We start from the raw sequence: 129,981 nt of genomic DNA, 5'->3' as shown, positions 1-129,981 counted from the left end.
CTTTTCCAAATGTAGCATGAACCCCTCAGGCTTCTTGTTAATTTTCTGGACAAAAATCCCAGCCACAAATCTTTAGATTTCCAAGTCCTCACAAACATGGAAGTGGATACTCTTCTCTCACACCCACAGGAGCCACACACAGCCTGACCATGTGGATTGTCCATATCCCATGAAGGATGTGAAATTATATTCTCTACCCCGCTGCTTCCATTTTTCCTCTCACCCACATGAACTCACACTTAGTCACACTTCAAAGATCTTATTATTTCTTTATAAGCATATGTTCCCCATGATTTTCTGGAATTGCTTATCCCACTAGTTAACCATAAGTTTAAACACACATTATTATTTGTTGTTACTATGGAAATGTAGCATGATTGAAAAAGTGCTAGTTTTCCTATACTCCTCTCTGCCAAGAACAGGTTTATTATTCAAAACTCATAGTTCAAAATCAACTTTTTCTGTTATTACTTAGAAAATTGCTTCTTATGAGGAAATAATCAATTTGCTTTTCTCTCTTAATTCCATCCACACCTTATGGCTAAGAAATGCTTCAACATTAACCACTTTTCAATTTCTCATCTCTTCATCCTGTTTTTTACATGTGGGCACCAGAAGCCCCATAAATAAGGAAAGAGGTCACTTCCTTTTTCAAGGTTGTTGCCTTGAGAAGCCAAAGGCTTCAATGCATAACAATGCCAAAACTACTTCTTGCTGCAGATGAGCAAAAGGGGCATGGCACTGTTGTCTGTGTGCACACAAGTGCCAGCTACTGCTCAAAGTGAGATGTCTCCAAAAGCAGTTCATACCTCCAATGAAGGTTTAGTTGCACCATCTACAATATCACAGTTAAAGAATTTCACATAAATATGAAGAAAACCGTAGGAGTGCATTAACTTGCAGCAGAAAATATTTGCTTATTGCAAGCAACTCCAGAAAATTAGCTGCTCCTACTTGTAGCTGAAAGGGACCAGTTTGCTGATAATCAAAGCATTACGAGCATCAAGTGCCTGAACAAGAACCAAAAAAAAAGAAACAAAAACAAACCAAAAAGCTCACTGCTGACTAAATTGCATTTCAGACCAAAACCTATTCTCATATCAAATGCATACACAAAAATTGGATCATAGGACTGCAAATTAAAGTATTTACTCACAGAAACTTGAATTATTCCTAATTTTTATTACTGTTCTCATGTGCTGATACCTCATGTGGAGCTTGGATTGCAAAATAATTTCTTAAATAAATAAACAAATATGCTTCAACTGGCAGAGCTTGATGGATTGAAGCATTAAACAGCAGGAAACATGCCCAAAGGTACAAAGCAGATTAACTGCACAGTCCAAAGGACAATCTGACCTCTGACAGCCAAAGGTAATTCAAGGCCTTTCCCACTGGAGAGTGCTTTTCTGCCTCTTTTTATTAAACATTATTTTAGCCCCATCCCAAAATTTATGTTGCTCTCCAACATAGTTGCATAATCCTTGAAACTTCCATTTAACAAAGAGATCCTGCTGAGCACAAAATGCCCCTTTTTCCTCACTCTGCTTATAGATAAATTGACTTTTCTTTTAGAAGAGAAAACTACTTCTAAATAGTCTTTGCCATCATTTGATGACTGTTTAAGCAACACAAAAGTATTTCACAACATTATACCACCTACAAACATTAGGATGGAAATAACAACAGCTGAAAGGATAGGAACGAGGGGCGTCACTGTAATAAAAAAATTTTTAAAAATTCTTAGAACAAAAACGGTGTAATCAGAATTATATTATCTCTTTTGTATTATTTTGCTAAGTAACAACCACAAGAAATCTGCGCAATTCTATTTCTGGTTCAGGAAGTTTGGCCACTCAACAGTACAGTTCACAACGTCACCCTGTTTTATGATAGCTAAAGAATGACCCTATTTTCTTGAGCCTAATTGCTTTAAATTCAACATTCTCAATCTACACTGCAGAGCAACAACTAGATCAGTGTTACCTCCTAGGACCTGCACCTCTCTGGTTTTCAAGTGCATTTAATAATTTCTAGTGCAAGAGAAGTCCTTACAGATGTGGGCATACGGTAAGAGCCCTCAGTGTTGGCTTAGATAAGCATACTAATAAGCTTCTAGTGACATTTAAATGCAGGTTTCTGGAACCCTTTTTGGTCCCAGACATATGTGTGAAGGCAACGAGTTGAAAAGCCAAAACTAGAATCTGTACTGGAAGCACTAATATGCTTATCCAGTTGCTTATTTAGTCAGGGTAGAAAATGTTATTTGGCTGATATGAGCTGTCATGAAGCTGAACTGAGAGCTCAAATTTAAAATATTCATCATCATCCTAGCAATCTTCCTCTCCCCTCCTCTCTAAGAGAGCAATGAAGAAACAGTCTCACATTTTCAGATGTAACTTCTACTGAGGGAACATCTTTTGTTGCCAAGCCTGAGTCATCCCTACAGACTCATTTCTCGAAGAAGCGTGCACATAGAACTGACAGCTGATCACAAGCCATCTCCAACTTCCATAAAATCTTATAGGTTTTAAAGCAACCTAGTAAAATTAAGACACAGTAACCTTTCCTTTATAGTGGCAAACATTAATAGACTTCTCTGTTGCTATAGTTATGAAGAGGGAAGACTTTTTTATTCATAAAACTAGGTCACTGAGGAAATAACGTGCTCACACAGCAGGGGAACGCTATCCAAGTGTGCAGATAGCATATTTCCCAGTTTGTTACTGCAGCTTGGAATGCCACATTTGCCTCTCAGCTGCTCCCACCACAGTCCTGGCGCTGCACCTTGCAGGGCCCCCAGCAGCAGTGGCACAGGTCAGGAGCAATGGACCTGAGAGCTTAACCCAGTATGGTTGTGAGCAGAAATGAGACCGAGTGACAAGTGAAAAGAGTCAGCACAGAAGCTTTAGCAGCTGGTATATTTAGAGTATTAAGATCGCAAATAGCAGGTAGTAACAACTTTAACTTCTAAAAAGCACAGATATTGGGTAAATAACAATCTTCCTTTGGGATTTCTTTTTGGCTAATGCCACCATACCAGCCAGAACAGGTCAATATTGCCCATGTAACCTGTGGGCAGGGAAATTGTCCCAGATGGCTTACTGCCACAAAGCAACTCCAGATGCTGGGTTGCCATGTGGCATCCACCTTCTGGGGACAGGTTTGGGTGGGGATGGGGGGGCTTGTTTGGTGAGACTCAGCTTGACAGAGTAAGTTCCTGGGTAAAAGACTCCGAGGATACACAGGGAAAAGTGCTTAAGCATCACACCCAAGACCTGCAGGGTTTGGATGTGAAGGCCTTTGCTGGAAATACAAAGACAAGGAGGCTCTCAGGTGACTGGCTCCCTCCCAACAGCCCAGAAGGCTCCCCACCACATGCTCACAGGTAGGTATGTGGGTCAGGCACTCAGCTCCTTCTCTGGCCCACTGCCATCTCTCCTTTGGAGGAAATCTCACTGCCAGTGAAGATGCTAGTCAGCTTCTCTCTGCCTTTTCCCAGTCCTTGCTGCCAGCCAGATCAGGAAGGAGCAGCCCCACATCAGACTCACTGTTGCAGCCAGGTCACCTTTCACGCTCACTGCTGTGCTGAGTGGTGGGGCAGGGGCAGAGAAGGGCTCAGTAGCTGTAGCAATTCGGTAAGGGCAGCCAGGCCTCAGCAGGCGCTAGGGTGAGCACTGTATTCTTTTGTCTTTCCCACTCCTTGGCTTCCTGTCATGTCGCTGTTGGAATTGAGGCAGCTGCAAACAAGACTTCGGGTCAGCACTAGGGGTGTCTTCCCTATTTGAACAGCTCTGGAAGGACCTGGGAGGACAGGAGCTCTCTGGGTTGCTTTCACAGTGGAATGTCTCAGGTTTCATTGAGTGATTTTCCAGTGTCAGGCAAGTGGTGTTTTTCCTGGTCTCTTTCTGGCTCCTCTGCTTCAATGTTTCACTGTCAATTCAATGGAACTAAAATAATGAGACAAGAAGTGCCAAATGCTCATCTGGTAACCCTCCTACCACGTTCACAGGTCTCAGATGGCTGTGTCAGGAGAAGATAGAGATATCCTTTGCTGCCTCCCCTGAAAACTGACTGTTTTGATGGAAGCAGTTGTAATCTCTTCCCACTTATCCTGCCAAACCCAAGCTCCACTCAGCATGAATCCTTGGTATGATCTGCATTAGGCCGACAGCAAGGCCTGTTGCTTTTCCAATTGACATTTGAAGATAGTAGAGATTTCTTACCTTTTTTTTTTTTTATAGTAAAGATGTCCTCAAGGAATTTACATGGAGATCTTTCCATTACCTTCTCCAGCAGACATTTCTGCCCCAATAGGAAAAGCAGCTGAATATCTAGAAGGCTCTTTGCTCCAGGCACAATTAGCATTCCTTGTGCCAAGAGGGAAAGGATTAGACTCTCCCCAACCATCTGCCGAATATGCCTTGCCAATGTCACAAGAGCATTTTGCTATATAAACAGCACAAAGCACATATCCATACACAATTTTGAAATTTAGTAATTTTCCATTGAAAATAAAATACTTTTTTGCATCATGCAAAAAGAAAAAGCAGAAATGGAACACAGTATAGTAAGACACAGAGAGTGATGTTACTGAATCTTAAATTTTAACTTTGAGCACACTGACACTAGTAGTTAAAAATGGCCAAGTAGTGCAAGTTCTCAGAGATTTCACAAATCACCTTCATGACATCCATACTCATTCAGCAAATAGTTTCATGATTAACCTGCTGAATAGGAAAATTGGAACAGGCTTGTGAAGTATAAAACAGAGACTTCTAAATTTAGTTGGAAAAAGTAATGCTGTAGGGCTTGGAGAAAGAGAGGCCCACATTCTCTCAACTCTCATTTGTTACACCGTCCTTCACCAAAATATTTTAAGTTACAACAACAGATAAACTGTACTCTGCAGAAAGGTAATTTCATTTTGGCAGATTTTGATATATTCTTGCATTTTGTTTCATTCCAGTCTGGAGCAAAACAGACTTGGGTTTTTTTCAGTTGCCTACCAAAGAGGATGGAGCTACAGTTCTGGAAGAGCCTATGTCTCCTGTTCAGAAGCTGAGCTGCTCAGGATCTGGCAGATATCATTACAGAGACTTCTCCATACCTGACCCTACTCCACTAGCTCAGGATTTGGAATTGCTGGATAGCAGGTACATTGGTATCTTCCATGTAAATCATGGAGAGCTTGGGAGTAAGGACTTCCAAATATTTAGTCGACAGTAATTCACTAGCTATACCCCTACATGTGGATCTTCCTCCTGTTGAGCAAAACAGGATCTCAGTGCTTCTCTACCTGCAGCCCCTAATGCAAGTAATAGAAGAAGCAGAAGAGAGAGATGACATACAGCCTCTGCCAACCTTTGTCCTATGTCAAGGCACTAAATACTTACCGTTAAATTAAGACTTAAATACCAGCTTTCCCCTTGCTTCATAGAATCAATCATAGAATCATAGAATCAGCCGGGTTGGAAGGGACCTCTGAGATCATCAAGTCGAACCCATGATCCACTACCATCGTGGTTACTAGACCATGGCACTAAGTCCCACATCCAGTCTCATCTTAAAAAACCTCCAGGGATGGAGAATCCACCACTTCCCTGGGCAGCCCACTCCAGTGCCTGATTACCCTCTCTGTAAAGAATTTCTTTCTAATAGCTAACCTAAACCTCTCCTGGCACAGCTTAAGACCATGCCCTCTTGTCTTACTGATAGTTGCCTGGGAGAAGAGACCAACCCCCACCTGGCTACAACCTCCTTTCAAGGAGTTGTAGAGAGTGTTGAGGTCTCCCCTGAGCCTCCTCTTCTCCAGGCTGAACAACCCCAGGTCCCTCAGCCTCTCCTCATAGGACTTGTGCTCAAGTCCCTTCACCAGCCTTGTTGCTCTTCTCTGCACCTGCTCCAGCACATCAATGTCCTTCCTAAACTGAGGGGCCCAGAACTGGACACAGCACTCCAGGTGTGGCCTCACCAGTGCTGAGTACAGGAGAAGAATCACTTCTCCGGACCTGTTGGCCACACTGTTCCTGATCCAGGCCAGGATGCCATTGGCCTTCTTGGCCACCTGGGCACACTGCTGGCTCATGTCCAGCTTCCTGTCAATCCAAACTCCCAGGTCCCTTTCTGCCTGGCTGCTCTCCAGCCACTCTGTGCCCAGCCTGTAGCACTGCAGGGGGTTGTTGTGGCCAAAGTGCAGGACCCGGCACTTGGCCTTGTTGAACCTCATCCCGTTGGAATCAGCCAAACTCTCCAGCCTGTCCAGGTCCCTCTGCAGAGCCCTCCTGCCTTCCAGCTGATCGACACTCCCCCCTAACTTAGTGTCATCTGCCAATTTGCTGATGGTGGACTCAATCTCCTCATCTAAATCACCACTAAAGATATTAAACAGAATTGGGCCCCACACTGATCCCTGGGGGACACCAATATTCACAGCCTACTACCTGTATCCTGAAACATGATAAAAACTTACAAAGACCTGCTGAGCAGCTTCAACATCCACTGATTTCAGAAGCAGAATATCAAATATGCTGTAAGGACCAAACCTGGATGGAATTTTATGCCTGAAAAGAATTTTTTCTATCTCTAATTTTCATAAGTCCTTTAAAATCTGTACAACAGCTCTGTTAAGCTTCATGAGCCTTGTCACAAGTACAAGGCTTCACATTGGCACATTTTAAAAATAACCAGTGAGTAAGATCCTGTTCTCATTTCTATAAAAACTCCCCTACTGATGATAAAAACTGGTTAATAATTTAACAAAGTAATCTGAGTGTTCTAAAAGTGGCACAGAGCCGTTTATATTTAAAAGAAAATGTTTAGTTATAGGAGATTAATCTGTGAGAGAGGTCTATTATTTAATAAAGAAAACACTTCCAATACCATTTTCATAGACTACTAACATCACCTATCCATGGGTAACTATTGGCTCCACTGAGAAAAGGCTGGCTACTTACAAACTGAAGTATTACCTACAAGAGGTTAGTGAAGTTCAACCTAGGTAAACCAGATCTAAACTCCACAACTTTATCCTGGCCCCTATAAAGTAGTAATAAAAGTCAAGCCCTTTTATTGATCCAAAAATCAGAACAAATTGGAGGGTTTGTTTTCTTTTGTAGATTCTGGAAGGTTGCTTACCTCCACATGATCAAGGATCTCCATTTATGCTGAATGCCATTTTTATTAATATTCATTTTAGGTTACCTAGGGCCTGATCCTCATAAATATCTAGCAAATATTTGGACCAGCATCCAGACCAGTTAAACCTCTAACATTAGTCAGTGTGCATCTTGATTTGAAACTGAAGAAGGTCCAAACTAGTGAACATGTTTAAAATGTTCCTTTTAAGTATTTTATCTCATTTTTCCAGTTTGGAAAAAATAAATATGCCTCTTCTTTATTTGGTTAGTGCATCTCCACATCCTTCATGATTCATCTTACGGGTAAAGGTATAAAAATATTTTAAAATGTTTTACGACTGATACCTATATTCCTAAATTTCAATAGTTTAATGGAGGGGAGGGGGTTGTTTTGTTTAATATATTATTTTTTATTATTTAGACAAGTTTAAATTTTATAGCCAAATATATGAATATGGAATACTAAGCTTCTGTATAGCTGAAAGTGAAGCCTGAAAGAAAAACTACAGTTCCAAGGCATTTTCTAATTTGGTTTATAAATAGATGGCTTTGACACACCACTCACAAAAACAAAGCTATAGTTAGCTTGCCTGAGGCAGCTGCACAGCTGGGAGAACGTACACTGGCAGCCTCGCTGTGCAGTCGCCTGTGTTGTGACACATGCTATCAAAACACCAGTTAAGGACACTGGAAGAATTAGCATTTTGGCTCAAGGCAGAATGATAGGAAGCGGCCTTTGATTTTACACTATCCAGCACATAAGCCACTGAAGAAAAGCAAGCTAAATAGATTCTTAATTGGACGCAGCAGGTAAGAAACTGTAGCATGACTGACCTTCCTGGGTTAGGCAGGTGGACTCATGTCGAAATTACTGTTTGCTGTCATCATCATGGCTGGGCTTCGCGAACGAAGATTTGGGAAAGGTCTCTACCCGCGTTTGTCACAAGCGCGCTGGTGGCTAAAAAGGCCAATACGAGACAGGCATGTTTGCTGTAGTTGTAAAGCTTTCTCACTACTGATAACTGTGTATCAAAATAATTTATATATTTAAGTAAAATGAACAAATATTCTTGGGGTATGAATAGTGCAGTGGTACATGCTGCCTGGGACCTGATCCAGGCTCATTTCTGACATGGAAGGTTTTTGTGTTGACACCAACTGATTTCAGCCCAAACACGCGGATGAATATTCTGCTATACCTGCAGCACTCTGGCTCTGAATCAGCACAAAATGTTACAGATTTCAGTTGCAGCTCAGAAGTAGGTCCCCTTGAACTGACAGAAGTTTGCTGATGACAGAAGCTAGCTCTTAGATGATTTGGGCTCTAACTTCCTGGATTCATCTCCTATTGCCCTCCCTTGACTGGAACAGACATAGCAACACTGAAGTTTATTTTGTATGTATTGAATTCACTTATTCAAACTGCAAAACCAGGATCTACATCCAAACCTTCCAAAATCTCAGTTATTTCAACGTAATTTGTTTCAAACATCTTTTGACTAGATACTTCCTAGCTGACAAATAAGCTCATTGTACAATATTTGTACAATGCACAAATATGAATGGATAAAACCTTGATATCACACAGTGAATGCCATAAAGACCTTTCATATATACATATATTTCACCATATGCAACAATTATTTTTTTTAACCAAGTGTGTTTCCAGACCCTTCTAACATTAATTTTCAGTGTAGTATACATAAGCATTTTGCAATTGCAAGAGAAAAATCCTATGTGCCTTAAGTGACATAATAACAAAGATCTTCACTTACATCAAGTGCATTACGTTTAAATATTTACTTTAAATAAAAATACAAACCACCACAACCTTTCCTCACTGAAGCATCCACGCTTAGCATACAAATACCTTTGGAATTCATCATTTAGAAATAAATTTTTTTTCCTTGAAAGTATAAACCTGAGACTGTGATATAAGTGATATTCCTCTTCACTTCCAAGTTTTAGAAACATGAAAATGAAAATTAAAAACAAGTCAACTTGTGCTTGAATTTCACTACTCAGTCCTTTAAGTCCACTGATATTCTGAGCATTTTGACTATCAAGACATTGCTAAAAGCACAAAATAGCTCTTTAAAACAGTGGTGAAGAAAGAGAAAGGAGAAAAAGAACTCAAACCCATCACAGCTTAAATACTTCACGTAAAATTTCAGAGTGAGTTCCAAACTCATGTCTTCCCCACTGCTTCAGTTGTAATTAAAGAATTTGGAAAGTTAATACAAACTGATGACATTGGAGCTCAGATTTGCAAGTCACCATTTGGCAAATGTTAATTCTTTCCCTATAAATACTTAGGAGAAATGAGTATATTTACAAAGAAAAAATATAGCACTCTCATCCTATCTAAGAGGGACTAGGAGAAAGAACTTAGACCAATGGCAGAGACACAGCACAGTATTCAAACAAATAGAAAGCGAAAACAAAATGCCCTCTTAAAGATAAATCTAAGCATAAAAAGAGGGACAAACAGTGCAAGCTCACACACCAGGCACGTTTGTAACTTCATCTCTCTGATACAAATCTATCAAGTTTTTTTCCATATAAAATTTGGGAGAGAGTGCAATAGCAAAGTGTGCTAATCTAATGTTACTGTTTTAGTTGTTCTACAATATTTTTTAATCTAAATATCTGTATCTTACAGAGTAGAGAGAGAGATAGTGATAAAGTATAAAAATACTACTTAATGCAGCCTGGGTCTTTGCACAACGCCACTAGCCTGCTTGGGAGAAAGCAATGGCAGCACAAGTCAGCAAAAGAGGGCTCTTTTAACTCCTGTTCCTTCAGCCCTTCTCATCAAAAGCTATTTAATGTAATTATCAGCAGTGGGAAACCAAACACAAACTCCTTATGAACACAGGCAAGAAATACAATACAAAAGAAAAAAGCAAAACAATAAAAATTCATAGTGTAAACAAGCCCAAAAGAAATAAGTCACAGCAGGTTACCCTGACTACCATGTTTGTAATATATTTATCAAACCAAATTAACACTAAGCCAAGTAAAAGAAAATATTTGTCTCGGGGTAAACCAATACAGAAGTCTCAATAAACAGCAAAGGGAGCTAAAAGCAAACAGGAAAAAAAAACATCGAAAGAATATACACAAGGACTGTATAGACTTGTAACAAATTTATAATTGTAGCACACAAACATGAAGGTTTAGATTTGCAGTCAGCAAACCCATAGAACTTGAAATATTCAAAAGAGAACAAAAAATCTAGCAGGGAAAAAGAAAAAACCAACAAAAAACCGAACAACCCAACTCCTGTAGGATAAAAAGAAGGATCGAGCCTTAGAAAGTTGGTTTAGGGGATTCATTTTGCTACAGAAGCCAGGTAAACCTCAAGAAAACCAAAGGTCCTCATTGGCACAGTTGTTTGTCACAGTCACCTTCACCTTTATGAGCTGGGCTCCTCACTTGAAGAAAATCTCCCCTGGCACAGCTGGGCAAGGATTTCAGTGCCAGCTATTCTCCCCAGCCACTGTGGACCGTGCCAGCACACCGGGAGACACAGAGTCTCCTGGCAGTCCAGCTGCCAGCCAGTGAACAGACACGCAGGGCATGGCAGAAGGACAAGAGGTACTGAGCACAGACTGAAATACAGGAAACTCTGTTTAAACACCGAGATAAAAACCTTTTTAACTGTGAGGGAGTGGGTGGTTGGATGCTGGAACAGATTGACCAGCAATGTCCATTCTTGGAGATGCTCAAAATCCCCTGGGATATGGCCCTGAGCAGCCTGCTCCAGCTGAGTCTGCTGTGAGCAGAGGACTGGAGCAGATGGTCACCAGAGGTGCCTGCCAACCTCAGCCCTTACTGTGGTTCTGCAAGCTTAGAGATGGTGAGAACACAAGACTTGCCAAAATGTAAGCCAGATTTTTGTTTCCCCACACACAAGAGAATGTGAGTGTCTTACAGGAAAAACTGGTTGAAAATGGTTTCAACTATTTCAAATATTTGTTTTCCAACATACTGTAGAGCTAAATGAAACAAAGGAAACGAGGAGCTGACCCACTGGCTGCACTAGTGAGCTGGAGAAGAATGGAGTAAGCAATAAAACAAGACTGAAGGACTAGGGACAGACAGGGATGCTTGGCTCCACTTCACAGCTTCCATGAAAAGGCAGAGATAGTTATGAAGGCATATGCAATAACTACAGAATTACATAAAACTATATCCATGGTATAGCCAAATGACACTCATCACGTCCTACTCTGAGAAAATAAAGATGGAGAACTCTGCATTGCAGATAAATTCTTATTTTAAAATGGAGGAGTGTGAGGGAGGAAAATAGAAATATGCTAAGCACAGGAAAAGTGAACAGTCTCTGTATAATTGAAAATAAAAATATGTAAAATACTATTTCATTAGTGTTCTCTTTTAAGCTCTAAAAAGAAAAAATATTGTGCTTATCCATGACACAAATACACATGTATATTCACAAAAATACACATGTATCAATGTATTTCAAAAATACGTTGAACAGTAATGTCTAAAATAAGAATACAGAAGATAATTCTTGGTAATATTCAACACTTAAGAGTTCTTTACATCCACAGAAAGTGCTGTATGACCAGCCACTAATTATGGTAGGTGAAAATATGCTGACTTTGACTCCAACATTATCCTGACTTCAGATTCAATCAGAACTACCATGTCTTGCCAATAACAATTAGCTTTGCTGCTAATTCTTACAGCACAATCTCCAGGCCAGCACAGTGTCTAAGCTCTCTGCGTGAGCAAGCAAGGGTGTATTTCAATTCTGCAACTTGTTTGTACAATATTAATCATAACTAAGCAAGCTATAACCAACACTGTCAGATGCACCAGTGCGAACAGTATGACACAGCAAATGAGAGGCTGACCAGCTTTAATACATTAAAGTATCTTTATATTTGAGGATGTGTGATATTTTAAAACCTTTTTATGAACACTAGCATTTGGGAAGAATGGTTTTTCAGTTTTCCTTAAGGGCGGAACACTGACAAAGAATGAGCCTAGGTTTAGAATTGCTGATGCAAACTGCAATAATATATTTCATCCAAAATGCTTCTGCACTCCTAGAAAATAATTATGACTTCCAGAACCACAGAACCATAATAATAACAACACTAATTATTCCAATGAATCCAAAGCGAACTAAAACTATGCTATTAATTTCATCATAAGTCTAAAATATGCCAATTTGGACTGGATCTCCATTGTACACTATATAAGCATATTGTTAATCGCTTATATTTCCCATGAAAGATGCAATCACCTGACTTAAAATTTGGTTACAGTATCATGTTTGAAACTCCAGGTTTAGATGGTTGAACAATTATGTCTTTAATTAATCATTATTTGATGGCACAGTAATAACTTCATTCAGCCAACTACGTAATACATAGCAATCTTCAAGTATGGACTGAAAACTGCAAAGCATGCCCTGAAATTTTATGGTTTATTAAATCCTCAGGAAACCACATGGCTATGCCCTTCAGCCATTTATTGATCCAGACTGACACATCTGTGTGCCTTGCTCCTGCAACATACCACGCTGGTTTAAACAGGCACTATTACAAACAGCAAATGACTACTAAATTTACAGAACAAGGTATTCTACTGTTCAAGGTATTCTAATATTCTATCTATCAGATATTCTTAGAAGTATTGTTCCACACAGCTTTGAAGACAGTTCTGCATGCATCAAATTGGTCTGTGATTACGGAGATACCAAACCATTTTGCATAAAGTAGAAAGCTGCTTAACATTATGATCCTTCCAGTCACTGCCCTCACTTATTAAGCGCACATTCTGAAAAAAACTGTTACGGAGTAAGCTCTATAAGGATCTGGCTTGCCACGCAGTTGGGGCTTCTTGGTTTCGTGCTGCCAAAATGAAGTTAGACACTTCAAATGTACCTGGTGCTTTTTCAATGCCATCCTAGGGTGTCATTGATTCAGCTGGCACAGAATAGGATGAATCTTGGCTTCACTGAAGTCAACAAAAAACTTCACTGAGTCAAGATATCATACAGTTGTGAACAACTGTTTAAATTATGACTGTCTACCTTCACAGTACTAGCTTATTCCATAGCATTCTCTGGAGTTCTTTCCACAACACATTATGGCAGATAGCTCCAAGTTAAATTTCACTTCAAGAATAAAGAAACTACAAAAATGAATATTCAGTCTTTATTTTATTAAAACAAGATTTGTTCTGCTGAAGGAATGAATGAATTCATAACTGCAAAACAAACAAACAAGGAACAAAACCTTTGTTTCTGGGCATGCTCAGAGCTATGCTATTACAAATTTTTCCGAAAAACATTATCAGCAATGCTGTAATTCATAGCAGATAAATCATTAAAGGCAAACATTCTGGGATTTTAGTAACATTAGTGAGACACATTTTACTTTTCCTATCTGTCCCCAAAACACCAACAGCTGAAACACTTCTCTTTCCAGTATGAATTCAGATACTCTGTTCTCAGGCAGAGCTGACCCTAAGAGACAAAGAAAGGAAGACCACTAAAGAAATAAAGAATCATCATGCTGCTCCTGTTTCCCACTATTCAGTGAAGTAAATAAGACTCCTGAGCACAGGAGCACAGGTACCAGCCTGCCCTCTACGCTTCAGATCAGGATACCATCCTCTTCTGTTTACCTGTCACTGATTCACTTCCAAAGAGAATACACTGTCCTGTAATTTAGCTCTTTACAATACTAAAAAATCCAAATACATGACTGAGAAAAAAAATGGAAACAATAAACCGGAAATTAAATGAGCAGAAGATACAAAGAAAGAACATCCAGCAATAGCACTGGACAAGTTTGTAATATCGCTGTATCCTTACAAACTCACAATGTGTCAAATGACCACAGACAGCAGGGACAGAGAAGCAGATAACAGATTACAGCATCAAGCAAAAGTATTGCAAAATACATTACCAATAACAAGAACATGAAAACCACAAAAACACATATTGTCATTTGGGCACAAATTTGGCATGAAACTTAAACACAACTTCAGATTAAGTTATAGTCTCAAACAGAAACACCTCATTTTATCCGAGTCCCAGGGAGGAATGCTTTCATAATACAATTACAACAACACTGGATGCAAACTTGTCAGAAAGAACAAGAAAGCAAAAAATCCTATCAGAAAATTAACTGAAGAACTGCTTGGTGCAAGTGTAAGACGTTTAAAGTATTGGGGGCTTGCTATTCCATGTTTGGTTAGCACCCTAGCACAGTACGACTCTGGCTCACACTCATGGTTCACAATACTAGTGAATAATAACAACCTAGCAAACTTAGACTAAGATTGTTTTAAAAGGCTGAATGAGTACTTTGTGTGGAGAGAGAATTTTTAAAAAATACGAAATGTATTAAAACCAAAAAAACCTATGAACTTGCAGAAGGTCAAAATTGCATATGCACTGAAGAAGAAATTAACATTTTTCTCAGCTATTGTAAAATATCCTGGTTCTAACTGCTGTCAATTAGAATAAAAAAGCATGACTTTATTCCTCTTTAATCCAGTTATCTTTTCTTGCTTCTCTATATTAACACATGCAAACATACTGACAAAACATCTTTGTCCACTAACATTAAAAAAAGAAAAACGAACCAAACAAAAATTAAAACAAAAAAATCTCACCCCAAACTCCCATTAGTTTCAGAAAGTATTTCAGCTCTCAAGTTTGCCCTTTGTGTAGACTTCACAATCATGTTTTGAAGTTTCACGCTGCTAATGAAACAACAAGGTATTCAAATAGGGTAGCAGAATATGTATTATTTATCTAATAGGAAAGTGCTTGTCTATCTCTCAAGACCCCAGAAAACTTCCCTTTTCTCCTTCTTGCACATGATATTGAGCGTCTCTGAAATAATTTATGTTTTGCACATATGTTCATCAATTCTCTTTCCAAAGCAGTTTCTGTATTTACTTCTCCTATCACTGTCTCTCCTTTTTTTCCTAGTAGTCATTGAGCATGCAGAGAAGAGGTTTCTGAACACTCAGAAGTGAGGCACAGAATAACATCCAAACCTACAGTAAACCTTATTTTGACACTGTCAACCACAGAAATTTTTCCAGACTTGTATCCCAAATCTTGTCCTTCTAATAAATTGCTACATTTCATACTTTTTTTCATTTTTCTTTTTTTTTTTTAAGGAAAATATGTAACTACTTACACTTTTATTTAAATATAATACACTTTTATTCTAAAAAACCACCCTGACAAGGGGGTCTATTATTAAAAACAAAACAAAAAAAGGCATTACAGTCTAAAAATATTAGTCATTTTATAGTCCTCAAGATATTTTTATTACTTAAGATTTCAAGGAAAAGTTGTGTACTGGAATAAGACAAACTTAAAATGAATGAGTATGGAGAACAGTATTTTGACTCTACACAAATATGCACTAGTGATCTTAAAAGTACAATGTGCACTAAAACTTATTCACACATAAAACAATTCATGCTCTTCATGTGTAAAATACTGTGAAAAATAAGATGGAAGAAATTGGATAGGAAAACATTAGTGTATCATAAAAATATGTCAGAATGGGACTTTAATCTATAGAGTTAAAGCTTTGCTTTAAAACAAACTTTATTTAAAAATCTTCTTTTGCTTTATCTAAAAATTAGCCTTTCTATAAAAACCATTCCTTTAAAACTTTGCTTTAAAAACATCAGTTTTATATTAGACAAAATATTAAATTATACAGGCACAATTAGTTAAGAGGGCTATAAGAACTTACATTATAACCCTTCATTTTCCAGTGACTTGCAATACAGTCATAAGATTCTGTGTCTACTGACAACCATAGGAAAATTCATCCATAGAAATAAACTTTTATTTAAAAAATAAAATAAATTAAACCAAAACAAATAAATCTGTCAGACCATATTTGACTTGTAAAGGAACTTTACAGCTGACACATGCACATCTTCTATTTAACTTGGGAAATATGCATATACATTAAAAATATCCCAAAAATATTCTTTGAACATGTGGTTTATGATGACAGCTTTTACATTTCCTTCACATACTGTATATTAAAATAAACCATTTCCAAGTCCACCTTTATCTCAGTCCAAATCAGTGATCCTTGACACTTCAGAAAATGAATTAAGAATAGTTTTGTTTTCTGAGGGGAAAATGCACATACACTATGTTCACTGGCAGAAACAGCAGAGTCTGAGCTTTTCCATGTTTTTGCATGTTCTGAAGAACATATTGTACCACTACAGAATATACAAAGACCTCTACAGTAAAACAGATTATATAATATACCAAATGGAAGATTTAAAAACCAAAGTCCGGATTGTGATGATGTTTAATTACGTGCTTAACTTACTACAAATCAGCAATTAATCTTGGGTTTTAGAGCAAAGAGACACCCGCAAGACTGGGGGTTATGTCTCCTAAACACATAAAATAAGCTATCATAACAACTATTAAAAAAAGAAAAAAACTAAACCAAAATACCATGGGGATTTTTTTGCTATAAAACCATACTGGTTGGAGCATCAGTGGCCAAACACGAATCTCTATGGAACATAATTTTAATTCACCTAAATATTTAAAAAAAATATTTGAACTCTAATACATTTCCGTGGATGATACTTTAGGTTTATTTAAATATTTATTTGTTTGCGTTATTACTTTTCCATTCCCCCCACTAAGGAATGTGAAATTCACCTATAAACTTTATCAATAAGCTACTAAAAAACAAACAAAAAAACCCCAAATCTAAGCCTATATTTCTTTTGGAATTTGAAATTTCACTTTAGCCACCACCATTTGAACAGTTCCCTAAAGAGACATATTTCCTTACCAACATGGTCCATTATTGCTTGATGAGAGCCCACAGTGACTTTTTGTTCAAAACAACTGCTTTGGACATGGTTTCAGGAAAAAAGTCAATACAAAAACGTGTAAAATTACATTTCATTTCAAGAAAGCACTGAATTGATCTGAATTGTATCATACTGTATTAATTTTAATGCCATTCCACAGGCAAGTATATATTACGTGTTGAAGAAGGTGCGCATATACACAAACACAAAATACATACACAAAATTCAGCCCAAATTGATGTATCTTCATTTAATTTCTAGCATAACAACCAAGTCATTTTTTGCACTTTAGAATTATGTGAAGAAATTAAATTAGGCACAATTAATTAACACAGTTTCTAAATTACTTATTATAGTGCACTGTCACGCACTGATAATACCATAAAACCAATATGATACTATTCAAGGTCATTTTGCTGATGTACAGGTGAAGTCTAGTAAACAGGATTCTAAGTGCTTTTAACTCAAATCTACAACTTCTGCAGCTTTACACAGTAGAACAGTGCAATACATTATGTCCCCACACTCCAGGAACAAGAGCCGAGTTTACAGTTGTGTTTGTTTCACATTAGACTGGCTTTGCACTTTCTGGAGCTCTAGCACTTCAACTGCGTTGTCCACGACCTCCTTTTTTCCCCTTTCCTTTTTCCAGGTGCTGGCTATGAAAAAAGAAAAAAAAAAGTTCTTTTGGTAGCTAGCTCTCACCTGGCAGAACAAGACAGTTTCGAAGTAACGGCACAGCAGTTGTTCTTCGAGAGGGTCGGTTCACAGTGCTAGGATGACCCCTATCTCCACTTACTCCCCAGTTCCTGACTTTGGAGGAAGCTCGCTCTGGTTTCTTGGGAAAAGATTCTGATGTGACTTTCTGCCTCTTTTCAGGAATCCCTGTTACAACTGTTGAGCTCAGAAAGGCCCTTTTTGGTTTACTCCTCACCTTTAATTTTTTAGCATCAGGCTTTTCTTTCTTAGGGTGCTTTCCCACTGTAGTCTTCCTTGTCTGGCACCTATGGATGGAGAAAGCAGATTTCTGGGCACGAGGATGAAGTTGTCTTCTCAACCCCTCTTTTTGCTGTTTTTTAGTTCGGGAAGTCTGTTTGCCTGCGGTTACTCTGTTTCCTCTCCTCCCAACAGTACGGGTGACAGACTTAGATCCTGAAGCCTTTCTGGAAAAAAATGGTTCTTTATTACTGCCTTCTTTTCTCTTCCATATTGCCTTTGGATTCTCCCTCTCTAACCACTCACTCCTGATGGAGGTCAGAGGAGTTTTGGTAATTCTATTAAACGGAATTAATCTACAATCTCCTTCTACCACAGAGTTCAAAGGTGAAATGATCAAGTGTTTAAAAGAGTTCTCAGAGTGACTAGACACAAGACAATCTGTTCTTTCTGTGGAAACAGAAGATCCATCTGCCTTTTGACTTGAGGCTGCATCATTCCCTTTATCTGGATCTGTCAGGAAAGATGCTGAAGATGAACTATAGTAGTCTGACCAATTGAGTGACTTTGATGGCGTGCTTTCTCTCTGTGCATCCGCTAGTTTTTTCATGTTTGCATCAAAGCTGAGGCTTCTGAAAAGCTGTCGAACGTGGGAGGGCTTTTTGGCCTTTTCTCCAACTGTACTCTTGGGAGGTGTTTTCAGAATTCGATTTGTCAGTGGGTCATAATACTTGAAAGAACATTGTTTGTATTTATACCTTACAGAGTCCTTGCTATCTGCGGAGTTTCGATTTTTCCTCATTTTGGAAGTATCTACAGGTTTACCTTTACACTGTTTTACCTCTGGGCATGAGAGTACATACACCACTGTCTTGGGCTGTACAGGACTCATAATCTTGCTGTAGGACTCTGGAAGTTTAAGGGCACATAGTCTAGTTTTCATGTTTGGAGTTTTTTCATTCTCCAACCACGTGACGCTTGCTTTCTGATCAGCTGGATCAGATTCTCTTCTAGACATTTTCCTTTTTGCTACGGGGTAGTTCAATAGACTTGTTTGGGTGCCGTGGCTGACTTTAACCACCTGGCATCTTGAAGCCAGGCGCCATGTCCTTTTCCTAGGCATTTTAAGTATTTGTGGTTTGCATAGTGTATCTGAGGCTAAAGATGGGTTATCAAAATCAGAGCCACCACTTAAAGCATCATTAAATTCTGGCAATGCTTTAACTGATGCACCTTCTGTTCTGTTACCCTCAATAACATTGATCCTTTTTTCATCCTTCTGCTTTTTTTTCTTCATTCTCTTCCCTGTACAGTTGGCTGACGATTCACTGTCAAAGTAGCAGCGAAAACGACCCTCCTTGAAATCGCGCACAAGTTCTTCAATTTTTATATCATCTTCATACATTATTTGAGACCAAGTCTTTCCCACAAAAGAAGGAGGCACATGAGGCAGAGCTGGAAGAACTGGTTCTTCAGTATGAACTACGACATCCTGTTTCACTGCTTCTGTTTTCTCTATTGACTCAGTTTTTAAGACAGAGCAGAGCTGTGTTCCATAGTCTTTATCTTGCAAACTTACTTGGACCTCTTTTAGGAATTCTATATCTTTTATAGCTGCCTTAGGTAAGTCTGTTCCTGCCTGTATTGGTGCATCACAGTCAAAACTCATTTCAGAGCCCTCTAAATTAGTATGGTCCAGAAGTGATGAAAAAGTTAAACAGGGATTATTCTCTTCTGTGATATAAATTTCTTCAGATGTAGTTTCATGGCAGTATTTCAAAATTACATCTTCAATAGTTTCATCCACTGAACTTCCATCATCTCTGTTTGTCTTCACGTTTTTGCATCTTGCTAATTGTGGGGATGTCCCAAGATCTAAGGAGCTGCTGATACCCACAGTATCCCTGAGATGGAGATCAGACACCAAAGTTTCATCCTGAGTTCGTAAACTATCTCGCTTTGAGAGAGATTGACCTGAGGTAATAAATAAAGAATTGCTGTGGCTGCATGTAGGATTCTGATGAGAAACTGAAGGGCGTTTTGGGTGAGCCAGTGCTGGAGCAGGATTCAAGCATGGGTTCAATAACACATCACTACTGCAGGCCTTCGTTGCCCTTTCATCACACCCACTACGGAGAAACAGATTTGATGCTGCCAAACCCCTAACATTTTTTCCTGTTTTAGAATTAACAGAAGAACTGTGGATTATAGGACTGATGGAAAATTGCTGAGGTACAGGGCTCACAGCTGTAAACTGACCTTCATGGCTATGATTTGCATTTTTCAGAGTAACCCATTTCTTATCGCTACAGATGCCAAGAGACTGCTGGGATATTCCTGGAACATGCTCCTGGCCTCTTTCTCGGTTTTGAAAAACTGCTTGCGTTACAAAAGTTTTCTTTGTGCCCTCATGAGACAGGCATGGAGCAGAAGAGTGTATTTCACCAATTGACTCCTTGTCTTTGCTGGAAATCTCCTGTGTGTCACTGTTTCTCTTTTTCTGCATCTCTGTTGGGGATAGGCAAGAAATCCTAGGAGCCTCCAGAGTGATGGGGAGTGGCATGTCATCGTATGTTGGTCTAAAAGGGAGGGAGGAAAAAAAAAAATCAGCCTATATAAATACTGTAAATATACTTAAGATTTTTCAAACAATAGCAGTGTATGGAGGGTTTAAGAGTAATTACCTAGAGTGCATCACTTCTAACAAACAGACTCAAATTACCAGCTCTGCTACATTAGCAGAGATTGTGAATTTTAAAAAATTATGGAGAGGGAAAGGGGAATGTTCCACAAAGCTAATTTGGCATTAGTCTGTTACCCTCTTCATGACGCCATCAATTAAGAATAGCCAAAAATAGATTACAATAATTTTATAAATACAGCAAAGGAAGAAAATGTAAAGGTATTTCCTTTGGTTGAAGTTGTAGACTATAAAGAGGTTACTTCACTGGTCATCCTATCATTAACTAAAATTGAGAAATTGAAAAAATTCTTTTGTAGAGAAATGGAACATAATAATACAATGCAGTATAAAACCGCTATTGAGTATAAATGCCCTTTTCCCTACAAAACATGGCTGCCTGATAGGAACCCTGCACATGTTGCCAAGGAATTCCATGTTTACTGTTTCTCTCAGACATACCACAGCTTCTGACTCACTTCTATAAGAAGCCAAGTTCTGATTGTTCAGCCCCACTCTGACAACAGATGTTAACATATTCTGTAACTGGTAGTTCTGTCTTTAGGACTCCCTCAAATACAAGGGTTTGCATCTTGTAGAATTAACACAACTGACAGATAACGACTATTTCTCTTATGCAATACAGGAACCCACAGGGCTTTGTTATGTAGCAGCTGGGCAAATCCAATTAAAATAATTTTAAAAATACGTAAATATAACCAAAGAAAAGAATATTATGTTTCATTTGAAAGTTATAACGAGACTTTGTGAGACACAAATGGATGCTTATTTTAATAAATGGCAGACATCAGCTAACAGAAATATCAGGAATAAATTTCCTTGCACAGGAATTTCCTTAGTTATATAACTCAGAGTACATACAGCTCAGGGTTATAGGACTGATTGAGCAAGAGAAACTTCATATAATGAAACAGTAAAAAGAGGATTATTTCTATTACTATATAAATGCAAAGTAATCAAATACATTAGATGATCAAACAATGCCTGCCAATTGAACTGCTGTGCCCTACTGCTGCATGAATTCTTGGCCACCTAAGCTCTGAAACAGGACCTAAGGGGAAGGTCAAAGGCAGTCAAAATAATTCTTTAACTTTCTCACTTAAAAGTTCTTTCATCTTTGTGTGAAACACCTGGCATCTGGACACTCCTGAAAGACTCAATATAGGACTAAATGGATTTTGATATAAATAAAATATAACAAATGTATAGGTTTATAGCTCAGTTAACAACCTACATCCACTTTTCAAAAATAACTTATAAGTAAATGTCTCTGGGGCAGAGGAAACAGAACTACAGTTTTATACAGCTAGGTACTTCTGATAGTTTTGCTACAAATTACCCCCAAAGGCAGAGGGAAGATTTACTCTCTTAAATGCTCAGTATTATTTCTTTATGTAAAAAATTTATACACCAAGAGTTTGGAGGAAGGAATGATTTGGAAGTTTGTGTGTATCTGGTTTTGGTTTGTTTTTTTTACTGGGGGAGGGACAGAACAATAACATCCTTTGAAATTCAGTATAAGGCAAAGTTCTGATGAATTTTTCCACATAACTACTAGGTATACTGGTTCCGCAAAACAAATCTAGACTCAGAAATATTTCCATAATCTTTAAAATGACACTCTAAAGATCCCTTGTGTGAATTCTGCTAAATAGTAAAAACAGTTATTTAAAGAACTGAGTGTAAACTGTATAATAATCCAAGAGTTTTAATGTGAAAGAAGAGAATCCAATTCTTACCTCAGATATCAGATAAGACCATGACTTTTTTTTCAGAGCAGGACCACAACATAAATCTATTCCTCGCTTTTCCATCTTTGCTTTTCTTCCTCCAAACTCTGTCTAGATTTGGGATTACTCTTCCCTCTTCTTCCTCCAACTTCATCTAGATTTTGTACATTATTTTTCTCATTCCATTCCTTCTTCCAACAACTTAGAGGAACATGGGTAGCTTGTTTTTCCTAGTTAGTAGGTTTCATTCACCAAAGGAATAACCTCGTATTAGTGACACCTCAAGAGAGGGCTTTTTTCATTTGGATGTTGCCGTAAAGCGAATCTTATATTTTCTCCATGGCAAAAAATTGTGGATGTTCTTAAGAGGTTGGGTTTGAATTTATTTATTGAAGATGGAAGGATTCATTTATTTATCTGTAGTGATGTGTATATGCCCTGAGCTAATTTGGCATAGACATGATATTAGCTTATTTTGTCACATCCCTGATAATATCAATATGATTGCATTCAGACAAAATAACCTTCTATTCTACCTCATTTTTCTAGAATGAGATTTAACTTATTTTCCTTCATCTACAGAGAAAAACCTAACACTTATCACTCTTAAAACATGCACACGATAAATAAAGAGAACACTTCTCAAAATCTGAGCATTAATTAATTGGCCAATTAATGTAATTCAAGTATTAACTGAACATGTGAACTGCAAGGATGATAAAATAAACATGTAAATATTTACCTGAAGTTATCCACAAACAACAAACAAAAATAATGAACTCTTTCAAAACATACCATAAAATACACTGCTAAACATATATATCAAGCCCAGAATAATAATATTTATAATAAAATATATAAAGTTCAAATTATAAGAATTTGTAAATGCATATGAGATTGTACAGTCTGCCATTACACCTGTTGACCCATATACTCCATCTTTTTTTAGGTCTTCACACTTAAATGCTATCAGTGGTGTTGTCTCAAATCCTAAAGTAGTGAAAAAGTATAAAAGTGAAGAGACAACACAAAAACAATACACTTGCATGATGTTTATCTAAATACACTTTTTTCTAAACTGTCTTCATTGAAAAAGTTTCACCTCAAATGGGCAAAATTTACTGGTCAGCAGTATAAAAGAAACAGGAATTTGTAATACATGCATTCGAACAACATACACTAAAAAAAAAAAAAAGCCATCTGTATTATACCTGTTGTCATGGTATCTGTGAGGATGATGCTGTAAAACATCTTGCAGGAAACGCTCCATCAAGCTACTGGTACCTGTACGATTCCTACAGTATGTGGTAAAATGTCTGTGCTGGGAGCTGAAAACATGCTGGTGAAAGATAAAACAGATGATTAGTCTAATACTACTGTAAACACACTGGCCTATTCCTAAAAATTACTTCCCGGGTTAAATCTTTGCTATGAAAATATTTAAATAAAAAGAAGTCTTCAGCCTTTTCTACTTTACAGCCTCGATTAATAGAGATTTTTAAGCACGCTTAGGGAATCTCAAATAATACTAAAATGTACTGAAATATCTTTCTGAGTTGGAACTTAAGTTAATGGTTCTGATAGGTGCTGACAAATCTCTTGTAAGTAGTACAAATGCTCTCAAATCTCACAGCTGCTCACAGGTCCTTTAGCTAGAACAAATACACTAAATGTTTCTATAAATGACTTAAAATATTCTTGAACATCATATGAGTAAACATTCTATAATTCACTCTAATTAACAAGGATTTTCATAAGTGTAGAAGATTAAATAGGCTTCTACTTTCTAATAAAAAAATCTAAAAGACAGGAGACTGATAGAGCTAAAGAACAGAAAACAGTTGATCAAATGTCTTCAGCCTTGATATCAAACATATTACTATAACCTTAATAATTTACAATACATACAGAACTCAAGACTAAAGACACAGAAATAAATGTAATGGATGCAATGCACAGCAGTGCACCACTTCAGAAAAGAAGACTGCAGCAGCTGTGCCACTTCACCGGCATCTTTTCAACAGGTAATAGACAAGAAGGGTAACTTTTTCTCAGTGCACACATTTTGCAATTCAAACTGCTTATTTTTCACTCAGTATTGGTTATTCAGTGTAGCAGCTGATATTTTAAAAGCTGATAAAGCCTTTTGGTACTCCTTGCTATCTGTTGCTGAATTGTGCAGAAGCCATCTCACCTGTTCCAGATTACTGTAGTGTACGTGGCAACAGTTGCAGTACCCTTGTCTATTTTGCACAGTGGATACTCCAGGCCAAGCATGTTCTTGCCCTCTTGCCTGTGAACTGAAAGAAGCGCATAATATTACCAAGACATGTTGGGTTATTTAATGCATGTCCTTAACATGGAAATTCTAAATATCTATCTTACCACAGCGATGGAACAAACTTGCAAGATAAATGTTTCCATTTCAGAATTGCAATGATAAGTAGGACCATGTATTTTAAGGTATTCCCAAGCAAATTTCACTGAAGAAACTTTTTCTTAAATGCAGAACAAAGGATAACAGCTTGAAGGCACAGTGGCTGAAATCTGAGAAGAACTGCCTCTACAGGAAAAGGCAGAGTCATCTTCTCATTCTTCTATTTTTTAGTATTTTGGAAAAAAAAAAAAACCAAAGACGCCTGACACTCACACATTAGTTTTGGGCACTACAGTGTACCTTCCCCATAATTTTTAATAGTGTTTGGTATAAGATACAGAGGACCTCCACCACACACTTATTGTGCCTCACTGTCATCTTTTATACAAGACAACAGATAAGGCTGAAAAGCAGATTCTTCCCAGTTTACCTTGGTAAGCATTAAGCTAGACACCAGTTAGATCATCACCTAACTTACCTGCTACTGCTGTCCTGTCGTAGAGAGCCTTCAGCACCATGTCTTTGGATTCCTACAGAAAAACAAAACCAAAACAACCAAAAAATAAAACAACCAAACACACATACAAAACAAAACACAAAAAGCAACAGAATATCAAAGAAATGGAGACAGTTTACCTGCAACTAGCTACTTCTCTTGCATTGCATTTGTCAAAATTACTATTCTAAAGGAAGGCAAAAAGTTTAGTAAGTTCAAGAATCCTTTTGTTCTCAAAGTCCATCCAAGAGCTTCACCCTTTCGTGGCTGAGTGTGAATTTTTCTACTGATTTGTCTGGGTTCAAGACTAGGCAATCTACATTGGTATTCCTACATCTGTGATCACTGAGATAAAATGTAACATGCCTTAAACAGCTTATAACAGGACAAGACAATTACAGCTACATGGAAAGTCTTTGGATGATTCAGGAGTCAGTCCTTCCATCCAAGTTCCATAATGGAATTTAGGAAATCAAATTATGCAATATAAGGTGATCTAATGCTTATACTGATAATTATTTTTTTTAAGAGTAATTAAGTCAAAAACATCTACTTTGAACTTCTTACCCTGTGCTGAAGAAGCAGAAGCTTCATCAGATCGTCTGATTCTGTCAAACATCTGTAAGCAAAAAACAAAAAAACCTAAGTTATAATAATAATTAATATTACATCTAACAATGTTAGCATTGCTAGCTTTTGCAATGTTAGCTTTGCTAGAAGGGCCTAACTTCTGATCTAATTAATGAAGTCAAATACTATACTTATGAACACAGCCCAGACTATGATAAGTTATTAAGCAATAACCTTGTCAAATTAATTTAATTACTTAATTTCCTAAGTTGCCTTTACAATTAAGAGATATATGCTAATAAAACCCATACGAGACCTACGCCACACAACATACTCATCCAGGCTGGAAAAGCAATCCTTATTGATCAAAAGCTCTGCAACTCAAGTTGGAAACTCACACTTTCTAATTCAAATATGACTGCAGCACCACGTGTTTACATGCTTTAGGGTATCCAAACCCAAAGGGCTTCCGAGTGTCGCACAGTCCCTTCACATTACAGAATGGAAGCACAGAATCTGCATACCTTAGACTCACCAGCCTTCTTCATCCACCAAAGCTGACTCCAGACTAGCAAACGATCAATGTTGAACAGCAGGCCATTTGCAGTGCAGGACAGGGCTTTTTTTCATCCCATCTGGCAACAAGGAAGTTAAAGAGCCTTTTAAAACAGAGTTAATAATGCATGTTTTCCATGCCCTTAGGCATGTAAATTTTTCTGTACCATTTTGGAAACATGTCAGTCGATAAAGTGGATAAATCTTTCTGAAGTTCTGCAGTACATTCTCCTGTTTAATATGGAAGTTGTTTTGACAGTCTTTCCTACCTAAATGTTAACCACTCCTTCTGGAATAACTTTGTTCCTTCTTTCTTCCTTGCAGCCCCCATGTCTTAAACATTATTGTCATTTTGGATGCTAGCACTCATGAAATAAAGTATACTGCTACAATAACAGAAAACAAATTCCTTAATACTAACCAAACTGCAATGAATCTATTTTGTAGATCATTCATGAACCTGCTCAGAAAAACAATGTCTTATTTTGCTTATGTTACATGAGCTAGTTAGATAGTGCATAATATCACAGCAGAATGGGTGTTCAAAGCATTTTATAATTTAATTATTATATATTCAATGAAGTATTATCATTAGCCATAACAGACAGGAAAACAGAAAGGCTACAATAACTTGCACAATCACTGTCACTAGCATCATCATATCCTGCTTCAAAACTCAGGGCTTAGCAAGTCCAAGATCTGCTCTTCGCTTACCATTTCTGTAATTATGTGATAACAAAGTTTCAAATCAACCACTTTTATTTTTTATCTTTTATAAACTGTCTTAACAAGACTCATTCCTTCCCTTCTCATTTTTTGTTCTCATATATGCAGAAAAGTTGCTCCTATATGAGGCTACATACCATCAAGCTTGACAGATGTGTGGTTTGTTACTTGTTTTCTTTAAACTTGTTTTGTTCTTTCCCAGACTACAAACCGCTCATTATAAAATACCTAGGTTGTTATAGCAGTTATGGTCAGAAGGAATATCACAGTAGCTCAACTGTAAACACACACGCCCCCAAAACCACAAAACAATCCACACAATCGAAACATCAGACTCATTCTCCTCCCCACAGTGTATCAATTTATGTAATAATATTTAAAAAACAACTAAGCAAGAAACCTCAGCTGTTCTTACAAGCCTTCTCATCAGGCAACTGAGAAAAGCCTTCTTGATAGAACAACTTATCTCAGCCGTCCTGTTTACGTGTCCTATACACAGCCAGGATCCAAAAGAAAGTAAAGGAAAAACACAGAAGACTATCTTTCATGAATGATGCTTTATGTAAAATAACTTGTTCTATGTGCTTGAGGTCATATTATCAATTTTTTAAGTCTTACTGTGCACACATAATCTTATGACAAAGCTAAAAGTGTGGCAGGAGCACAGGAACCACAGAGGAGGCACAGACAAGGCAGTCAGACAACAGTTCCACATTCAGAAGCAGCTCCACAAACACTCATCTTCATCCACTGCCCCAAAAGGTGATTAAAGCACCTGATATACAAATGTCTGATTTCATCTCAGAGATGCCAGGCAGTGGGAACTGCAGTGTGCTGGAGGATAACTAATACAGTTCGTTACTTCCTTATTTCAAGGACTGAGAGTTCATTCAAGTGCAAGTACAATGCACATTTAAACTGAGTTAGGAGAAAAGTAACTTTAAACAGGACAGGACTATGAAAATAACTATACTGAACTACTCCAGTCTGGATCTCCTTGTCATCTTTTTACAGTTCAAGGAGATTCAATGGACCAGATTTTCTCACCTGGAGGGAGGTTGTGCTAGGTAAAAGCTGTAAATGCCCAGCTGTTGCTTAGTAAGTGACAGAAAAACATCAGAGGAAGATCTTTCAGGGATATTCTCCTCTCGTACAAAGCTGCCAATAGAAGAAAACTTTTTCTCCTTATATCAGTTTTTTTTAAGAACACTAGCGTACAGGAAAAAGAAATAAGTCTGAACTCTATACACAGCTTGCTTACCATCAAGTTCAAACCACGAGATAGTAATGTGAAGGAAATCTGTTATGTAGATGCCTTATTTAATTTGCCAAAATCTGGACAGCCTAACTGTAATCCTTACTTTTTCAAAACAGAAACTGCAGCTATAAATTCACAAATGATTTTTCAGGTGTTCAGGCAAAGACTGCAAAATTCTACATTAGTTGAGATACTTTCCCCTATAAATATCATAAACTGCTGGATTAAAAAAGTAAATTATATTTGTTTGAAACTTAGCTTAACCATTTCTTCACCAAAAAAAAAAAAAATCCTGTAAATTTTAACAAATGTAGAAACAACTGGATAGACACAGAAGTGTTTGATTTGGTAAATTTCTATCCAGGTTACTTTATCAGCTGTTTCCAACATCAGTGTTTCATTCTGGTTTTATTGAATTACACTGCGTACAGCAGCCAAAGAATGAAATACCTCAGACAATCACATTTAAAAAGAAAAATCCACAAAAAGGCAACCGACAAGCATGAAATGTACACATTAAAAAAAAAACTCAAAACAAAACAAACAAACAAACAAACAAAAAAACCAAAAAAAAAGACAAAAGCAGTGGTTATGACAGTATCTGAGTATCAAAGGCATCAGATAAACCCTCCATACAGCGTCACTCTTGCAGTGCAACAGGTAGAATAAAAAGGGTAAAAAGCCAATCAAAACTGCTCCTCGAAAAACGCCTCACGAAAGCCTGAAACGCCCCTTCACCTACGAGCGACTGTGCTTGGCAGAGGGAGAACCAGGGGAAAACTCTCCCCTAAACAAAGTGACTTGCCGTCCCACAGCACCACCACAAACAGGGAGGCTGTAACTCATTCCAGGAACGGCCTTTGCCCCACGGCCGCACCGCACCGGCCCGGGGTCCCGGCCCCGCCGCGCCGTGCCCGCCTCGCCTCGCCCCGTGTCCCGCCCGGCCGCCGCCAGCGGGGCGGACCGCAGGGAGCCCGCGGGGCCGGGCGGTGCGGAGGGGCCGGGGCCGTGCCCGGGGCTGCCCCGCCCGCCGGGACCCGCCGAGCGCTGAGGGGACGCTGAGGCGGACGCGCGCGCGCAGCCCAACCGCTCCATGGGCTGCTCCCGGTCCCTCCCTTCCCGGCGCCGTCTCACCTCCATCATTCCCCGTTAGCTCTTCGGTGCCGCACTGGGGTCAAGGGACGCCATCCTGTGCTTCCTGCTCCGGGTCGGCGAGCCGCGCCCCGCGAAGGGAATGGCGGGAGCTGCGGGTTCCCGCGCAGCCGCTCCCTGCGTGGCGCGGGCTCCTCCCGCCCTGAGCGCCCGGCTCCGCCCGCCGGCGCTCCTGGTGCCGTGCCATGTGTTAGCGCGGCTCACTCCGAGCCCAGAAAGCCCCAGTTACTTCAGAACACTGCGGGGAGGCGTCTTTTTGTCAGCCCCAGCCGGGGTGATTCTGGTTGGGAAGTAACCTCTTAGCTAAGTTTCACTTCAACAATTGTAATAGTTGTTTTCTCCTTCAAAATGTATTATTCCATGTGCTTGAGAGCGGGCTGTAGGGTTTACCCTTTTATTTAATTTTCAGCCGTTAAAAGTAGCTTGTTTTTCACAGCGTGCCTTGTTTAGGTAGGCTTTACCAGAAAGTTACAGTCTGACTTCATCAGAGTTAATTATGCTAGATCAGCTTTTCTTATAAGTGGGCTTGAGAATGCGATGTTAGCTCGAGTTCTCTTATTTTCAGCTGTAGGTTTTTGAACGTTTATCTAATCTCCCGTGGGAAACCAGCTATTGCATATTTCTCTCGTTATGCTGAAGCAGCAGGAATTTTTAAGCAATCTGGGCAGACACAAAGTCAACACAACACCCTTATGTGTGAAGACAGGTGCAGATACAGGCTTGGATTGTGCAATGGGGGGAAAACAATCTTGAATGCGCCTTAATATCGAAAATTTAGGGAGGCTGTTCTGTGGTTATGAAACCATAGCTTAGAAATGTCCACCCACGCTCAAAAAGTAATTGAACACAAATCTCAAATGACAGATGAGCAGGAGAAGGCTTCTCTTTAGGAGGGCTGAATTTAGTTGCTGTTGAATTCTTTTAATATGTGCAGAGGTATGAATATATCTTTATTGCTCAAAAATTATTATTATAGGACTAAAGTTACCTGATGATATTTTGTTGCCTATTATAATACACAACTTGGAAAAACAGCAGCTTTCTGTGGAGAACAATGTGCATGCATGAAGGCTCAGGCACGTGCCCAAATTATTGCATGTCAGCACAGCTGCATTGTTTAAACATGTGGCAAACACATATAAAGACATGTTATCTGAGGTTAAAATAGTTTAATTTTATGGTGGTTTACAGTAGGCTTAGTGAGTTACTGTGGCTCGGCTAACCCTTCATAACTTGTTGAAACAAAGTAAGCTTGGTTACATAGCTGAGACACTGACGTTTCTTTTCCAGAATGGCTGATGTAGAACATAAGTCCTTCTTAGCAAAGACAAAGCACTATACAGTCTGTCTTATAATGCCATATAACTTCTCCTCAGAATGTTCCTGAATATTTTGCATTCTATTACATAGAATGTAATATTCTATGTCTTGGACTGCCACTCAAAGTTAGCAGAGCTTAGGCTTGTGTTGTCAAGTATTTCTTGGCTTTCAGCTCTTTCTGTATTTATGAACTTGAGGTTGCACCGTGATTCAAACTCAGTTAAGTATCTCTCAGTTGAGAGATACTCCTTTACCTCAGTCTCCTCTTCCCCCCTAGGAAACTACTCCTCACATACGTGCATGAACACTGAGTAGGGCTGACAAACTTCCTTTCCCCTTTAAAAATTATTCTCTCTCCTGGTCTGACTTTTCTCACACTATTTTCTCTTTGGTGGTATCTTGAGTTATCTATTGAGTTTCTATAAACTGCCCCATATACCTTTCACTGGTTTGCTTTCTACTTCCACTTTGATTTGTTATGTTTTTCACTTCCATTAGCCAAATATAAGTCAAAGGTGTACCTGTTAAAACATTAAGACAAATTGACAAATGCAGACAACAGCTATTTTCCTCAAGAGTCTCAAATTTCTTCCAGCATCTGGGTTCGGATTGGAAAGGGAGAATGTGATGAAAGAAAATCAAGGTTGGTAAAACTGGCTGGCAGGAAACTCTTGGCTAGATTTTTAGTTTGTTGCATATGTACTTTTTACATTGTGATGTTATAAGCCTAATTTATCCTTATATTGTTGTTTTGGTAAAGTTCTTCAGAGGGTTTGAGCTAAGTGTTGACTGACAGCAGTTGAGGTCTGGGGTTTGACCCATGCAGAGATTACTTTTGCCAAATGTTCACAAAAATGGGTTTTTAATTCTAGCCTGGATTCTAACAAGCACTGCAACTTTCAAGGCAGTCTGAGTACCTGTGTAGATTTTAGAGAACTTCACATTCTGAGTAACCTTGTGGAAGAAGGATCTTTTCAAATTTATAGTAGAATGAATGTTCCATAAAGCTTGGCACTATATTAAAACCTTTAATTACTGTGAAGTAATTGTTGTCCTTCTCTGAAAAATTTGATGCTGGCCGCTGCCTGATATCAGATACCGGACTAATGGAGCAATTATCTGATCCTCTATGGTATTTCAATTTTCCTCTTTAGTATAAATTCTGTGATTATTAAATAAAGGTTTTCAAAGTAAAGGAAAATAATTCCTCACCTGTGTAAAAGGCAAGGATAACCTCTTCTCAAAAGAAAGCTTCTTGTTTTCTTTTCTCTGCTTTACTCAAACTGTTTGCTGGGTTTGGCAGACTGCTATTACACGTTGATTTTTCTCTATTAAAAGCACTTTTCTCATTTTTAAATGAAAATCATGTTTTTTAAAAATAAGACTGGTCTTTTATTTACTTTGGTATGGCACTGGAATTAAATGCAAACCAAAAAGACAAACAATTCTTGAAATTCTTTTTTTTTAAAAGAGAGTCCTATCTTACAAGAAGACAATCTTATTATGGGCATTCTGCTGACATTCTCATTATTTAAACTGAACTTTTGTTTTGTACTCACAGTTTTTTTTAATTTTATTATAAGAGCTTTACCTGAGTTAATAATAAAAACATCCTCAATATGCGGGATATTAGCTTAACCCCCAAACTTAAAGGATAATCTAAAAGTTGTTCTTTCTATTTTTCATTCTCTTGCCAGAACTACCTTTTAAGATTAAAAATTGACAACTTAAATTTTCATTTTAGTTGCTTAATCATTTAATCAACCAAAAAGTTGTGTTATAATTGAAAGAAAGAAGTTTCAAATATCTTTTAGGACTGAGAGGGTTTTAAAAAGCACTTTTGAAATATGTGGACCAAGAATTTTCTCCAAAGAATATTATTTTACTTTCTTATAATTGGATCTTAAATTTTTAAAAGGTTACTGGAAGCACTTCACAGTGTGACTCTTTTTGCAATATCTTATTAGAAGCAAATCTTCACCTTGTCTATTTTTTACTCTTCTTTGGAGGTCATGCTGCTGTTTTCACAGGCTTGTGTTGTCAGAATTTGTGGGATTTACACATTTCTTTTTCACTAAAATTCCTCTCTGTATTATATTTCTGTATACATGTACTTTGGAGAATACAGAGATTTTTATTATTATAGTGCTGAGCAAAATTCTGGGATACGCTGATCCCAGAGTGGTTTATTATTCAGGGTGTTTTATTAATTGCTGTTAGAGCTGCTGTTGCTGTTCTTTTGCTGGCAGGTCATCCAGAAGGAACAGCTGATGAGACAACTCTAAGTGTGTCACTTTGAACAGTATGTCTACAAAATTTATCCAAATCCAGTCTTTTCAGAAAGCTTCTGCTTTATGGGCTACTAATGATCTTACATTAGATTTCAAATTCATACCTTGGCATTGCTGCAATTGTTTTGAATCTCTCCATTACCTTAAATCAACATGTTTTTAGGACTTTCTGTTCCAAAAGAAAATGTAAAGAAATTAAATCAGCAGCTGAGAAGTTTGAATGCTGAAAGAACACTCTGCTCTCAGAGAACGTCTTTCATCATAAAAGGCTGAATAGTTTACTGTTACATTCACAGTAATTTCTGTTTTTAGTTAATGATTGTTCAGTCCATTCATCTCTCTGAAATAACTCTCCCTATTTTTTTAGGGAAGTGACACAAAGAAAGGTCAGAAAGTGGGTTTGCAGTAGCCTGTAGGTCACTGCTCATGAATTGCAGGATATTCTTTGACCTTCGTGTTGTGCATGGAGTTTTTTATAGCTTCAAAAATAACAATTCCTTAGAATTTCTCTATTCTATTTTGCTATTGTTTCATACTTATTTTCAAAAATAACACTGATTTTAAATTTGTCTGGTTGATATAGTCAGTTTGGCCTCTGAGAATGGCAAAGTTTTCATGTAGAATTGTTCATTACCAAATTACTTGGAAATATACAATAATTTCTGATATGTACATACTGGAAGATACAGTGGAAAGTTGTAAAATTACTCCATTTTCCCCTGCTGAAGGGAACTCTGCAACCTGAGAGCCTTCAACTCTGAAGGGAACAGAAAGACCAAGAGGTTCTTGTGTTAACCACAGTCAGATGCCATGACTGAAATACACTCAGAACAGAATTAGTTTCATCTGCATGGCACAGTGTTTTCATTAGCGTGTTTTAAACCATCCTTCGTTTCATTATTATAGATAAGGTACAAAAGGAATGTGGATTTTTTAATCAGATGCTAATGTGAGAGTCTTGAAGTATTTTAAATAGGTATGATAGATGACTAATACTCCCTTCTAGCCTACCTCACATTCTTTTATAGTAGGAACTCCAAAGCATTTTTGCATAGGTAAGTATGAATTTCCATTAGTAAAGCAGAGAATAAGGTCTTTCTGATACAAAGAGATAATTTTCTCAAAGCTTCTTGGAGGGTTATTAATTCTGTTTTTCAAGAATTTTCACACTCCCAGAAGTTCTGAACCTGCTTTGACCCCTCGGAATATTCTGAATTAAATGTTCATATCCATCCATTTAAATGAAACTTTTTTGATTTTAAATAGACAGAGATCAATTTAAGATGATCCTGAATGTATAATACTTTTGCAGCTTCCTTGTTTGTAGTGTAATTTATAGGAGTTAGGGAGTTCCATCTATATATACTATTATGTTGAGTCACTGCGTGTTCTGCAGGCAGTTTAAGGTGGGGTCAAAATGTATTCCCAAGGCAGTTAAGTAAGTGTTATTTTCCTCTGCACTGGCTGTTCTCAATCATGTTAAATTTTTTTAATGTTCCCACACTAAACCGTGTAAGGTATTTTCTTACATCTGAGAGCAAGCAGACTCTCTACTTTGCTTTACTCTGGGAATAATTTAAAGAAAGATTTCTTTATCCTATTCAGGAAAAAAGAAGAAAGTTAAACAAGAGTTCTGTGGTTTTCTTCCCAGGGACAAAACTTAATTTTAGGCTAGGAATGCTGATAAGCAAAAACATCAGCCTTTGAAAGAAGCCTCTTTCTCTCATAGTTTGAAAATGTAGAGTTTTTCATGGAAAAATTTGAAAAGAGAGAAAAAGAACTTTTTGTGTTTCTTCAGCATTTCACACACTATTACTTTCAATCAGAGTTTAGCCTCTCTCTTTTTCTCGTCCATCAGCAAAACAGAAGCCTAGTCCATGTTGTGAGATTGTCTGTGTTTCTAATACTGAAGTAATCCAAGTTCAACTTCTCATTTGCACCCAAGCTACATACAATTAGTGTAATTCCCCTTTGCCTAGTTTTTCTTCCTGCAATGAAGAAGTAGCTGTTCCCTTCTACACAAGCTCCCCTCTCTTGTCTTGAAAGAAGGGACCCTTAAGTATCCTTTACATAAAATGCTAGTTCTAGTCTCTACATTCATGTAAATTCCATATTGAAGTTCCTGCCAACTGCTGAATTTGGGTCACATAGTCTTCTCCAAAAAAATAAATTGCAAAGTAAGAAGGATTTAAAATTAACCTCTGTGTGTCTTGATGGAGCTTAAGGATTAGAACTAGAATGGACAAATAAATATTGAAGGGATTCGCTGTTTCTTTGCTTAGGCTGATTTCCTATGCCTTGTCCTCTGAGCCCACTGCCTATTTATTAGAGATGGTGCTAGTTTTGCTTTCATTGAAGGCAATGGAGGAGATAAGATTGACTTGTACGCTGAGCCCTTAACTAGCAAAGTGTTTTTCAGAGCTTCTAATAATTTGCTTTGCATCTATCACAAGCAGCAGGTTTTATTGGGATTTATCATCTTCTGTCTCATTAGAGGCTGAGGGCTGGGTAGGATTTAGAAGCAAAACTGTGTTCTCTCTTTTCCATGTCCATAAATCCTAAGGAATGTCAATGGCTGGTCAGTATGGTAAAGAGTAATCAGCAGGCTCCACGAATCCACATGTGCACAGGTGTTTCTCTTATTTAAGATTTTGAGTAGTAATGCTGCAAAGCAACAACCTTGCTTGATCACATGTGAGTCCTGTATAGGCACCCTACCTATTAATGTATTTATTTCAGGGACCGGTCCCAGATTTTGTACCAACCCTCAGTTTTGCTCTGCATTTTTTGCAGAACTCCTCTTTAGTTTCCTGGTTCGCATTTTGTTAGTGTTTAAGACCAGTTGTGTCTCAGTGAGCACAGTAGCCAAGAGCAATAGTCTAATTGCAGAATAGTGATTGTCTCTTTCATGCAGATCTGCTTGTTTTATGCATTGTTATTAATCTTAACAGTCTTCAAGAACTTAGCTGTAAGTTGTTATTAGATGAATGCAGAATGAGAGACTTAAACACCTCTTGGGTCACAGAGCTGTGTCCATTGTATATAGCACCAAAATGTAATCCTATTTGTACTGTGGATTTGGGTCTTTAATCCAAACACCTATTACATAAAAGATGGATAACTGAATCTCCAGACTGTACACTTTAAATGGAAAATAACTCTGTTGGCTGTAAGAATAGGTGTAAGCAATTATACTGGTGACTTGGATCCTGAGTGGGTGGAGGCAGCTAAAATCCTGAAGAGGTGTGGCTCAGGTTTATCTCTGTGCTTTGGGTTTCTTTGAACATAGACTGTCGAGGCTTTGGGCAGATTTTGAGACACCTAAATCAATGCAAAATGCATGATATTAAATTCTGGCTTCACTCCTCAGACCTATCTAGGTAGCTCTGTAGTTCCTGGCAATTTTTGTGAGCTGAAAAAGTGCAAGTTGGTTAATCCCTATATCAGTACTAAAAAGATGAAAATACTTTGTGAAATATGTAGTGAAACAGCTATAATTTGCATAGCCTTATTTTTGTTTCTCTAATCTCTGTAGATCTCTCTGAAATTATTTTTCCAAACGCTGGCATTCCTTCATATGGGAGGAGACAGTACTTCAGCTAAAATGGAAAAATACTACTGTCAAGTTGGCTGTTTAGCTATTCAATGACTATAATCTTAATGACATATCAGAAGTTTCATTGTCAAGGTACCCTCTGAAAATTCCAGTGATTTCAAGTGTTATCTAAATGGCAGGTATAATCTCTTATTTTATTGTCATATGAATATAGCATTTCAATGGCTGTGGTCTGAAAGTTATGTAGAAAATAATTTCTACTTATTAGTGGAAAATCAGAAAAAATGCAAGTATAAAAGGAAAATCGTGGGGGGGAAGCCTATTTCTAATAGCATTTTTTTGGAGTATCATTCTTTATAAATATATATATTATATATATGTATATAATGCACTAAATTATTGTCTAATATTAATTATTCCACATAATACAATGCCCTGCTGACTGTATTTTTACAGGAGCTACATGAAGTGCTGCTGCTTGAACTGGTATGTATATACATACATATATAGACATGTATCAGTTCATTTATATGCTTGTGTTTTGACCTGACTAAAGTTATAGATGAAGGATTTTGCCTTCTGAAAAATTGCTGAATTTCTTTGGGGAATTATACATGAAATGTTTCAGATCTTTAATATCAGCATAGAAAGAGGATGTGGACCTGCCTAGATGAGCCAAACTTCCCTTCCTCGCGTGGTTTGTTTGAATGTGTCGCTGGAGAACTTTGTCATAGTTACTGACTGTGGTATATAGTGGGCAGTTAAGCCATAGGTAAACATTACAGCTTTACCAAAAGGATAGGCATGAATAGCCATTAGTTTCACAGGAAGGGAGGAAATGACCCTTTTCCTGATTGTCAGGTAGTTAAACTCGGTCTTTCCAGAGTGGATTTTAATCGATGAGGTATTCAAACAGCGAGGACAAAGGAACAGTGAAGAACTGCTTTTCTAAAAAAAGGACCGAATTGTAAACAGCAGTAAGTAGTTGCTTTCTTGTGTTGTCCAGCTAATATTAACCTTAAGAAAACAAAATATGTTTGACCTAATTTGCAAATTTATGGTTGGTACGACTTAATTGAATTAGTGAACATTGAATTTAGTTTGGGGAGTTCAGTTTAGTCTTGGGTGTTCCTTAGTGCTGAGATTATCTGCACGTACAGATAGGCAACTTGATAAGGTCCCAGCAGTGGGAAAAATTATCAGAATTATCAGGCAATTGTTGGCAATTCAGGTAAATTACAGCTACTTTTGGTTTTTTATTACTTTTTACTTTGTGTTTTGGTTAATACTGGTTAAGTGTTTCTGAAGGTTTTTCCCCTGTATATTTTTTTCCATACATCCTCTGCCTTTGTTTTGTTTTATAGGTTAAAAAGCCCCCAAAGAATCAGAAGTGCTTTTAAAACTAGACTCAGGTTATTCACTGCTGGACTACCCGATATCCACTATGTGTATGTAAATGCTCTCCTTTTTTCTTTTTCCATCAGGTATAAAGTAGTATTTCTCTGCTTTGCAAGTTCCACGTGCAGTGTGTGTTCATGAACGCATGTCCTTCTTCAGTGCTGCTCTGGCATATCGCCATACTTAATGTAGACTCAAAATTCCAAGACTTTGATAACTTACCCTGTTGAAAAAGCACAAATGACATGGCAGAATAAAATACAACTTCCAAACAGAAAAAGGAGAAGACATGAAAGCAAACAAGGTTCATTTTTTTTCAGTTATTTTCTTCCAAGCATCTAACTTTCACAAAAATATCTGAAAAAATAACACTAAAAAATAAGTTATGTCAATGGTTAATGGGTTGCATTAAAGTTTGTATTAAAAAGCCATGTCATTTTTGCCTCACATTTTCACTTTCTCTGAGCAGAGAAGGAACTAAAACAAGGAAAGATTTGGGGTCTAATCTTATATTCTTCAGGGATTTAAGATTCCCACTGTGGTTAGTCAAAACTGTAAGTGACTAAAATGGTGTATTTACTCTAAACAGAAAACAAGCAGAACAAAGTCCTTTCAGATTAAATGTAGTTTTGTCTGTAAAAGTCTGTTCTCTTTTCTTTTTTTCCTCCCAGGTGTATTACACATGCTGGTTATACTGTGCAAATGGGGTAATTGCTCACCAGAGCAAAAGTCCCTTTCAATGGAAAAGGAGCAAATGTAGGTAGGATAGAAAAATTATTTTAAATGCAGTAATCTGCTATTCTTGGAAAAAAAATTTCTCATTTCCTATGAAAACTTTCCTCTGTAAAATGTTTTCTGGGCCCTTAGCATTTAGGATTTCATATTTGGTACAGTGGTAAGGAAAGGTGAGGAAAATAGCCATGAGAGGTTTAATCCTCCCTAATGAGGATAAGCTATCATCACCAGTATATGTTAGAGTAGTCACAAAACTGTTTTAGTTTATGGTGAAGTAAACAGCACCTTAAGGACAGTTCCTCACTACCCCAAACTGCTAGAATCCATTGCATTCTCCAGAAGAAGAGAAGAAGAACATTTGGCATATGTGTGACTACTTTTCTTGCTGGTTTTTTTTTTTTCTTTTGTGTATCATGTGAGGGTTATCTACCCGGTAATTTCCTCTTTTGTCCTACTAAAATAGTACTGAGCAAACCCTTGAATTAACTGCCTTACAATAACTGGATTTGGCAAAGTACCTAGAGACATACAGACTCATGTGCCATTACAAGGAAAAAAACATCAGCAGATCTGCAGTTAAGTGGTGCCTATAGTTACCCTATCCCAATATTTACAAAAGAGAACTACTGTTAAAAGAGATTTTATCAGTGAAGGTTAACCAATCAGATACCTAGAGAAAATGAGAAATCTTTAAAATGCAAGAAATAAACAAGTGAGGTCCTTGACTCTTTCCATGTGCTTTCCTCAGTCAACCCCCTCTGTTCATCTCCTGTCACAAGAATCATGTCCCCCTGTCCTTTTCTCATAGTCCAGGGCCTCTCTGCCTCACCATAACATAATTTCCATCCTCCTTTCATAGAATTAGAGGTTTTCACACACCTGTTCAAGCTATCAGTGTTTAAAGTTATATTGGCAGAGCAGGAAGAGTTGTCATGGAGGAAAAACAAAACAGGTTAGTTTTGCTAAAAAGAGGTTTTGGTTAGTGTTAAGAGAATCTGTGATCTCTGAAGTCTGGAAAATTTGGCATTGACTAGATTCAATCAGTGCTGAACATGTTACATGTTTTGCATTAGTGATAGAGAAGTAACACTGTTGGATTATTGCTCCCACTAGAAGATTTGATTTTGGTAAGGGCAGACTGACAGATGCTCAGCTGATCTAAAAGGGTCTAAGTGTGATACCATCAGAGTCGAGTGAATCAATGGTAGGTTGAATCCAGTGGAATAATATTCCCATTTTACTGACTGAGAAACTGAACTACATGGAGATCATGAGGCTTGGCCACAAAAATTCAGCAGGCTCTTTACAGAGTTGGGAACCAACCCAGTCTCCTAAAATCCAGTTCAAATTTCTGACTAGTGTTACACTGTCTGACAAAGAGTCACTAATCAGTGTTTTGAGGAGCTCACTTCTACCTTACACACAGAAGGAGATTAATCTACTAATCCTAAATACAAAAGGAACGTATCATGCCATACAGTTACAAAATGATGCTTTCAGTGTGACTTTTTAGGCATCTTTCAGCTCATTCAACATTATTTTCTATAAACCAGAGTGCTTACAAAGAAACACTGTTCAGCCTCTTCTCTGCATAACAAAAAGCAGCCCACAACTGTAAGGTCTCTTTCCATTCATCAGTCACCACATCTGTTGCTTGCTTGGACACTGACCAAAATGATTCATTCATATGTCTAACATTTATTTTTGGTGAAATACTGGGATTATACAGAATGGCAGTATTTCAAAAATTGGTCTAGAAAACCAAGGGAAGTTGGAAACAACTTCCTCAGCTGAAAACAAACACGACGTTATATCATTCTGCAGCTTTATTAGAGGGAAGGCAGTAGCCAAGTGAAGCAGCTGGAATCACACTGAAGTCACTCTGAACTCTGCAGATCATTTCATTCTTCCTTCTGCTACAGAGCTCACGTCCCTGATTTACGGTGCCTTTTGTTTCAAAGAACTAAGAAAGGTGGGTCAATCTCTCTTATATTTAAAATCTTTTTCTCCCTCCCTTCTAAATAATGTGTCTCTACAGCTACAACAAGACTTGCAGGCAAACTCTGTAAGATGGTGTAGCACATACTGGCCAAAACAGCTTCTTGGAAGAAAGACTGTGATATTCGCATATTTCAAAGATTGTTTTGAATCACCCCAGCAGCCAGAAAAGATATGAAAGTATGCGTGAATTTAATTTTTAATGACTTCTGAATATGTTTATACACACTTCAAGGAGTTTTATCCTGTCAGAGAATGGTAAGTGACCTTGATTTAAATCTCTCTCCCCCCCCCATCTCCCGTAGTATGCAGGTTTTTAGGTTTTTTATTTGGGTAGGGATAGTATGTCTCCCATAGCTATAGAGATTCCCAGTATTATTAGAAAAAAGTACACCAGTTCTGCTCTGAACTGATTCTAGAAACTGGAAATCATTTCAACTTAACAAAATAATTCTGAAGAATTACAGTCATGCAGAATTAAATAAGGTTTCTATGATCTCAGCTGGAAAGTGTGTATGTTTTCCCTAATCATTGTGGAATAAGGTAGGACATGGATCTAGTTCATTAAGTGTATTGGCTTGTTTCCTAGAAGTGACAAGAAGATCTGAAGCCTTGTATACTACCACACAATGAGACAGGGCTATATTCCACCACTTATTCAGACTTAGTGATAACAGTGTCGTTGTCACCTGTCGCCTTTCTAAATGTGATCTTGCAAAGCCAAACAATATCACAGACCTGTTTTTGTAGACTTACACAACATGTATACATTGAATTATGCCTATGTTCATATGTCTATGAATTAAAACACATCAAAACATTTTTTTTCTAGCTGAATGAAATGGTATTTCTGAATAATTTTAAATATTCATTAACTCACAGCTAAGGAGAAGAAAGTAAGGGTATATCAGGGTACAGGAATTTGTTGGAGCAGCTTTGTAGAAACTGCTTTCAGGATTAACTTGCTTATGATACCTTACCTTCACTAGCATCATATTATCGTCCTGCTTCAGCTGAATTAGGAAATGAAAATATTTTGATAACCCAATTTACTTTTGTTTAATGTCATTGCAGCTTCTGCCCAAATTTAAAATATTATCAATCACTTATGCCAGGCAGACAGGATAGAGGTCCTACCAAGTTTACTTCAATCCTAGGAATCCCTATATGTGCCATGAGTGACACTACAGTCCACTTCTACTGCACTTAAAATCTCTGAGTGTGGTGCAATGGAAGTTATTTAAACCTGGAGAATGAATTTATGGTTTGAATTCTCGAATTGCCTTTGTGGAAAGGGATCATATGTCAGGAAAGCTCTGTATAAGGATTCTTAGGCAGAATCTGATCACAGAGTTTTACTGCTCTGGTGGGGGCAAAAGAAAAGTATTGATCAAAATAATAAATTTCTATGTACTATACATTCTTTTGGTCTAGTGGTTAGAGTGCCTGACTCTCACCTCTGCGACCCGGGTTCGATTCCCGGCCCCCTGGGCAGGTGGAGCTCGTCAGCCTTGGTAGGCAATCCACCTAAGAGAAGGTCACTCTAAACAAACCTACATCCTGGGGACCTCACTGCCACTGTCCAAGCTTTGCTCGGCCCCGGCAGATGAACCTCCGGACTAAAGGGTGGGCTCAGTTCAGCGCACGCTGTGTCTCACCTAAAAATCCACTGCGCAGGCTGGAAGGGTTAATGACCTTTCCCAAAAATCTTCACTCATGAAGACTGGCCATTATCATACATTCTTTTAATTTTACGAATTTCTTTCTCTGCTGACAATCTAATGAGCAGCATCTGAAATCCTTAGATTTGTGTTTAGTTCTGATAGATTGATTAAAGAGGAAATTTATATCTGTTTCCTGATAAAGCCAGTTGCCTTAAAGAATTTTCTTCTCCTTCTGTTTCTTAACAGACACTTGAAGTTTGTGATCTGTTATTAGATGTTAATTTTGTATTAATAACTCTGCTATTCCAAGCACTAGGCGACAGCTAGGTTTGCAGAGGATTGTAATCTATTGAATGGTCTTATTATTTGCTTATTTATTTATTTTGTCTTGTGGAATGTGCCAGCAGTTCAGCTGTCTCTCTTACTGTGGTGGCTGATTGTCTGGCTAATTTGCACTCATTATTTCTGATAATGGTTTGACTTGTGTTCATTCAGTCTAACACTAGCAGTTTCACAACACTGCAGGGCTCTGTTGTTGCTGGCTTTGCAAAAGAGAGTTCACTGGAAGGAACAGCTTCTGGTGGCTTGTTACCAGAAGAATGGGATTGCTGTGACTGTGGTGGGCAGTGACCAACACACATTGGTTTTAGAAGGGAAGATGCCATAATGCAGAGATGAACTCTCCCACACTTGCTAGGCTCCTGAGACTAAAAGAAAAGTTTTGTGTCCTCAAAAGAAACATATAGTTCTTCCAGGGGAGCTCAACTAATTCTGTACTCTTTGTGTCTTCATTATGTTCCAGAGCTTGAGAACCTGAAGACAGGAGCCAAAAACCCTGTAACAGCCCCTGGCTGCTTTTTTCCAGAGAAAATTGCTGCTGGCTTATTGCAGCTCTCTTATACCTGGCCCACCATTTTACTGCATTACAGTTCTTTGGATAAAACTGAACAGACCTGCTGCAGATACAATAATTTTTTATTACTGGGCTCAAAGGGAAGCTAATAAACCCAGGTTTGTTTGCTTCAGGTTTGTTTGCAAGAGTTAACTGCAAAAGCCAGCACACTGAGTCTCTACTTCTTGGCAGGGACGTTAGCTAGCAACAGGTTTGCAGCATTTTCCTATTTCTCTTCCCCTACCCAGGCTCTCTTGTCCCTTTTTGATACTTCTTGAAGAATGTATTTCAAGAATCACAAGGCACAAGTATGAAGAACCAGCATCTTTTTCCTGTGTCCACAATAGATACTTCCCTCTTCACTCTTTCAGCAAGGTCTGAATTCTGCCTCCAGCTCTACCTTTGAATCTACTATTTGGCTTTGGGCAAGATATTTCTTCTGTTCCTTCTCATGCTCTTCTTGTGTCTGTTTATTTTGTTTATTTATAAACAAAGCAGGAATTGTCTCTCATTATGTTCTTACAGTGCCTAGATCCAATGAGGCTTTGATCTCAAAGGCTGAGGCCTTTGGGTACATTCTCAACATAAAAAACATGCTTTTTCAGCAAGTGTGAGCTTGGTGTAGAAGTTTTATTCCCTTCTGAAGCCTTTTAGATGATAGAGGGAAAGGAGTGCGTAGTAAGTCCTGTACCATCAATGTAATATCACTTTCTACACTCCACTCCTTATTTCTAATGATCTTCTTTAATGAGCTCAGCCCCCCATCATTTTAATTAGATCTTTTGAAAATATTAAGAATCATTGCCCATTTAGGAAGCCCGAATAATGTTAACTGAGGGGTTGTGCTATATCTAGCAGAGCCAAGTGAGAAGTGATTTGCAAAGCTAATATGGGAAGCCTGTAAAACCAGTATTTCCAGGCTCCTAATTTGACACCTTAATCATAGGTGCCATCTATTCCTATCAGTGCTAGGGAGTGTTGCCAGTGTCATATTAGGGAGATGAATAAATATCCAGTCCTCCTGATATTAACATTATGAATTTTTCAGTTTTGCAGCAATACAGGCAGTGCTTATTTTAGACTTGATCTTAAAGTAAACGAAATAGTTAGCTTTGTATGAGTAGGAATATTAGAATAACACTCACACAGAAGTAGACGCCCTTAATCTACTGTACACAGTGATTCTAGTATATTAATGGTGAGGACATAATAAAGTATGTTATCCAAAACATTTCAGTTGATAAGAAATGTACTAGTGATATTTTGGAATTGGATGTTCTGATTTATCCATGCAAGAGTAGGTGTCAACAGTAATATAATCACAGCAATATTGCATTCATGAAAGAAGAAACTGCTGATGTGTATTAATGAGGAGTAGAATAAACCTAGGAGAACAGACCTCAATTTGGAGGACAGTACATAACCAAGCATACTGTTATAAATGACTGGGAAATTTAATATTTCTGGAATAGAATAGGATATAAGAAGGCATATTAGAGGACTGAGTTGTGGTGCTAATTTTCTCTGGGGTTAGTTCTAAAGTCTTCTTATTAAAAGGACAGTAAGTGTAGCAAATTGTAAGCTATTTTTTATCTCTTATTTGATAGATATTTTGTATCTTGCTGGAGAGAGTTATTTTATTTTTTTCTGTAATGACTTGTTGTTACTCTGCAGTACCTTTAGGATGGCTGTTGTCTAATATATGTTTAATTGTCCTTATTCAGTCTGCTGAGACAACAGTTGATAATCTGAAAGAAATATCTGCATACTCTTTATTCTCTACTGTCACTTTGATGCTTTCTGTCAGGAGGGAGTTGTGGTAAAGTGTGTGTTTGCTGAAGGAGTACGGCCGTGCAAAAAACATGCTCAGAGCTGCATGATCATGATCATGTAATGGCACATAAATGGTAGTCAAAATCATCTTTCATCACAAATATACGAGACAGTTGCAAAATAAAATTTCCAAGTAATTTTTGCTTGAAAACCTTTAAAAGCCATAATTAATTAGAAATGCAAGCATTTCTAATTAATTAGTCAATCTAGTCACTGTGAAGCTGAGGCACTTACAGTTTTTTTATTGGATATCTCTATTACTCTAGGTATGTAGTTATTATGGTGGTTTATAGGCAAAGAAAATACTGCTGGCATTTGTGGAGGAATAGAAAACACATGATGTCTGCCTGGAACAATACTTCATTAGTGTGCATATCTTACATGCTGAGAACACAGCCAGTGTGATATGTGGTGTACCTGCTGGGCTCTGAGAGGTGCACTTAACAGCTCTGAGGTATGTCCTGGGTCTGCAGAGACAGATTAGTGTATGTAAGCAGCAAACGGTGCAAATGCAGATTCATTTTCTCTTCAGTGCAGAGGAAAAAGGTCAGAACCTGTAAGGGCTGCCCCAGGTAAGTGCTGTCTCCCTCCAACACAATGGGCATGATGGCTCTCGGGGAGAGCCTCCCTTTAGGAAAGGGAAGGTCTCCCAGAGGTGAAGCCGTGGTTTCTTCACTTCATCATGAGTGAAGGGACAGTGTTAAGTTTAAGAAAGGAGGATAGGACTGTGGTTAAACCACTAGGCAGGGACTCCAGGTTTAGCACTCGGTTTGATCAGAGATTTCCTGTAGGTCACTCTCAGCATTCCTGTTTGTAAACCAGCCTGATGATGCTTCTCACTTGAACCTAGTTTCAGTAAGGGTTATGAATACTGAGGGGTTCAGACTGGTTATGTAAATACTTTGGCAGTGCTGACACATACAATATAAGATGATATTTTAAATCTCAAGTGGCACTGTTTACCTAAACGTCTATTTTTACCTACTTGTAAGAACATGAGAATATTTTTTTTCTGCAAAAAAGGGACTACTTTAAGTGTTCACAGGTATCACCAGTCATTTTCTTGACTCTAATCTACTATCTTTGAGGTCAAATGATAGACTTGCAGTGGCTACAGCAACTCCTTACATTCAAAAGGAATATTAAAAAAGATATTTTTACTTTTAGCTGTGTTAACAGAAAGGAATAAGAGCAAGAACAGGCACTAACTATGTAGTTATCAGGTGCCCTCCCCTTCCCTAGTGTGTATCCTGAGGACACCCGGGTTTCTTTGTCATCTTTGGGAATAGAAGACCTGGTGCTTGGGATCACGTTTGTGTGCATGTCTGTGAAAGAGAAAACATACACACAAGCCTTCATTCTGCCTTTGTGTGTAGTACCTTAAAATGCTTGTGGCCTGGTGGCTTTGACTGCAGGGTCAGCTTTAGGCTTAAACTCTAGTATAGCTATGATTTAATTTTGTAGTACAGGTGTATCAGGCACTTACTGCTATAAGAAAGTTTCTACATAGAGGCAGGTGGTTGTCTTGGCTTTGTTCTTTTAGGAAGAAATATGAGTGTATGACAGTTTGTAATCTCATCAGTATTCCTTGTGCATTTCGTAATCTTTCTTGTGTCTTCGTAATATATATATAAAAATAAATATAAAATACAAATATAAAAATATAAAAATATAAAATATAAATATATAAAAATACATATGTACCTCTAATAAATATACTTAGCCTTCTGAGTTTTAAAATTTTTAGATAAACTACCCCGTGAATTTCATGTTTTGTTTTTTGAGCTAGATAAATTCAAAATTTGTCACCTCAGAAGTTCCCAGAAAAATATTTGAGGGCTCTCAAGTGGATTCAATGCCCAGATAAACTTGCTGATGCACAGTATGACAAGGAGGCTTTTTTTTGTGAAACTAGTTGTTCTCCAACATTTGGTGCTTGCAAATGACAGAAGTTGAAGCGACTCAATCAAATAAGCTTTCCTTTAACCATAAATAATACACATGGAATGTGATATGCTCAAAATTATTCATAAAGACATTAAAAGGAGAGTTTGTGTAATATATTCCCTCTATGAACTGAACTGTTGAGACAGCCAACTCTGCAAACTGTGATTTTCCTAGTAAGTCAGAACTCACTACTGTGACCTCTGAAACCAATCTAGCTGGCCAGGGGCTCTGAACACTGTTTATCACACTGAACAAATAAATTTGGGGACTACCACTCAAATATTTGTGTTAACTTTTAACTGACATAGGCAATGAATAAACTCTTCCTTGGACCTCCGTGAAATTCAAAGATAATGAGGACCAAATGTGAGAGAGAGGCTGTGTTATACCAAACATGTGGTATAAACTGCCAGTGTAATTCAGTTGGGTCCTAACTTGTGTGGTGCCCAGGGAACTTTGAACCCCCACAAAGACTTTGCATAAAGTGAAGTGGGCGAAAATTGCAACTATTTTGTTTGTTTTCTTCTATTTTAGACTGAAAATGCAATGTAATTTAACTCCAAAGCTGTTCCACTGACCTCAGGGCTGAGGTGTGGAGAGGTCAAACGACTTCCCCTGGTCAAACAGGGTGCATGTGGCCTAGCCATGAATAGATTCCAAAGTACCGGTCCCATGTCATAACAGCCATTCTTAGTGTGACAAAAGCTATTCTATTTTAGGCAGATCCAACAATTTGTCCAAGTTGTCATTATGGCTTAACTACATAGGGGCAGAGAAAACAAACTCTAGGTACTTTAAGTAAAAAACTATGAATATGTCAACTGAGATCCAAGTTTGTAATTCCCTGCTGAAATTCAGAGAAAGACATTTTGTGCAACACAGTGAAGTCTGTTTTCAGCAGTTCTGTGGCTTTGTATTTTAGAAATTTGTCTTAATGATTTGTATTTCCTGCTAATTCTGCTTTCTGTCCCAAGATCTAGAAACACCAAGTGCTAGCCTGTGATATTCCTATGAAGTCGTTCAGTAATTAACTTCTGTTTTACAGAAGGGGGCAGGAAACGAAACCTCCTGGTCAACTATTTTCATAATTAAGCAACTGAACCAAGGAGGCTCAGTTTTCAAAGCAGCTTATGACCTCAGCAAACAGGAACAGACTCGTCAAACCACTGCTGCGCATACACGTTACACAGGGTGTTTAGTATTTAAAATAAAATTTAAAAAAAGGACAGGATGAAGTCTAAACTTGGTTATATTAATCCATAGGCAATAGAACACTGTTCTGTAACCTGTGGCTGCTCCCAAGTCTTATTGGCAGACCTCTAACCACACTTTCCTGTTTATTGAAAAATATTTTCCATGCACTGGCTCCCCAGACCAGCAGAGACTGAGCCAGTGAACCGCACCAAACCTCCCTTACCCTTTCTAACAGTTGCCTGAAAGCTAAGAAGAAACTGCTGTCTAAAAGTATTGTTTTCTCTACTGAGCCTCAGTTTGCAGACAGGTTCATGAGAGTTTTTTCCAGCTTGGAAATTAGGCCATTTATCAAAGACCATACAGGAAATCAGTGTCAGAATGAGGAATACAATTAGATTTCTTCACTTTCAAGACCTAAACTTGAACTGCAAGACAGCTATGACTCTGAAAATTTATTAATTTCAGAGTCATGTATTTGAGATAGTGTGTTTTAAGACCACAAAGAAACATCCCCCTGCTGAATGATGGTTAATAGAAAAAAATCTGTGTCCTTGTTGGTAAACCAGAGTAGCTCCCTGACAATCACCTACTGCTTATCTTTTTCAGAACAGGGCTTAACACTGAGTCCTGTTATAGAAGTACTTCATATATGTCAGTGCCAGAGGTAAAAGTTCCTGGACTTTGCAAATGTAATTGGCAGTCTTTGCTGAACCCCAGACACAGAGTTTAGTTTCAGCATCTGTGCACTGGGAGCAGTGGTAAACAACGTTCCTCCTGCTTTCTTACTCCCATTGCCAAAGAGTCATTGCATTGGAAGACTAGAGATAAGGAAACATATAAGCTCGGAAAAATAATTGCATCCTGAAGGTGTGCTCTTTCAATGGAGTTTTAAACTACTGGAGGCTTGGTAAATATTTGGCATTTATTTATGTAAGTTTTCTTTCTCCTGCTATACACCATCTTTGAAATACTAAACATAAAGTTAACATTGTTGGGCGATAGGCAAATGTTTGTCATTGTGGGTTTTTTAGCAACATTACGGAAAAAAAGTCTGTGAGGAAATGTTTGAATTCAAGTATTATTATGTTGTGCTAACTCTTAAAAGAGAAATTTATTAGTGTCTGAAATAGAATGTTATTCAGCAAGAGTTTAAAGAGTTGGAATTTTTTTTATTGTTTAATTGCAAATGCAATCTCCAGATTTTGCAGATTTGAAGGTATAGTTCTTTATATAGGCAAAACCACTTAAAATCCAATTATTAACCCGACTGTCCTCTGAAACTGTCCAAATATATTGTTGTTCCAGATGTTCGTGGTACTGTTCCATGTTTATACTATTCTCTCAGCAGCTGTTAGGCTGTCTGAAAAAATTACTCAGATGGGTGGTAGTGGTATTTAATGCAGAATCCACCCTCAAAAGGGTGGATTACATAATGTAGGGGTAATTACATAAATATAGCCCAATAAGTATCATTTTATCAGGACAGCAACCAACTAACATTCCTTCAGCCTGATGTAAATTAAAAAGGGCAAATGCTATCATAGCCTCTTGACAGAACAGGCTGTAATGACTCTTACTTACTACATCTTTTTTTAATCAAGAGATATAAAATTACACAACCTTTTTTTTTTCTTCCTTGTCCATCCATCTACAAATGAGAAATCTAATCCTGCTAATGCGTGTGCACATGCGTAGCTTCACTTGTGTGAGTAATCCTTTCAAACTGGGAGAACTACTTTTTTGGAGGAAAGGTATGTACATGAATGCAAGCTTGCAGATGTTGTTCTGCAGGCAGCGTGCTCAGGAGACCCCTCTCCTGTTGTCCTTAGCATGCTGTAATGAATGGAATTACAGGAATGCAGGGCTGAGTTCCAAAAGCTCGGGCTGGATTTCGGTTTCGGAATGGAGATAGCACTCAGGAGTGTAGCGGTAAGATCATTCATGGTACAGCTAATGGACTGGTTGCATCCTGCTCTCAGGGACAGGTTCTCAGTGCAACTGAGTCCAACCAGACAACATAGCTTTAAATGATAACAGAACTTGGCAGAATAATTGTTTTGACCATTGCAGATACTTTTGTCAGACTGTGGCCACCTGTAGTGTTATGCAGCTTTGTCACATAAATTCTGACTGCCTTTTTTTTTTTTTTGTTCAACCTCTGTTTGCTATCTGTTTTCTCCTTAATATACTTTTGTTTTCAGAGTTTTTCTTTTGTTTATATTCCACTTTCCTCTCCCCTGCTGCCTTCTCTCCCTCCCACATAAGAAAATTCCTATATGAAAAATCATGTTGTACTTGTAAGTTCCAGATGCTTTTGCAAGAGAAAAAAACTGAGAAAATTCTGAAATTTCTGTTTTGAAATAAAAATAAAAAAGGAGGCACGCACATTTTCATCCATAGCTTTTACAGTGTCTGTTGTATTCATGGGAAGCTTTATTTTCTTTCATCTATACCTGTTTCTCAGCTCACTGGTGGAAGAATAGTATAGTTGTATGTATTATCCCTGAAATATGTTCTGTATGTTTCTTTCTGTACATCTTTTGCTGCATTGAGGAAATCTAATATGTTGAATCATCATTCCTTGATACAAAAGGTACATGGTAGAGATTAATAAACCCATGAACTTTTAGTTGCTTGAGAAATCACTGTCATTTTGTCAACTATAATTTGAGGCGGGGGTGGTGGGTGTAATTTTATAAAAAATGCCTTCCTGGTGTTTTAAGTGAACTTTTTTGCCTACATAGATGTCTGATGCTCCTCTGATTTTAGACAGATATAATCTATAAAACTTGCTTCATGTAGGAACAGAGCAATAAAGTATGAAACTTGACCAGAAAAGAATAGTAAAATCATTCTTTTTCTATCATTCAGTAAAATTTTGCATCTGGTCACCTAGAAATTTACCAGTGATATTGTGCTCAGTGCTGTCACTGAGAAGTCAACATGTGGACAACAATTCCTGAAGATTTCAAGTGTTGTTTTGATTTGAACATTCCTTAAAATGCCTGTGACCAGAATTCTTCACGAGCTTTGTGCTAGCAACTGACATAAAATGCGATAGATATGTAAGTCAATGTTTTGGGGTTTTTTTATGAACAAGAACTTAAAAGAATTGCAGTTTACTATTTACAGCACAGTAAAACTTTTCTCCTCTGACCATTTCATTTCTTTTCTTCCCCAGAAAGCACTCTGCAGCATGACATTTGAAGATTTTGAGAATTATTCTTATTTCTACGACCTGTCTGAGGAAGATGAGTCACCCCAGTCCTCCCCCAGCATTGCCCATATTATTTCCCTTTTCTTTTACAGTGTGGCATTTCTGCTGGGAGTGCCAGGTAATGCCATTGTCATCTGGTTTATGGGCTTTAAATGGGATAAATCTGTTTCTACCCTCTGGTTCCTCAATCTGGCCATTGCAGATTTCATTTTTGTTCTCTTCCTGCCCCTCTATATTACGTATGTGGCAATGGGCTTCCACTGGCCTTTTGGGAAGTGGCTCTGCAAAATGAACTCATTCATTGCACTACTTAATATGTTTGCCAGTGTTTTCTTCCTGACATTCATCAGCCTTGACCGCTATATCCGCCTTGTCCACCCAGTCTTTTCCTACAAGTATCGGACTGTAAGGAACACCCTTGTTCTCAGTGGGGTCATTTGGATGTCAGCTGCAATTATTGGTGGCCCTGCCTTATACTTTAGAGACACAGCTACGGTTCTGAACAATGTCACCATTTGCTACAACAACTTCCATGTGCACGACAGAGAACTTATTTTGCTGACACATCACATTCTCATTTGGGTGAGGCTTGCATTTGGTTACCTCTTCCCTTTAGTGACCATGGTCATTTGCTACTCGTTGCTGATTGTCAAAGTGAAGAGGAGAACTGTGTTGACTTCTAGCAGGCTTTTCTGGACCATCATTGCTGTAGTTGTAGCTTTTTTTGTTTGCTGGACACCGTATCACATATTCAGCATTGTGGAGCTGTCTGCTCACCATGACGAAAACTTGCATGACTTACTGCAGGATGGCATTCCGCTCTCCACTGGCCTTGGTTTCATCAACAGTTGCCTCAATCCAATCCTCTATGTTCTGATAAGCAAAAAGTTCCAGGCCCAGGTCAAGACAACAGTCTCTGAGGTACTAAAACTGGCTCTGTGGGAAGTGAGCCGCTCGGGAACTGTCAGCGAGCAGCTGTGGAGCTCGGACAACAGCCATGCGCCTGTGCACTATTGTGAGACTGCCCAGTGACTGTTCTCGTCAACATCCCTCTGCAGAAGAGCTGACGGGAGATTTGGAGGTGTTCTTGACTTCACATCTGACAGTCAGATATGCATCTTTGCATATACAGTTTTCTATAAACAGCTGGCTTAATTGCACTTGCTGCTTTAATTGAAAGGTTTTTAACGGACACATCATTTGGGTGTGGTGTCCTTGCAATGCACATACAGCCTGAGCTGAAAGTTGTCAGCATAAGTGGAATTACTCCAACTGGGGTTTTGATGAGGAATATTGTTTTAATCCCATTGTTTTGCTATGGTTCCATACCTCATTGATATCAAAAGAGCACATAATAAAAATATTCCTCCTTGCCATCACTGATACCTCTCTTGTTTGAGGCAGTCTCAGCCAAGAGGTTGTAGCCATACATCAGTGGCCATGAGTCCTGATTGCCTAGTGCTGCCTGAAGTAGGAATCACCTAGCTACATCCCAGCTAAGTGAAGTGGCTCTGCTCTGCAGCTGGAGAAGGATCCCAAGACAGAGAACACTGAATTGCTGCCTTCTCTTGTCAAAAAAGAAAAATACGGAAATAAAATCTGTCTTCTCCCAATGCTCTTTATCTTATACTCAAAATTAAGACAGGAGACCCTATGTTTTCTGGTCACTTATTCTTGTGCTTTTAGCACTAGCTGGGTGCGAAATACTGAGCAGATGTTTCATACAGGTATTAGGTTCATTTGAAATGTGCAAAGAATTAGTGAGAATATTTCTTGCAGAAGCTGAGATTAAAGGTCCTGTGCCATACTTCTTTTAAGTTTTTAGGCTTACAGCAGTTTACAACTATTGGTTGCTTTTTATTGCTCTGTCAAGCAAAGATAAAGAAATAACATTTTGTTTGCCTTAATGTCAAGCTTCAAAAAATGGGTGTAGTGAATTCAACAATATTCTGTTACAAGTCTGTAGCCAAATTTGGACTTCATTGCCAAATGAGAGGCAAGACAGTTCATCCAGGAAATGGAGTCCACTCCCATAAGAAAGATGAAGTAGTCCCAGTTATGCTGTATTCTGTTCCAACTTGTTGCTTGCTGCAGAATCACACACACCAATGCAAATATATATACATACAGATATGCTATGTGGAGTGAATCAATTTCTGATGCAATACCACTTAATTAAAAAGTTGAATGTGGGACGAAACTCCACTAAAAGTAAAAGCACAGAGCTTTGGGTAAATTTGAACTGTTTTTAACTTGCTATTGGCTTAGGTATATAGAATAAAATTGCCTTTCAGATAATCTACCTAGTTTCTATGGCCTGCCAACACACATTAGTAGCATTTATACTGTAATTGAGGCCTTATATGTAAATAGATTTGCATTTGTATAAAATATATATATGTATGCATGACCACACCCAGTATTGGTAACTGTACAAATAGAAACAGTCTGACTGGTCTTTAACTATTTCTTTGGGCTCTGGTTTCAGAGCCTGGGAGAGTCAGGCAGGATCAGTGGAATTTCAGTGTATTTCACTTCAGGCTAGAAAGCTAGTAAGCAGCACTCTTCCTTTGAGACATTTGCTGCCTGGTACATAGTTACTCATCATAATATTTTGGCACTGTGCTGCTGAATATGCCTAAATGAAACATCTTGGAGTTTTTCTTCACATGTTCCCTGACATCTTTCTAGGAATGATGTACTTTCCTGACTGTAGTCCAAATGAAGTAATAAAATTTTGTTGTTTCCAAAGAGTGTGTTCATTTGCTTTTCTTAGCAGCAATATGCAGTAACTGTCCTTTCTTATAACAGCTCCTTCCCAAAGACTTTGGAAGATGAAAGCAAGCACTGACTCTTTCTACTATGGGAATTAAGGTTTCTTGTTGCACATCAGCTATGTGCGCACATATATTCCTATATTCAGTACACAGGCTGATTTTCAAAAGGGAGAACATATATGCTGTCTTGCATAGATGATCAGAAAGCATGCCCTGAAGCAGATGAGAGAGAGAGAATAGAATTGAATAGGGCCAAAATCAGCCTTGATCTATGGAATTAAGTGGATTAACAATTTTGCAGTGTAACTACTACCATTCACACCAAGATCAGTTGCAGAATTATCTCCAGATCATTTCTTCAAAAGTAATGGAAGATACCTAAACAAAACAGATAATGCTCTAAGTTTCTGTTTCCCAAGTGAATGCAAGAAAAAACCAACAATTCTCTGCTTCTTGGACTGAAGGATGCTTGTTCAACCCACCACAACAGAAAAGAAAAGCCAGAAAAGGGGATCTATCTGATCATGGTAAGAGATACTATGGAAAGAGCTATTGACAGATTTTATAATAGATAGGTTCTGGTTAATTTTATCTCCTTCCTGGACAGTTTGTGCTTCTGAAGGTTTTTATGTGGGTTAGTTTTTGTTAAAACTCTTTTCCCAGTACTGCCATGTATCACAGATTTAAAGTATGGAAATTTCTACTGATCTTTCTGTTACAGGGTGCACTTGGGATACCTGCCTTGTTTACTCTAAGGTGCTGATTTTTCACAGGCACAATGCCGCAGTAATACACCAGCACATACCCAAACACTACACAAAACCCTCTCATGTAGATAAATGTGGATTATATGGAATTCTCTTGTCCACATGCCAATCTATTTTCTCACTGGGGAGACTGTGCTCTCTAGGGTTTTTTTTTATTTTGTTCTTGTGCAGCAACTTCCCTTCTAACATCAGGGGAAAAAATCATCAAACAAAAGAAAAATCAAAAGAAATCTCAACAACTGAAGAGTTTGTACATGCATGCTTAGCAAAAATGTAGCACACACACAAATCCAGTCTAGCAGGTCACATGGATGGCTCATGGGGCTGTATTTTAGCAATGTTACTGTCTATAAATTAAACCATTATATCCAGTTAGAGCTTTAATTTCAAGGCCAAGGAAGGAGTTTAAAGGTAAGCAGCACATTGAAGGGGAAGTCAGAAGCAGTGATGGCCAAGGATAATAAAAATTATATTTTTGTAGCAGAATTTTTGTTTTTCTGATGAGGCATTTACTAATTTCTTGATTTTAACAGCAGCCATGACAGAATTGCTAAAACTAAGCTACCTGATTTAGCAGAAGCAACAGCTAGAGAATTGCCACAGAAGTGGTACTGTGCATTAGTTACACACAGGATGAAGTTAGCCTTTTCGGAGTTTATGGAAGGTGGCGAGTGAGCCTGTAATTATACTTATTTCAAATCTTTAACCATGCTTTAAACCTTTAGCAGGCAGATTTTTTTTTCTGAGACAAATTATAAACAAAGATCTTACGTTATCTGAAGCTGGTAGACCTTTAGACAAGGAGAAACAGGACCTGCTGTGCCAGATAACCACACAAATGCTCTCTGAAAAAAAGAACAAAAGGAGTTATCTAAGCTGCTGCTGTCAGGCTTTGGCACTGAGCATCTTCATCTCAGAGACCAACGTGGCACAGAAAAGGCATCCATTTCATGGTCACAATAAATCCTGTCAGTCCAATGGAAGGCACAGAACTGTGAATTTGTCTAGAAGCTTCACAACTGCAACAGCTTTTACATTCATATCATTCCTATGGAAATTTTTTTGAAAACAATTTATTTCTGATTCATTCTTCAATCATTAAAAAAAAAAAGTATCAATCTAGAAGCTAATCTAGACCCGAGTAAGCTGCTCAAACTGGAGTTAATTTTGCTACTTTATATATTTGCATTTTATTTCAACGAATTTTTTTTAGTTGTTGTTTTTAGCCAGGAGCATGCGTCAAGTTTCTTATATAAGTAAAGCAGACATCTGCATTAGCTGCAACCCGCGGGCAGCGCTCCCGTTGGGCAGCGCTCCCGTTGCTCACTCCCAACGCTGCCCGGCTCGGACACCGCTGCCACCGAGCTCGCAGCGCCTCCCAGAGGCGCAGTTTATGATCAACATTAGTTGCTGTACCAAGAACCCCTGGGAAGGAAGCAAAACTTGACATTTCACTGCAAAGGTTTCCAACCCTCAGAGGAACAAGTCACACAACACATGAGAAGGTACCAGGGTAATCCCAAGTCCCATTGAGACTACAGTTGATTCAGTTACCTTCATCTCACTCTCACCAAAGCACTGGTTTAGCCTTCAACAAAAGCCATGGTATGTTTGGTTAGTCACCACCCTTATTAAACAAAAGGAACTTAGACTACTTATCCATTAAAAAGTTATTTGCACTTTGACTGAGCCCTATTCTTTTCCCTTAGTCATCCCTCCTTCCAGAGGAATCACAGACATTTCCAAAGATGCAATTTCCTCTGCAAGTGGAGCAAAGAACACTTGAGCATTTTAAAGCCATGGTAATGTTAACTCCATTTTGATGGTAAATGTAAATTTTCTATTTTCTCTGCTCATGCTCTTGGGTACTACAGTGGGGTATCAGAGCAACCTTGAAATTCAGTTTCAGCTTCTACTTTACCCATGAACAAAATCTTACATTTGTGAGTTGGATTACTCTGTAATTTTGAATTAAGCACAGGCACAGCATATTTTTTGCAACAACATTTATTCTAGATATATCAAGATTTAAATCTTATTGAAAGCAGCTACATCCATTGATTGTACATAATCTTCAAAAGCTGTTATTCTCTCTTCCAGCATATCTGTTCCAACTTTATCATCTTCAACAACACACTGGATCTGAAGCTTTTTGATACCATAGCCAACAGGTACTAGCTTGGCTGTAAAATAAAAAAAGGCATTTAGTACTCCTCAATTGGTGGAATCTCTTAAAAACACAGATCTAAGACTGAACTGACCAAAGGAGTTTGCAGGAATACATAAAAACATCATTTGTTCCACATTATGGACTACCTAATTAACAATGCAGGATTCACTACAAGTGATTGAAAAGGGACCTCCACCTCCTCTCCAAACCAGTGATGTGGGTGTATGGGTGTTTGTCTGCTGCATCAGGAATTGTACAGGGAGATGCAGGATAACAGCATCTTAGGTTTATAGTTTTTAAAATCTGTATTTGATTCTTAACTGGGTCGCTGCACTAATCACCTTTTCTGACTATGTCAAGATACTGAAGTACAGTGGTATTGCAGTTCCCACCCTGTTTTAGCTACATTTTCAGAGATCAGCAGTGACCACAAGTCTAACTATTCATACAATGTATCCTAAGGGACTACACTCTCTCCCTGCTCTGGAATCTTCTCATACTTACAAGATCCCCAAACCAGGCCATCTGCTTGAATGCTTCGAACACACTCCTCTAGTTTGGCCATGTCTGTCTCATCATCCCAAGGTTTCACATCAAGCAAGATTGATGATTTGGCAACAACAGCTGGTTCTGGGGAAAGAAAATTGCCTTTAAAAGCTAGGAAGTTTTCAAACACTCATGAATATACTTGCAAATTAGTTTTATTATGTGAGCAACTTTTCCAATTCCAGGAACAAGAACCTCCTCACATTGCTGTGACAGGCCTCTGGTACCAATGTACAGTTCTGAAGTACTGCAGCTACGTATATCCCAGCATTCAGTGTGTAAATCCATTGTGTTCTTAAAAAACAAGTCTCATAACAGAACACAGATTAAGCAGCTGACAATGTTTGTTACATAGGAAGTCCTTTTCAAAGGATCTGAAAAGGAGCTTAACGCTGTGTAACGGTTTATTTTCCACAGAGGGAATACTGCAACTGCTACAGTTCTGAACAGTTCCAGACCAGTAGCTGTGGAGGGACTTGCATATTGCAGCCTTTTCTCTAAACTTTGAAAGATAATCCTTGAGTTACATCTGTTTATATAGAAAGCTCAGCCTCTTAGAAAAACAAGCAGGAGTGTATTAAGCAGGACAAAAAGTATGTTAAGGTTCCCATTTACTATGGGAGGACTGAGCATACAGGCAATTCAATAAAGGTAATCACTCCCGTCTCATTTCAGTCAAGCTGATCTATTACTACAATTAATTAGTGCTTCCAGCCACCCTGTTCAAATGCATGAAAATTAACCCAAGCACAAAAAATTAAGAAGTTCTTGGCACACATACTTTTGGACTTCTTTGACTCATACTGTGCCAGGCGTTCTTCCCTCAGTTTCTTTGCTTCTTCACTTTCCTGAAAGAGAAATCTACAGTTACAGAAAAGCACCAAAACCTCACATCCTCAGAGCATTACCAAACTGACTGGCATCTACTCAGATAAAAACAAAACATCACAACTGTCAGCCGAAAGATGGTGATTTTTTGTTTTATTCATCATGTAACCAGTCAAAGTTGGACAGTTGACCCCATTGCAACACAGTATTTTCTAACTCAAGTGTTTACCTTCCAAGCTTTCCTATTCTTCAAAGATAGCTGAATTTGAGAATTACAAGCAGGATCTCTTATCAAGGTCACAAACTTAAGTAACTTAAACTAGCTAAGGCAAAAATTTGCATACCTGGGTTAATTTCAAAAAAACCCCAAACATAATACAGAAAGGTCACAAGTACCTCCTCATCATCAGATCCAAAAAGGTCAATGTCATCATCATCTTTGCTATCTGTGGCTGCACCTGTTGTGTCCTCAACATCAGCAGGACCGTATTTCCCCAAAGCCTTCTTTACTCCTGGCAAGCTGAAAGAAAAATGCAACTATAAGGAACCTACTAAAATGTTGATACAAATACCACCAGTTTGTCAATGCACCTACAAGTGCATTTGTAACGAAAACACTGTGCTAAAAAAAAAAAATAAGTCAAATCCTGCTACTTGAAATCAGAACCTCCTCCTAAGACCCAAAAGACAGCCCCCAATGCTCGTGACATGCTTGCAGAATAATCTGTGAATATGGAATTTGCTATAACCTTACCAAACCTAACACAATCCCACCCAGCATTGCTGCTCCAACTAAGCACATGGACAGTAAAAGCTTTCTTACTGGAATAATTTATCTACAATATATTCCATCTAGGAGGAGTCACCAACTTCTTGTTCATGCTTTCCTAAAAATATTCTCAATTAAAAACTACTAAGTGACTGAAAACATACTGTTGCAAAGTAACCGCTACTTTTGGAAGTTTCAGTGAACACTTCACCCTGAATGCTAGCCTTAAACAGCACAGGAGGGACCAGAATGCCCTGAATTCACTTTCCCCTGTAGCTCATATAGTTCTGTAGTCTTAGAATAAGCTCATAGTCCTACTACTACTATGAACTGCTGCTACTGGAGCCATAAAACTAGCTTAGAAAAAGCTCACAGTTCTATTACTGTGAACTGCTGTTACTAGTCATAAAACTAGGTTCTGTTTCCAGGAAGTGTAAGTACTTTCCAGAGTGGATATAGCGAAGCAACTTCAGAATCTCAGTCCTCTTCAGAATTATAAAAGCTTCAGAAATAGGCTGGTGACTGAGCAACCCAGTTTTGGAAGAGTTTCCTATAAACATGACTGAGGCTTAGAGAAAGCAGTGTAGCAACATTTACCCTACCTGTGCCGTACGTTTTTAGAGGCCTGCAGTCTCCATGGATGTCAATATACAACCTTTTGCAAACATTTAAAATCACCAAAAAAAATAACGTTTACTTTTATATCTCCTCTTCTTTATATGTACTTCTGTATTGCAAATCACAGATTTTGTTTTATCTTCCAGGACTAAACACCTCAACATTGATGTGCCGTGTATTCATCTGTAATGACTCCTATAACACTTACTAATCCATTGTGGTGCTGCCTTCATGGAGCTGATTACTGGTAATTAATTCCCGGCTTTCAGCAGAGTTATCCGTGTAAAAGGCAGCAACAAAACCCAAGTCTCTTTATAAGCTTTAGCAGAAATGTTAGCAACTGAACAAAGACAGAATTTAGGCGAGCCGATTTTAAGTGAGAAATGCAATGTACTGACAGAAAAGGTCTGCCCTGCTTCGGGACCTGCTCGTGTGCCAACGGCAACGCAAAATGCCACGTGGGACCGCCGAAAAACAGTTTCGTACAAACTCGAAGAAACAAACGCAGCACTTTGTAGGCCAGTTCGCAGAAATACTGCAGCTTCGCAGTTTAAACATACCTTGCCTTCTGCTTTTCGTACGACTTAATGTGATTGTACCAGCGGAGAGCATGAAACAAGTCCGCAGGCGGAGGGGCAGCGATCGCTTCAAAGACTGCGATGTCAGCCTGCGAAGGGACGTACCTGCGGAGAGCGAGCCCAAGTTAAGCCGCTTGCTCGGGACACGCGGGGACACGCGTAGCAGCAGCTGCCGCGGCACCTCAGGGCCCTCCCCCCGCCGCTCACCGTCAGGCCCAGCTCACATTCCCCACGCTCCAGCGGCCCCCTCCCGCCGCCTCTCACCCCTCAATGTAGCTCCTGTCAGCCAGGAAGTCGTTGAGGACGCGGAGGCCCGCGGCGGACTTCAGGTCGCCGAAGCCCATGGCGGCGGCGCGCGGCCCACACGCAGCGCCCGAACCGAGCGCGACCGCCGCGGGAAAAGGCCACGCTGCGCTTGCGCCGCTCTTATAAAGAGTCTGGATCCCTCCGCGGGTCTCTGCGCACACGGATCCCTCCGCGAGAACCAACCGCGAGGTAGTTCCTCACGGGTTGGCCGCTCCAGGGCAGGGAGTGCAGCAAGAGGGACACTAGAGGTGCGGGAAAGGGTCAATGTAATACGTGTGAGCTTGACTATAAGCCCCAGGAAGGTGTACGGTGTTACAAGGGTTTTGTCACCCCGAACTGCCGCCACGCCCCGCCCCGCTGGCACAGCGGAAGTTGCCGAATTGGGCGAAGAAAGAGACGGAAGGAGACGAGAATTGCCGAGGGCAGGACGGTGTATGAGTGACGGTGGCCGAGAAGGCGCTGAGCTATTGGCGGAAATTGCCGAGTTCCCTCGTTCGTCGGTAACCCGCCGGAAATCCCCGAAGCGGTTCGCTCCGGAGATTGCCGAACGCCTGCCGTCCTCTCCGGAGGTTGCCGAAGGGGCTCCGGAGGTTGCCGAAGGCGGCCGGGGCAGCGGCGGAGAGGCCCGAGGGCGCCGCCATAGAGGCCGAGCGGAGCGCAGCCGGTCCCGCGGCGCCGCTGCCCGTCCCGCGCCAGGTAACGGCGGCGCCGCCGCGGCGCGGGGTCCGCGGGCTGGGGCGCGCTCCCGGCGGCTCCTCCCGCCGCTGCTCCCGCTGCCCTTGGCGGGATGGGCGGCGGAGGAGACGCCTCCAAGGTGACCCCCGCGCCGGGCAGCGGTGCCGCCGGCCGGGCCCCGGGGACGGTGACACTGACACCGAGCCCGCCCCGCCGGGCTTCGCCGTCCGGCCAGTGCGGCAGCGGGGCCGGGGTCGGCGCTCCGTTGCAGGTGGAGAGGCCGCGCGGTGCCATTCGTGTGTGTCACGTATAGACTGTTTTGATTTTCGTATCTTGCGTTCGAAGGAAGTAACTTATTCTCCTGTAACTGTACCTATTGATGCATACGTACCTTTTTGCACCTGGTAGATACAGGTGTTTACTCTTCTTGTTTAAAACCCGTCAGCAAAAGTTTGAACTGATAAAAACAGTGCTGTTTTCTCTCCTACCAAAGCACCATGCTTCGACTGCTTGCTGTCCCCAGGACCTTAGCCGGGGTCACCCAGTCCTCCAGAGTATGTGGTAAGTCTGGTTCGTACGTCTGTCTGTGGTGATAAATGTATTTGTGCGCGTTAACGTATGTGCAGTTCGCTTACTGAAGGGCACGTATGCATACTTCATTTGCAGCTAAGGAATTGTGGTGATTCTAGAAATGGGATTCTCTGAGCACTGTTATGAGTGTAAGATAAGGGAGTGTGGGGTCTGATGTTTGCACCGAGCAGTAGCCGAAAGTTTGTTTTTGTTTTCTTTTTCCGTGTCCTTCAGGGCGCACAACTGCAACAGCAGCCAGCAACCAAATAGAGGTGTTTGTGGATGGCCATCCTGTATTGGTGAACCCTGGAACCACAGTACTTCAGGTGTGGGGAACGGCATTCTGAATTTCCTTAGACTCCCCATCTCACTTTTTGCCAGCCTGTTGTGTTCTATGCAGCAAAAACCCACCCACCTTTACATTGTTTCTTGCAATTCTTTAGGGGCACTTTCACTGACTGTGATGCACTTTCATGTGACAGAAATCCACTGGGGAACTCATTGTTTCAAAAAGAAAAATCTGCCATGGTTGTCTGAAAGAAGATGCATGCAGCATCAATCCCAGCTGCAAATATTTATGCAATGCAATAAGAGACTTTGATAAGTTCAGGTTGAAATTCTGTCTTTGAACACTACGTGACTTAGTAGTCTTTCAGAACCTGTTAATCTTGTATCTTGTTAAAGTGATGTCTCTGGTAAATGAGGGATTGCCTCTTTTTAGTTATTCTTATGATTCAGAGTGCTGATCCTTAGCTGCTTTTATTATTCTTGGTGCAGAAAGAAAGGAAACCTGGACCTCCCAGCCTGTACTTAGCATTGTTGCTTTTCAGGCTAAAATTACAGGTAGAACTTTTTCTAGTCAAACTTCTTTTTAAGAAGCTGTTAAATGGGGATGCGATATAATGGGTACATTATATGTACATTAGAGTACATAGTTTATTTCAAGATATAGCCCTCACTCTTCGGATAAAAGTTACTATTTAGGCATTAGAATGCCCCCAGTAGGCGTGTAAATTTTTCTTAAATGCTATTTTTTTATTAGCTTTCCAGTTTTGCTAATGTGATTTTTTTTCTTTGGTAGAAATTGTCAAAAAAATTATATTTGTTTAATTCTTTGTTTTTGAGTTTGGTGGTATTTTTGGCAGGCATAGCTAGTGCTATAGCATAGATCCCATCATCTGTGGGGGTTTTATGCAGGAAAGGTTGTCCTTATCTGTTCTCTGGAAATCTGCTGTCTCTGTCCTCCTGTCTCTTCTTCAGTCCTGGCATGCAAGAATGTTTCTTTGAGTTTGGAGTCTGCTGAAGTTGAAGATTGACTATGCTCAAGTACCCTTATACAGAGCATCCATGTTGTTGAATTACCTGAAATGATTATGCCCCTTGTTGTTCCCTTTATGTTTTTCAATTTTTACTGTGATGCACTTTTCTTTAAAGAATGTGTGTGTTCTTTAAAAACTTAATAGTATTGCTAGTGTCCTATCTGTTATAGAGAATTCTCTCTATTATTGGGGGAAAGCATGAAAGAGGTCAGTTCTCATTTCCTCAATCAGTTACAAAGGTTAGAAAAAATATATTTATAATTGATATCATGATATTGTTCTGCTTCACCACAGTTTTTTATTTATGGTCACTTCTTAAGATAAAAGATCGAATGTACTGTACTCCTGAGCACTAACAGTGTTAGTCTTTGAAAAGCTGCATAATGCTTTCTGAGGTGGAATTGAAAGGTATAGCTAAGATTTAATTTCCCTTTGTTTCTTATTTTTTTATAGGCCTGTGAAAAGGCTGGAGTTCAGATACCTCGTTTTTGTTACCATGATCGTCTCTCTGTTGCTGGAAACTGTAGGATGTGCCTTGTGGAAATAGAGAAAGCTCCAAAGGTATTTTTTGTGTTTCATAGAAATTGCAATTTTCTGCTGTGCTTAGGGCCTAGTTTAAATCTTGTAAATGTTTGTATTATCATTAGCACATGAATTGTTGTCATTCAGCTGCTCTCATCTCCCCACTGGACTGCAGTGATTGCCTATGGATCAAAGTCAGTTCTCAGGTTATTATGGATTATCTTGCTCCTGGACAAGATAATTTTTCCAAGAACATTTGATAGCTGTGTATTTGCAGTCAGACATATTTTTATGCTTTGTAATTCAGGCTTCAGCCACACATTTTCAGCTGACAGTACTTGAGTAGTAAACTTCAGATACTGTATGAATTCAGCTGTAGGATTAGTGTCTGCAGGTTTGTTCTGCCTAAGTAGAGATTGCAGTTATTTAGTAGTTTGTATCTTAATACATTGATATCTCTTCTGAAATCTCTTCTGAAGGACTGAACAGTGCTATTAAGAAGTCTATGCATGTAGTTAAGGCATTCGTTTGGAGTTCAGTCTTGGATTACACATTTATAGTCACACATAAAATTTTTTTGCTCATCCCAACTTCAGTTCCATAGTTTGAGCTTTGTGTCTCTGGAAAGGTTGGGTTATCACTAAAGATGGAAGTCATGAGGTGATTGAAAAGTAGGAGAGACTAATTTACTCAGCAGGAATTTTTGTTAATCTTACAGTAATCTGTAAGATTACAGTGAAGAATTTTTTTCCAAGACTCTTTATAAAGGCTTTGTGCAAATAAATATCTTGATCCATACTCTGATACATTCAGTTCTAGAGGTTTTCCAGATGTTTGCTGCAGCTTTTTTATTTGCCTTATGTTTATTACAAATGACATTCTTACTGCTGTAACTACTTGAATTGAAAACCAAAAGTGTAAAATTTTCAACTCATAAATAAATCATAACTAATTTAACCTTTTTATATAGAAGATTATTAATAAATATGGCTTCTAATGACTTTCCTTGCAGACCTTTTTATTTGTACAACATGTTAAATTAATAACATACCTGTGTAAGAAGTGGAGGGAGGAGGTTGGGGTTTGTGCCTATGCTGAGAAGTATTATGCTGTGTTCATGCTTGCTTTTTATGGTGATTGCAGCCAGTTGCTGCTTGTGCCATGCCAGTTATGAAGGGCTGGAACATACTGACAAACTCTGAGAAGTCCAGGAAAGCAAGGTACCTTTCTTTTAGCCTCCTTTAGCTGATTAGTTGTACTATCTGCTAAATAAAGTTAACACGAACTTCATTTTCTGAACCTAACAGAGAGGGTGTAATGGAGTTCCTGCTGGCTAATCACCCATTGGACTGTCCTATCTGTGATCAGGGTGGAGAATGTGACCTACAGGTACAACATCCAATTAAATTGTGTAGACTTATGTATTAATACTCCTGTCTTATATGAAATTGTGCTTTCCAGCAGCCTGGATATGTCTGTTTTCTGTTGTCTGTTCTAGGATCAATCGATGATGTTTGGCAGTGATAGGAGTAGATTTAGAGAGGGAAAACGTGCTGTGGAGGACAAGAACATTGGCCCATTAGTCAAAACAATCATGACTCGGTGTATACAGTGCACTCGATGCATCAGGTAACGTCCTTTATTTTTCACTGGAGAGTTTACTGAGCAGGCATATTTCTATCAGTTAGTTACTTGTGAAAGAAACACCATCAGTTTTTTTAAAATTTCTTTTCTGACTGTACTTAAGAATTTTATTTCTGGTAGTGAATGATAGCTGGTTATAAAGACAGGTGTTATAAAGGAAACAGATATGGCCAAAACATGAAAGTGAAATCAATTCTACAGGGCAGAACTGATCCCATGGTGTTAGTGCCAGAATGGATACGTGCCTTCCTCAGCCACAGTTACAAGATTTATTTATTCTTAATAGCATCTGGTAGCTATATTTATGCTGTTCTGTAGTCCTGAAATGCAGTATCAGCCAACTTGAGCCAGGTGGAAAAGAATACCGTGTACCCAACCAGTTCTAGAAAGAACTTTTTAGTTAGGACTAATGCTGGACTCAGTTTGTGAAATTCACTGAGCACTGAACTGCTCTGTTCTTTGATACAACTCCCCCTAGTTTTTGCAGCCTTTTGTAATGAAATTCTGCGGATGTATGGTCCTGTATATGATGGTGCTGACTAATGCGTCTGAACAATTGTTTTCTTCTTTCAGGTGTATGAATTAAGGCTAATGTTTTACCTTAAGAAAATTAGATGAAGGCTAAAAAATGTTCCATGTTGCTGTTGTACATTGCAGATTTGTTTTTCCTTCTTTGTGCATTGCCAGGTTTGCTAGTGAGGTTGCAGGGGTAGATGACTTGGGAACAACCGGAAGAGGGAATGATATGCAAGTTGGTACTTACGTTGAAAAAATGTTCATGTCCGAGTTATCAGGAAATATTATTGACATCTGCCCAGTTGGTGCTCTTACCTCCAAGCCATATGCCTTTACTGCACGCCCATGGGAGACAAGGTAAGTATCTTAACTCACTCCGAAGACAAAGCTTTCTGTTTGTTGTATACGTTATCTTAGTCCATTTATGATACCAAGGGTTTTCTCTGACTTTATTTTCTGTGTTTTTGTTGTAGACTTTTCCATAGACTGAATCTAACAAGAATTCTGTTACTTACAGCATTTTCAAGAAAAGAAAGAATGTTATAGTTTGTAGACTGTTCTTCCCTAATTTTTACCCTAAAATGTACTGATGCTTAGTAAAAGATGCGTGTAAAGGAAAATTCGAATTCGTTAACTCAGTAATTGTTAAGGATGTTATTTTAAATATCTTGTGAAACGAAGCTCTTTTATTTGTATCTAAAGCTAAACCTACAGCACTTTTTGTTGTTTTGTTATGCACTCAGTATAACTGTTGGGCTATAAATAATGCACCCTCATGTTGCCAGTGCAGATCCACTTGAGCCACTTCCAATTAGCAGACTGATCCACCTGCTGGTTGTTTTGATGGTCTTCAGTGACCCAGCTCCTGGGTACATGAACATGTGATGTACCTTTACACCCAGGTTCTCTACCTGAGCAGCAGTATCTTGCCAGAGTTCAGCAGCCCAGCTGGGCTTTCCCCTCCCCTGACAGTTGCTCTGCTTTCATCACTGCAGCCAACCCTGGAGAGCATTTGCCACAATGAGTCAGTACAGAGATGTTTCTCATCCAGCCATGTCTAAAGCCACCTGGATACTTTCACTTCTGCAACCTGACTCGATTCACCTTGTCTTTCAGCAATTTCTGCAGTTTGCTGTGTGAGGCTCCACACAGCAGCTTTCCATCAGTGAACAGCTCACTTGGCTTCTTGTTTTCTGATAGTTCATTATACAGTGGAGCTTCTTCAGCACATGCCACCTCCTCCTTGGCAATATTCCAAAATCTTTGCCTTTTGGCTAGCTCATGATCACTTCCAAAATTCCTGGTGATTGGAGTTTTGTGTTCAACCTTGTTTTGTGATCAGTGTGACTCACTTAACATCATGCAGCTGATGCTGCATGGACTGTAGAGGGGATACCCAGCCCCACACCCGCAGTCGGGGTGCCTGGAGGAGCTGTGCTTCTGAACCAGTCACTTCCGAGGCGCCTCGAACACCTTCATGTGCTGCCAACATTGCAGGCCTTGGATCCTCTCTATCGACGGCTCCAACACCCTACAGGTGACCTCGAGTCTTCCCTGGTGCTCTCTGTCAGAGGCTCCAGGTAGGGCTGTTCTCCCTGGCTATGGTGTAGAGCATGTTTTTAACATCTTGTCTTGCCTAGACTGGCCCAAGGGCTACTCCTCTTTAATTTGTTCAAAGGCTTGTCATTGCTCAGGGCCCCATTTAAAATCATTCATCTTCTGGGTCACTTTATATAGAGAGGGCTTACAGTCAGACTGTAATTTGGAATATGCATTCCCTGAAAACCTATAAGGACTGAGAAGGCTTGTGTTTTCTTTTTTGCTCATCAGTAGAGACATAGCTGTTACTTTGTTGATCACATCCATTGGGATCTGATGACATCCATCTTGCCATTTTATTCCTACAAACTGGATCTGCTGTGTAGGTCTCTTGACCTTACTTTGTTTTATGGCAAAACTGGCTTTCAGAAGGATTTGCTTCTGTTGCCCCACATGATGATGCCACCAATGTATTGCAGGTGTTCCAGAGCTTCACAGTGTTCCAGTGCAGTCCGGATCAGTCCATGACAGATGGTAGGGGTAGTTTCCACCCCTGGAGCAGTCTATTCCTGGTGTACTGGACGCCTCTCCAGGTGAAAGCAGGTTGTGGCACCAGAGGGATTGAGGAAAACGCATTAGTGGTATTAGTTGGGGCATACCCCTGGGCTGCTTCTGACTCCAATTCATACTGAAGTTCCAGCATGGCAGCACTCGGCAGTGCTGCATTTAGGCCATTATAGTCTACTGTGCCAGGCCACTGAGTCCACACAGGCTAGTTATCCTGGTTGTCTCATTCCTCTGCCTAGCTGGAGGCAGTGCCCCTCTAGTCCTGGTCATAGTATTTGCTGCTCACTTTTTGCAAATATGAGTGAGAAATCCCTTCATCAAGAATAGAAATAAGATCAGCCCTTCTACTTTGTCAGAGTAACTGCCCTCTGTAGACTGGAGGAGCAGTTTTCCTGGAAGAACCTCATTTGTGATTGATTGTTTATCCTTAAAACTCACATGTGCTTAAAACACTCAGATCCTTAAAACTCACATACCTGTGACTCTAGGGTTGAGGTAGATTTTCCATTTCCTTTCCTCCTGTCCTCTCCGTGGTCATGCAGGTAAAGCCACAGGGTGGTTACATACCCACTGTATCCTCTCTCATGAGTAGAGGAAGGCTTAACTCCTAATAGCTGAGATAGAGGTGAGCAGAAGGATCTATCCTCTTTGAGTTGCTGGACCCGTTTCTCCACAGCTGAGATGAGGGAGGAAGAGAGACTTTCTTTGTATTGCCAGAGTCGGCCAGCCACTTCATCGTCCCTTTGTCCCTCTCCGTCTCTCCAGGTCATTAATGCCAGTGAGTTGGTATACAATGATGGTGTGCTCCATACAAACTTCCACCACATGGGTCGCGTGTACCTGACTTCAGCGGGATCTTTGGCTAACTGCTTGTTGTCCAGGTCTTCATAAATCACGTCCCGTATGGCTAATTCCCTCAGGTACTGGATACTGTTCTCTATGGTGGCCACTTGCCTAGGTGATGTATAACATCTTCCTTGAAGGGATACCTTTCCTTAACACCTGACAGGAGTCACCTCCAGAGGCTGAGGACTTGTGCCCCTTTTCCAATTACTTCGTCAATGCCCCTTCCCTAGAAAGGGATCCCAGCTATTTGGCTTCCTTAATTTTAATTCCAGGCCACTGGCCCAGTTATCCCTACATTGAAAGCTGCCAGTGGACAAAGTGCTTGCTTGAATAATGGCTGAAATCTTTTCACATATCTTGCAGCTCACTCAGGGATGGGGATCATGTGTTTACCACCTTGTTTATCAATTCTTCCCTTTTCTCTTCTCCAGTCAGTGGCTGCTTCTCTTCCTTCTACTGTTCTTCTGATGGCCTCGCTTTGGAGGAGTCTGCCTTTTCCACTTCTTCCTCCTGCTCTCCCTTAGAAGAAGCTCCTCGATCCCTTACTAAACGAGCCAACTTCCACTTTTGATATTTCTTCTTGTGTATAGGGGTGACTGATACTGGCACAGTTGGTTCTTTGGTGTATCCACAGTGCCTGTTGTGGGGGTTGGTGTAGCAGAAGTGCCTGACGCTTTGTCATCAGATCCTGTGACCTTTTCCCCCTGCAGATACCGAATAGTGTTGAACAGGATTGGATAGGTCTGGGCCAGGTCCCAGCATGTTGCAGTGATTTGTGTGTCTCTAGAATTGCCAGGGTGACAGCATAGTGTTTCCAAATATTTTACTAGTTTTTCAGGATTCTGCACTTGTTCTGGGGTGAAATTCCAAGATGTTGGAGGTGCCTACTGTCCTAGATACTTGCCCATGTTATCCCACACACCCTACCACTCATAACTCTCCAGGCTTGGGGCAGATGTCTGGGTGGTATTCTAAGTAGCTGTTTAACCCTAAAAAAAACCTGAAACACATCCAGGAGACACAGAATCATAGAATGTTAAGTGTTGGAATGGACCTTAAAGATCATCTGTCCCAACCCCCCATGCCATGGGCAGGGACACCTCTCACTAGACCAGGATAACCCTTATCCAAGCTGGCCTCAAACAGACGAACATGCTGGTTTGAACATCCCAAGGATATTTAAAATCCTCAAGAGCTATTGTAATTAGTCTGGAGGAGAAGGGGAAGGTGGAGGAAGGTGTCTCCCCATAGACTGGCGCTCCGAGAAGGTGAAGGGTGTAATTACTAACCGTGTCCGCCGGGTGGCTCCCGGAGCACAGAGGTGGCTGAGTGCAAACACCAGATCAGTCTCGCGACCAGGAATTTTGTCATGTCACAAAACAGCTTTACACAGTATGACAGAATTATGTCCTTAATCCACCCTCCAGAGATCATAAACAGCAAACAGGGAACATATTTAGCCAGTAAGGTGTTAGACAGCACAGCTCTGAGGATGTGTGCAGCAACTCTGAGACCAGCAATTATTAAACTGTTGTTTAAAAGGACTGTTGTGGTTTAACCCAGCAGGCAGCTGAACACCACACAGCTGCTTGCTCACTTCAGCCCCCCTTGCCCCATGGGATAAGGGAGAGAACTGGGGGGAAAAAAGTAAAATTTGTGGGCTGAGATAAAGGCATTTTAATAGGACAGAAAAAGAAAATTATAGTAATAATGATAAAAGAATTAGAATGCACAATGCAATTGCTTGTCACCTGCCAGCCAATGCCCAGCCAGTCCCTGAGCAGCAGCCGCTGACTAGCTTTCCCTCTTGTTTATATACTGAGCTTGACTTCATGTGGTACAGAACATCCCTTTGGCCCGTTGGGGTCACCTGTCCTGGCTGTGTCTCACCCAGCTTCTTGTGCCTTCCAGCCTCCTTGCTGGTGGGGTGAGGTGAGAAGCTGAAAAGTCCTTGATTTGGTGTAAAAGCTGCTTAGCAACAACTAAAACATCCCTTTGTTATCAATACTGTTCTCGCCCTAAATCCAAAACACAGCACTATACGAGCTAGTAGGAAGAAAATTAACTCCATTCAGGCCAAAACCAAGACACTGTTGCTGCTTGTGTATGAGAAACTGTAAGTGGTTTATTTGTTCTTCTAAACAGGAAGGTAGAGTCAATTGATGTTCTTGATGCAGTTGGAAGCAACATTGTGGTGAGCACAAGAACCGGAGAAGTGATGAGAATTTTGCCAAGGCTGCATGAAGATATCAATGAGGAATGGATATCTGACAAAACAAGGTGTGTGGGAAGTGTTTGTAACCACATGGGTGTTTAAGCAAGCATTAAAGGCACACTTTGCAGAACCAGAAACGTGAACATAGCACTGACTTCTGGTTTCAGCTGTTAATATTGTAAAGCTATAGTGAAAAATAATTGGTAAAACATGTTTTTAGTTCTATAATTGAAGTTACTGAGTTTTCTAATGTTCTGATTTTTGTAGCTTTTTTTCACAGTAACTTTTATTTGTATCGCTGATTGTTTTGCGTGTTTTTGAGAAAAAAAAGTTAAACTTTCAGGGGAAATATTTCTTTTTCTTTTTTCTAGCAGTCTGCAACTATTAGAAAATTTGGTCACAGCATGTATTTAGTATACACAATTATCTTTGTCTTTGCTCTTTAATAATATTCCTGGTATTTACTTAGGTTTGCTTATGATGGTCTGAAACGTCAGAGACTTACTCAGCCAATGATCAAAAATGAGAAAGGAGTGTTTGTTTATGCCTCATGGGAGGATGTATTAACTCGTGTTGCTGGTGTGGTAAGAACAATTTTCAATATAGGTAGTGTAAAATTAATTTCCAAAAGTGGACATATTAATAATATCAAGCCAGCTATATAAAGAAAGCTTTTGACTTTAGGGTTAGAGGGGAGCATTTGACTTCTAATCCATTATGTTTCCACTTAAATTTCTTACTTTGACTGTTATTTCCTGTTTCATGGATTGGACCTTCTAAAGAACTTTGTGTTATCATGGTTTCATTTGGAGCATTGGGAGAGAAATTACTTTTATTTAAATAGGAAAGTAAACTGCTTCTTCAGAAATTTAGGAGGAAGCAGCTTTCACAAATACTCTGATCTACCTGAAGATATTTTTAAATTTATTTAAACTATCACCGCTTTTGCCATCAAAGCCATTAAATCTGTATTACTTATATCTGAATTGTGCTTTCCTCAGTGCTTTCTCTGTGTAGTGATTGATTCTGCAGCTCAAATGAAGTGCTGCATGACTGCTCTGGATTTTGATTAAAAATTTTATGTGGGTGAAGTAGAATTGAATAACTGTAATTGAACTTTCCTCAAGGATGTTTTTGCCCATGGTAAAGTAGCAGGGTTTGTTACGAAAGCTATTGCTTCTCATGTAATACTTTTGCGTTAAGTTTACTACCCGAGACTGTGTTACAGAAGTTTGTATTCTGTCTGCACTGTGGTTTCATTAAAATAAAAGCATTCACCAATCTTTCTCTCCTCACCACACCAAATGAGAATTAGCCACATCTGAGCAATAACTCAAGTGGGAGAGACCTGCATAGAATACAGAGAGCTGTTCTTTGCTTATCATGAATTCTGAAGCAGCTGGAGTTGCTGCTTATCAGTTTGTGCTGCTCCAGGCCAGTGGTTGCACCGCTGGCTTTGGCACATCTTAACATAACAAATATTTGCCTGGGCTAAATGAGAATTTACTTCAGTGGTTTCCTTCATTTATGCTTATACTTACTTTCTCTCCAGCTACATGCAGTTGAAGGTAAGGAAGTAGCAGCAATTGTAGGAGGACTGGTGGATGCAGAAGCACTAATAGCTCTGAAAGACCTTCTGAACAGACTAAATTGTGATACGCTCTGCACTGAAGAGGTATTCCCTACTGCTGGAGCTGGGTAAGATTACAGGCAAAGTCTGTCTGTAATTAGTATGTTAATAAACTTTCCAGTTTGCAGATTGTCTCTTGGCAAGATTCTGAAATGACCAAGGATAGCAATTGCTGATGCATTAGCAGGATTTGGTCAAATTTACAGTACTCACTTATAGAAAATATTTATAGATGGTGAGTTGATGCATATAGCACTCCACTATAACAAGGACTGCACACTTTACTGTATGTTGTACTTTATGTACTGATGCTGCAGTTTAACAGTCAGCTACTGAAAGCCAGGTGCACTCTGTTGTAAGTTGGATTATTTAGTCTGTTTCTGTTTGTGTTGTGAAAACTATAGTACACTTATGATCTTGTAAACTGTGAAACAGAAGACTAAGTTAATGAAGGCTGTCAGTAACTGTAAATGTAGGAGACAGCTACATTGTAATTTAATGTTTTGCTGTCTCATGAAAAACTCTTATTTGGGTTAGTAATTTGGATTGAGAAATCTCTTCTTTCTTTTCCTGAGATAAAAAAACATTTGGAGCACCTACCGTCTTTACCAGAGCTTCATTCCTTCCCTTTACTGAACTCTCATCCTCTTCCTTACATCTTTTGTTACAGCACAGATTTACGCTCTAACTACCTGCTTAATACTAAGATTGCTGGAGTGGAGGAGGCAGATGTCCTACTTCTGGTTGGCACCAATCCACGCTTTGAGGCACCGCTTTTTAATGCTAGAATTCGAAAGAGGTTTGTATTCCTCGGTGGTGAATAAGCATGTGAATCCATCTGGATTTAATAGAATGCTTTGTTGGAGCTGCAGGCAGTAACTTGGGAGCATTCATTTAGATGGGCTCATTGGATTTAGTTCACCTTTTAGTAAAGGGAATGGTGATTTATGTGTGGAAAAAGGGTGTCTCGTTTCCCTGTAGTGTAGAGCTAGTTCATTCTCACTTTGACATTTTACATTAAGTTCATCTACTCAGACATTTATTTCTTTGTTACATTACACAGACACCTCAGATTTTCTGCTTTATAGAAGTTTGTTAAAGCATATTCCTTAAAGATTTATTTTCAGCATCAGTTTGCTCCCTTTTGTAGTGTTGTAACAAATCAGATGTGCTGAGTTTAGAAACAGTCATTCAAGTTTAACATTTTCTCTGGCAAGTAGTGTAGCTTTCCCAAACTTTTGAACATAGCTAATTAAACATTGATAAAATATGTCAGTATGAGACAAGCACGGTTTATGGAAGTCCTGTACTGGTCCTGGAATGTATGTAGAGCAATAGTCCTCTTTAAAAAAACTTTAGGCTTGCTTAATAGTCAGAATGATGCTAAACTGCATGCTACCAAAGCAATGAATGCAGTTTAAATTCCTTTGAAATCCTGTTTCAAGTTATTGCTAAAATTACAATTAGTGGCTTTGGTTGAGTAAAACTCTATATTTCTTTAATTTTTATAAAATATTTGCTGTGTTTTCAGCTGGCTTCACAATGACTTGCAAGTGGCCGTTGTTGGCTCTCCTGTGAATTTGACCTACACATACAACCATCTAGGAGAGTCCCCACAGATACTTCAGGATCTTGCTTCTGGCAAACATGCATTCTCCAAGGTACACACAACTTAAGACTGTGATGTTAAATTCCACGTGTATTGAGTAAGAACCTGAATTCCTCCGAAACAGATGGGAAGAAGAGTACCATGTTGTATATGGGGTTATTTGCTTTTAATCAAATGCACAGATGAGGTGATGATTACTGTGCACCAAGTATATGTAAACTGTTTAATGTATTCAGGTGTGTAAACTTTGCAGTGCAGGAAACTCCTGAATTATTTCTTGATATAAAACAGGCTGTTTCAGGTGCTCCTGTTTCCAGCATGTGTGGTTATCAAGGTATAGTTCTGTATTGACGTGGTAGTTTACTGCTTATAGCAGTTTCTCCTGGCTTTATCTCCAAATGAAACAATGACCATTTTGGAACCATAGCTTTGCATGGAAGACTTACAGAGAAATTTTGGGACTTATTACATTATCTGCACCAGGAATTGTCTTCATAGCTGTGGAATGAATTTCTTGATTCTTTACCTGCACAGGTCCTCGACCAGGCCAAAAAGCCCGTGGTGGTGGTGGGCAGTGCAGCCCTGCAGCGCAGTGATGGAGCAGCTATCCATGCTGCTGTGTCCACCATTGCACAAAATGCCAGGACTAAGAGTGGTGTTGGTTCTGACTGGAAAGTCTTGAACATCCTCCACAGGTTTGCTTTGAAACTTTTTGGGGATGAGCTTTCTTTTACATTGGGCCTGCACAAGTTACCACAATGTATGTGTGCAGATTTCTTTGTGTACACACAAGCAGCTTAGTGGACTAAACTTATAGGGAATATAAAAAACCAGAAGTACAAACTAGCAGAAACTTTTTAATAAAAATAGGTTCCTTGACCTAGCAAACTCCATGAGATTTCATTAATCTGTTATATTCAAATGTAGAATTTAAAGTTTCGATTTAGAGGTATAGAATACAAGAGAGCTTAATAATATCTACCACAGTGCTCAGCAGGATGCACAGCAGACCACTGTCACTTTATGACTGCACTTTATCTTGAGGAAGAAAACAAAACGGCAAAAGTATTTAAATAATAGGGTTTCTTTTAATATTCCTTTTACTCTGCAGTTTCTTAATTGAATAGTTAATAGAAAAGCTTAAAATGTTTTCATTTTAGAGCTTTTGACCATAGTTATTCAGTCTGTTGTGACAGTACTCCTTTTAATAGGCAAGCTTCTCTTGGACAGTCCTTCACCACTCCCTTTCTGAAATTCCTACTGTCCAACTGACACCTCTGTAAAGGAAAAATTATTTCAATAAATGTAGTGGCGCTCAATTCCAGAGACTCAACGAAGTCCTTCTGCCAGAAGCAGCTTCATTCATGTAAAACTAGTGGAGTAAGAGCAGGGCTTGGTCCTCTGAAGGAAACTTGAATATAAAATCCTGCTGTTGAAACTGAAATATTCAATACCAAAACACTGATGAGTTAACCCTCATGATACTTTTTTTAACTGTGGTTTAGCAGTCTTGGATATTATTGACCTCCATACTTCAGGTGCACCATCCATTCTACCTTAAGTGTAAAAAGCAACCTATTGAAACCCTATGTCTGACTGTTAGACAAACATGAGTTACATTGGAAAATCTGTTCTCTACAGAGAGAATCTTTTTTTGCTTTAAATAGAATTGTAAGTCTGGCACCTGATTATGCAGGATTATGCAAAACTGTTTCTTTGAAAAAGGAAAAGACTGCCAGAAAATGAGAATTATTATTTCATTCTTTTAAAAGTATTTTTATGTGTGAATAAATGAATAGTGATGAAATAGTGGTCTTAAGTCTTTGATGATTTAGGGTAGCTGATGGCCCAAGAGCTGGTCTTTCATCTTCCACGAGTACCCTAAATTAAAGGCTTGATGAGCTCAATTCATAGCTGAAATGTCATTTGGAGCATCAAGATTCACCAGTGAGCTGCCTGGCACTAGGCCCTGACTTGGAATGTCTCCCTTTATTTTTGCGATCCCATTGTAAATAGGTGGGATTCCCTGTGAAAACTTCAAATGGCATCAGTCTGTCAAAATGCAAAACTGACTCAGTACTCTGTCAAAAATTTCATCTGCCTTTGTGCTTCTTGTTTGTCCTGTTACTATTAGGAACCTCTTATGTCCCGTAGTTAGAAAAAGAAGTTAGGTCTGTTCTGATGGGAGAGGGAGAATTGTGAAATAACTTAAAGTCATAATGTGTTTCTTCCTACAGGGTTGCAAGCCAGGTAGCTGCTTTGGACCTGGGTTTCAAACCAGGAGTGGAGGCAATTAGGAGAAATCCTCCCAAAGTGTTGTATCTTTTAGGAGCAGATTCAGGTTGTGTAACGCGTCAAGACTTGCCAAAGGATTGTTTTATCATCTATCAAGGTAATTAGTAGATGTAAATTAAGAAACGCTGCTCTTTTAATAGCTGGAGAAAAAGCCTAAACAGTGACGTAAAACCCTTTAAGAAATTCTAGACTTTGTTTTCCGCCAAGAAATAAAACTTCTAACGCATAACTGAGATACTGATTACCTATTTCTTGGGTAAAAATGGGAAAGTGTTGATGACTAATAAGGGAATATAAACCAGTACAGGTCTTCTGGAACACAGCTTCAGACTTGGCAGACAAAATGGCATTGGTTTCCAGCTGTTTTATCGTATGAAAACCTGATGTTGATTCACTACGAATCCTTGTTCCAAGAGCTCCCCAAATCTGAGTGACTATAGAGACTGAACTATCATTTACTCCTGCTTGTAGTCCATTCATTCTCCCCAGAGTATTTGGCAAGTAAGACCTCAGAGCAGTAAGCCTAACAGGCTTCATATTACTGGTTAAGCAAAACTTAGAAACTTCTTTTTTTTCTGGGAACACAGAAATTCCGTACTGTGTTAGTAAAGCATTTCTTTTTATTTTGACTTACTTATGTCTTACATGGTTGTGTACCGTTTCCTCTTTCCGTGTATTTAGGGCATCACGGTGATGTGGGAGCTCCCATGGCTGATGTTATTCTCCCAGGAGCAGCATATACAGAGAAGGCGGCCACCTACGTGAATACTGAGGGTAGGGCCCAGCAGACAAGAGTAGCAGTAACGCCTCCTGGGATGGCAAGGGAAGACTGGAAAATCATTAGAGCTGTCTCTGAGGTACTGCTGCTGTTATAAATTGCTTCAAGTAAAAGTATACTGGGAGGTTAAGTTCCTTTTTGGAAACACTTCCACTTTTTAATGTAAAAAGAGGTACATTTTCAGGGAAAGAAATAACTGTAGTTTTAAGAAGTAATATTTTGTATTGAATCCTTTGTTATTTCTGTGAGTTAAATAATATTGTTTCGCTTTTGAGGATAGCACTGACATTGTAGCTGCTGTATGCTGTTGGAATGCATAATGGGTGAAGCTTTGTCTGCAAATTCTGTAGGTCTTCATGAAGTGCTTTAGAGGAAACTGTTGGGAGGATGGAGTCTCTTGCTCTTTAGAAAGAAAACAGCATGGACTCTTGAGGACAGGATCTGATAAGGATTAATAAGTCAAATATGTGTTTACTAGTCACAGGGAATAAGATGCATTGATAATTGCATCAACTTTTATCTCATTTGGTGGTAAGCTGAGGAAAGTACAAGCGACATCTATATGGAAGGAGAAAAGTACTTCTTTTCTTTTTGCCTTCGTATAGCAAACAGGACAGGCTGTTTTTTTAACCTGGGGAAGTGTTGACTGTGTAGGCATCAGAAGTCCAAAAGAACACCGTGACTTTGCTTCGGTTTGTACACTCTAATTGCCTGTGTTTTCAGGAGTGTAGATTTTTCCTGATTTTACTTTAGGTATGTTAATGGATTGGTAATCTAAACCCCTACGAATTAAATCTCTAGACTTGATGGCATTTCTTTCTGTGAATCTCTTAGTTGGCTGGTATGACCTTGCCTTATGAGAACCTCGATCAAATACGGAAGCGTTTAGAAGAAGTATCACCTAATCTGGTTCGATATGATGATGTGGAAGAGGCTAACTACTTCAACCAGGCAAATGAATTGTCAAAGGTAACCAAAACAGAAGCATCTTGGCATGATTTAGTGCTGTTATATAGCTTGATGCTTTTTTTAAAATGGGTCTTCTTCATATGTAGTACGACAAGCATTCTTTGACCTACACTGAATGCAGAATTCCCTAAACAAATGCTTTGGTAATGAGTTCCTATCATAAAGGTGACTCTCTTTCTTTTCCTTTCCCATCGCAGTTAGTGAAACAACAGCTTCTTGCTGATCCTCTTGTTCCACCTCAGCTCACAATAAAAGACTTTTATATGACAGGTATGTATAGTGTGGCCTTTCCATTCTGAAATCAGCAATACGTTGTATTTAGCTTTACAGTAAGATTCTTATGAGGCATTTAAAGTTTTCCACTAAGAGTGGAAGTCTTTTGACTTTTTAGTCTTTCAAAGAAACAAAATTTTTCAGTAAAATTATTTAGAATTTACATAAAGCACAGACTATTTTCAGCTAAGCAGCTTAATATTTATTGTCTTTGTATCGTCTTGTACTAAATTTCTTTTATATTGTCTCTGCATACAATTTTTAACATAACAGTTACAACACACTGACGTTTGGATTGTTTTTTTCAGATTCCATCAGTAGAGCATCCCAGACAATGGCCAAGTGCGTGAAAGCTGTTGTTGAAGGTGCTCATGCAGTAGAAGAGCCATCCATCTGCTAGAGACTAATCAGAATGCTAGCACCTCCATCCAACTATTTGTTGCAGTTAACTGCTGTGACTGATACATTTTTTTTTTCCAAAATCTATTTGACAGGCTGTTGTATTTTTTTTTTCTTCATTCACATTTTCATCACTTCAGATAGTCCCACAATATTACAGGACTGTTGTTATGTCTAAGAGAACATGCAGCACTCAACATACTGTACCCAGAGGCAGGGTACATGATGATTGTGTACAAATAAATTATAATACCAAACAATCCGTTACCTTGTAATTCATGTAGCTCATGTTTCTTCCATGAAAAGAATTCAGTAAGAAACTCGGACTCAGTAAATCTTGATTTGCTAGGAACAAGTCTACATGACAAAAATCCTAGATTGTAACTTTCTTCCAGAGTATCCAGGTATCTTAATTTTAAGCCCTGGTTAGAATGTGAGCATGCTATTTTTGTAATGTGCTTTCAAAGCAAGTTGCCCCTCATACCTGGTTTTGTCAGTGTTCAGACCTGTCACTCCTCCAGGTATTGGTATGTTTCTCCATTCCGTTTCAGTTGAGAAGCTACTCAGGTAGGAAATAATTTTGGTGTGAAAAAGAACAGCAGTCTTCACACAGCTTCCACATGCTTTAAAAATCAGCAATCAGATAAAAGCCCTTTACACCAGTTCAAATACAGAAAAGATCTCAGAATAGTTCCACTGTGCACTGATCTTTTTATAGCAAAGTGGGGGAAGGGGTTGTGTTTGACATTTTTTGGTTGGTTGGTGGTTGTTTTTTTTTTTAAGCTTTAGAATGAATTCAGTGATTCTCTACTATAGTGGTTAATGTAAGTTTGGAAGAAGGATAACTTCCTTTTCAGCAGGGCTTAGAGTAATTCTTCCAGGAATCATCTAAATGGGAACAGTATCATAAAGCCATCACTTCCACTGTATTATTTAAAAAAGAAAGTGTTAATTTTGCATGAGGAAAAGCTACATTTTTCAGTGTAGTATAATCATGAGTGCATGGGAAGGCTGCTGTAGAAGCCTTAGCTTTATAAATTTTTTTTTTCTTCCATGCTTGAAATTTTTCAGTAACAAATAATTTTTTAGAAATTTTCTTTCTGCCCCGGAAAACTTCCTGATCATCCTGGTATATCACAGTGCTTACACGAGCTAAGTCTTAAATGTTGGGTATTGTTTTCTTGTCGTGGTACAAAAAAAAGGCAACTATTCACTTTATTCAAAGATACTATAATGCCTGTTAGTGAGACATTGAGAGATACTGCGTTCTGTTTTTAATGTGGCAGTTCACAGGACCTCGTAAGTGTGTGTATTGTGACCAAGTATAGCATAAAACCTTCATACTGTCCTTGTGGAATGTTACTTCTTTAGAAGGAAGAGGGGTTTGTTGGCATACAGAAATAGAGATATGGGACATATCCCAAATGGTTTAAGAAGAAAGGGTGTAGCTGAATCCTACATTCAGCAAAACATTTGGTTCTCAGGTTGCTGGGATGAAAACTTTTTTTCCCCCTGAAAATCTACGTTGTACAAACACAGAAGAATAAGTTCAGCTGTGCAACAAGTCAGTTACCACTTCAGAATTTATAAAGGTTCAAAGGCTTTAGATATTTTTTTTTCTTAAATGTTATTGCATTATTTAACTCTGGGAGCTCTGGAACACTTTTTGGGGTTTTTGAAAGCTCTACATCCTTCAGTTAGTATGTATAAAGATTCAAAAAGTGTCCAGCCCTTATCTGGAAAGGCAAAAAAGATAAGTACATGTGCTCCTGCCTGTCCTCTTTCTACCCTCTTTCCCACCTAACTAGTCACCAAGTACAGAATTTTTCAGCCAAACTTGGTAATAGCAACAAGGCTCTGTACAAATTTAACTGCTAGAAACTAGATAGTAAAGACAAATCTAAATTAGCATTCTTATCAACTGAGCTTACTGTGTAGCCCTTCCCTTATCTCTTCTGTTTGCTCTGCTGGCTGGACAGTCAGTGCACATGTGGACTTTTGCCCAGGTAGCAATGAAATCATAGCAGGGGTCTGCAAAAGAAAGGAACTGACATAGGCTGGGCAAACTACTGGAACAAAAATTACAGAAACAGGGCTATTCATGCAATTTACCTCTGCTTATTTAAAAGAGAACGTTTACAGTTAGTGCTATTACTTGCTAGTCCTGAAGCTTCAACCTCAGATTAGAGAATTATGAGAGAGCAGCGATGAAGAGCTGGGAGATAAACACGCTTCACGTATTGTTCTTGACTGTTAAAGTAAGGGCTGATGGGCTGGGTGATGCGCCGCCTGAGCGGTCAGTGCTGGAGGTGGGCGGGGGCTTTGTTACGCTTTGGTTTAGAGCTGAGCCCAGATCCGCCCGAGATGCCATTCCCCGAGTGCAGCCCTAGTGCCACCTGGTGGCCAACCGGCAAAACTTCTCACCGGGTTCATCGTCAGTTCTTATCTCGCCTGTTCCCGTCGCTCCTGCCTGGAGGCAGCCTGCCAGAGAACAGGTATGTGTGGGCACAGATGGATGCGGTTAGGCATCCGTGCTCCGAACACAGCACCGTGTAAACACAGCTCGTGCGTGCAAGCAATTAACCCCAAACACGACAAAGATTAAACCTGCCCCTTCGGTAGTCTTGTCTTCAGCAGGTGGTTGTGAGGAGTGGAGAAGGAAAAGGGTGTGTTAATTCAAGGTAAAACCCTGAGCACTTACACTTTCAAACAAGTTTAGGCCAGGTGCAGTCAGATCAAAGAGAAACGAACTGCAGGCAGATTTAAGCATCTAAGCCTAAAGCTGTGATTTTAAAACAAAATTAAAAAAACCCCAACCCTGTTCAATAGCCACCTTACTGAAAGCACCAGCATCCCACAGGTACATCCTTATAGTTCCAAAGGGAGAGTGATTTAAACCCTAGGCAATGCAGTAAGCTTCTTCAATAAAAAGAATGTGGTCCCAGAAGTCAAGTCAAACAGATATGTTCTTAGTAATACTCTGAAACATCCAACAAAATTAGGCCAGTCATAAAAATAGTTCTAACTTATTTTTAATGTATTTTGAAGCATAGCTAAAGGCGGAAAAGGAAGTGTCTATAGCATTTCCCCAGGAAGTAAAAGATTTGGGATCAGTGCCTCTTCTGAGGCTGACAGATTCTTGCAAGACTGTCTGCTACATGGTGCTTGGGGGATGTGCTGTATTTTACTATTGAAACCAACAGAAAAGCAGCTCAGGGTCATAGCTCTAAAGGGAAAGCAGAGTAGCAGACTGGCATCAGCCTTAATCCAAAGAGAAAAGGTAATAAAAGGTAATAAAACTTCACTTCCATCCCTGTCCCTACATCCCCGCTCCTCATAAAATACTTAAGCCAAAACATCCTCTCCCAAAAGAAGACAGTCTCTTAATAATGATTTGTTGTGTTGTTCTTCGAATGTTCAATTAGATGAAATCACCTTTGGTGATGAAGGGTTGAAAGACTGACTCTTTTCAGGCACTCACAGGACAAACAGAGAGTGCTAACAAGCAAACCAACAGAGAGGATTTCATAGCGAATACCAACATGGAAAAAAGGTAAAAATAAGTAAATGGGGAATTCCGGAGAGCAGCTAAAAGTTAAGGACTTCACTGACAACTGAAGTAAGCTTTTTATCAGGAGTATAAGAACCCCACAAAATGTCAAAGCATGTTAAGTTTTCCCAGAGTTACCTGATAAGTTGCATTGCTCAAGAAGCAGCTTTTAAATTCCTATTTAAAACCAACAACAAAAAATAAACACAAAGCCAAACAAAACATGCTATTATTAATAGATGTTAACATATTGTTATTCATAAAATGCTAAATGGGCCCAAGTACCTTTGGGAACAAAACACTGAAATTTACAGAGAGTCACAAGGCAAACTTTGTTCAGAAATGTATGCCAAATCCTTCACTCTGTGCGTGGCCCTCTTCCTTGTGTAAGGTTTTATCCAAAGGACACTTTACAGTAACACGTATTAGCTGACGAAATGATGTCAGCAACATGTCCCACAGTACCTAGGTAACCCCAACTCTCCACAGGTGAGCACAATAGAAAAATGGCACAGAGAATCATAATCAACATATATAGAACCTTGTGATTCAAACAATATGAGTGATTCCATAATCAGCAAAACCTGCTATGCTAAACACTGCTAATAATTTTTGTTTTCCTCCAGCTACATGCAAGAATCTATTCACAGTGCCTAATGCTGAGAAGCCTACTGAGATTTAGAAGTATAATAGCTAGTAGAGATATCTCCTCACTCAGCCAATACAGAATTCTGAATATACTTAACTAATTTAACTTTTAAAAAAAGTTTTATTTCTTCTTGTCACCTTCTGTACACCTGTGTTTATGTTTGAAATGGATCAGCGATGAGAACCATGTATCAAAAAGAAACAGTAATACTAAGAGCAAAAAGCTTCATGTAACTTTCAAAATCCACTGGAATCTCATGACCCTCCACACTAATTAAGCCTTATGCTTTGATGTTAGCTCAGCTCCAACTATTTTTGAAAAATCCTGCATGCTTTTCATTTCTCAATTATCCATCACAGGATATTCCACACCTTTGTTGGAAGCTACTCCCAGAAGACTAAGAGATCGCTGATCTGGTCCAGAGTGGAAATTCTCATCTTTCCAATTTGCAGTGGTGACCAATACCCACTGTACAATGAATGTAAATGAACATCTGGACTAATAGCAGAAAGAAGGACTGGTGATAAAGTGTGTAGCTTCTTAACCACTACAATTACAGTTAATGAAATATCAATAGACAGAAGCAGATAGTAAAAATACAATTATATACTTTGAATTAACAGTGGGCTTCCCAGTAAAATGGGATGGTATTAAAGCATCCTGTTGGGACAGTTTATTCCATTCATTTGTCTATTTAAAGAAGTCTCCACAGATGCCCAACGTACTCTGGACAACCTTCCCACAATTAACAGTCTTACTATTTTGTCTTTGCTGAGCTTTAGGAAGACAATACCATTTATTTAATGCAGATTAAAATACACATTGATAATGAAGAACAGATTAGTGAAGTCTTATTTAATTACTATTTTCAGTACAGTTCACTATCAATTAATTATATTATCATGTAATAGCTAGCATACATCTTATCCCAATTGGTTAAACAGTTCTGCAACCATACTCCTACTGAAATCCACAGTAAAATTCCTATTGCTCAAAAAATCTTTAATGAAGCCCCTAAGACTCAGGAAAACAAGGCCAGTCATCTGTACTTTATGTTGCTTTGCTAGCATCTATGACTTTAAATGAAGTAAGGCAAAGTTACTCGGTTGTGCATATGGTTTGCCCTACACTTTCAGCTGTGCTATCTGCCATGGAGGAGTGCACTAAAACATGGGTTTGAAGGAGTTTAGCAGATGAATCAGGAAACTCAATTTATGCCATAACTTGGGTGTATTTCCTAGAGAAAAATCCTCAAACTGTAGACATTGTTTTTAACATAGGGACTCTGATGTTTGGAAAAGTGGCAAAAAGCATGCTGGTTATCAAATACATATGACTGCAGCACACAGAATAACTGAAATCCAGATATGCTAGAGACAACCACTGCTATACAATTTCCATGTTAAAGAATTGCTGAAAAATAAGAATAACCATTTGTCAATAGTACCAATATGCTGGGCTTCAATGGTCAGCTTGACCCCAGAACTTGCCACTATTAAATAAACCAATACCACATAACAGCTGCTCAAGACATTGCTTAGAAGAATGTATTGGATCATAACTGTTTTTTATTTAATTTGTCACCCTTTTCAGTCTTTAAACGCCTGAAGACAAGATCCTCTATACAAATGTGGCTGTCCATATATGAAAGTCTCTAATTAACCTCTATACACTTCCCTTCACAACATTCACCTGCATTTTAAAAAAATTGCTGATCTCAAGCATTTGAAGACATTGGAACTGTTTCCTCAGACTGTGTGTGTCTTTCAAGGAATAATACCAAGATGCTGACATTATAACACTATTTGTGGAAAACCCCAGACTCTTCATCATATTCACAGAGCTTAAGTCATGCTCCAGAAATTCTTGAGGTCTGCACTCAGGGTTAGTATGACCTTGTGAGAGAGTCAAGGTTCATTTCTTGATGCAGTTTCCTCCAGTAACTAGTACACAACCTAAAGCATCTATTTCATTCCTTTTATTAGACCCACAAAGCTTATTCACTATGTCCCTGCCCTCTGTCTCACTATTAGTACAAGTGAGACACATCAGCACAATATGCCTCATTAGCCAAGAACCAGTGATTTACAGAACATTCATGTTCTCTGACCGCTCTGTGCTCAAGCACACAATAAGTTTCCTGGCTGGAGCAGTTGATCCAGGGATGTGGCTGCTTTAAAGTTAAGGCAGACAGACCTGTTCTGTTACGAAGTAATGGAATTTACAGAATACAATTCTGCATGTTGTACAGAGAATGTTTCTGCTTTGCATTCACACACTGTCCTTGTACAGTAATCTCATAGCCCAATTTGTTCTCCAGTGTAACTTCAGAGCATTGCTACTCTATCAAATACTGCATCTCCCAACTTAGGAGTCTTGACTATAAAGATAAGTAAATCTTTTTCTTAATCTTTTAATTCTACATTACTAAAGCTAGCAGACTCTGCTCCTTTAGGTTATTACTGTGTAACATTTTATTGTAGCAAAACAAATAAAACAATATTTGCATTTTTAGTAAGTTAATGAAAAGCAAATTACTCTCGAGTAAATAAAGACAGTTTTGTTAAATAAATTCCTCCATCAAGTATAAATTTTTGTTTCTCTTGAATGATTACACAATGGTCCATGTAACTAACATCTACTGAATTTTTCCTCTTTACTTCGTCTTCCATTTTTTTCATACAAGATACTAAAAAATATCCCATTTCAAGTTTTCCTATTCCAAACTAGATTCGGAATGTTTCTCCTTTTGCTTAGCATTAAGCTTCTGGTTTCACAATTAACACACAGATCAAACAGATCTCAGGATGTCACCAAAATGTGTAATGCTACTATAATGCATGTTTAAATTTAGGCATGCAAGTAATCCGATTAAAGCCAGTATCTGCAAAGTCAAGCACATAAGCCAAAGAAAAGGTTCAATATTGTTTCTGTGTTCAGGTTCTCAAGTGCATTCACAGCCACTTCTCTAAAATGTTGTATCATCTGCATTCCATTAAAAAAATACTATCCCAAGATACTAAGTGTGTTGTACAGATACTCCCAAGAGTACCACAGAGAGATGCAGCATGGACTGGTTGTTCACAGTGTGCCTCTCTTCCTAAAACATAAAAAATATCTTAATAGTCCAATGAAGAAAACTTGAATTATAGTTGAATTATAGTGATTACAGTTAAAAGTAGCAATTCTCTTGTTTAACACAATGGTAGATACAAGACATTACTTTGTGCACAAATTTGAATTTGGTATTCTAGCAAATCCCACTGACTCGGTAAGAGTTTTATGCAAGGAAGTATAGAGGGATCCTTCAAATGCTTCTGAATTATTAATCAGGCCTGCAAGCACTTGCAAACCTGGGGTCTGAGAATTTGACCCTTTACTTATTTAGAATAAAAGGAAATTAGATTATGCTGCATTTGTTGAATTTCTAAATCCATTGAGATAATTTATTTGTAATATTTCAAAAGGTTTGGGTTTTTTTAATCATCTCATACCTGCCCAACATTTGTAAATCCTGTCATTCCCATAATGAATTTTAAGTATAGAATTTAAAAGTAGTTTCTCTCAAAATAGCTTACAAAAAGAATCATCATACTTCATGGTCCAAAGCACACAATAACCACTGGTAAAATTATGAAGTACCCTAATTATTGCATTACTCCTATACAAAATCTTTTGAAATACAATAAAGCAGGAACATAATTGATTTTTCTTTTTTTTTTGGTTTTCTAATGTCAGAGCAGAATAATGCATTTAACAGATTAATAGTCTGATACAGAAAAAAAACTCCTATGCAATAATTCAATGGAACGCAACACTGGATTATTAAAATGTGCAAGGCAGACTAACCATAATTTAAAAATTTCCAGCTGAACAAAAAATAAAGTTTGACACAAGACCTGCTGACTTTTAACTATACTTTAATTCAAATTTGTTTATCTAAATGAAAAACCCACTATCAACACAAACTACACTCACCATAACGGGTTGGGCAAACTCAAAGCATATTTTGAAATGTGGCTGTAAATAAAGACAGCAATTTTTTTTCCTAATATTAAAGGAACGGAACTAAACCAACATATTTCAGATTTGACAGGGGAGAGGTTGATAACATGCTAAGTAATTCAGTACCTTCATTCACGTGACCTTAGTCTGACTGCAGTTCAACTAGCCTATACCACCTGAATAATTCTTACAAGGGAAAAAACATAAATTAATGTATAGCTCATTAGTTTCCTAATTATTTCCCCTTCCTTCGAGACAAATAAAATGGCATCTTTACAGTTCATTTCTGTGCATAATACTACTGCAAGAATCATTATCATAGGTCTGCTAAATACAGAGATCAGTATCTTCACCTCTAGATACACCATAGCATCTCACATTGTTTTGACAGCATTTAATATATCTTTTACAATCTAATAAAAGCATCTGCAACAACCCCCACACACTATTAATTTATATTACAAGACACTGTAATATAAACTTACAGCATTTCTCAACTCTGTAAATAAGTCCGGAATAAGATTCATAAATGTAAGGAACAAAGCCCCCAGATCAAAACAGTAACTTAAAAAGAACCAAACCGAATTATTAGAAGGCTGCAAAGTGCTTTGAAAACATTAAAACCAAAACTCAACTATTGCCCCCAAATTTCTTGCTATGAGTTCTGTTTTTGCACATCCCATCCTGAAGGGCAGACAATGCTACATTTATGACAGCACAATTTCTCAGATATATATATCTCACAGGTTTCCCTCACTTGCATTAAATCCTCCACAGTTTCTCTACATACCCTACTCTAGAAAAATTTAAAAAGTAAAAATAAAAAAATAGCATTTTTTCCTACCTGTACATTCAGCTTTATTTATAATGGCTTGAAAGAGAGAAAGACGTAATGGTACAATTGCACCAAACTATCCTACATCCATCTCAGCTGTTCTACTGACAGTATGAGTACCAAAAAAAAGTTACATGAACTTTCACAATTACACATCAATTTTTAGCATTATCACGCAATGACAAAAAAGTTATCAACTTTATACATACAGAAAAAATATTTTTTTAAGAACCACAAAGTTACTAAAAATATATATTATACCATACCTTTTTTTTTTTTTCCAGAGAGTTGATCTTAACAGGTTATAAAGAAAATTATTTCTTCAGCCACAAGTCTTTGTATTTTATTTTTATTTAAAATAAAAAGTCACACAAATGATAAAATATTTTGGTTTGGCCATTTGGCTCCCTCCGCCAAATTGACACTTTATAAAAACCTTCTGTACTTTTTTCCCCCTCCCTCTCTCCCTCTCTACTACCTCCAAGATGGTAGGAAAGTTGTTGTTTTGGAGGGCAGAGGAGCCGCTCTCTGATGTTATGTCCTCTCGGTGCCTGTAGTGGTGCTGTAGGAGGCTGCTGGCTCTCTTCTTGAGCAGCCCCAGCAGCCCTGCCTTCTTTGCTGGAGAATATATTCAGGGATTCCCCTTAATAATCACCTACCCTCTGAGCACTTTGTAGTTTTAAAATAATAAAGAGCCCCCAAAGCTTTCTCCCCACAAAAAGCAGGATCTTCTCAGAGACAGGGGGGCAGCAGCTCCTCAGCACAGAGCCCGAGCACATTCCCAGTCCCTCTGCTGGGGAGGAAACTCTGATCTGTCAGCCCAACAGAGGGAAAGGGGGGAGAGGAGAGAGAGGAGGGAAAAAAAAGCAGCTGGAAAGGTAAGCCAGGCCCGGCCTGCATCCCCGGGCTCGCGTAGCGCGGCAGGCGGTGCGGAGGGTGCAGGGCGGGCGGGGAGGTGGGCTACGCGAGGCCGGGGATCGGCCGGGGCGGCGTAGGCCGCGGCGGGGGGTGCGGGGAGCCAGGGGGCTTTTTGAGCCTTTCGGGCGCCGGGAGGAGTGCCGGAGGGGGGTGAGACGGCCGCCGGAGCCCAGCGGGAGGGTCGGGGTGCGGCGCCTTTGCCCGGGAGGTGAAGGGCGGCGGGGGTGAACGGGGCGGGGGGGCGCTAGGCCGCGGCGCGGCGCGGCCCGGCCGCTCCGCTCCCCGCCCCGCCGGGCCCCCCGCGCCGGGCCCCGGGCCCAGAGCGGGCCGAGCCCCGCCGCCGCCGGGGCCAGACGGTCGGGGGGAGGCGGCGGGGGCGCCGCGGCCGGGGCTGCTCCCCCCACCCCCCAACCCCCCGCGCGGGCCGAGGGGGCCGCGGGACGGGGGGCTGGGGGCGGCATTAATTTGCCGAAATGACTTTTAATGAGCGGCGGGGGGGGCGCACCCCCTCCCCCAGCCCGATGCGGGGCCGTGGCGGCGGAGGCGGTGCCGGTCCCGTGGGGCTGCGCCGGCCGCGGCCTGGAAAGTTTCGCGGCGTTTTTGGGGTGCCTTGCCCCCCCACCGCCGCCGCCCACCCTCCGCCCGCGGCTGCGGGGCCGGTGCCGGCAGGGCGGGGGCACCCCGGGATGCGGCTGCGGCCCCCCCGCCCGTCTTGTGCCCCCTTGCCTCCCCCCCCCCCCCCCGGTGACCCCCTCCGGCCGGGCCGGCGGTGGGCGGATTCGCAGCACAACTTTTTGGGAGGGAGTGGGGGTGCGGAGATGCCCTCGCAGTGCCCCCCCACACTCTACAAGCTGCCGGAACGTGTGGCCCCGGCCCGGCCCCCGGGGCCGGGGCGAGGGGCAGGGGGTGTCCCGGCCGCACCTTCGCGCCCCGACACGTGTGGGGCCGGCGGCCGCCCGAGCCCCGCCGGGGCTGGGCAGGGGTCCCTCAGGCACCCGCACTGTCCCGGGACCCGCTGGCGTTATCGGGACATGGGCAGCGGCGCAGTGGCCCCTCAGCCAGAGGAGGGAATCTCCTCAGCAGCCCTTGCGCAGCCAGGGCTGTGTCTGGCCGTGGGCCCCGGCCCCTCTCATGTCCCCACTGGGGCACCCCGGCTGTCCCTGTGCGCCGGGGACCCGCTGGGCTTGGGGGGGTGTGTCTCTGTGAGGTGCTGCTGCCCCCCAGGACTGCAAATGAAAGGATCCTTTTTTTCAGGGAAAAGAACGTCTGGTAGTTGTGAAGTGAGTGCACTGGGAGACCCACCACCGCGCTTCACCCCGCACAGGTGAAACAGCTCCGGTTTCTAAAGCGGGAGGTGGCGCGTTTTGGTCAAATGTTCCTTAATATGTCTTTTAGCTAATGGCTTTGTACAAGTAACCTCAAATGAATTTTAGAAATTGCAGTAACACTCACCTTAAGCCTTATACCATCTGAGTAAAATACATAGATCTATAGTTAGTTCTAACTTTGTTACTCAACAACATATGATGAAGGTTTATTTTAAGGCCCTTTTCAGTTTTTGAGGATTGGGAGACTTAAAAATGAAATCGACAAAATTAGGGCAGTGCGTAGGTGAGTGCCCTGTCCTATTGACACACCTGTACTGGCAGTGTTTCATGCTAAGACCATCCCCACCACTGCTGATTGTTGAACTGGAGCGCTTGTGTTTTGTATGAAGCTGTCACTTACAAGCTGGTGATGTTCAGCCTTTTACATGAATTGTTTGTAATATATATGAAGATCGGACAAGTTTTATAAATCGTAAAGCTAAATTATCTACAGAAGGCCACCCAAAATTTACTTACTGAGAGTTATTTTGATGTTCAGTATTTTTGTGATGAGTGGAATGAATTTGTACGTAGGGCCTGGTCCTACAGAACTGCATATACTTTGTTCTCACAATATGGTAAATCATCAGGAGGTACAAATTTATTGTAATACTACACTGAAATTCCAATAGCTTATAACTGCTGAAAGACTGCTCTACGAGGAGCTCTACTACTTTATTTATTGAGTATTCCTTCTGGAGCAAAAATAATATTTCTGTATTGTGTGAAAATAAGCTTGTTTGCCTTCATAGTATTGGGACTAAAAATAAGACTAAGGTATTTTGCCCTTATTCAAGGGCAGGTTATCTGTTATTTGAATGAATAAAAGACTTGGAATTTTTTTTTTGTTCAAGTACAGATGCAAAGGGTGGTATGTTTAATCTCTGCTTTCAGGATCATGGTTTTGATATTTTGAGATAACATTTTTAAAGTGCATTTCTCCCATGTTGCAATGGCCTAAATATTCCATTTCTTGCTGCATCTGAAGGCTGCCTCTCTGCCTGTTCACCCTAACCCTAACCTGGGCCTGTTTAAAACTGTGTTGAAATAAGTGTGCTTCTGTGCAAGCGTGAGCATCTGTCTGTGAGGATGTGATTGCAGGACTGGGGCCTGAGACCTTCTGCCCAAATAGAGAAGTCCTTGTTCAAAAGACTTTCAAGATATGGAGCCCGTCTTGAACCTTAGGTCAGGAATACCAATGTCTAGAAAATTTTTTGAAACTTATAGGAATGTGCTCTTGGCAATAGTTATGAATCTTCCTACCTAAGATCTTTTCTCTTTAGCAATCCTTCGAAGTTTCTAAAATTCCTGGGGTCTTAAATATTTGGTTTTAGGCTTTGGGATATCTTTGTCAAGTTTTCTATAAGATACTATTTATCATTAGTGAATCAGCTGAAATGAAAAGTTCATTTGTTGTAGGAAAACAAAAAGAAGAACCTGGTCAGTTTGGTAACAAAATGAGTTACTTTTCCACCTCTTAGTTATGTTTTCTGCTGTTGATTTGAACTAATTATAAGTCTCTTAAGTTCTCTAGTGGTTATTACTATTAGGAATAATACTTCAATTCTATATGTATTACATTATATTCTGGAACATAATCTGTATTACCAATGTTGCCTAAAATACTCTAGTGCTTTTCTCTTAATATATCTGCAGTATAAACTGCCTTTTTCCAGAGTTGAAATAATAAGCTTTCTAAAAGGCAGAATGAGGGCAATGTTGCTTCTATCTTCCTAGGTAGATCTTAACATATGAAAAAAGTAGTCCAAAATATGATTCCAGGTGGTAACTAAAAATATCTAGTAAGATCTTAACATGTTGAGTGCCTTGATCTGTCAGGTTACTTGCATATATGTTGCAGTACCTGCACTTCACAGGTCTTCTTGAGTAAGGATTGTACTCTAGTTAATAAAAGCATTCTGTACAGGAACTCTTGTAGTTGGCTTTAGTTGCTTCCCAGTGTTCTCTGTCTCAGTATGAATGCTTTTACTGACAAAAAGACTCTTGTTTCCAGAATTACAGAAGCCTTGGTTTGGTAGTTGAGTATCGTAGAGAATTGAGCTGTTAAAAGACTAGAACTAAGCCAAAGTTATGGTTAGATCACAGAAGGGGGACAGAAGTTACAACTTTGTAGTGTTGATGTTGATCACAATTAGATGTGATGCAGAACAAAGCACTTCAAAGAGAGGTATTAGTTGCTATGAAACAGAAAAAATTAATCTTTCTGCTTTCCTCTTAGAAATGTAATTTTTGCTAATACTGATTGGAAAAGTTTTGCTATAAGTCAGCTTTAAATGCATGTCTTTTTGTCACGAATTTTATGGTCTCTTTTCATCTCTGAGTGGATTCCATGTTGCCAAACATACACTCTGTGTATTTTCTTAGTCTCAGCAAAAGGGTCAGACAGTGGCAATGCAGGTAATTGTTCCTTCTTGCTCAAGTTTAGGAATTGACAAAACTACTATTTATGCTGTTTGTGTTTGTGGAAAAGCTGAGGTTCTTATAGATCCACGTTCCACTTCTGGCCCCAAGTTAATGGTTTTGGAAGCATATGGAGAGGATTGTACCTTGTCTATGAGATGCCATGAACACAGCAAGCAATTTAACATGAAATTTGTGCTAATATTAGCAAAAGCAAAACAACACAGTTAAGACCTCTGTGGTCGTGGCTTTTGTTTGGATGCAGTGTGTGAAGCTCTGAGCTCAGTCCTCTTAATTATACATCTTTTAACCACCAGCATATAATTGCCTTGCAATTTACAATGCATTTGGGGATTCCATTGCCTAAACGGGTCTTACATACATTGAATGTTAAGTTCTGAGCATATGTTTAAGAATGTATCAACCCACATGATTTAAAATATTCTAATATTTTCATCGCAGCATTTGCTTAAAATGACTGATTTGAGTTTTGAGGCTATAATGCTTTGGGCTTTCTCATAGTGACTAAGCCATTAACTTCAATGCAGACTACAGATGATGTCAGGTACCAGATTTCTGTATGACATAATACTGGTACTCAGGTATGGTATAGCAAAGATTGCCCCTAGAGTTTTCTGCTACACTGTTTTCTAGGCTCTCTGAAGAACTGTTTAAGTGTTTTGGAAAAGGGTAGTTAGAGTGCAGAGCTACAACTTTGTTGTCTTGGAGCTGATGTGCAGTGCAAGGTAGCTGATTATGCCTGCTTGCTGGTACTAAAAGCAGCTGGGAGCTGGCTTCTTCCAGTGTGTGATAGCAGGTATTGGCAGTTGCACAGGTGTGTACCTGTGTGTACTGAAGTCTTTCATTTCTCTTTTTACGGTCATTTTGCAAACCACCTTCTGTTGTCTTATGGACCACTAGTGGCTGCACTCAGCAGGACAAGTAGCTCTGCTCTAAGTGCTGGTGTCTCACAGTGTGGCCTTGCTCTGTGTCCTGCCTGTCCTTGCTGGGGTGCTAAGTTTGTTAGTATTCACATAGGGCTTTAGCCAGAGGGAGGAGATTTTCTTCCAGTCAGCTGCTCAAGAATAAAAAATGGGAGAAGGCGAGAAATTAATGCGTTATGAAATGACAAGTGTTAGTGGTAACCTCGTAAGAACATGAGAAATACTCTGCTGGATCAGATCGGGTTCAATCCAACCTAATGTTCTCTCTTGGACAGTAGGAATAAGTGATGCTATTTAGGAAGAGCATGAAAGCCCAGCCACTTTTTTATGTTTTCTTCTCTTACTCCTCTGCCATCCATATTTGTTAAATTGGTCATGCTAGCAGGTACATTGCTTATGTCCCCATTGTCTACGAACTTTCCTATTGTCTTTTTGCACCTGATATTACTATCTGCTTCCATAGCCCCCTGTGACAGCAAGTTCCAGCAGTTTAATATGTTTTGAGTCAATCTCTTAGTAACTTCATCAAGCATCTCTAGTTCTAATATTGTGTGATATGGTATATGACCATTCTGTATTCACCTTATTTCCTACCATGATTTTTTAAACCTCAGTCATGTATTACATCATTTGGCAAGGATGCACATTTTTGGATTCTCTTCTGTTCTTTGCCCTGTTGCTTCTAGCTCAAAATCTTTTATTTAGAAGCAGTTGGTTAAGGCATGTCTAGGTTCCTCAAGAAGCAACCTCTGGTTTCTCATTCATGGGTTGTGGCTAAAGCTAGTTTGAGCACATATGGGCATAACTTATGTTTCTGTTGAACCTTTCTGCGGCTTTGGTGTAGAGTATAAGTGCAAATCCGAAACAGCTCCCGGAAAGTTTTGTATCCTGATATTTTTACAGTGAGTACAGCTGCTTAAGCATTTGATTTTTCCAGGGGAAGTCCATGTTTCCGTCATCTCTTACTGAATCCTGTGGGACAAAAATAATTTCTCCCCCACCCACTATTTAACTAAGTGTAGTTTCAGTTCTCTTCAGTTAAGTGACATGTGCGTATTCCATGTTCGTGCTACTTTTTATGTAGCAGCAAAAAGCTCTGTTAAGAACTCCTGTATATTGTTAAAAATAAAACACTGCATCAGATTAAATCAGAATGAATAGATTTAAATGTCTTCATTATTTTTATATATGTGTGTTTATATATACATAAACACACACTTACATGATATGCTGTGGAAGTAAAAAGAAAAAGCTCTTTTTAGATTAAGTACAACTTCAGTCTCTGATCCTGGCAGTGTATCCGCATAGTGACATGTCTTTTGGGGAGTCTCTGTAGGGATCTACCAATAAAGATATAATTGGAAGTTTGGGAAAGTTGCTGTGGATTTTTTTTAATGTAACATTGGCTTCTAGATATATTAGCTTTCTTGTTCATTGCACTGTAGTTGCACTAGTTGATTCCTATCAGGATTTTTAACATGGTTATATTTGCATGAGCTTCTCTTAGTATATATATCGACCCAAAAATTCATGTTCATGGTCATTGGTTTCCCTGGGGATTATTCTCAGTATTTTTGCTTGAACATTTTATATGGCACTGTAGTTATGCCCTGTATCTTTCAGACAAGTAAGAAGTAAAATACCATGCCTGCCCTAACACAGTCAAGTTAAAGGCAAAAATAAGACATAATTATGAGTTAAATCCAAAATTAAGACTGCAGCCACAAGAATAAATCTAGGATTATAGTGGCTGGGAACTGTGGAGCACTTTCTTTACAGAAGCTTAACAGAGGCACACAAGGTATGCATTTCTTGCTGTTTACTTTGGAACCATCCTGAGGAACTCTTTTTCTTTGGTCTGTTGCTTGATAATCTTCAGAAAAGAAATATTGCTGGGTTGTGCGAAAGTGAGAAGGTCATTGATCTGTCAGAAACTCTGCAAAGCATGATAGTAGTAGCTTGAATGAAGGTTGTAAATAAACCAGAAAGAAACAGAGCAGCATGTGAATCACCCCAGCTGCAAGATACACTTGGTCTTTCAAGTTTTACATCTTGTCCGGTATGCCACCAAATACAAGCTTTGGTTAACTATTGAGAGAAGCAAACTCCAGAGCAAAAGGCTTTCTGTCAGCATTGTTGCATGTGTGAGATGCAATTAGTTAAGACTCATTTGGTTACTTTTGCTGCCATAGTAATGAAGAAGTCTGTCTCAATCATATGGGATCCAAACCTGGATCACACACAACTCCTGTATGGGTCATGTCCCCATAGCATTTATGTTTTTCATTCATGTCATTGCTGAATAATACTGAAGTGTATGTCAGTACCTGCCTGAGCACAGGTGTCTGAAAGGATTATTTGGTCCTTAGCATGCTAAAGAAGAGAGAGTTCCCTCTTCCCATTCTGTATTTTTGAAGGGCACAGTCAACAATGAGCTTTCTTGTTCTTGACTGATGTGTCGTGGAAAGACATACTCCAATGATCGGTTTCAAATATGTATAGTATGTGCTTCCATGCATTGAGAAAAGCTGGGAAAGGTGATTGGAACTGGACTAGGTGTCTGTGCTTGTGTTGTGGCTACCTGGTGTAAACAAAGCAGAAGGCCCCTGCCTCTGGGGTGCATGCTTGCATGTGTGCTTGGAAAGGGAAAATGTGTATCAAGAGGAAATACAAAGTTATCCTCATTATTGTCTGACATGATAAATCAGGTCACTTGTGGTAGTTAAATTTTGTAGCCCATGTCTCCATTCTTTATGCTGTATATGCTGCACGTGCGTGTATACAGGTCTTTCAAGAATTTTTTAGCATGTTTCTAAATCTTAAAGCGTCCTTCTGCTTCTACAGCTAGATATATGCTAATGAAAGGCCAGTTTTATGCAGTTTACTCTTAGATACTCTTTTGCCCTAGTGTCTTAAAGTTGCTTTTCTAGATCCTTCAGAGCCATTGTGCTTGTCATTTTCTCAAGGCACTTTTATACAGTAGAAGGTGAAGGCTTGTACCTTTACAAGAGGAAAGTGCATCTTTCCTACAAAGTCTGTGTAGGCTTCCTCCTTCCAATCGTGTTCTTGCCATTTTGGGCCTTGGGAATGAGTGAGTTCACTGACATGGTATTCTGTACATTTGTCACATGCCTCTAATTTATTATGTATTTCCTGAATATCCCCTCTATGAACATTCCTTTCCTTGGTGTATAACACATATGAAACTGAACGGAGTACTGAATACACCATGTTTAAAAGAGTTCGTTCCAGTGCTTCAGGATGGCCTTTCTGAATAAAAGCTGCTTTAAGCTTAGTGTAGCAGAGTAGCTGCAGAATATATATAATGTTAATTTTATTTGGAGCTACTTTGAGATGGTTTGGGTGTTTTGTTTGTTTGGGTTTTTTTTAAAAATATGATTGCTGAAGACCTCCATAGTGTTAGGAACTGAAAAAGTACCTTATGATTGCATGGATTTGCACCATAGGAGTGTATTTTAGGGGGGAAAACCCCCAGCCTCTTGTGGATGTTTCTTCCCTCCTGACATTGATGGGAGTACAGCCTCTGATTTTAATACCTGCTTTCCCTAAAATAAAGCGCAGTGAGGTAGGACAAGCACTAAAGAACCGTGATGACCTCAGGAAGGACTGCATATTGATGCTTGCAGAAACTGTAAGCAGATACAAGAACTAGAGACTGATCATCAAATATGATAAAGGAAGCTTTTTTTAAAAAGAAAACTTTGTTGCACTGACTGATTAAATAATTTTGCAGAGCAAAGACAGTCACTGGTGGTTTTGTAAGTATAGATACTTGAAGTAAAACCTCTGCAATCAAATGGGTTGATCATCTTTCAACTTGATTTCTGAAAGCAAGTGATCTAATCTGACATTTAACCTTTTTCAACTTGTAGCTTCTAATCACTTTCTGGTAGATGAGTGAAGTTTTGTTTAGGAGGTTTAAGTGTGGTGGCAGTAGGGTTTTCTTTTCCCCAGTAATTTCTCCCAGTTTTCCAAAGATCTGTAACTACTAATTGAAAACTGTTGGGCTAGTGGATTTGGCTTATTGGATGCTAGCTGAACTACAGGTTTGGTGACTACATCTGCCTGCTTACTTACTGAGCACTAGTAATACGCGTTTTACTCTGCCTGACATTGACCTTTTTGATATTTTCCTTAGACAATCTGCTTCATCTTGGTTCATCATCATTCCAGGATAGTGGTGTCCTTGGGGCTCTCTCTTGACATTGATATGGTACAGAAGATTTAAAATCAGGTATTGTTTTGGGTCCTTCTTTCCTGCCAAAATGGAGCATGCAGTCTAGAACTGAATGCATTTCTTCTTTCCTTATGTGATTTGTCTTAACGTTTTGGTTCTTTCAGCTGATGTTCACAAGGAATAGAGTCACGTGATGTATGAAGGCAAACACATACACTTCTCTGAGGTTGACAATAAGCCCTTGTGCTCATATAGCCCCAAACTGTGCAAGCAGAGGCGACTTAACGGCTACGCCTTCTGTATCAGACACGTTCTGGAGGACAAGACTGCCCCCTTCAAGCAATGTGAATATGTGGCCAAGTATAACAGCCAACGCTGCACCAACCCTATCCCCAAATCTGAGGACCGTAGGTGAGTTGTGGTTATCTCTCTGCAAAGTGGGAAGTGGCTGGGATGTTGGCACGAGTTTTCTTTTAAGTTGCTGCTGGCTTCAGGATGAGGGTGGAACTGGCTTGAGCGAATTGTATTCCAGGATGTTCCTTTGAGGATTTTGTTTTAAGACCAGTAAACTTTATTTTATTTTCTGTGGGAGTCAAGTAACTTGGAAGGGGGCAGTAACTTAGTCCCAAGGAAGTTTAAGAGAGTTCGTTGCTTTTCACAAATTCACCATAAACTGTGGATCAAACCACAATATCAGCTGTTCTGACTAATTTGCTTTGTCAGTCACAGTACCTGCTCTTAAAAAGGCCTGCTTGTTTAGCCAGGAGTGCCAAAAGCACGCTTCCATCTGCTTTTGCAGGACAAATAGTTGAAAATGCATATCTTCTGGGCACAGGGAACAGTGACACATAGAGACAAATCCAGAATTACAATTCAGTGTTTGTGATTTGGTACCAATCTGTAGTGTTGTATTACTGGAATAAAATAAATATTACTTGATAACAGATGAACCAGCTGGGAAAGTGCTGTCCACTCCCTTTCTTCTTTGCTTCCCTCCTTTCTCTCACCCTCCTTGCCCAAATGAAGATGCCCAAGGTGTCCAGGTATTAAATGCCTTGCAAGAGATAGTGCTTGAAGTTGTTGAGAGCTGGAATTCAAACTAGATTTCCTGAATTGCAGCCCATACTGTAGCCACAAGGGCATTCTTCCTTGCTCTTTAAGGCTTCCTGAACACTAGTCTCATTGGTGCTGCTGGGGCTGAAATAGCAGAATTTGTCTGATCTTGTCTGACAGCTATATATGACTTTATTTCTTTGGAGTTGTCATTGCAGGGTTTGCCAGTAATACAGTATTTAATTAACGTCTATGTTAACTATGTGAGGCTTGTTCAACTAGAAATGCTTTTTAAACCTAAAATATAAACAAAATATGCCAAAAAAAGTCAAACCACTATTCACTGACCTTTCACATTATTAGCTGCCATTCACTAACCTTTTGCATTATTAGCAGTGTTCCCACTGTGCCCTACATGTAACTTCCTTCTCAGCTCACAGCTCCCTCTCTTGTCTGAAACAACAGTTGGACTGTGCTCTAAATTAACTTGCACTTCACCTGCCATTTCAGTTGAGGAGACTGATGAAGTGAGAAAAAAAACATGAATGTTTGTCAAAAGCTGTAGGGCAAATGCTCAAATGGCACAAGATGAATAACTTTAAGCTGTAATTTGACAGTCGGTGAGTGTTTCTTTGCTACTGTACAATTGAGGCTCTTTGGAAATAAGCTCGCAGGAATGATCATGGAAATGGTTAGCACAAATGGTATGCTGTAATTTCAGATGCAAGAGCTGACTGAGACAGAGTTGCTGTTTACCAGGGGTCATACTTGAAAACAATAGAAGTAATAGTACTTAATGACACTTCTTTATGTCTCATATGTTCCCATGGAATTTGCGATTTTTCTTTACACCTTGAATTGAGTTCACACTTTGTTCTTTTTGATTTTTCTCAAGTTAAAGTGAAGTGTGGTCATGACATCTGGTGTATGTTATATTAGAATAATTCAATTGCATGTCGAGTGTCACATTACAGTACTTGAAGAGGACAGCAGGTGTCTGAAGGAGAAAATAAACTTTTAATTTCAAATGAGAGGATGTGATAGTTTGAAAGAATATTTTAAAAGACTGCTTCTCAGGGCAGAGTTTAGTTTTAACAATAAAATTTAATGAATGCTAGCGATAAGACTGTGGCTCCTCTGAACTTTTTTTTTTGGCAGGCAAACCTGTATCTGTTTCTTAGGAGACTTTCTTCACACTCCGTTCAATATAAAGATGTTTGCTGTGTCTGAGTTCTTCACTCATAGCTTTTAATTTTTTGTATACAAAAATACTGTCAGATGGTCATTTTGTCACAGTTTTACACATGTAGCTGTACATGATCAGAAGCAGGCTGTATGATGCTCTGACAGCTATCTTCTTTTTATACTTTTAAAGATTATAAAAAAGAAGTCAAGAAGATGCATGCATTATATGCCAAAAGCTTCATAGTCTGTCCACAGATAATTAAAAAGAATTATCACTTGACCCTGACAAATGAGATGCTACCAACCACAAAGATGTTTAATATTGTGCCATATTATTAGATTTCTTATTAACCGTTAACGTTAATAGATCTACAAATTAGATCTATTAATAGTGTGACTTCAATGCCTTATTTGAAGTCTAGTTTCTCTATTCGCTGTCTTGTTTTTTTTTAAAGAACATATAAATGAGAAGATACAGACAGATTTTGTATTTGTATTTTCTCTGAATACATCTCCTAATTCTTTCTTAGCCAAATACAGACATACATAATGAAGTTCAACTTAATTTTTAAATATAGGGTTATTACAATTTAGTTGGGTTAAACACCATTTTAAATCTCCTCTTTCAAGACAATCTTTAAATATTTTGTTAATATGCAAGCTGTTCCCCAGTTTATTGGATCTTAAGTAAGTGATGGAAATCAATACCAGTCTGGGATGTACTGAGAAGCAGAATGCAACTGTAGGTAGAAAAACTCACTGTCTGAATTCTTGTCCTCCTGGTGGATGAGGGAAACTGTCCAGCTGAAGCCTTCAGAACCCATCACATTTTGTGTGCTTCACGTTTTGATAATTTTAATGGATATCAACCCACTGCTCTTACCATATGTGTGGACTTCACTTGATCTTACTTGCACACAAAAAATGCTTTTGGCACTGAGTAGGGAAGGGGACAAAAAATTTTATTAGATACTCAGTGTGATACTGTCAGCTGAGAATAACTCACAGACAGGTTACAGAGGTGACAAACTCAGCCACTAAGACAGGCATATCAGAATTGGCTCTTATAGGCCCAGCTTGACTCTAATGGGTTTCATGCTCAGAGCTATGTGAAAAGCATTGTGCTACTTGCAGGTGCTGTGCTAGTCTTCCCAGTAATCTGACTTCCATGGAACATGAACTATTAATGCAGACTCTGCAGTACTGGATAAAGTCAGAGCCAGTTGGGTCCAGGGCCAACTAAAAAGCCATCCTGGAAACTGAAGGATGGGGAACTGGGTGTGCTTGCTCCCCTGGCTCTGTGTGGGACCAGCTAGAGCCTGACAAGGTCAAGGTTGAGTCGGTGCTAATCTCCTATGGCTAGCCTAGCCAAAACTGCTTGTGTGTAGTCTTCTTTACCCAGAGGAGATTGAAGTGCTCTTCCTGGCTTCTTCCTGCTCCTGTTAGTCCAAGATGCTTCCAGTTATGCTGGAAGACAGAGAGTTGGTAGAGCCTTAAAGCACAGAGCCAAGTCATTGTATACTGGAGTCTGCAAGAGCATGTGATCTGTATGTTGTAGCCTGACATCTATGGGTTTGTGTCCAGTTGGCTCTCAGTGGTGCAGTATGGTCAGTTTAAGAGCCAAAGCTTTATTCTCTACCATATAAAAATTATTGTATTAGAGTTAAATGAACAAGCCAAAGCCTGAATAGCCTAAAACTCAGAGAATGTTAGCAAGCTTATTACCTTTTCATAGCTTTATTCACCTTTTCTATTTTTTTCTTGTTTGTACAATGAAAACAGACTATCCAGTTTTACCTCCTCACATCAGCAAAAGCACAAGATGACAATATTTAAGTTCTGAACAATATAAGGGAAGCATTCACATTGAGCAAAACACTTTTATTGGCATAAGGGGGAAAAGAATTCCCTGGTGTTTGTTTTGTCTATTGTTTTTTTCTCCTGTCATACTAAAAGTGCTGTTGTAACTGATACCAGTCTTGTTCAAACAAAATATTTTAAAAGTGCATAATTTTAAACATGGAAACAGTGCTTGTTGACTTTAAGGGAAGCTTTATTGAGCCCTCATTATATAATTTTATTTTTAGAAATGTGTCTCTCAGTATGAATTTACAGTATTCTAGTGTGTTCTAATAAGGACTCCACAAATTGCTGGCTTTCAGTTTGCCTCATCTAGCTTTATTTATTACTTACAACATAATATAATCAAGAAATTATTTAGACAGTAATAAGTAGCAGTACTTTTCAGACTTTTCTGATTTGTGAATCCTTATGACTGTGGAACCCTCAAGAGGCTGTATATATGGAGATCATTAAAGAGCATATATGAATTTGATTTCTCTTTTTTACCTTTTAAGGACTCTTTAGAAGCTTCTCACACATTGCTTCTTTAGAGATGGGCCAACAGTTTGAAAGTCACTAAGCTGAAGTATTAAACCTTTTGTGATGTTTGGTTTGGGCTTTTTTTTTTTCTCCATAAAGACCAGGAATAAATTAATTTTAACCTATTTGTTCCACAAAACTTACTTTTCTCAGGTTTATGTTGATCAGATTTTAAAGAATACCTTCATGGCTATTTCCTTATTCATAAATACTTGGATGTAGACATCACTTTTTCCTTATATCTTTGTTTTCATCTATAAGCTGCAGGTTATAGATGGGATTCTGCAAGGGCAGAATTCTGATGGCTGGTAGCATTCTACAGAGGCAGGAGTGCCTGTCTGTGGGAAACAGGAAAAGAATCAGATCATGATTCCTACATTTCTATCACCTGCTTGTTTTAATCAGATAAAGGTTAATTTTTTACTTTTTATTGTGTTACCTGGACATAAATTGTGATTTTTTTTAAAAAAACTTCCATGACAAATTCTCAAAAACTTTTTTTAATAACATGGCTTCAAAAGTCTTTCATATTAGAACTTAAAATCTATGTTTGTGGATTGTATGTATACATATTCTTGGCATTGTGTAAATATTTTCTAGCAGGAGAGAATTTGTATTTATAACTAGATTTTTATTTGCAAATAATGACCCTTTGCAGCAGATATCTAGTGAGATTGTCCTTATAAGAAACTGCTCTCCCTACTACAGTGGAATTCATAATAATAATGTGTGCATTAATGAAAATGTTAACTATTTCCACTGAACAAACAGGCAAATGAAAGGAAGTAGTCTTCAATGTAATATTTCTTGGGAGCTTTTGAAATGATCGGTTAATGGCTTAAGTTCTTAATGTTTTATGTATCAGACAGTCCATTTGTTTTGTTCCCTTTGTTTTGTGAGTATTCACCCTATTAGAGAGTTAAGATTTTGAATGATTGTGTGTGAGTCTCCTATGACTAATGAATGAAGACTTTTATATCTTAAGATTAGAGATTGTCCCCTGTATAACCTTTTGTTTTCTGTTACATGTTGGGAGCACCACAGTTACCTGTTTTATTATAAGCAGTTGTGTACACTTCTTATAAAACCTCTTGTGTTTCGATTTATATTTGCTTGAGATGTGTGTTTGGGTTTCCTTTAAGTGATGTCTTTTCTTCATATTTTACTTACAGGAGTTTAGTTAATAATCGACTGCTTTTATTTTTCAAAGGTACTGCAACAGCCACCTGCAGGTACTTGGCTTCATACCGAAAAAGGAGAGGAAGAAAAAGAATGATCCCATAGAGGAGGTGAAGGTCAGGCATCAGATGGATGCTATGGCCTTCAGTCTGACAGTGCCCACCCTGGCCTTGAAGATGCCCAATGGACTGGATGGGATGTCCCTCTCCCCTCCAGGGGCAAGGCTTCCTCTCCACTACCTGGAGGCAGAATTAGAAGACCCCTTTGCTTTCAATGAGGAGGATGATGACCTAAAGAAAGGGGCAACAGTGAGGAAAAAGTTGCAGAGCAAGTTGGCTCAAAACCGGCAGCGCCAGAGAGAGACAGAGATTTTAAAAGTTCGCCAAGAGCACTTTAGCCCCATTCCTGCACCTTTGCAGCAGCAGCCTCTGCAGCAGCAGCACTCCCATCTGCCACCTTCATCAGCTTCGTTAAAGCCGACAGGGCTACCGCAGGGCATCGTCTGCAAGTCACCTCAACCTCTGAACACCAGCCTACCAATGCAGGGAGTGGCACCCACCACACACACTATAGCACAAGCCCGGCAGTTGTCTAACAAGAGACCTCTGCCTCTCCTGCCACCCGCCAGGGCTCCTGTCACGGACCCACCAAGGACTGATCGGGTCCTCATGAAAGCCACAGCCTTCTCTCCGCACTCGTCCTGCATGAGCCGGCTACAGAGACTGGTGAAACTGTGCACTCGAAAACAGCAGCTGGACACTGATCTGTTTCCTCATTTAGGTGAGCAGATAACAGAGGCACCGCAGCCTTATTTTTTAACCTAAAACCAAAAAAGGGGAAGGTCTTCTAGCCCTGTCCTGCGTTCGTGTGCGGTCCTCACAAAATAACCTTGAGCTAGGTAATCTTGGTGTTTTCTTTAGCTCTGTTCTCTATGAAGGGAATGCCTGCATCCACCATATATGGTTTATGGCATTTTGGTTGGTTTTTATTCTTAATGTTCTGTTAGCCATTTGAGAAATGAAACTGAGGTGTAGAAAACATTGCTTGGATGATAGAGACATCATATAGAAGGTTTGAAACTCAAGTAGTAAAGGTGACACTAGCTGTACCTACATGAGTGGACAAAGTTAGATTAAATATTAGATGTGTGACATGTGCACATTACAAAATGAATGCAAGTAGAAGTTTGGAGATTTGGCCTGTCGTTCTCTGCAATCCAAATTTCCAGCTGACTTGACTGGAAAATTATAGCAAAAGAGAGTTTTTCTTGACTGGGCCTATTAGTTTATAGAAAGTGGATGAACAAAAAAAAGACCACTGCAGGAGAGCATCACTGTTGCAGAAGGTAATTGGAGGGTGGAGTCTTGTCCACATATCAGTGCAGGAATAGTCTTACCCTTACTTATTATCTAGAAACCATAATTCAATAGCTGCTTGTGAAAGTGTAAGCAAATACAACCAACTTGCTGGTATGGTAGTAGTGCTCTATGAGGCTTTGAAAAGGCAATTGACCTTGTGGTTTATTTGTCTGATGGTGAATACAGATCTAGGCACACTGATCTGCCCTTTTTGTCTTCCTCACCCACCAAAGTTACTTTTTGGCTTAGTTTTAGATTGTACTTTTCTAACAAGTAAAATACTAAAAGGGAAATGGAAATGTGAGTCAGTGTGTGATATTAGAGCAGGAACACTATTTATGATTTTTTTTAAAAAAAGACTTCAAATAAATCTAGACATTCTTCATATAGTGTCTTATTTAATTGGAAACATCTGTAATTTTTGCTGTTTCAATTAACCTTTCCTTAATTTGCTGTTAAGATCTGCCCTTTGGCACTCACGGGATAGCTTGACTATTTGTTCAGAAGATAATTAGCATACCTATAGCATGTCTCCAAAGGATGTTGTTCTTCAGAAAACAGCTTTGATGGTCCTATATATAATGCAGGTCTTTAGAGGAATGGCAACTCCAGAGGCTTTTCTGAGTGTTACAGACCCCAATAGCTTCGAAAGTGACCTGTGTTTGAAAGACTGTAGAAAGATCTTTTCTGTATTTAATGTTTTACATTCTCAAGTGGTGAAGAGAATACATTTTACTAAAAAAGAGGCATAGTAAAAAAACCAGTTAGACCTATACATGTACAGTTATGCAGATGCATAACTGTATGTGTATGCATTTAGAACAGTTTATATTTGGCAAAGTAAAAGAATTCACATATAAGTTACATGAGAGTAGAAAAGATATTTGTTTTTTATTCATTATATGTCTTAATATTAAAGACTAGTTATACCAGTTCAGGGAACTTCAGGATTTCTTTTTTATGATAGAGTAGCAGTAGAGATGACTGCACAGAATCTTTAAAAGATTAAGCCAGTTTTATGTGTACCTACATCAGAGCTGTGTAATTGGATATTAATGTAACTGCAGTCTTCAGTGTCAGTATAGTGAATCTGGATTAGATTTTATTCCTTCATTTCTGCAGTGCCCATTAGAAGCAAAACAACACAACTTCTGATTTTGTTTTTAAACTTTGGGTAAACAATTTATTACATGGTTGTCAGTTGTGGACATCTTTATCAAATGATGATTAAGTTGTTTTTTCATTCCTTTATGAAAGGGGCATGAGGAAAAAGAACCACTTACCTTGAAAGTATAATTCTGACATCTCATTAAATTTCTTAATATATCTTAATTTTGTTCAAATGCATGTCTTAAAAAATAAAAGGACACTGAAGTTCCTGAAAAATTTGGTTTCTGATGTTTGTGGTTCATGTTAAAGTGTTGCTTCTATATGATGAAGATGCTCCTAACGATTGCATTCCAAGCACAGGTGTGCATGTCTCTAACTGTGAAAGCAGGTGACCAAGTACTGATGCGTTTCCCAAATTCAAAGCATTTCAGAATCATCTCAGATATAGTTGTTTAGTTTATTTTTAACAAAAATAAAATGCTCCCTAACTCTTATCCCAACTGCTGCTCCATTTTCAAGGAGCAGAGAAGAAAGCGAAAAAGAAAAAATGCTGACTTGCAAATGCAGCAGTGGAATTTTATCCCACCTTCTGCAAGAAAGTGGCAAGAATTTCACTGGGTGTGGGAGAGAGGGTAGGAAAAGCTGTGAAAGATGAAGTTCTAGACAGAATGTTTCACCTGAGAACTTACTGGCCTCTTTCTGGTTGTCATGCTCAACAGTTGTGTGTGGATTGACTAACTGAAGCTGCTGGTGCACACAATATTGCATCATCATTAAATGAAAACGTGCTGCTTGGTAAAAGTGCAGGAGTGTTTTGTCTCTCCCTTTAGCTCTCTCTTCGTGCATTTGGCCAGCAGTGACAGGAACTGAGCAGAGGAACACACCATGTAGCTGTGTATCTATCTCTGTCCGTGATGCTGTGTCTTGTGATTTTTATATTCTTCTCTGTGTTAGGGCACAGTGAAGGGGTCAGAATATAAACAGAAATGAAATTGGCCTATTTAGATCATACAGTATTAAAATTTACCAGGTAGTCAATTCTTTGTGACAGGGACTTCTCCCTTACCTTGTCTCTAAAGTTCCCATGTGCTTGGTTATGAAAACTGTAATATTTTTCTGTGGGTAAGAAAGCTGGTGATTTTTCTTCCACTGTTTATGGATAAAGAAACCAGTAAGGATTTAAAAAAAAACAACCCTTGCTTATGACAAAAATCAGTGCATGCTATTTTCACGTTGCAATGGAACCGCTACTGTAACTTTTCCTGTGTAAATGAGAATATTATATAATTTAATCAAACATAATTATGCTTGTAACTATACTACACATTCACCTCTTTGCCACAGGTTGCCCAGAGGCTTATATAAGGTGGATACTCTTTTCATCCAGCTTTCATGTTTTCAATTCCCTTAGGGCTGGATTGGTCTGAAGACAGTGGAGAAGAGTTTGAGGATTCAGAGCAAACCTCCCCTTACCAGGTTGCATGGTCTATCCGAGAAAGCCTTGGCTATGAGAGACCTGAGTGAGTATCATTCTTTAGTATTCATGCTGGCCTTGATGGAATAAATCATGTAAATGTGAGTTTCACTTCAAGTGGAGTCAGTGGAACCTAAGCACTTGTTCAAGTGCTTTGCTGAAACAAAGGATTGTTTGAACTCATTTGTCTGTAAGAGCTATGAAACAGCTTGTTGCCTTCTGTCCCAGTTTTCAGCTAACTTAGAGACCTTTGTGCAGTCTGCTATCAGAAGGATGCATCAGGAAAGGATTTAAGCTTGTTTGTCTAAATTTAATTGAGTTTAGTGGGATTTATTAATTAACTCGTGTGCCTTGCTGAGTGGAGGTCCTGAATTATAACCAAATGGAGTTGGTATGGTTTCTTGTCTTTCCTACTGTTTGTGAATAACTTTGTTAGTAAACTTGCTACATTTCACTCATTAATCCTTATAGTATTTGTGCAGGCTGTTGTTTTAATGTGTTTTTTTAAAGGCCATGGTATTTCTTTTCTTAATTAAGTGTTGAATAACCCTCTGTCAATACTTGTGAGCACTGAAAGGAAGTGATGTGATCAAAGGGATAAGCAGAGCAGGTATTAGCTGCTGGTGCAGAAGGGCTTATGATGTTCTCTATGTACTGCTAAGCCATGAATCTGAACTTACAGCAGGATATGATAATATATGTCTATTAATGTAAATTTTAAAGTGCAAAGTTAAAACAAAGCATCCTGAGCATAGTATTGTAACAAAGAGTGTTTTTAACAAAGAAATTGGAGTCTCAATAGAATTTGATTATAATTTCTATAACGTGATTCTCATTTACTATGCAACTGGCCTTTTGGTATTACAACTTTCCCCCATTCGTTTAATTTTTAAATATAACACTTAGAATAATCGTGTTAATGAAACTTTATTTTGTTATTACATGGAAATTCTGAAACTTACTAAAACTTCTTGCCTTCTCTAAAGATCGTCCTCAAAGTGAACAATAAAGCTGTGTCTGTCATCAGGACACACCCCAGGATGCTAAATACTAAGAGTCTTCAGTGAATCAAAGCTAATAAACAGTGTGTAGGCTTTTCTTTTATAAAATAAAGGTTGGGGTTTTTTTGTTATGAATGGCCATCGTTTTTTAGGGCATCAGCAGTCAGAGAATGAGCTTTCACGAACAGTTTTAGCTTAAAAGACAGCTTTTAAATAAACTCTTTTGGGAAAACATGAACAGACTTCAGAATTTTAAATCATACATATTTTTTCACAGCAGATATTTCTATTAAATAACTTCCCTTACACTATTCTCTCTCTGACATTTGATTTTATTCTTCCATATATCCCTATTTTTTTGTCAACTTATAAAGGTCATCTCTGTGTGTTTTGTCTTCTATTTGTCTTAACTTCCTTTGGATTCTTCCTACTCTTTTCACATACTGAGAGAAAAATAGTACCTTGTCTTGACATTTTCTGTTCCGTTCTAGCATTTTGTGCACCTCAGTTAAATGCTGTCTTAACTAATCATGATGGGTAAAATTTTGTATGCTACTGACTGCTTTTGTACTTCCATCAGCCTGCCCAGTGTTAACCATTCAACAACCTTACTAATTTTGATTATGGATAAACATTCGCTTGATGTAAGCCTTCTAAAACTTTAATTCCTACTCTGCAAGCTTCTGTAGAGGTTTTTATTACCTGAAATGTTTTACTTTGACACTTCTGCAATGTGATCTGTCTGCTGCTGAAGGTGATGAATTAGTTCAAACTATGTCTGGGGAGATTTGATTTGTCAAAATAACTCTGTCTTGCTAATCTGGCAGTGCAGACTCGTGGCTCCTAACTTAGTCAGCCAGGGACTTGTTACAGCTCTGAATTTTGGAGACTTATTTTACCAGAAAACCAATGGAGATTGTTTCTTAAAATTTTTACTTTCTGAAATCACATCTTTTATGTTATGGGATTTAATTGCTGGCTTTTACAGTAAAATGAAGGCTATTTTTTCTCTGTTCATTTGTGTCTGAGCTTGTGGTCCCACCAGCTAACTTCATTCTGTCCTTTTCCATTCAACTTCCTGGAAGACAGTGGAAGGGATGCTTCTCAGAATAGACTATTGAAAGAAAGTGAACAGTTAATTTCTGCTTTCCTGGACAGCTGGTTCTCAGCATTTCTGCTTATGTGATTGTGGGGGGAATTCTCTAACTTTCAGTTGAACTTCTTGTGTGACACTCCAGCTGCTCTTAAACTCTCAGAAATTCACCAGATTCCTTTAAAGTTAATGTATTAACAGTGTCTGATGTTAGCTGGGATAGTGCTTGATTTGTCTTACTAGTTGATATAGTGCTGTGTTTTGGGTTTAGGATGAGAATAATGTTGATAACACCCTGATGGATTGATTGTTGCTAAGTAGTGCTTACCCTAAGTCAAGGACACTTTGGTTTGCCATGATCTGCCAGAGAGGAGGTACACCAGAGGGAGTGCAGAGGTGCAGAGAGGGAGCACAGCTGGTACAGCTGACCTGAACTGCCCAGAGGGATACTCCATACATCGTGATCAGTATATAAACTGGGGGGAGTTGTTGGGGAGGAACTGAGCACTACTCGAGGGTGGGCTGAGCATCGTTCAGTGGGTGATGAGCAGTAGTATAGGACATCACTTGTTTTTCTTGGCTTTTCTTTTTTTTTCCCCCCCATTACAGTAAATAGTAGCAGTATATTTTACTTTATTTCCATTATTAAACTGTTCTTAGTTCAACCCACAAGCTGTTTTTTTTCTGATTCCCCTCCCCATCCCACTGGTGGGAGCAGGGAGAGTGAGGGCGCAGCTGCCTGGTACTTAGCTGCTGGATGGGGTTAAACCACGACAACACTAATATATTTTTTTGGTTCACTTGCCTTCTGGCCTTTTAATCTGTAAAATTCATATTGTTGCAATCACCTGTGGAAATGCAGGCCAAATGTTTGCTTTTATTATTCTGTGCTTTAATTTTGAAAAACCGTGTTCCTGTGCTCCCAGGATTCTGGGATGCAGTGCTTTGAGGCAGGCACAAATGTTTGAGTTCAAATAGTAGCACAGGAGTTGGTAGTGGGCACAGTGCAGGCCGGGTGGCTGGCAGAGAAGGCTGCTGAGGTGGGAGGAATCCCTTATGGGAGCAGCAGTTTGGAGAGAAAGCATGGGCTGTTCCCTGCTGCAGATTAGTGAAGCTTTCCCCTAGATTATTTGATTTCTGGGTTTGGTAGCTTGGAAGGTACTGGAAAACAAGTGACTTTATAACAAAGTGGTTTTTCACTTTGTACACTGAAATGTAGATAAAGCAAGCGTTTCAAGTAGCAAGTTTGAAAAAGGAGTGTGAGTCCCTCCTCATACTACCCCACTCAAAGGAGCAAATATCAACACTGTATTGTGAAAGTTGGATTTAATAACTCACATTAACTAGAATAACTAAAAGAAAGAAGGGAAGGCTCTTCAAAACTTCTCTGTAAGGAGGGATTTGAAGTATAGTTGTTTGGGTATCTCAGAATAGAGAGAATGTTCTCCTTGTTCCCTGGTGGTGCCTGACTGCTCGTGCTAGCCTTTTGCTCTTCCTTTCTGCTGCTTTGTGCTGTCTTTGTTTTCTTCATGAACACTCAGCAATAATTCCCCTGATGTTCACACATGACAATCTGAAAGGGAAGAACCATTTTGGACTATCAAATGGCTTGCGTGCACTTTCAGAAATCTTTTTAAAAATTAAATGCCATGCATTAAGTTGAACTTCAGAAGCTCTATATGCAGTTTAAGACAATAAACTAAATAGAAGTTGGTAATCTTGTTTATGAAAGGACAATAATAAAAGCACCTTTCGTTTTCAGTACTTGACTACTGAAAAAATAAAAATAGGTTTTATTTTGGTATTTTTAGGTTTCTCTGAACATATAAACATTTTGGTTAATCTTACTGGCCTGGAAACAAAATTCTGAAGAGGTTTTTAGAAACTATTTGGCTCAAAATAAGCCCTTGCCCACTGCAGGCATGATTTCTTTCTACTTCTTCCTCTACTTTTAAAAAAGGATCTCATAAACTGCATTTCAAAAATATTTCAGTGTACAGTAACCTTTTTTCTGACTCTTTCAATGTGAAGGAAGTAAAAAGTCTTAAATATAGAGAAATTTACATTAAAAAATGCTGTTTCCACTTTTTTTCCCCCAAAGAAAAAGTATTTTCTAATTTTTAACCATATTTAAAATTAAATCAGTATATCTGCAACTTTGTTTAAAAGTCTTGGCCCAGAGCAGTAATGAAATATCTACAGATGTTAAACCTATCTATAAATATATATGCCATCCATTTATTCCCATTTTTTATTAATACATTGGAAGAAGGAAAATCTATATTAAATAGCCCACAATTAATTTTTTCTAAACAGGTAGTTTTTCCCAGTAAACATTCTTTTCTAAGAGATCTTAAAAGTGTATTTTCTTTTAATTTTCAGTGTAAAAATATTTTAAACATTACATATGTTAAATATTTTTAACAGGTTGTATTTGCTGCAAAGCATGTAATTGCATAGGTTAATTACTTGTAATTTATGCTTCTAGAAAATAATAATAATCTGATTTAACAAACAAAATACATGGAATGGTTGACTTTACATAAAACTTCTTAAAAACGTGCATTTGTGTCAAGGCAGCGTTTGCTGCTGCAGAGTTTTTGTGGACAGCCCTAGTGGAGATGGCTGCAGTCTCTTAAATTTGGCCTGCATATAAATAGAGTCAGAGTTTCCAGAAAGGAAAGTAGGTCCTCGTCATATGGCTTTTCAGGGACAGGTCTTCTGTCTGCATTTCTGGATCTTACTGTATTTAGTAAATATCATGGCTGGTATTTCAGATCTCTTCTATTTCAGCTAGTTCTGGTCTGCTTTGCTGTGTGCAGGTTTGGGGGTCAACTCATTCAGTCTTGCCAAGCTCTGCAGTCTGAACCTCGTGAGCTTTTGATTTGCTTCATTTGCTTGGATTTCTCTACTTTCCCCTGCCCGCCCTTTGTGTTACAGATAGGAAAGTTAGGATAAAGTCTCTCTGTTCTATAGGAAAAACTTAAAGTTAAAACTGAACAAAGCCTACTTTTCTTAGATTCAACACGTGCACTTTGTTGCTTCGTGAACAAAAAACTCATTCTGCAAACTAGAGCTTATTGTGGAGGACTTGTGAGTAACTTCATGGACCTTGTTGTTTTAGCAAATTCCAGTGATGATTTTCTGTTTCATGACTTTTACTTCATTTAACTGAATGTGTTGACATGTGCCTAGGTGTTCAGAAAGCCAAGATAAATGGGAAAAGGCTTTTTAAAGCAAACAAAGAATTGGATTTGTCCTTCATCTGGTGATTGCTTAGCCCTGGTCTGATTTTTCCATCACTACCTTTGGAGTTAAATGTGAATTTCTTCTTTACTACTTACAGTAACTCAACTTTAACTCTGCAGCAAGGAGAAATCAGTATCAGCTGTTAGCTGTGTTAGTTTGTAATTTGGTTTAGAAAGCAATACACCACCTGGCAGAGTAAAAGGAATTGGAAAAAGTCAGCGGTTTTGGTACTTGTTAGAATTCTACCATCTTTTCCAGCATGACCTTTCCTCAATAAATTTCCGCTACACAGTTCTCCACCCTTGTCCTCTCCATTAATTGCACTTTGATTTAAGCATTTGTCTCATTTGCCAAGACATTTACAGTAAATAAAGGTTAACAGTATAGATTTTTTTGAACAGCAGGCTCTAGACATTTAAATACGTCAGACTTGATGATAAATTGATGTAATCTCTAATAATGACATACTAAGAAGGGCAAGTACCTTTAGAATTTAAAAGGGATCCTGCTCTTACTATTTCTCAAGCATCCCTGCCTGATTTCAGTCTTTGGATATTTGTGTGGCTAGAAGATGGATGCCAACTTAACAATTCTATTAAAGTGACAAAATAGCTTCCGTGGAAAAAAAGAAGTAACTTAAAGCCCATTTGTTTTTATTTTCCCTCCTTCAGGTCCGATGATGACAATGCAGATGACAGGAGTTCCAGGGTGACCAGACTTTGCACTTACTTTCAGCAGAAATACAAGCACCTCTGCCGCCTGGAGCGGGCAGAATCCCGTCAGAAGAAATGCCGGCATACGCTCCGGAAAGCCTTGCTGCAGGCGGCCAGCAGAGAGCCGGAGCGTGCTGGGCAGCTCATACAAGAACTACGAAGAGCTACATGTGCTTGTACCAGGTTAGACCTTCCCTTGTGACTGCAGTAACCTGGGGCTGGGACAGGGTGGAGCTGGGCTGAGCATCCAGCAGCTGAAATGCTGAACTCTGAAACAGGTAGTAATGCACAAGGCGGAAAACCACGACACGTGAATGCCTGTCAGTGGAGTAAAATAAACATGGCATACAGAGTCTTCCATGGAGACAGGCCTTCTCCAGCTTTATGTTTTAAAATATGGATTATTTGTCCAGCAGTATCTGGGCCCAATTTCTGAAATGTCACAAAAGAAATTAGTGACCTGCTAGAATTTATTCTTACTAATTAATCTATGTATTTTGGCTTCCTTCAAATACCTGGCACTTTACTATGCCCATTTCTTTAGAAAGTGTGCAGTCTGGTCTGTAGTTCACTGCTTCAATTCAGATTTTGTTTTTCAGACAGCTTCTTTTGAAAAGTCTGTACCTCCTCTTAATTATCTTCCCAGCAAATCAAATTTAAGCTCATGCTTTTTGTTAGATTTAACTCAATCTAACATTAAATGAAACTTGGCAACAAAATAAATATCTTCTAACAACTCTGAAGGTTACCTTCTGTGGGAATTCTTTCTAGATAATGTCAACATCCCTCCAGCTCTCAGCATATGGAGAGTTGGTTGATTCATATTTGTGCAGGAACAGACTAAGTCTGAACCCTGGTGTTATGTCTGGGGTATCAGCAGCATCCTTTTGCTGTTGCAGTTTGGCTTTACAGGATGTGCGACTGTGGGGTGTAGTGGATAAAATATGAGATGCAGGCTGGAGCAAGTTACTGAGAGTATGGTTCATGGGATGCATTTGTTCCTGGGCAGTGGGCTGTGGTTCATGACAGTTGGAGGGTTTATTGTTGGGGAGGTGGAGTGGTGCTGAAGAGCTGCTCAGAGGTGTAACATAGAAGTCCATTACTAGTTTAAAAAGTTGTGGAAATTTCTCCAAACTTAAACTACAGCAAAACTTCGCCAGAATTGACAAGCTCTTGCTGGTTTTTCCCCCATTATTTTTGCCTTTTATTACGCAAAAAAAAGATAATGTTGTTTTGGGTAGACCAGCAAAGCCAGGTGTGCCTGTCATCATTGCTCTGGTTAATTTAAGTAACCAAAGAGTCTTTTCAGTTATGACATTTTTCTCAGGAGTAATACTGCTAACTAAAACTTTGCTCAGTCAAAGTGCAATTGATGACAGAACTGGCCGAAGAAAAACAGTCAGGCTACAGACAGCTTTTTGTCAACCTAGAAAACAACGTGTACAGAGGTGAAAGCCAGCCCTGGAATCGCCAGCTTTCCACTGAAGGTGACACATGCCTCGAGTGCAGGCTAACACCAAGCGAGCTGTGTAACACTTGCGGTGCTCGTCCACACTGCTGCCTGGTCGCCTGCTTGCAGCTCAGGCTCAAAGCATAGAGGCTGTGCTGAGGGAGTGCCCAGCTCCGGGCACCTGCTGGTGGATTGGGCTGTAGCACGTTGATGAAGGAGAGCTTTTATCCATGTTGAGCACGCTCAGGCTCTGCCACTCCAGAGCTCAGTCTAAGTTTGTCTGAGCACATGCTTGCATGTAAGCTCTGGGGATGCTCGGCATGTTTTGATTTATGAACAGGCTTGGAAGTGCACCTGACTGCCCACATAGGCATACCCAATATTCTAAAGATTGACCTCCTTTTGAGAGTCACTGTGTTGACACTCAACTACTGCTGCCCTTGGCTCTGTTGCAGGGTGTTGTAATATTTACACGGTAGCAGCACACAGCACCTCTCATTACAACTAAGGCCCTGTGAAATAAATGAGAATCCTGTTACTGCAGTCACACCTTCACCTGTCATTGACATCTATTCTGTGTCCCTGTGTAGAGTCTGGTAGTAGCCTGCACCCCATCTGGATCATGACACACACATGTGTGTGATAATTTTCCATCCTACTGTGCCACGTTCAGTGCAATAATTGTGTTAAGTAACCACCCAAAACTGGGGCTTTGTCTCTAAATTCTTTTATGTTTTCTTTTCAGCACAAGCCAAGTGAGGCAGAGAGATGCAGAACCAACAACCTGCAGCGGGACTTCGAAGGGAGAGCAGTGCACTAACAAGGCCCTTCCATTCACCAGGCACTGTTTTCAGCGTATCCTCTTAACTCTTTGGGAGTTGCATTCAGGCGTGGAAGTTCTGTTTTAGGGGTTTTTTGTTTGTTTGTTAGATTTTTACATTGACAAATAAGTTTTTACAAAGAAATACCTATTTGTTAGTGTGTCAACTATTTTGCTTTTAACTTTTCTGGGTGATTTGGGTTTACAGACAGTGAAGATACGTAGTTTGCCACTGGTATCTATTATAGTAACATCATTTTACTTTGTAATCTGTGTTTGGTAGATGCAAGAAACCTGTACAAAAATGATCATCTTTCACGATGACTTGGTACAAACCACGTGGCTTTCAGCTTCTTGGTTTTCATGCAGTTCTTGGTAGGTTCCAATAGACTATCTTCCTATGACAGTGTTATTGGAACAGATTTTTATACATAGTATAAAAAGATGGCTTACACTGACTAGAAAGATGGAAATCATACTTTGCATTGTTCAAAGCAGCAGAATAGAAGGGGTCACAGAACCTCATAGTCTAGATGAGGAAGGATTCCCAGTGCTTGGAATTTCAAGCAAAGCTTGAAAAGGACTATAAGAGTCAATGGATTAAGATCACAGAAAGAAGAAAGCACATTAGAAGTGAGGTTTTGTTCTAAAGACTATAAACAGACAGACTTATGACGTGTAATACTTTATCTTTTTTGGTTTTAGCTGAAGAATTATTGGTGCTTTTTTTGAAGTGACTTCTTTTGTTGAAGCTTTTGGTTTTGGTATTTTAAGTGACTAGTGCTGATCTGTTCTAGTTACTATCAGACTGCAGCACCTTTTCAATCTTTTTGTTTTGCTGATGCCTTGTTTTTCTTGGTTGACTTTTTGCAGGCCCCTTAAAAGTGGTCTGCAGAGCAGTTCAGAATCTCTGTATGAGAGAGCACCATGGTGTGCAGTTGTCTTTGGGATTTGCCTCATGATTCGAATGTTTTTGAGTGGGGTTTTTTTAAGTTTAAGTGGTCTTGCTTGTTGGTGTGTGTAAAGCAGAGAAGTCAAGGGTAGTGATTTTGCATTTATGCCCATTTTTTCTCTCTGCATTTAATTCTCAGTGGAAAGAGTTTCTTTTAAAATGAACAGGCTCTTGGTTCTGACCCATCTGTCCAAGTCTGTTATCTGGACCGTTCAGCAGGTTTTTCATTTTCTTTGTCCTTTTTTTTGTGTTTGTGTTTTAACATTTTATGAACATACGTAGTGATGTTGAAGTCTGACAACTGTTCAAGATGGAAGGAGTTCTTCTAATGTTGTTAGAAAAAACCACAATGAGATATCTGTTTGATTTACTGTAAGTCTAGAAGCATTTTCACTCCTGCAAGGGTTTTTTCTGAAGGAAATCTCAGCAAGCTTACGTTTAGATTTATTTGACCTTTCTGTCTGATTGCACCTTTTTTTCAGAGGAGCAGGAAGGATCTTGAAACTTCTTTTTCTGTGCTCTAAAGATAAATGCCAAGAATGTACCTTAAAAGATTGAATTAAGAAATACTCTTTCTTTAATGTTTCAGTATGGATTGTCATTAGTCTGTAAGGAAATAGTCCTGTTGACTACACTGTTCCAACTGCTACTATTGATCTATTGATTAAGACTCCAGGAAAAGGCTTCTTTTTGCTAAGAACTCATTAGTGAAATGCCTGCTTTTATAAAACTATCTCAGCATATAATAAAATCATTAGAGATTCTGCATGAATGCAGTTTTTTCACCTTAAAAGTTGGGTTTGAACCTTACCTAGCTTTGAACTTGAATAGCAAAGTTAAGGTACTCATTAAAAATAACATCTATGGACAGATAGAGTGGAAGGCTCTGATCTTTATCAGATTGATAAATCAAAGGGCGTTCCTCCATCGTTGTCTCGTGTTATTCCTGATGCAGAAATGCACAGATATCTTATTGAACCGTTCTCAGCAGCTCTTCTCAAGTTGCACAGCCAAGTTTGCAGATGGTCAACAGTGCTCTGTGCCAGTTTTTGACATTACACATCAGACACCTCTGTGTGAAGAACATGCCAAAAAAATGGTAAGTACAAAGCCAAAACTGTATTTATTTATGTATTGGGATGATCAGGAGTTTTAACCCCAGTCTTCCTATGCACTCTTCCTTGACAATTAGCAAGTTGATGAACTTAAGAGCTCGTATCCTATTATTTTTCTTAAGAGGGTAAAACATGCCAAACATTCCCAGTATAAAGTATGTTGTGAAAATCTTTTCCATAGTTTTAAGGATATAATAAAGTGTGCATGAGAAAATCCTTCACTGGAAAAAAAATTGAATTCCTCTCTTGAACTGAGAAATGGAAGATCATTGTGAGATCCCGTGGTCATTTTATTTGGGCTCAGTCTTGGTCCTTGGATCTGAGTGTGAGTGTGGTATTAAGAAGTCTGCAGCTTAAGCAGTCTCAGTATATGGGGCCCAAAATATTTTCTAGAGGAAATGTAGATAGCAATTACAAGCATGCAGATAATGGTTTTGCTACTTTATTTACCTTCCAGTAACTATTAGAATTTATCTTTAACCTCCTTTGGGGATCAGTGGCCTACCTCAAGTTCAGAGAATGCAGAAATTAAGTTGATGTCCTCTGCTCTCCTTTTATGCCTTCTATTTTCCAGAAAAAACCTTAAGGATAATTCACAAACCTGCTTCTGTCTTGTCCCTCCTTCAAGGTGTCTTGTCTCACTTCAATTAGGTGTAAAACTGCCTTTGTTTGTTTGTTTGTTGGAGTTTTTTTGTTATGTCGTTGGGTTATTGTGTGGGTTTTGTTATTGCTTTTGTCCAGGCTCTCCAAAAGTTGTAAGTTACGGAGTTTTTTGGATTAAAATTTGAGAATTTGTGCTACGCAGATTTGTATGGGATTTTCCCCCTCTTCTAGGCAATCTTTCATGTCTCAAGGTTTACTTCTGTAGCAAATACAGTCCTCTGCCATTCCCAGTATGATGGCAACTAAAGAGTGATGATGGTTTGATTTATTTTTTAATGGGTCAGCGATTGCTGTTCAGAAGCAATGAGGCCATAGTTGTTTACCCACATCCTTACCCGAGTCCAACAGTATTAATTCTGTTTCCTCAATGCTGCCCCTCTGTTATGGCAGGGGACACTTGAAGATCCTGGCTTCAGCTGCTGCAGACTATCTGCGTTAACACCAACTCATAATAGTGTTTGGTCTTTAATACTTACAAGAGTGCTGCTAAGGGTTACAGTTTCACACTAGTTTAGTTAGGTTTTGCTATGACAATTTTTAAACTGATACTGCATATGTGATAAATCTCCTGTTTAGCAATACCTCATAATTTGGTCTGTGTTATTTTTGCCATTGGGATCAATGGGGAAGAAGCAGATCAAATTTTGTAGCCAAGCCTGGGTGTAAGTTAGCAGTCTCTTTTACATTACATGTGAATGTCTGTGGAATGGCCAGGGTGAAAAAAGCAAGGAAAGTAACACTAGTTCTCAATATGCTCTCATTGCTATTGTTTTGCTCCCAAAGGATAATTTCTTGAGAGGAGACAGCTCCCGTAAAGTTCAGCACCAGCAGCAGAGGAAACCCAGGAAAAAAACGAAGCCACCTGCACTTACCAAAAAACACAAGAAGAAGAGAAGGCGAGGCCCACGCCGGCCCCAGAAACCCATTCCTCCTGCAGTGCCCCAAGGGAACCTCACCATGCCTGCCAGTGTCTCACTGCCAGTAGAGATACCCCACATACGGTCAGTGGTAGGCCTGCCCCAGTTTCCCACTGTTGGCTTGAATGTTGTCCGTGAGCACTGGAGAAAGGTGTGATTTTGCTGTGCTGGTCAGCATCTGGAGCAGGGCTAGAAATTGCATCTCCATTGACTGTTGAAAAAAAACTTCAGAGTGGGTCATTTTGGATTTGAGCAATGATTGGGTTTGATGGATAAAATATTTTGACCCTGATGTCACATCTTATGTACTTAGTGAGTAGGCTAAGCTTCCTAAAGAAACTTCCTAAATGCATTTTTTCCAAGATGGGGTAAAAAAATATGGGGAAACATCCCCATCTAGATGGATATGCATTCATAGTTGTCTTTTGGAGGAACCAGAGTTGAACAGCAAGGACTAATGTTACTTTCTGTTCAGGAGCCCTTCCACACCAGAGCTGAGTGCTGATGAGCTGCCTGATGATATCGCCAATGAAATCACAGACATTCCACATGACTTGGAATTGAATCAGGAGGACTTCTCTGATGTCCTGCCACGGCTGCCTGATGACTTGCAAGATTTTGATTTCTTTGAAGGTACCATTTTATTTTATGCTAGCATGAACACAGTGAACTGAAGAAGTGAGTGTTTCTAAACTGCATTTTGGGGAGTTGTTTGCTTTCTTACAGAGTTATAAATTCTAGAGAAGGAAGTGTGCATTTGATCTATTGTTTGTGAGCTCTGAAGTAAAGCAGACTTTAAGAAGGCTGTGTATAGTTCTCTGCTTGCTCATATAATTACTACTTTGAAAATCCTAATTAGTTTATTATTTTAATAATTCATTTTACATTTTTACTGCCTGTCAGTGTTACAGTTTAATCAACAGTATTCACAGTAATGGCATCTTTCTGCCATTGAGTGGGGCTGGAATCACAGTCAATATTGGCCTTTGATAAAAAGAGAAGAGAGTGAGAATAAAATTTTTAAATACGTTTCTGAAACTAGTTCTTGATCAGAACTGTACCTGAATTTCTGCGTTCAAAAGCTCAGTACCTATCACATATAACACAGAAATTAGAACAGCCTGGAGTTGGGTACGTGATTTCTTTGGTCGTTTTCTGATATAACATGACATCAGACTGTGCTTGAGTTGATATTAACCTAAATTATACTGTCTGTGTAAATTTTAGGTCCAGGCTGTAATATTGGTAAGTAGAAGGGGGTTTGTGGACTATTTGTGTTATTGCAGCATTGAAGAAAATGTTACTAGACCTAGAGTAAAAATGCTTAAATAAGTTTAAGAGGCATCTCCCATTGTAGTATGTGGAAAAGGATGGTGGAGAGGGGGAGTTCCATTGAAGAGGAAGGTGTAATTTCTTGGTTTTCTTACCTTGTTTACCTAGTGAAGACTGATGAATGATATTTTCTGTGTACGGCAAGCCATGCTGGAAGGTTATCATACACTGCAGCTCTGTACTGCACTGTCTGTACATCTGCATCCTTAGAGTGCCAGTGCCAGGCTCACCTGAGAGGTGAGTGCTAACTCATGGTGTCCCTGTTTCTACAGGTAAAAATGGAGATCTCCTTCCAACTACAGAAGAGGCTGAAGAACTGGAACGTGCCCTACAGGCTGTAACTTCTCTTGAGTGCCTGAGTACCATTGGAGTACTTACACAGACAGATGGTGTGCCAGTTCAGGAGCTGTCAGATAGAGCGATAGGGGTGTTCTCTACAGGTGCTGGAGCTCCAGGAATGCAGTCCTTGAGTCGAGAGGTTAACACGGATCTGGGGGAGCTGTTGAATGGGCGTATAGTACATGATAATTTCTCCGGTCTGGAGCTGGATGAGAACTTGCTCCGTTCTGCTACCTTGTCCAACCCACCTACGCCCCTGGCAGGGCAGATCCAGGGGCAGTTCTCAGCCCCAGCCAACGTTGGCCTTACTTCTGCCACTCTGATAAGCCAGAGTGGCCTTGGGGAGAGAGCCTTCCCGGGACAGTTTCATGGACTTCATGATGGCAGCCATGCCTCCCAGAGGCCCCACCCTGCCCAGCTGCTGAGCAAGGCAGATGACCTGATCACCTCACGACAGCAATACAGCAGTGACCATTCACACTCCTCACCCCATGGAAGCCATTATGATAGTGAGCATGTGCCGTCTCCCTACAGTGACCATATCACATCCCCTCACACCACATCCTTCTCTGGTGATAATTTGGCAGCTACCTTCTCAGCAGAGATGCCCATGATGGCACAGCACTTGCTCCCAACTCAGCTGGATGTGCCACTTAGCGGGGTGGTCAACCCCAGAACTCACTGGGGAAATCTTCCTGTCAATCTTGGGGACCCCTCTCCGTTTAGCAACCTTCTTGGTGCAGATGGACACCTCCTGTCCACCTCCCTGTCCACACCACCTACCACCTCGCACTCAGAGACCACACAGCCTGCCTTCGCCACTGTGACCCCCAACAGCTCCAGTGTGCTTCCGGGGTTACCGCAGACCAGTTTTAGTGGCATGGGTCCTGCCTCTGCTGAACTCATGGGCTCCACCTCCCCTAAACAACAGCTCCCTCAGTTCAGCGCAGCCTTTGGGCACCAGCTGAGCTCCCACAGTGGCATTCCCAAGGACCTGCAGCCCAGCCACAGCTCCATAGCTCCTCCCACGGGCTTCGCAGTGACCGGTGCCACCGCTACCAGTACCAATAACGCATCCGCGCCCTTCACCACCTCCAACTGAGCTTGTCTGCCTGGCTCCATGCAGGTAGATGGGGGACCTGTATTTTCTATCTTTTCTTTTTTCCTTTTCCTTTATTTTTTTCTGTCCTCTCTTCCTTCCCTGTTTTTTAAGAGGGGGTTGAGAAGAAAACCCCTGCTTCAGTACTGACCAGGGTTAGCCCTCTGTGAACCTTGCTGTAGCGTTCACATGTGCTTGTTATGCACTGGTGCTCATTTATTGCAGGCAGGTTCACCGTTCCCCAATAATTCCTTAAGGATACAGCACAGTTACTGGATGTAATTGATCTTAGCAGTAAGACCTAGAAATGGGAAGATACCTCAGATCATTGATGCATTTTACTGTTCCCTAGGGTTCAGATCAGTGCTTGCTATCCCATTAGCATCTGGTAGAAAGTTTTCCAGTGGGAAGAAGTCTCTTGTTTTATTTATTTTATTTTTAATTTACTTTTTTTCCAAAGGTAGCATCTGGCATGGAAAACTTGGCTGCACACATTGATTTGAAAATGGTGCGCTGAAGTCCTAAATCAAGATCATGGTTCAAGGATGAGTTTGGCATTTTCTTAAAATAGTCTCTTGACCTTCTCTGTGTGCGTGTATGTTTGGGGTGCAGGGAGCAGAACTTCTTTTCTTCTTTTGGTGAAGAAGTGGGAGTTGTCCCCTTCCAGAACTGGTCACTGTTCTTATTGCATGCTGATTTGGGTTTTTTTTTATTATCATGATTTGTAATTAATTGAGTAGCAAAGGGATCAGTTGACTGGTTACCCATCAGTTTGAAGGCTGATATGAAGTTAGCCCAGGGAAAAAAAAAGAAACAGGATTGAAATAGACCATGGATTCCTGAAGATTCCCTTCCTTGCTGAATTACTGTGGCCTTGTAGCATTGATGATTTGCCTTTTCAATTGTGTCTTTGTCCAGAACTCTTTGCCTGACAGGCTAACAGGTATTGCCCAGCTGAAACCGGAAGAATTTGGTTGGTATTCTCCCTGTCCACACAAGTCTAGGTCAGACCCTTTGCAAGTTTCAAATGGATGCATTTCTCAAAATATGTCTAGCTAGCGAGACTTCCTTGGATAGTTTTTAATCCCCTGAGAGCCATATAGTTTTTTTGACATGTGTAGGATTTGATCCTCTGTTTGGGAAGCTGAATGTATGTAAGGAACTAGCAGGTACCTATCAGCAGTCATGGCTAACCAAAAGAGAAATCACTAAAGCAAAATAGGTAAGAATTCCTTCTGTCTGCAGGATGGTTTTGTTTGTACTGATCACCTGCTAAAGATAGTATTCAGACTCTTTGGTAGTAATTTCAGTTCCTAAAGAAAGGAATCAGCTAGGTTTTAGAATTTTTTAAAATTAATTAATTAATTTTATTTTTTAATTTTACCTTTTTTAAACCAAGAGATAACAACAGCAGAAATTCTGAGGTGTTTACTTGCATCTTCTTATCAAGAAAGAAACAAAGGACTTTGCTTGTGGCTCTATAGGACTCAAATTTGCTACTGTGCTCTGACTTTGACTGTAAAAGTAGCTCTTATTTAATATAATAAATCTCTACTCTTGGTTTGTTTCTGAGATGCAGATGAGAGAAAATAGAATATTCTTCATTTCAGCCTTTTACTGTAGAAGACGGATTTCATTCTACCTTACAGCAAAAAGTCCTACCTACATGTATTGTAGTCTATTTCAGGAAATTAGGAGATAACCAAGCACATGTAATAGGGAGGCCTAATAAATTTTTGGAGCAAAGGATCATTGACCGAAGTTTAGTTGCTATAGAAATTCATTTTATTAGCAGTCAGGCACACACCAAAATCTCTGACCCAAACCTCTCCTTCCATCTTCCTAAGGAACAGAATTTAAATGGGATAGGTCTTGTGTCTTACTATTGTAGCAATCATACTATCCATCTTTTCTTGAAAGATCTCTCCTCTTTAAATATAAAAGAGCGTGGATGATGCATATGTCCTTTTCTGAGATTGCAAGTGTATGTGGGTGGAGGAAACAAAAATTATTTTCATGCTTCTGTTGTTATGAAGTCATTATTTCATACTTGGTAAAATAGATCTGAATAATATAAGCTGAATATTTTTAAGTGGTGATTTAAATATGTTTGTAACATTTAAATGTTTTTAAATCACATAAAAAGTTTAATTGAAGCCTATGAAATCCTGCTTGTGATTGTCCTGCTGATTGAGGAATTGTGAATGAGGCAAATCTGATAAGGCTTTTATTTATTTTTGTGTTATGTTACCCATACTTTGTTGAGGAGACAACTGCTTGATTTGCAAATGATTTTTGTTGTGTCCATATACCTTCTTCAGTTTGTTCAGATGACTGAAAAAGAGTGGAGAACTAGTATACCAAATAGTTTATTCTTTAATCTTTTTGTGCATTCACATAATTTTAGAGGGTGTCAATTTCTGTACATTGGTTTCAGGACTTTGGTCTTGAAATGGTTCTTGTGCCCATTAAACTAGTGCAGAGTATATTTGCCCCACATCACATTTCCCTTTCTTAGAAAATGCTGGGGGGAAAGGGAGGAGAGGAACTGAGTGCAAACTTCTCCTTGGTCTCATTGGTATAAATTACAAAGGAGCTTTTTCGTCTAAGGTCACCTTGAGTTTGTACTGATCTAACTCAGAACAGAACCCAGCTCCTGATCTATGTGTTGATCTAGACGGGAATTTCAAAAGCTGTCAGAGGTATGCAGGTCCACAATTCCCATTTGAAATCAATGGCCTTTATGTACCTGCATTTCTATAAAGTAACCTAGGATATCAACTCTCTTCCCCCACTTAGATTTCCATTTCTGTATATCCCTTGATGACTCTTCAAAAGTGACCGCATAACATTTTTCAATGAGCAAACTAAGTTTGCAATAAAGCTGCACTTTTAAAAATAAATTTCAGTTTGTATACATTTGAAATAGGAATCCCTCTGTCCTGTTTGACGCAGTGTTCTGAAATGGGCCACCACTCTTGCCTTTTTCTGGTTCACCTCATTTTTTCAATGCCACCAATGTCATGGTTACAGCCTAACAAGCAGTTACGGGTCTTGATCTTAGCTTTACAAGGTGGATCATTCCAGGTGGGCTTCTATACCCACACAGCCTGTTGACTTCAGTGCATCAGTGTCTTACTGTTGGATGCAAGAGATCCAATTGAGGGGTATGTGCAGTCAGAGATGTTTCATACCTCTTCCTCTGGGAAATACTGCACGTCTGGTTAAGGTAGTCCTTGAGGCTGTTACTTATGTGGTTCCCAAGTAGAATCTATGCTCCCTCACAAAGGTTTTTGAGTATCAGCTCTTACAGCAATTAGCACTCTCATCACACTTTCACCAAAGAGCCAGTGTAGCAATTTCAGTTCATTGATTTGAGATGCTTAATACCTGTTGTGCCCTTTACATGTTAAGAAATGGAATAAGTCTAGTTGAACCTAAAGGTTAATTTCTTTACATAAGATTTGAGTTTTAAAGAACTGAAAAAAAATTAGACATAGAATAGAATATGTAACATCACTTTTGGCAATAACAGCACCTCAATTAGTCTTTGTACAGAAGTACTTAACCCAAGATGAATTTCAGCAGTGTATGGAGGCTTATCAGGAACAGCTTCATGCTGGCCTGGTGTTTAAGGCATTCTTTACCATACGCTTTGACGTTTTCTTTCACCTGGGAAGACTTTACACCAACTCTGAGGAGAGCCATATGTGCTTAGATAGCTCAAAACTGATTTGTTCTTTGCCCTCATAATTATTATGATACAAGATGATGTATGTGTGATGCAAGAAGATGGAAAAGATGCGTAATTTTGTTTCCTCCTGCCTTCCAGTTCCTCCAGGTTCTTGCTTAGATCTATTCTTGTTATAGTAGCATGCTTCTCCCTATGGTTGAGCACATTGATAATGCTAAGAGGTAGCACAGTTGCAGGTCTGCCTCAGGTACTGTGGAGAAGATGGCAAGAGCTAGGTTTCCCACTGAAAATGAAGATTTGCAGTTCTCATTCGGAAAGCATTGGAAAGCCCTGAGAATCTTATCACCTGCTAGTCAAAAATCAGAAGAAATCTCTCAACAACTCTCTCTCAAAGGAGAGTTGTACCTAGTAGCAAAGAGAAGCTAAGGGAAGTGGCTTTTTAATTTTTAATTATTTTTTTAAAGAGAAAAATGACTATTGGGACATTCTGTTGTGAGCTGTTAGGCATGGTGTGATGCCACTGTCAAGACAAAAAGCCTAGGATTGAACCTGCAAACCAGTAGCCAAATTCAGTTCGAAGCTTTGTTTTGCTGTAACCACATCTAAATATAGTCTGGGATTGAATCTGGTTGCTAGAAGAGTCCTACAAAAGTGTACAATAAACACTGGATAGATGTCTTCCCTGAGAAGCTGGCCCTAGTGGCTACCTACACTGCTTTTGAACACCAGCTCCCTGAGCTCCTGCAGCCTCTTTGCTGCTGCATTTCCCTGTAGGTATTGGCAGGCCTCCAAGGGTATTTCTCCCTGTCTTTGTGCTGCATTGAGCTAAATCCACTCATGAATTCTCCAACAGTATGAGCCTTTGGGCAGAGAAGAGGGAAGCCTTTTTATAGAAGATCCAGGTACCTGTAGTTGGACCTTTCAAGACTTGCGGGGCGCAGAGACAGTGGCAGGAGGTGCTTTCAGCAGACAATAGAAAAATTACCTGCAGTGATTTTCTGCAGTGAGATGTTTGTGTGGCTGTCTGGGCAGCTTCCCTGGTGGAACTGGTGTATTTTTGCTTTTGTATTTTTACATGTGAAGGAGTCTCCTGTGCAAGGTCCAGTGGTGGTAGAAACAGCAACTGAAGGAATAGTTTTGGGCTAATGTGCTGACCAGATCTTTAGGTCTTTCTCATCTTCTGATCACAAGGCCTTTCTGATCTTTTGGGTAACATTTAATAAGGGGAATTTGTGGGCTACTTCTTGTACCCCCTTTATTTCCTTTCACTCAACATTCTTCATCATTCTTGTTTCTATTTTCCCATTCTCAGACACTTCTCCAGTGTAAGTGCCAACTGGTAAGTCTTCCATAGTTCTAAGTGAATCTGACTGTAAAATGAAAGGGAGGAGAGATTACTGCAATTCATAACATACATTTTGGATGCTAGAATGACAGTGCAGTAGATCAAAGTATTTCTCAGATCAATGAGTGAGGAGATGTTTCACAGCACGCTAATATGTCATGAACTAGATGCTGAGGATACAACATTGATCATGGGAGTGCACACACTAGCAGTGAATATACAGGTACTTTTAGCAAGAGTTTACCTTCTCAGAAGTTCCTCTTCTTTTGAGAAGTGTGTCAGTAGAAAGTCACAAAGAAAAATTTAAATTATTCTTTCTTAATACGCACAAGCCCAAATAAAAGTAAGGAGGGTTGGTGAAAAAAATCTATATTTATATTTACTAAACTTAAACTTGGACTTTAGGGGAAGTCTGGTCATGAGAGACCTTAGCTCTTGTCGGGTGAAGTTTTGGTCTTGTCTTTAAAAGTAGACAAAAACACTGTTATTGGGAAGAAAAGTTTGGTGGAGGAGAAGGAGTTAAAAAGATGCATCTTAAAACAATTTTCTCTCTCATGTCTTCAGCCTCTTTTTTTAAAAAAAGCAACAACACAGTAGTGACTATTTTGGGAGCTTTTCCCTTTGCTGTTCTGGTACTTCTCATTGTTGTTGAGTTCTTTGCTTTCCCCTGTTTTACTCTGCATTCACGTAGTCCTCTAGCTACTATGGAATAAGTTAATGTAGCGGAAACATGAAAGGAGAAAGTGGGTGTGGCTCTATGTTGAGAGCAATAGTTGGAGAAGGCTTTCTTTATATGTCTCCTTGAAGTAAGTGTTGGCACCTTTTCAGTCTACTCTAGGTCACAGAATTTGGTTTGGAAGTGAATAGGATGAAATTTGGGCTTTTGACCATAAAACTGTATTTACTCGCTGTAGAAAAATGCATTCTTCATACTCTTCCCCTTGCTAGTCCCCAAACACACACACAGCGAGATGTCCAGAGTGCCCGCGTGTCGACCACATAGGCATGTTGAACTTGGTCCAGTAATGCTAATGTTTAACCTGCTTTCTGTCGTTGTCAGCTGGTGCCCACGGAGATGAACTCGGGATAGGTAACGTTCCCAGATACCCTCTGGAAAACTTTAACTTTGGTGCAGATTGCTCTGATGTAGCTAACTGCGATGGCATTGGCTTCTACCTTGGAGTGGACTGATTTACCCTGAAATGACTCTCTAACCTGCATCTTAAACAGTGTAGTTGGTTCTGGTGCAAATAGATTAATTCTGAAGTGATGGACATTTTGATTCTCATGCAAAATAGCTACATCCTACCAGAAGGGGTTGAACCAGTTTCTCTGAACAGTGATGACCTTCACTGTACAGTTTTGGGTATGTCTCAGGGATTCCTTGTGGAAATAAGGGCAGTTAACAAAAAAAAAAAAAAAAAAAAAAAAGAAAAAAAAAAGAAAAAAAAAGTAAATAGTTTTAAAAGTAAATAATAATTTAAGGTAGAGCGTCACCTAAGTGAGAGCGCAAGAAGGAGAAATCTTTGTTCAGTTTTATAGTCAACGATGTCTGGCTTACGGACTCTTTCTCTTCTCGGGGCTCTCATCTCAAGTTCAACATACAGAATCTTTTTCATCACGCTCAGCTTTAAACTTTTTATTTAAAGATACCCTTCCCCAATGAGCTTTCAGAATACTTATTGTAGATTTTAAGAGAAATGGTATATTAATTTATGCTATTAACATCACCTCATAAATTATAAGTTTTATACTAAAGCTGTATTGAGTGTAATGAATTATGTTGCATATGTGTTTTTAATAGCTATAAAATTATATACAAGCTTTTTTGGAAAAACAAACTAGTGAAGCACCTTTTTACACTGGATCTTTGCCGTGTCAAGGTGTACAGCTATTCTTTGCTACCTTGCAGATATCTATATCTATATATAGATATATATATAAATAAAATAAAATGGTATCCTGTATCAACAAGTATAGAACTCTTTTTAACCCTTATATTACTGTTCCTATAACTCTTTTTAAAATTTGAGTGTTACATTCTGCAATAATTTATCCGTGGTTTGTACCTATGATTAGAAATTTAGTTACAGGGTAAATAGATCAAATTTTAAAGATCCAACTACTGTAGCTGGAAGTCGTGAACCAAGTTTGTAAGACCTTTTCTTTTTTTTAATGTATTTATTTCCAGTTAGCTCTGTGAGTTGGAATTTGAAAAGTTGGAACATTAGGAATCTACAGTGTCTTATTCAGGAATTTTCCCCCTCCTTTCCTCACAAAGGAATTCC

The 129,981-nt window shown here is 39.3% G+C and overlaps 5 protein-coding genes and 2 non-coding genes across 13 annotated transcripts; 3 read left to right on the top strand and 4 right to left on the bottom strand.

Annotated features, from left to right (window-relative positions):
- Positions 1–13,322: 13,322 nt before the first annotated feature.
- Positions 13,323–29,556, bottom strand: ZDBF2 (zinc finger DBF-type containing 2). 4 transcript variants are annotated; one of them, XM_027731434.2, is made up of 8 exons: positions 29,496–29,556; positions 26,347–26,457; positions 25,820–25,871; positions 25,235–25,286; positions 24,574–24,679; positions 23,591–23,718; positions 17,947–20,527; positions 13,323–17,671 (listed from the first exon to the last, which is right to left on the bottom strand). In XM_027731434.2, the coding sequence occupies exons 2-8, from the start codon at positions 26,368–26,370 to the stop codon at positions 17,609–17,611; spliced, it is 3,006 nt and encodes a 1,001-aa protein (XP_027587235.1). In that variant the 5' UTR covers positions 26,371–26,457; positions 29,496–29,556; the 3' UTR covers positions 13,323–17,608. The 4 variants fall into 4 exon arrangements, with proteins under 4 accessions (XP_027587235.1, XP_027587231.1, XP_039245563.1 ...); XM_027731430.2 differs by having other exon boundaries at positions 13,323–20,527; XM_039389629.1 differs by lacking the exon at positions 29,496–29,556 and adding an exon at positions 28,365–28,379 and having other exon boundaries at positions 13,323–20,527.
- A 1,520-nt stretch (positions 29,557–31,076) lies between these two features.
- On the top strand, positions 31,077–54,309 carry GPR1 (G protein-coupled receptor 1). Of its 2 annotated transcripts, XM_039389634.1 has the most exons (10): positions 31,077–31,476; positions 36,660–36,859; positions 37,137–37,166; positions 37,542–37,657; positions 38,045–38,128; positions 38,750–38,838; positions 40,638–40,785; positions 40,852–41,069; positions 51,213–51,406; positions 51,523–54,309. In XM_039389634.1, the coding sequence occupies exon 10, from the start codon at positions 51,538–51,540 to the stop codon at positions 52,588–52,590; it is 1,053 nt and encodes a 350-aa protein (XP_039245568.1). In that variant the 5' UTR covers positions 31,077–31,476; positions 36,660–36,859; positions 37,137–37,166; positions 37,542–37,657; positions 38,045–38,128; positions 38,750–38,838; positions 40,638–40,785; positions 40,852–41,069; positions 51,213–51,406; positions 51,523–51,537; the 3' UTR covers positions 52,591–54,309. The 2 variants fall into 2 exon arrangements, with proteins under 2 accessions (XP_039245568.1, XP_027587241.1); XM_027731440.2 differs by lacking the exons at positions 31,077–31,476; positions 36,660–36,859; positions 37,137–37,166; ... (3 more) ...; positions 40,638–40,785; positions 40,852–41,069 and adding an exon at positions 46,968–50,270.
- Positions 54,310–57,091: 2,782 nt separating this feature from the next.
- EEF1B2 (eukaryotic translation elongation factor 1 beta 2) lies at positions 57,092–61,229 on the bottom strand. Its single transcript, XM_027731368.2, has 6 exons — positions 60,876–61,229; positions 60,594–60,716; positions 59,043–59,166; positions 58,600–58,666; positions 57,777–57,902; positions 57,092–57,285 (listed from the first exon to the last, which is right to left on the bottom strand). Exons 1-6 carry the CDS (start codon positions 60,953–60,955, stop codon positions 57,131–57,133), a joined length of 675 nt encoding a protein of 224 aa, XP_027587169.1. The 5' UTR covers positions 60,956–61,229; the 3' UTR covers positions 57,092–57,130.
- Positions 58,157–58,290, bottom strand: LOC113993440. The gene has a single exon (XR_003542632.1). It is a non-coding gene; the product is annotated as a small nucleolar RNA SNORA41 (small nucleolar RNA).
- On the bottom strand, positions 58,739–58,818 carry LOC113993438. The gene has a single exon (XR_003542630.1). It is a non-coding gene; the product is annotated as a small nucleolar RNA SNORD51 (small nucleolar RNA).
- Positions 61,230–61,524: 295 nt separating the features above from the next.
- On the top strand, positions 61,525–79,550 carry NDUFS1 (NADH:ubiquinone oxidoreductase core subunit S1). The gene is made up of 19 exons (XM_027731367.2): positions 61,525–61,613; positions 62,086–62,153; positions 62,397–62,488; positions 63,935–64,042; positions 65,147–65,223; positions 65,311–65,392; positions 65,502–65,632; positions 66,335–66,520; positions 71,261–71,395; positions 71,800–71,914; positions 72,883–73,028; positions 73,631–73,759; positions 74,492–74,621; positions 75,104–75,264; positions 76,807–76,961; positions 77,546–77,721; positions 78,477–78,611; positions 78,809–78,881; positions 79,193–79,550. The coding sequence occupies exons 2-19, from the start codon at positions 62,090–62,092 to the stop codon at positions 79,282–79,284; spliced, it is 2,187 nt and encodes a 728-aa protein (XP_027587168.2). The 5' UTR covers positions 61,525–61,613; positions 62,086–62,089; the 3' UTR covers positions 79,285–79,550.
- A 9,297-nt stretch (positions 79,551–88,847) lies between these two features.
- On the top strand, positions 88,848–129,105 carry INO80D (INO80 complex subunit D). Of its 3 annotated transcripts, none has more exons than XM_027731361.2 (13): positions 88,848–89,200; positions 90,495–90,564; positions 98,132–98,227; positions 98,335–98,581; positions 104,001–104,749; positions 107,849–107,957; positions 113,926–114,150; positions 116,163–116,272; positions 118,155–118,288; positions 119,751–119,968; positions 120,360–120,517; positions 121,489–122,681; positions 128,754–129,105. In XM_027731361.2, exons 4-12 carry the CDS (start codon positions 98,364–98,366, stop codon positions 122,655–122,657), a joined length of 3,090 nt encoding a protein of 1,029 aa, XP_027587162.1. In that variant the 5' UTR covers positions 88,848–89,200; positions 90,495–90,564; positions 98,132–98,227; positions 98,335–98,363; the 3' UTR covers positions 122,658–122,681; positions 128,754–129,105. The 3 variants fall into 3 exon arrangements, with proteins under 3 accessions (XP_027587162.1, XP_027587158.1, XP_039245554.1); XM_027731357.2 differs by lacking the exon at positions 128,754–129,105 and adding an exon at positions 123,115–125,557; XM_039389620.1 differs by lacking the exon at positions 128,754–129,105 and having other exon boundaries at positions 88,849–89,200; positions 121,489–125,557.
- The last annotated feature ends 876 nt before the right edge of the window (positions 129,106–129,981 follow it).

This window comes from Pipra filicauda, unplaced genomic scaffold, assembly GCF_003945595.2.
Source record: "Pipra filicauda isolate LSUMZ 115617 unplaced genomic scaffold, ASM394559v2 scaffold74_size2892960_pilon, whole genome shotgun sequence".
Lineage (NCBI taxonomy): Eukaryota > Metazoa > Chordata > Aves > Passeriformes > Pipridae > Pipra > Pipra filicauda.
This window is presented reverse-complemented; position numbering and strand designations above follow the sequence as displayed.

Coding starts and splice junctions, on each gene's coding strand:
- INO80D (XM_027731361.2), top strand. CDS start 98,364: ATGTATGAAGGCAAACACATACACTTCTCTGAGGTTGACAATAAGCCC. Junction 104,750..107,848: donor TGATCTGTTTCCTCATTTAG/GTGAGCAGATAA, acceptor CAATTCCCTTAG/GGCTGGATTGGTCTGAAGAC. Junction 116,273..118,154: donor CACCAGGCACTGTTTTCAGC/GTATCCTCTTAA, acceptor AGAAATGCACAG/ATATCTTATTGAACCGTTCT.
- GPR1 (XM_039389634.1), top strand. CDS start 51,538: ATGACATTTGAAGATTTTGAGAATTATTCTTATTTCTACGACCTGTCT.
- NDUFS1 (XM_027731367.2), top strand. CDS start 62,090: ATGCTTCGACTGCTTGCTGTCCCCAGGACCTTAGCCGGGGTCACCCAG. Junction 66,521..71,260: donor GCACGCCCATGGGAGACAAG/GTAAGTATCTTA, acceptor TCTTCTAAACAG/GAAGGTAGAGTCAATTGATG. Junction 75,265..76,806: donor GTCTTGAACATCCTCCACAG/GTTTGCTTTGAA, acceptor TTCTTCCTACAG/GGTTGCAAGCCAGGTAGCTG.
- ZDBF2 (XM_027731430.2), bottom strand. CDS start 26,370: ATGAAGAAGGCTGGTGAGTCTAAG. Junction 25,287..25,819: donor TTCTGCTTCTTCAGCACAGG/GTAAGAAGTTCA, acceptor GTTTTTCTGTAG/GAATCCAAAGACATGGTGCT. Junction 20,528..23,590: donor CACAGATACCATGACAACAG/GTATAATACAGA, acceptor CCTCCCTTTTAG/ACCAACATACGATGACATGC.
- EEF1B2 (XM_027731368.2), bottom strand. CDS start 60,955: ATGGGCTTCGGCGACCTGAAGTCCGCCGCGGGCCTCCGCGTCCTCAAC. Junction 60,717..60,875: donor GACAGGAGCTACATTGAGGG/GTGAGAGGCGGC, acceptor CGCTCTCCGCAG/GTACGTCCCTTCGCAGGCTG. Junction 57,903..58,599: donor TGAGTCAAAGAAGTCCAAAA/GTATGTGTGCCA, acceptor TTCTTTCCCCAG/AACCAGCTGTTGTTGCCAAA.